The following is a 140,905-nucleotide window of genomic DNA, read 5'->3' on the forward strand; positions in this document are numbered from 1 at the left end:
TCCGACACGGATTTCCAGGTACTCATGCAGAAAAGTGCAGTGTGGCCAATTATTTTGTGTTTGTGCCTCTGAAATGCTCTGTTCAATGGACAAATGGACCAGAAAAACAAGCAAGGCATTTCCCACCTTCCTCACGCCTTGGAGTGCCCGCTCCCTCTGTGCACCGAGCCCTCCTGCAGCAGGGAGCGGAGATCCTTTGAACAGGGAGTGAAGTGTTACCCACAGCTAGAAGAAATCTTAATTGGATGTAAGAAAAGATTTGTATATTCAGTGTAAAGTAGACTAAGCCACTTAGAAAAGGATCAAACAAATCCTCTGAAGTGGGCCAGTATCATTTGATCAGCACTTGGTCTCTTCAAATTGAGAAGAGATTTTTTTTTTTCCCTTCAGTTTGAGAAGGAGATGCTCTCGTTAAACCGCAGGTTGGGAGCCTATTGTGCCCACTTACGTAAGTGGGAGAGCATTATCCCCACTGCGGGAATTACCAGCCTATCCACACAAACCAGCGACTCCGGAACACAGAGCTGAGGGATGAGGGAAAGGCTGGCTGCATCAGGCTCAGGACCTGGAGAGCGGGGCAGCGTTCCCCCCGTTTGCCACTCAGAGCAGGGAGATGCAGCAGAGCTTTCAGGACGACCCACAGGTCTGCAGCTGGCAACAGCACAGGCACTTCAGCCCTCGAAGCCCCCCGGCATGCTGCACCCCGCGCCGCAGGACCCCCCTCCCCAGCCTGGCGTGTGAAGCTGCAGCTCTTGGGCTGGGTACAAAGAGCACTGCCTGTCTGGCACCGCTGCAAGGGTGGGATGAGGTGCGTTCCAGCATCCCCAGTTCTGCCTGGCAGGAGCCATCCCTCGCCATGTGTCCCAGCACCACAGCCCCTGTGCAGAGCTGGCCCTCGCATGCCCAGGGCTTGCAAAGGCAGCAGGAGGCACACGGCGATCCCTAAAGGAGCCGGGGCTTTGTCCCAGACCGCTGCCTCCGGGCTCAGCAGCTCAGCTTTGCTTCAGCGGAGGTGGTCTCCATCGAGAAGGCTTAGTCCCTAACCGTCCTTGCTAGTTACCAGGCTCAGCAACCCTGGCAGAGCTGGCACTCATCAGCCCCGGAGCCAGAAAACCCCTGTGTGTGTTTTGCCGCTGCGAAGGCGGCTGCCCCGGCCCCTGCCATGGGGTGGGCTGCGTCTCCCGGCCCAACGGGCAGCCCAGCAGCCCCGGGAGCACGCGGCTGCCCCGGGCAGCCCGAGGCGGTGGAGCGGGGTGCTGAGCCGGTCCCTGGGCACCGGGCTGCCGCGCTGGCACCAGGAGCAGCGGCACGGGATGTGGCACAGAACCAACCCGGGGCCACCCAGCCAGGGGAATCCCACCTGCCCTTCGAGGAGAAAGGAGAGCCAACGGGTCTTCCAAGGTCGAGAATTCAGCCAAAAAGCGGCAGAAATAGTGAAATACTGGAACAGAGCTGAGGGTGTTCGAGCCTGTAGGACAGAAACTCAGCACTGCCAAAGAACAAGCCCCTGACAATCCCCTTCTTGTGTCAGTGAGGCAAACGAACTGCGCTGAGAGAGTAAGAGAAGAGAAGAAGCGCTTCTCTGCGTACGCAGAAGCAAATGCACCAACTGGCCTAGAAATCATTTCTAGCAGACACTATCTTTTCTGGACACTGCCAGTAGATACCACAGAAAGTGTCATTAAGCCCTGCTTTCCTGCCCACACGCACTCCCCCTCCACACGCACAGAAGAAGCCTTGCCTTGCCGAGCTCAGACGATTTACTTATTTTCATATCTGCTGAGTTTGCAGCCTGGCAGCTCACCAGGAGCGCCCTGATCCCTCCCAGCAGCCAGGCCCTCGCCAGCCTCAGAGGTCAGCTTTCTGGGTGGGCTGAGAGCAAGCAGGTGCTGACAGACCCCTGCCCAAGCAGAAGGCACTGCTTCAGAAGATGCAAGCATCACTGCGATCTCCTGACGTACCTTACACAGGAGCACAAGCAAGTCCTGAAAAACTGATGGGGTGGGGGAAAGGCAGCCAGAGCCAGTTTTATAGCAGGTCTCCGGGTCGGTCATTACCGAGCCAGCAGAGGTGTGGCCAGCTGGTCTGGCTCACCTGTGAGCAGCCTGGCCCTCACCCGCCTCTCCTGAGCAGCTGGGAGCTGGCAGCAGCTTGGGGTGAGGCCGGTCCTTCGGAGGACGCGCTCCCCAGCAAGCCCTTCCTCCGCAAGGCTCCAGCCCCGCTCTGCCCAGCCCGCGGCTGCACGCTGCCCCAGAGCGACGTGCCTGTGGGGCTGGGGAGCTCAGGCGTCTGCTGCGTGCTCCTGACTTTGCGAGGACATCTTTTCAGTGGTGCGGCAGTGCCTGCCGAGAGCTGCGGTGCCCACAGCACAGGGGTCCACCGGTGGGCTCTGGGCAGCGGCCGTGGGTCTGCAGAACAGCTCAGGAAGCCTCTGTGGTGCGAGCCTTTATCCGAGCCCGGGCACGGCACAAGTTGAGAGGCAGAGCCCAGCACGGGGCCACGTAAGCAGCGGTGGGAGCACGGACACGGCAGCTCCCGCTCCTCTCCCGGTCCGGCGCTGCCTGCCTCCCCTGCTCTGCCCAGCTCCCCAGCCTCCTGCAGCCTCCTGCAGCCAGCGGCACAGAGCGCCCTTGGCCTTCCAGAAGCCTCGCTGATAGACAGACGTTTCTTCGTCACGGCTTTCCACAGCACACGGCTTTGCACTGCTGTCAGGTAACGAAACGTCGGTCGCATTCACACCGGAGGCTGGCCAGTTCCTGTGGCGTGGCTTGATCTTTAAGCTGGCTTGATTTCTTAGAGACATGCGATATGCTCTGTAGTTTATTGCAGAACTGGAATTCATACTTGCATTGCAATCTATTTTTACGACTTGGAACTTTTAAAATTATTATAGTTAAATGGTACGGTCAGTATTCATATACACATATAGGTATATAATTATTTAACAGAACCAAGGTGCAAATAATTAAGAAGATAAAATAATGCAAGAGTTTTGATCTAACTGTCCCAAGCCGCCTGTTGTGGCACCGTGCCCTGTCCCCGTCCCCACAGCGGCACCTGGCAGCCGTGCAGCCGGTGACCCTCGCCATCACCGTCTGAGGAGCCGCTCGCAGGACCGGAGCAGCGGGACAGGTCCCAGGGGAGACAGAGAGTCGGAGGGGCAGAGCTGCGGGCTGCTGCCGGGGCGGGGGGGAAGCAGCCATGCTCCCACCGCCCGTGGGATGGTCACACCGACGGCCCCGGCGCTGGCACTGTGCCCGTCTCCGTGGCAAAGGCGGCTGCGTAACGGGGGAACAGGGCTCAGCAGAGGTTTTCTCCGCTGCCGGTGCAATGCTCTGTGCAAGACCCCAGTAAATTAGTGAACTACTGAGAAACGCCCCGGTGTGTGTGCCTGTGCCACACAGCTGACGTGCCGTGCCACTACGGCAACAGCTTCGTCTGGAGGCTTTTCCAAGGCAAAAGGAAAGCGCTTTTCTGTGTACACCCTGCACATGCCAGCTGCAGCTTCCGACCAACACTCTGGGGTCTCCCCTGAGGAAATGTTTACACAAAAAGCCATCCAGCTCTGGACTCCCCCCTCCAGAATGCATTCACCGAGGAGCCCAGCTGGAGCCCAGGTTCCTGCATGCAGACAAACTGAGCTCCGAGGCTGCTGCTTTATAACGGCACTGTGCTGGGCACAGGTGATTGTCTTTTCTTTTTTCTTTTTTAAACGGACAGTATGGCATGCCATCTCTTCCTCCTAATCTGAAAAACAAGGAAATGGAGCCTCTCGTTCACTTACAGGAATGTAGTCACGATTTTCCCCAACACTGCTCCGCTGTGAACCTGCCAAAGGGCCTCAGCATCGAGTCATGGTGCTGGTCTTGCCAAACGTGTGCAGACACCTCTCCAATCACTGCTGTTTACTATTCTTTCATCTGTTCTTGAGCTAACACACTTCTGAAAAGTAGCAAAGTTTCTTTTAAAATACAACTGGAAACAATTATTTTTGCTTGTCTATCCACTTCACTGTGAATGTTTCTAAGGGCCCTTTGCAGCCCCTCCAGCGCGTGCCGGATTCTCTCTGCGCAGCGGCCGGAGTCCCACAGGCACAGCAGCGATGGAAAGGCGCAGAGTGGCCGCGAGCCGCCGGCCTTTCCCCCGACGGCGCTGGGGAAGCGCGGAGCCGGGCTGGTGTGAGGTGCCACGTCACGGCTCTGCACGCGGGCAGCGGCCGTTTGCAAGAAACCAGCGCTTCGCCCAAGCTGGGATGTGGGCTTGCCTGGGTGAGTGCTCTGCTGTTTCAGTGAGCTAAGGTGGATGAAGGCACCCGAAGCTGAGGTAAACTGCTTTTCGGTTCAAAAGTGAGATCCTGCAAGGCACCAGCTGCTACTTCCAGCGGCACCAGACAAACCCCCATGCTCATGCTGAAGCACGGTCTTGGCATATCCAGAAAGCTGCATTTTCTCCTCCTTCTACTTCACCCGCTGTCCTGATCACCCCACAGTCACTCCACGCAAACAGCCCCCGGAGCGGGGCCGCGGCAGCAGGGGTTCCCGCGGGCTGAGCCACAGATCTATTAATTCTCACTTTTCCTAGGACCAGAACTCTCCCGTTTCCCAGATCCTGCCGTGTTTGACTCCCTGTGCCATCTCTCACGCTCTTGGCAGATACAAATGGCACGGATCCATGTGTCAAACAGTTTGGTGCCGTCTGATCACAGGTTTTACGTCAATGTATGTGGAAAGTTTTAAAGGATTTGCAAAACATCTGTTCTGCGGCTGTGTGTGCATCTGTTTTCCTATCAAAAAACCTTCAACAAAAACAGGGTAAAAGAAATTCTTAAAAGACGAGAGGACTTTCCTAAGCTCTTAGTCTTTACGCAAGTTAACATAAACCAGATAGTGAGAATGATTATTCATACCCTTAAAATATACTGTATTTTAAATCGTTTCTTCACTGAAATGCCAACAGGCAGAAGAAACAAAAAAGCCATTTCAAAGCAGAGCTATGCCCCCAGTAGGGAGCATGGCTGTCACACCGACCTCTGCAAATCTCAGTTTCTGTTTATGTGTTCCACGTGTGTATATAGTCACGTAAACACAATTGCTTTCACGTGTTTGCAGAATAATCCTGGTGAATGCATTGTCACCTATGAACCGGCGCTGCTGCGGGCTGAGGATAACTGCCCTTCGAAAGGCGGCCGGTGCTGCCCGCGGCCGAGCGGCGCGGCCGGGCTCTGCAGCTCCCCTGTGCCTGGTCCCTGCAGGGCTCGGTCCCTTCCTGCCACCGTCCAACCTCACCAGCTCAAAACCTCAATTAGGAAATATGGAGTTTCTTTTCTACAAAGAGAAGTTCAGAAGACAAGCCCCACTCCAGGCAGATGACATGGTAATGATAACTATTTCCTGACATTAGCAGAAACAGAGGAGGAATGTCAAGATATTAAACCCTCTGCAAGAAGAACTTCTGGCAGGTGATCGCCATTGAGCGGTCACTTTCCCTGTCAAAAAATCTCAGTCAGTTCAAATAACAGCAGAGAGTTTCCTCTGTAATGAATTCAAGGACAATTAGCTGGAATCGCCCAGTGAAACCTAAGATACCTCAGAGAAAGTGTTATGGCTTGCCATAAAAATATACACACACTTCATTCGTTATACTCAAAATCTTGTTATGGGCAAACGGGGGCGCACATCTGAGGTTCCAGGAATTTATTGCTAGTCTAATTAGCATTTTACCAGCCTAATCAAAATATGAGAAGTAGTATTATTAGTTCAGTTATGACAGCACTAACGCACTCCAAATTATCTAATCATTATTTAAAAATTCTTTAAAAATACAGCCAAAAGCCTTATGGGTAACTTCCCTGGTGCTTCTGCAAGGGGGAACGTCCCAGGGCTGGGGCTCAGCTCCCGCCGGGCCCCCGGGCTGCCGGCACCCTCCTGCGCCCGCGCTCATCCCCAGCACAGTTCCATCAATTACGGGGTCACAGATGGTTCACACCAACCAGCAGAGCTCCTTGTTGGCACTAGCGAGTAATTAACAAAAAGCAGTTAAACTACAGCCAGAAGAAGCCCAGGCCACAGGCACCCAGCCACCGGCAGCCGCTGCCCGGGGGCAGACACGCCGACAGCGTCCCACCGCACACGGAGCCAACGCGGGGCTGGGAACGCCTGGTCAGTTCGCAGCCCACAGCATCTTTTCAACAACAGCAAAATGAAAATTAATGAGATATTGGTTAGTTAACTTGGTGAGGGAAGACATCAAGGAAAGCTCAGCCATTATAAAATACTCGGGAAAGATACTGAGGAGAGACCCCCCGGGAGTCCTGCGTCCAGCTCTGGAGTCCTCAGCACAGGACAGAGCTGGAGCTGTGGGAGCGGGGCCAGAGGAGGCCCCAGCAATGACCCAAGGGCTGGAACCCCTCTGCTGGGAGGAACGGCTGGGAGAGCTGGGGCTGCTCAGCCTGGGGAGGAGAAGGCTGCAGGGAGACCTTAGAGCAGCTGCCAGGGCCTGGAGGGGCTGCGAGAGAGCTGGAGAGGGGCTGTGACAAGGGCATGGGGTGACAGGACAAGGGGGGGATGGCTTTAAACTGAAAGAGGGGAGATTTAGACTGGATATAAGGAAGAAATGCTTTACCGTGAGGATGGTGAGACACTGGCCCAGGTTGCCCACAGAGGTGGTCGATGCCCCATCCCTGGAAACATTTCAGGCCAGGTTGGATGGGGCTCTGAGCACCCTGATTCAAGTGAAGATGTCCCTGCTCACTGCAGGGGGGTTGGACTGGGTGGCCTTGAAAGGTCCCTTCCAACCCAAACTATCCTACGATTCCATGCGAAGAAGGTACCCAGCGGGGTGATGGCTGGAGGTACCAGTCAGCCCAGAGCCACGCACACCCCCTCCATCCTGGTTCTGCTGGAAGCAGCGAAGCAACCCGTGCACGGCCGTTCCTGCCACGGGACGCTGCCAAGAGCGGCCAGACCAGGGGCAGACGCTTCCACCTCCCCACCGGGTCTGCTGCTCCGAAGCAGCTCACGGCAGGTACGGGCAGCAGCTCTGGGCAGGCACAGCCGGCCGGGGGCTCTGGGCTGCAGCCCCCGCTCGCCCCTCGCCGCAGCCCTGGAAGGAACGCGGCCCCTGGCATGCACAGCAGCAGCAGCAGGGCTGGGGCAGGCGGAGGAACAAGGAGATCTCTGGCGTGGCAGCCTGACAGCATCCTGCCCTCTGGGATTTGTAATGGTGTCTAATAATTAAAACAATCAGCCAGGAGTTGCTGGATGAGTAAACAGGAGTTCAGAAAGCTTGGGCACTTAGGGCCACAATGACCTATCTTACATCTAAGCTAATTGTTGGACTAATCGAGAATTTTCTTTGATTTAGAAATCTCTCAAACACAACGTACTCGCAGTCTTGGCCCAGCTGCTGGGGCAGCAGGATCTCAAAGCACACGCTCTGCAAACCGGCTGGTGATGCCCGAAGCAAAGCCCTCAGAGCTGCCCGGAGGAACCCGCTCAGACCTCGGCTCCAGCTGCGAGCTCAGCTCTGGGCTACGCGCAAACTCAGACGGAGGGTTTAAATTCAAATTTTGTCTTTTAAGAAATTCATACTGTCTGCTACCATTGATATCAAAGCAACTGGGTGCAAATTTGATATTCAGTATGTAGTTTCTTATAGAAAATAACTCCAAAGGGCTGACTAAATTACTTTTCATTCCAGCTTGGATTCGTGCCTTTCTCAAACATCACATGGATGCGTTTGCCTGCCTCTGGTTTCTTTCACCCTTCCAAGGTCAGGAAACATTTTCAGTCCAAGTTTACTCATAAACAGCCAGGGACATGGCATTTTTAGTATTTTACAATAAAATATCTGTAATAAACAGCTTGACTATCAAAAGTTTCTGAACGGAACTACAATTAAAATGTTAAAGGAATCCATCACAACCTGTTTCCAGCCCAGAGGAACCATTGATCCTACCCCACGTGAGGCCTCGGGCCAGCCAACGACCCTGACGGCTGCCAGCCCAGCCAAGAGCAGCCGGGTGCTGCGTTCCACGCGACGCCGTGACGCGGGGATGCACCGGCTGCACGCTCTGCGCTCACCCGGCCTGGCTCCGGCAACATACGGCAACTCGCAGCACGAGATTTATTTCCTGGGCTTGAACACAACGGGAAAAAATGAGCTTGTGCAGAGTAACAGGTCAAGCAGCGCGGTGACCTTGCTTGTTCCATTCGTTAGCCGTAAGCTGGTACCTTCCCCAGAAATGATAAAGAGCAGAAACACAGAATCACAGAATGGTCGGGGTTGGAAAAGACCTCTGTGGGTCACCCAGCCCAACCCCCTGCCCAAGCAGGGTCACCCAGAGCCGGCTGCACAGCACCGCGTCCAGGTGGGGCTGGAATATCTCCAGAGAAGGAGACTCCACAGCCCCTCTCGGCAGCCTGGGCCAGGGCTCCGTCACCCTCAGAGGGAAGAAGTTCTTCCTCGGGTTCAGCTGGAACTTCCTCTGCTTCAGTTTGTGCCCGTTGCCCCTTGTCCTGTTGCTGGGCACCACTGGAAAGAGTCTGGCCCCGTCCTCCTGACCCCCACCCTGCAGATATTTGTAAGCATTTGTAAGCGAGTGGAAAGGCAGCTCGTCCCGTGACAGGCTGCGTTCGGGGGACAGGACCGCGCTGCGCACAAGTCAGGAGCGCGCGTAAGCCACTGCCTAATTCCTCGCTGAGGCTCACCTGGGTAAAGCGTTTGACGCAACCAGGCAAGCACAACCGCGCCTTCCTCCGAGCCCCAGCTGTCTGCCTCCTGCCACTCTCTGTCCCCGCAGATGTCTGCCTGCAGGTCCCCCTCCGGCCCGGTCCCACCCGGTCCAGCGCGGCAGGAGGATGCTCACCGCGGCGGGAGGATGCTCCCCGGCAGCACCGGCCCGGGGTGCGGCTGATAAACGCCCGTTCCCTGGCACTCTGGCTCCCGTGTCCGGGGTCTGCAGAGGCTGCACGCCACACTGGAGGGACAGGTGACAAATTCAATGCCCAGAGTGTTTTGTCTCTCCCATCCATCACCATTTTTGCCAAGTTCAAGTCTCCTATCACCAGAAGAAGTGCTGGGGGAACATCTCACTTCGGCTTAGTGAAGCCTCTGAAGGCAACAGCCCACACATGAAAAAGCATTTCAGTGGTGATCTATTTTCTTAACACATTTTGATGAGAAAAATGTATTTGCAATGACTTTGGTGTCAGCGACAAAAACAGTGGGAAACATAAGAGAGCTGAAGAGGTTCCAGCCAGCAAAGGGACTGGAAAAACGCAGGTTCTTTAAGAAAAAAAAGAGCTGGTTATCTCACTTTTGAAACTACTGAGACCACTGCCAGGGGAAGGCTCCAAGTACCCTTGCTAAAATACACAAACTGTTTCTCATGTAAATCTCCCTTTTTCACTGCCTCATTGATTCTGAATAGGGTATAAAGATGAATAATACTAAGATAAATTTAAAGAAGAGGAAGATATACCAAAGAGGAATACTCAAACCTTTCAGGGAGGAAAAAGAAAAAGATAAGATTAAATGAAAAAAGAGAGCTGTTAAAGACAACAATTTCCTTTTTCCACATCAAATAGTTACATTCACCATAGTGATAATCTGGAAAAGCAGAAAGAAACACCAGTTCCTCCTGCTTACTCTGTCACATCTTAAATATTTTTATTGCTTCAGACAGGGCCTTGCAGCTGGGAGAGCGGGGAAGGAGGTTTGATACCAAGAGCCGCAGCACGAACCGCAGCCCGCGTAACAGCAGCCGTTAGCAAGCAGGGACCAAGCGAGCCCCCCGTCCTTGGTGCCCGGACGGTTGGCAGGGCCGGGCAGCCCTCGCTCGGCAGCCCCGCGTGGACCCCTGCACGCTGCCTGGCACCAGCCAAAGCCCTCTCGCCCGCAGCGCCAAACGCGGGCTGCGCTCGCCGGCCGCAGCAAGCAGCTCCAGCGGCCAGGCAGCCCCTTCCTCCACCAGAGCCAGGCTGGTGCCCGGTCGGACTCGCGGTCCAGGGTTTTGTGCCCGCTCCTGCTCCTGACAGCTCTGGGTTGGAGCGGGGGTCATTCTCTTGGGGACGGGACGCAGCAGTGTCCATCTCCAGGCAGCCCTGCCCGTGACTGCCCGCCCAGCTCCAGGCACCAGACCGGGACGTCGGGCACTCAGCCGAGCATCCAGCCGGCACCGCAGACCCGTGTCCCACCAGAGGCTGGGAAGGCAAACCCCAGACGAAGCCCTCGCCCCGCGAGCAGAGGGCTGTGTTTTGCCAGCCGTGCCTGTCGGCACTCCAGGAACGCGGCAGCAACAAAACCCACGCGTTCCTCCGGCACAAAAATACCTCTGCGTGGGCTGAGCCGCGTGAATGCTCCTTCCGCGCCGGCATCCGTGCCGTCACGACAGGCAGGCAAGACGTAAAAATAGCACTCCCCACCTCCCTCTGCCTCTGCCCAGGCTGAGAGCTCGGTCTGCCAGCCGGCTACGCGTGCCGGGGGATGAGCAGAGGACCCAGCGCTGCGAGGGGGCAAACGCCGGCGCTCCTGCCCGCACCCGGCACACCGGCTGCCTGGGCGCCCGCTCCCGGCGAGGCAGGGCTGGGGCAGGCTCCCCGGGCAATCAGACTCTGCTTGACATTGGCTCCTCACCACCCAGACCACCCGTGTTTGGCCCGAAGCCTGGTATGTAACGCCATGGTAGGAAACCAGTTCATCTCCAAATTGCGCGAGGTATTGGCTTTTTTAGGGTCTATAAAGCAAAACAGAGTAGGAAGGGGGAACTGTGTTCTGAAAGGCTTCAAAACTGGCACCTCACTTCTGCTCAGGGGCTGAACCCTGAGCCTGCCCAGAACACGTCTGCGTTGCTGCACCAAGACAGAGCCAGAGGGAACAAGGAAAAGATGAAGGAAAACCCTTTACTGAAGCAAGTACACGCGACCCTCTGTGCACCTTCCGCGAGTCTCTGCTGCGCCGTCCGATTCTGCCTTGACCCATACGGTGTTTAGGACAATGCTCAGACACTTTTTTTCCTCTTTATGAGGACCTGTGTGGATACACATGGGCCGTGAGCGGGAAAAGCAGCTTGCAGGTTGGAGCTGCTGCCAGCAGAGCCGCCGGCCCAGGCACCGCGGGCGTCAGTGCCGGTCGCCGCTGGGACGGGCGGTACGAGGCTACCCCTCTGCCAGCTCCCACGCAGCCCTCAGGTGAAACCCCTTCTCCCGGGGGCTGAGGAGACGGGGCAAGCAGCCAGAGCCGCTCCTGCCACCTCCCCGGGGTCTGCTCCCGCAGCCTCCCCCCGCTGCCCACCCGGCACCGCGGCTGTCGTGGCACCTGGCACAGAGCTCGATACGGGTAACGCCGGGTGGGGAACGGCCGCGGTGACGCCCCGTGTGCTGCGCCAGCCCCGTCCCGGCAGCGAACCAGAGCCTGCCCCGGCGCTGAACTCACACCTCCCCTGCAGAGCCAGAAGCGCGGCCTTCGCTCCGCACCACGCACACGTGTGGCAGAGAGAGCATTTCATAAACCCCATCGGCCACCGCGCTACAGCACCTTCTGCCGCCGTTTTAGAGGGGCCAAGGCAGAAAGCACTCGGCAGCTGCGTGCGTTTTCGTAACGCAAACGCAGAAGCAGCGAGGCGGCACAAAGCCTGCAGCTCACCCAGCCCAAGCACGGTGCACCGAGCGTGCCGGGGCCGAGGGCAGTCCAAGGGGTCTGCCTGCCTCTGCCCCTCTCAGCAGCAGATCAGGGGTTTGATGCTGTGTGGGCAGAGGAAACGAAATCCCAGAGCCCGTGTGTTTACAGAAACCCCCCAGTCAGCTGCCGCAGCCCTGGAGGGGAGATGCCCACATCCACGCTTGCTGTGGCCGCTTCCTTCAGCTCGATCTCCGGTAGCGTGGCCAAAGAGCACGCCTTGCTGTGTGCTGAGCACGCAGGGGGATCTGCCTACGAGTCTGGCCCAATTGTTATTATTATTATTATTAATCTCTTCCTTTGCTTTCCTATTAAACCATCTTTATCTCAACCCCGAGTTTTACTTTTCCCCCGTCCCTCGGCGGGGGGACGGATGCCGAGCGGCTGCGTGGCGCTTCGCTGCTGGCTGAGGTTAAACCACGACAGCATTCCCGTGTGTTCTGAGGCATCTAGGGATGAAGCTAGCAGGTACCACCCCACAGCTGAACCACGCCAAAACCAGCGTCCCCTCGCTGCAGAGCAGCCTCCTCTCCACATGCCTCATGGTTTAGATCGTACTTTAGCGTCCACATTTCAGACCCCTGAGCAGCTGGGGCTGGATCTGCCGTTAATGCAGGAACAGCAACACAACCTCTGCCACCGACAGCAACCGGTGACAAACTGGGAGGTCCCCTCTGAGACACCGCCTGCCCCCATCTTCCTCTCTGCCCTACTCCACCCGACTTTGCCTGGGGGACAGCAGACACAGAGCTGGCGTCCATTGCCATGGCACCCCAGGCTGGCGCACGGCCCCGGCCCCAGCCCAGCACCGCTGCGCTGAGGCTCTGCATGCCCAGAGACCCACGCACGGCGTTCAACGCCAGCGAACAGGAGCAGGTTTCTCCACGCAGCCTCCCTCGACACCCTCTCAAGCGCCGTAAACCAAAGTCCCAGTTTTTATAGCAGGCGGCATGAAGCGAGGGGCTCGTGCTGTGCCTGTGCTGGGGCAGCACTGCTTCCCCCCAGACTGCTGCCTTCTTTGGCGTTTGTTAGTGGAACTCCTGTCTCCCACACCTAAAGCCCTCAGTAACGTGCTGCTCTGTGGTGCCAGTGCCACTAGACAGCAGTTTTGCCCAGTCGCTGGCATGCTGGGGAGAGGGGAAGGGGACAGCAGGCCCAGCAGGGCTGGGAACCCGGGCAGGCACACACCCCTGCGCAGAGCCGGAGCACGGCGGCCGCGCGCCCGCGTCCCTTGGGAGAAACCGGCGCATGATTAACAATGCTGCCCCTGCTTCCAGATGAGAAACACAAACAGTTCCAGCTCTTCTCTATTGCAGGGATTTTTTAAGTTCAGTTTATTGCAGCCTGTCAAAAATGTTATTTGCAATTTGTAGCCTGCTGCATCACTTTGAAGCATAACCTGCATCTTCAGGAACAAGCTAGACTAGTTATTTGTTCATTTAATGTTAGGGAGTAATAGGGACAGAAAAGATACTTGTGCACTACATTTATCTACTCTATTAGCAAAAATATACAAATACATTTCAAACCAGTTTGAAATGCAGCACTGTAACTCAGCAGTTATGGACAAAAGTTCATCCAGCACAAGTAACAGGAACTACAACAGAGCAGATGCTAAACCAGTGGTCTTCACAGCTGTGCTCTATAGCCTGAACACTCTCCAGAGGTGACTAATTGTGGTGTCAGACGTATTCAATATTCAGTGACTTCAGAAGCGTCACAGCAGGCAGCTGGCCAAGCACCGGGCTGAGGGCACCCAGGGGCTGCCACCGCACCGCGAGCGTCCTCCGGCTGCCCGCCCTCCTCCGCTTTTTGAATGTATTTTACGAGCTGCTGTGCAAGGACTGTCCGAACCCCAGGTCAGATTTTGTGACGAAAGACGCTTTCTCAGAAAGCTGAAATGATTTTTTTTTTTTCTTCAAGAATATTTTTTCATGCAACTACAAAATAGATGTTCTTCAGTGTTTGCCTTCCACCCGCCTGTTATAACCGGTTTCAACCTGACAAAAATGCTAGCCACACACGCTTGACTTTAAATTGTCCGTGGTTTCAGGGGACTGCACAAGGACCGCCGGGCTTGGCGGAAAGCAGGCTTCGCTCTGGGGGGCTGCGCAGGCTGCAGGTCGCAGCGGGGAGCACGGAGCACTGCACAGCCCCTGCCCGGGGCTGCCGAGAGGCGAGCCACGGGCTGCCCCTGGGTCTGCAGGCAGGAGCTGCCAGCATTCCGGCTACGAGAGGAGCGAGCCGACGCAGGAGCTGGCTCCTCAGCCCAGTGCCCAGTGCTGGACTTGCCGGGCTGGACCCCTCTCACACCATCCCAGCGAGCCCAGTGCCCACAGACACTCCCCCCCCGGCACTGCCACCCTGCACACCCTCCCGAATGCCAAAGCCGTAAGAGGTCACAGACAGCAGAAAAACAGCAAAGACACAGGGGAACAATCCCTCGCTCCCTCTTTCACAGCCAAGGAGACGAAAACTCAGCAGGCTGTTTGCTCGGCTGGGAAAGCACTAGGTGTCCGCTGTCCTGCGTTCCTGGAGCTGAACATCACCCAGAAACAAACGCTCAGCAGCCTGAGACCATCCCATCAAACACAGGAACCGAGCCCACCTAACCCGAGGGTAAAGCCCAGGCAGACGGAGCTGCTCTCTTGCACAGCGCAGTTTTTCTGCGAAGCACCTGAAACAGCCACTCGGCAGAGCCAGGAGCCCTGACGGAACGCTGCCATGCGTCTCCAGCTTCCCACAATCCAGCAACATCCAAAAAACTAGAAGTTTTGTGAACTTCTGTATAGAAAACCAGGGTTTTCTTTATAGAAAGCCGGGGGTCCCCTAAGCCAGGGCACAGCCCCCAGCCCCGGTGGGCCCACCAGCACCGGGAAGCAAGGGGCTGCTGGCGGGACAGCGGGACTGCCTACCCGCACCGCATGCGGTGACGGAGCCACGGAGCCGGGCTAGAGACAGCTGTGCCCACCATGCCGGGCGCAGGGTTACAGAGCAGCTGGGAAGAAGGTGTTCATGCAAACCCATCCAGGTACCAGCACTGACCTGCTTGTGCTTTCCTGCCTGCCCACGCCGCATGGCACAACCCAGAGCCCTCTCCAGCTTCTGGGCTGCTTCCCCTCCCATGGCACTGGCAGCGCTTGCACAGGGCCCTCACCACCACCCCAGAGGGAGAGGCTGCCCGGGACGTGCGTCTCTTCCTTGGTATCACTTGCCCTTGCCCCACCAAACAGAATCCCAGCATGGTCAGGGTTGGAAGGGACCTCTGTGGGTCACCCAGTCCCACCCCCTGCCCAAGCAGGGTCACCCAGAGCAGGCTGCACAGCACCACATCCAGGCGGGTCTGGAATATCTCCAGAGAAGGAGACTCCACAACCTCCCTGGGCAGCCTGGGCCAGGGCTCCGTCACCCTCAGAGGGAAGAAGTTCTTCCTCATCTTCAGCTGGAATTTCCTCTGCTTCAGTTTGTGCCCGTTGCCCCTTGTCCTGTCACTGGGCACCACTGAAAAGAGTCTGGCCCCGTCCTCCTGACACCCACCCTGCAGATATTTAGAGGCATTTCTAAGGTCCCCTCTCAGCCTTCTCTTCTCAAGGCTGAACAAGCCCAGCTCCCTCAGCCTCTCCTCATAGGAGAGATGTTCCAGTCCCCTCACCATCCTCATAGCCCTCCACTGGACTTTCTCCAGTAGCTCCTCACCTTTCTTGAACTGGGGAGCCCAGCACTGGACACAGCACTGCAGATGGGTTCTCACCAGGGCAGAGCAGAGTGACGAGAACCCCCCTCAACCTGCTGGCCGCACTCCTCCTAATGCATCCCAGACAAACTTCTCTCTCACACGTTGAGCTGCTCCTGGGAAGCCTCTGTAGGTCAGCCCCAGCACTGGTCCTGGCCCAGTTTCACAGATAAAGCAAACACAGCCTCCTCACCCCACCCCTCTTCCTGATCTCCCTCCCAGCCCCAGCTGGGACACGTTTACACCAGGCTGCTGCTCTGCAGGCTGGCAGCGGGCAGCTGGTTTGTGCTGCCCTGGCCTCTCCGGCTGCGACGGGCACGGCTCATCGCCGGCGGTGGGCTCCGTCACCCGAGGGTGAAACCTGTGGAGAAAACGCAAGAGCACTTCTGGTGTTTTGGAGATGCTTTGATGAAGACTGCTGTTGTCCTCTGTCTGAAAAAGACCCTGGCCAGGGGTCCTGTGAAGGAGGCCTGGGACGCATCAGCGCTGATCTACGGCACAGAAGGACACGCGGTCGCACCTGGAAATCACACCCGCCGTGCCTCAGCCCGCTCCGTGAGGAAGCTGTGGGTGCAGGACGGTCATGGCGGGGCGTTGCTTTTTTAAAAAAAATCTAGTCAGTAATTGGGTCTGGATACTACTTGTTACTTGTTTTAAATTACTGGACAGGTTTTATTACTTTGCAACGCTTGCAACGATGCAAATTAACTTTCTTATGTATTGTTTTTAAACTAGTTTTTCATTATGCTGTTACACCAGGTGTAGACCAGAATTCTCTGTAAGTCTCGGTGTAGTTAGGACTGTCTCTGCAGATAAAGTGACGGTAATTAACTTTTCTGTGAAGTTATTCTGAGGGAGGTCGCATAGACACATTCCACTGTACACCAAAAAAGAGAAAACATCAGTGCTACGCACGCCCGTTCCAGAAAACCGCACGGCCGCACGCCGAGCCGCTGGACTGCCCGGGGCGGTGGGAGCCGTGGCAGCAGCGGGGCGGCCGGTCCCCAGAGGCAGTGGGTCCCCTCCACGGCAGCCACTCCTGCATCCTCCCATCCCCACCAGCCCAAGCCGGCGCAGGGCAGCGCGCTGCCAGGGCCGGGCACGGGGCCCGGGTGGTGAACGCGGGACTCCGGTGAACCAAGCCGGCATTGCCAGCACCTCTGGCCAAGGCGCTGGCTCATGGAAACACGGGACCACCTGGGGGGCAGGGGGTCTCTGCCCCAGCCCCTGCTCAGCACGGGGCCAGCCCGGGCTCAGACTGGGTGGCTCAGGGCTTGACCTCGCAGGCTCTCGACAGCCTCCAAGGACAGGGATCCCACAGCTTCTCCTGCCCACTCCACTGCATGGGGGGGAGGTTGCTCCCCACGTCCAGCCCAGACCCCTCGGTCTCAGCTGGCGGGGCAGCACGGGACCACACGAGTCCTGCCCTTCCCCCGGGGAGGCTGGGCACAACGAAACCGGTTTGTCTCACTAACGATCAGCAAAGGTTCGGTCCCAGCAGTGAACAGCCCACTGCCACCGCATTTGTCCTCTGAGACAGTGACTGGAGATCGGCCCAGACACAGATTAGACTCCGTGTATTTTAAAATTCAGTAGGGTTTTAGGACTTTAAAGGTCAGACAATTTTTTAGGGATGAATACTCCTGAATAATGAAGATGAATATTAGACCACTTAGAAAAGAATGAATGTTTAAATGCTGTATAATTACTGCCATTCAGAAGCACGAGCACAGATGCAGCAGTGGGTCTTGCAACCTGAAATAATTCCAAAGGACTACATTATTTCCAACAAAACTGGAAAAAGGGGTTGCCATGTCATTAATCAGCAGCGAAACGTCTGCAGCAAGGCAGACGAGAGCAACATGTTGACGTCCTCCTCATCTCACAGATTTCTTACTGTCTTGTAGCAGGGAAGGTCTCTTTCAGGAGCCTGTCTGAGCTGTCATCCAATGGCTTGTGTCACCGCTGGACCAGGCCACCTCAGATTTCATGTAAACAAAATCACTTATGGCAGACAGCTACTGGAAAACATGTGCTAACTTAAGAGCTGTCCCACAATTCAGAGATTACAGCTTTTCCCCCCTGGCCTCAGAGCTCCCGGTGCGTCTCGGCTGGCTGGAACTGGAGCGTGCGCTCTCCACCTCCGTGTGTGCGGGACCCTCGGCAGCCCCCAGACACAGCGAGAGCCGAGAGCTCTCGCCCCGGGGCCTGAGCCCGCGGTAACGCCGGTGGAGCTGCGGCCGTGTGGTGGGACTCCTCCGAGGAAGGCACCTTCTCGGGTGCCTGCTGCGTCCTCGTGCTGTTGGAAGGCCATTGCCACTCTCCCAAAGCGTGCTGTCACAGCTGAGCAGCACGAGCCCGAGCGGGCAGCTTTCCGACCCCCTGAGCCCCCCGCGCGGTGCCCCTGCAGGGAGCGTGCCCTTCGTGGAGCTGCTGGTGTGGGCTCTCCCGGGCAGCAGCCTTCATCCCGGGTGCAGAGGCACGGCGAAGGTCCTGCCCCAGCAGGCTGGCGGGGAGCGGCGATCTCCGCGTGGTGCTGCCGGAGGCTCTGACTCAGCCCCGGGCCCGTCCGGTCGTGCTCGTGGCACGCGGGACCCGGCAGGGACGGGTGGGAGCGCGAACGCCGGCGAGGGGCTGGCGGCAGGCTGGGGGGGGGCTGCCCCGCGGGACAGCGCTCCGGCCAGCACCGCCGAGCAGCACGGGGACGCGTGGCTGGGCCTTCGGGTTCTGGACAACCAATGCTTCCTCGCCCACACCGACCTCCGGTGCCACAGCGGCACACGGGGAGGTGTCGGAACTCGAACACGCGGTGCCCGCTGCAGCTCGTCCCCAGCCGCGGCGCGGGGCACGGTGCTGCCCTCCCATCGAGGGCTCGGCAGAGCCGTGTCTGTGGGAGCACTCGATCCCCTCGTCCGGACCATTGATGAAGACATCAGACAGAACTGGCCCCATCACTGAGCCCTGGGAACACCACTCCTGACTGGCTGCCAGCTGGATTCAACTCCATTCACCAGCGCTCTTTGGTCTCGGCCATCCAGCCAGCTTTTTACCCAGCAAGGAGTACATCCATCCAAGCCACGAGCAGCCAGTTTCTCCAGGAGAATGCTGTGGGAAATGGTGTGAAAGGCTTTGCTAAAGTCCGGGTAAACAACATCCACAGCCTTTCCCTCACCCACTGAGTCACCCGGTCATAGAAGGAGATCAGGTTGGTCAAGCAGCACCTGCCTTTCACAAACCTACGCTGACATCCCTGTGTCTTCTCAGATTTATATCCAGTTCTGGCAATGTTCTTCTCATTTTTTGCCTTTGCCATAGAATCGCTGAAATACTTCTCTAAGTAGATTAAAACTGTGTTCTGACCTCTTGATTTCAATCTTAATCAGTACAGGTAAGAGAGTTACTTGTGCCTGGTAAGTCATAGCGGTGGTTTTGCTGAAACTGTTTTTGTCTGACGAGCCGCTGCCAATGAGATCAGAGCACTGGGAACCCATCAGCTAGGTTACTGGGAATCATTTCCACATCCCACGTCATTCACCACTTGGTCAAATAACATTTTCTGAATAATGAGAAACTCATGCTCATTACGAAGGTTAAGCAGCCATTTCCCCTTCTTTCCTCTTACCTCGGTCAGGTTTTGGGGACGCAGATGGTTGCTCGCTCGCCGCAGGCAGGACCAAGAGTGATGGGTGCTGACTGCAAGGGAGACGGCAGCAGACGGCTGGTATTTTGTCACAGGCCCGAAGGCAGTTCCTTGCTTCCATTTCCCAGCATACTCCGTCCATTCCTGCTGCTCCTTTGCTGACAGGTAACAGATGGACGCATTTTCACTAGCAGGGAAGGCTGGTGCTGCATGTGCTATGGAGGAGAAGCAGCTTCATTGCTACCCACCCTGTCCCCAAAACCCACTGCTGTGCGGGTCATTCTGGGACACCGGCATGGTCGCAGCTGGTATTCCTCTTGCCCTGGGTCAGTCTAATGTCCTCGCTTTCCACACCTGACTGAGCCTGGTATCCTAGGGCAGAGTCCTAAAGACTTCCTGAGACACGAATGTATAATGTAATAGATGTCGCAGAAAAAAATCTGCCCGAGGTGGTCAGGAGTCCCAGCGCAGAGTCAGCCCAAAGCCACGCCGGGTGCCGGACCCTGCCCCACGCCAGGCAGCAGCCCCGTCCCAGGCGCGGTCTGGGAGTGACGGGCACGGGGTGACGGGCAAACCCTCCCTCCGAGCCGGAACGTGGTTGCTGTGCCGCCACGCAAACTGTGCCCCGGTCTGCAACGCCCCGACCATCAGAGTGAAGAAAGAGGAGTTTGGGAAGGAACAGAAGATGGGACAGGAACAATTACAAGGGGGTGGAGGGAGGATTTCCTTACACACCATTCCCTTACGTACCATGAGTCTTCAACTCCGGCTTTTCATGGCATCATTTCATCCATACATACATCCACACATTCAAGAGCACGTTCACGCTCTTGAACCAGGGCAGGTATGACACCCTCTACAGAGCTATGCTGATGAGAAAAACACCTAAGGGTGAAAAAAGTTATCTGTGTTATGAGGCAATATCAGCAAACAAGCAATGGCATGAGCTGGCAACAAACAGAAGTGTCTGATGGACATCTTGGAAAGATCCCTCCGGAGGATTTGCAGAGAGGCTTTGACTGGGCTTGGAGCAGGGCCTGATGCATCTGTGGGCAAGATTATGCGATGCTGTCCCCTGCAACTGGAAAGGACTGCACCAAATGTCTCCAGGAGCCGTCCCCAGTCCTCCTGATTCCCACTGTTGAACTGTCCCTGTATTCGACTTCCACCCTTTTAATTTCCACTGGGCTTTCTGGATGAAGATAAAATTCTGTTCTGTCGCTGTGTCCATCTCGTGCAGCTGGAAAAGGTGTCATCGCCCTGTACAAAGCCATTGTATCCTCTGACTGCCTGCTGGCAGTAGTCTGGCAGACATCGACCCCCTCCAAGGTGTCGACAGGGTGCCGGGAGGCTGACAGGACGCCCAGCAGTTGCCTGGTGTCCTCCCGTGGCCCACAGACACCATGGACCTGGGGCCTTCCTGGGGGACCCCCGTGAGCAAGGAGCACCAGCGGCTCTGGCAGCAGTGGCTGTCCTGGGGGGTCCCTGGACCACAGGTCGCAACCTCATCTTCTCTCCTGCTGGCTTTCGCTGGTGAGTTTCCAGAGCTGATGCTGGAGAGCAGCAAGAATCAGAGCAGGGACCAGAAACCATCCCAGGCTGCCTGTGTCCCGTTCAGGCCCCGTTTCCCCAGCCCGCGAGGAGATGATCCAGCTCGCACCAGGGACGAGCCTGTCTGCAGCCCCGACCGGAGGGGCACTGGGCGGGGAGCGTGCTTGCACGTGTCCAGAGAGCGCAGTAAGCGCGGTCCTACGCCGAGCCAGGAGCAATGACTACTGACTGCACAAGGAAACCACCGCAAAGGAAATCCTCTTTCAGAACCGGCCAGTGGCCATGCTTCAGGACATCAAGTGGTGTGAAACCTCACCATGTGCCAGGACAAGTGGCAGGGTGCCACACAAGCCAGCTCACAGCAAGCCGGGCCATGCTGCAGCACCACGGTTCCCGGGGCCGGGGGATCTCAGAGGGCGAGCTGGCCCCACACAGAAGCAGGAGATGCGCAGGGACGCTGTCACGCACCGGGACGCACAGCAGCCGTACGTGGTCTGAGAGGGGCGTGGGGAGCAACCAGCGCGTGGGTCTTGTAGAACGAAACCTCCGAATCGGTACGGGCAGAGGGATATTCACCAGCGTCGCAGTGAGCAGGACTCGGCGGGTTCTTTGGCCATCTCCTTTCCACACACGTGCCAAACAAGCAGCCACCGGCACGGGAGGCGTGAACAACACGGACAGTTTTTCAGATTTCCATGAAAGCGCCTCTGGAAGTCCTGCAGCTGGGGCAGCAATCCGGGGGCTGGCTGGCAGCACACACAGCCCCTGCACGGTGCACATCCCCTGCCCAGAGGGACACATCCTGGAGGAGTCGACTCCTTGCTGTCCCAGGACATGGCCATCCTAGGGTAGATGGAGAACCTGGAAACGCAGCCTGGAAGTGCTTCTGTAGTCTCACAAAGTTGCCAGGAGATGAAAAGCAGACAAAACCCCCTCAAACCAACCAAAAAAACCAACCAACCAACCAAAAAAGACCAAGTTGTTAGCAGTCTCTACGAAATTTGGTGGTGTTTAATCCTCCGATGCATCCTCAGCACCCACGGCCAGTCCCTGGGTCCATGCCTCCTCAGGCATCAGACCTGGCTGCCTGGCTCGCAGATTTGTGACCAGCGTGGAGAGACGCAGCCCTCACTCACCGGACACAGAGACTCGTGGAGAACGGCCCTCGGGGCTGGGGTGACACTCTGCTGGGACAGCCCGAGCCCCTGCTCACGGTGGTCAGCAGACACGGTCAGACCCGGCGCCTCGCTGTTCCTGCAGAGCGGCGAGGGTAGGGCCCCGCTGGCCGGCGGCTCGGCAGCCAGGGCAGCGCGAGGGCACCCTGCAGCCCTCGCGCCGGGGACAGCAGGAACCCCAGCTCATCATCACCCAAGGTCATCGGCACCTCACGGCAGCTGAGCGGACTGAGGGCCTCGCCGCAGTCCTTCGGTTCGGGCAAGAACACGATGAGGCTTCCTGCCAGGAGCAGGGAGGAGGCGGAAAAATGCCCGCACTGATTTGGGGTTACAGTTTGGGGCCAGCATTGAATGACATTTGCATTTTGATGGAGCTGTGAGCAACCCAGTCTGGTGGAAGATGTCCCTGCTCATGGCAGGGGGGTTGGAACCAGATGACCTTTAAGGTCCCTTCCAGCCCAAACCATTCTATGATTCTATGGTTCTATGATTAGAGATGGAAAATGGGGATTCAAATCCCCACTGCAGATGTGGTCAAATCTGGTTCCCCACTCCCCAGGAACGGATCCTCTACAGCCTGCTCTAGGGTTTAATTTGTCTCTGGACAGAAATTTTTTCTTTGATTAATACTTCCCCCATTGAAAAAAAAAAAGAAAACAAAACAAGAACAAGACCATAGCAAATCTGTGCATTTCTGAAAGAGAAGGTTGAATCAGAAGATTCCCGACCAGCTCTCGCCAGTGCGTGGCAGAGGTGCAGGAGCCGAGCGCAGGTGCAGTTCTCCAACGCCGGCAGGCTGTGACATTGGGGCTTTTCTGACGGAAGATGCCCTGGAAAAGCACTAAGATGGAAGGCACCACGCCAGCATCGCCTGGGCTTCACGCAGCCCTGCAGGCTGCCGGGGGCCGAGAGCCTGAGCCCCCCAGGCTGCATCCCCACCGGCCCCTCTGGGACCACCGACCGGCCCCCAGCCCCTCAGTGCCGAGGGACACGCTCCGCACACCGCACAGGGGCTCTCCCAAAACCCAACGCACAACTTGGGCAAATTCCGCCACAGCGAAAGCTGGATTCCTGACAAACTCTGAGCTGACGGAAGGAACTCACCTTGACAATTAATTACAAGGACACAGCACGGAACCAGCAAGCGACAAGCAGCTCTGCTCTGTGCATGAGAGCTTGGAGCTGGAGCCGCTGCATGCGGGTAATAACACGGTACTAACGCTGAGAGCAGGCACGGGCTGCGCGGCGCGGGGCTGGAACCGGTCGGTCTAACAAGGCTGCAGCAGCCGCACAGCCTCTCGCGGGGTGTCGAGAGGAAGCAGCAGCCTCTCGGTCCTTCTTGGAACTCACTTCGGAGTCAGGGCTGCACCCTGCCCGGCTGCTGCAGCACCGAGAGCCCTCTGCTTGCTCCGAGCACGGTCCCCTGTCCGGCAGCCTCACCAGGGCAGTGCCCCCAGCCTGCAGCAGGAGAGGTGACCAGCTTGTGGACTCCACTTCCACTACACGTTTCACTGAAAAGAAGTTTATTTTAGGCTCATCCTCTTCCAGAACTCAAATTCCAATTACCCTACACAGTAAGGAAAGGGATGAGCAATACCTGCTGCTATTGTAATCCACACGACATCCAGGCTGTGCGCAGTGCCAGAAGGATCCCCGCGCATGCTGTGAGAGGGAGAGCGATGAGTCCAGCTCCGGGTTAAAACCCAGGGTTTTTTCCCCTTGAAGGCTCCACTTGGCATGGCATTCTTGTGCGCAGGATGAAGCATGGGCCGTTTATTCCTGGGGTCTGTGGGGCCGGACCAGCACCGAGGCTGCTGCACAGGCAGAAGCCCACCGGAGAGCGCGGGGTCCCCATCGCGGCGGGGTGAGCCACGGCTGCTGCTCTCAGCGCTGCAGCCATCAGAGAAGAAAGCGCAGGAGGAGACCCGACGGGCAACGCTCCCGGCTCAGCTCCGACCCTCCTCCGGCGGGCTGCCTCGTCCCGGGGGGTGCTGGTGTCTGCTGGCACGGCAAACGGCGGGCGAGCTGCTCAGCCAGCTGCCGGGGCTGCGGTCCATCGTCGGCACAGAGTCACAGAATCACAGAATCACAGAATGGTCGGGGCTGGCAGGGCCCTCTGTGGGTCCCCCAGCCCAACCCCCTGCCCAAGCAGGGTCACCCAGAGCAGGCTGCACAGCACCACGTCCAGGCGGGGCTGGAATATCTCCAGAGAAGGAGACTCCACAACCTCCCTGGGCAGCCTGGGCCAGTGCGGGACGCGTCCCACCCCGCCGGGAGCAGCCGGGCCGGGGCAGCCGCGTCTGGGCGTCCATCTTCCGCCCTCGCACAGCCGACGCGAAGCCAGTCCCACCAGCAATAAATATTTATCCTAGCTGTAATCTGTTCTTCAGAAGTTATATTGAAGCTGGTTGATTCACTGTGGGGTTTATAGAAGCTATAATTATATCTGTAAGCCATATGGGATTCTTAACAAAGAAGAAAAGAAAAAAAAAAACAACAAACCCCTTGGTCCTGCTAGAGAAGCAAGGCGTGACGGGGAGCCCTGCCGCCGCGCTGGGCTGGCAGCGTGGCCAAAGGGGCTGCTGCAGCCTGGGAGGGGTCCCCGGCGGTCCCCCACCCCGCGCTGGGGCTGGCACCGCACAGGAGCCCGTGGCCCGCCGGTGCTCGGGGCTCTGTTTGCAGGCACTGCCGGCACGCGGTGCTGCGGGAGCCCACGGGGCCATCACCCACCGGGTTCCAGCGGGCAGGGGCACACGGGGTGCTCCCCCCTCCGCCCAGAGCCCGTGCCCTCGCCCAGCCCCGGGCAAAGCCGGGCGGCTCTCCTGCCCCACCAGCGCCTGACTCCGCTGCCGCCCGCTCGGCAGGGACTCCGGCAGCCCTTGCCACCACCGGCCGCGGTGCTGAGCCCCATCCCGCTCAGCGCTGCCGGGACTGCACGGGGCCCTTCGGCACGGAGACGCAGCCCCGGGCGCAGACGGGCACGCCTGCCGCCGGGCAAAACCCTTCGCGTCAACCAACACGCCCACGCCGTCGTAGTAAAACATTTATTTGTTCAGGTGATACAAGCTACCGCGTTCACAGCTGGCGAACGCACCACTGGCGACATCGAACATGACTCGGGACTGCAGCTGGGGCCACCAGCCATCCCCACTTTTAGTTTTATAAAAACCTTGGACACCAGAAAAAACAGGAATTTAGACTTCATGTGGCAGATGGGCAATCTGTGATCGGGGGAAGAAAGTTTATCTGTCAGAGCCGACCTCGACGGCCGCGTGGCGCCGGCTGCAGCTTCAAGTACAGGTGCCGGTGGGGTGGGCGCGGGGCAGCGTGTCAGTCTGCGGTGAGCTGGAAGCGTATCGTTTTCTGCCGAGTGAGAACGTCGGGGGCAGCGCTTTCGGGGAGCGGAGGAGGGCGGGCGTCCTGCGGGTCGGCCCCAGCTTCTGCGCAAAGAGACAAAACAGAGGCAGTGAGGGGACGGGCAGCCGGAGCCGGGAGCTGCTCGGCGGGGCCACACCGGGCACGGCACCGCGCCGGCGCCCCGGGAGCTGCCCGCGGCACGGCAGCTGACGGGACTCGGGGACGGCAGCCGGCGTCCCCAGCCCGCAGCCCAGCCAGCCCCCACCAGCCAGCTTCGGCACCAGCCGCGAGTGCCGGCGCGGCAGCGCTGCTGCTGCGGGGAAAACCAAACCAACAGAAAACCCTCCCAAGACGGATCCAGGAAAGCTCATCGTTCCAGAATCGGAGAATTTTCCAGTTCCTAGATCTGCTTCTGCCCTCGCTGGGGCCAAGCTTTTTTCCACGGCAGGGCTTTCACCTCTGCACGGTGTCGGAGGTTTGCACAGAACGGCAGACACCAGAACGGAGCGGCGGATGGGCACGACTCCAGCGCTGGCCTGCGTGAGGTCTGCAGGCAACAGAAAAAGCCACTGCGGAGAGCCCGTGGCGACGTTCACCTGCCCTGCCCTGAGCTCCCACGTCGCTGGCATCCACCCACGGCGTTCCGGGCAGCCATTTCTCTGCAGGAGGAGCACTGCCTCGCCTGCGGTCCCACCGTGCCCGGCCTCTCTCCCTGCCACCCCGGCACGGCTCCACTTACCTTGGGGAACGCCAAGCTGCGGTCGCAGCATGCAAACGCAAACTAGACACCGTGCTCTCAATCCATCCTGGGTTTGCTGCGGGTCACCGGTCCCCGGAGCCTGCAGCCCGGCCGTGCGCGCCACGGCTCAGGTCTGGCAGGGCTCCCACAGCCCTTACCGGTTTTCCTCACTGCCCCCTCCCCACGAACGTGCCCCCTGCAGCGGGGACCGCGCGGCGTGCCCCCAGCGCGGGCGCGTGCCTCCGGAGCAGCAGCCTGGCGCTCGCACCCAGAACTGGCGGCGCGGAGGAAAACCAGGTCAGCGCCGAGCAGGGCACGCCAGCCTGGTCTCCACGGCCAGGCTTACGGCAGGAGCGCTTTCTGCAGGGCGGTGACTGAAACGACCCGAGGTGACGCAGCTTGTTCCAGCACAACAAAACCAGGAGCTCGTTCTGCTCGGTTTCACACACCGCTCCCGACGCGGGGTCTCTGCAGCCAGCCATGTGCCGCGTTGGCTTTTTCCCTTTTTCGTTTCCTTCCCTCCAAGCTAAGCTTCCTTCTTCCTACAGCAGCAGCCTTCACGCCCGGCCCTTGTGAATAAATCGATGACATCAGAAGCCCACAGTCAGCAAGACCAGCGTGGTTTCCTCTGTCGGCCCTGCCCTGCTGACGCCGGGCTGCGGCGTTTCAGCCCCAACCACTTCACCCCGCCAGCCCGCACGCTTTTGCCTCATGGAAGCTCGCTCTGCTTCGCTGCTGTGCGAGCAAGACCCCAGCCACGTTCAGATGGTGAACGCCAGTACAGGGCACGCGTGTTCTTATTTACAGAGCGGGTTTAACCTGGCATTCAGCGCCCACTGCGCGGCACCCGCCCGCAGCCCGCACAGCAGAGGCAACGCTGCTGCCCACGCGCCGAGCGTGCCCGGTGCCCACAGGGACGGCTCCGCTCCCCGGGCAGCAGCAGCAGCAGCAGCAGCAGCAGCAGTGGCAGCGGCAGCGGGTCGCACCGTGCAGCGACTCGCACCAGGAGTCGGCACGTTGCCGGCCGGCAGCCCCGGCCGGGCAGAGGTGCTGCCGCGGGTTCCCACCCAGCACAGACCCCGTCCGGCAGCACAGGCTCTGGCACCCGGTCCGGACACCCCAACACGCGGCAAGGCACGCAGAAACACATCTGCAAAGGGACAAGAGGGGATCCATGATTTCTATGAGCAGGACCCTACTGACTTTACCATGGTTTGCTTCTTTTAACCCAGAACTTTGCCCAACGCGAAGATTAGGGGAAGGGCACTGTGTGATGGCGTGGCTGTTGCTATTCACAGAATCACAGAACGGTAGGGGTTGGAAGGGACCTCTGTGGGTCACTTAGTCCAACCTGCTCTGAGAGCAACAGCACAGCCCTGCTCGCAAGCAGCACCCTGCACAGGACAGTAAACGCTCCCGAGCTGCTGCGACGCCGGCAGATGTTGCCACTCTGCGAGCGGTGTCTCCGAGACTCCGGTTCCTCTCAGTTAACAGGAGAAGAAGCGACAGTAAGCGACAGCAGCTGTGACCACCGCTTCTGCTGGCTGAATCAACTACGGGGGCAGACTGGCGTGTGCCGCCGTGCAGCGCGGCTGCCTCCCCCCTGCCCGGGATGGCTCAGCGACCGCGCTCGGTGCCCAAGGCGTTACTGGGAGACGCGGTCCCGACGCACTGACCAGCCGGGCGCTCGTGGTCCCTGGGGGCAGGAGCACCCCGGTGCTGCCGGCAGCAAGCCTCCAGCCTGCAGCAGCTCTGCAGCCGTCGGGGATGGCAGCCTGGCGGCGACACGTCGGCGGGACCCTCGGGCAGGGCGGGCAGCGCGCCCCGGCAGCACGGGGCACACGGCCATCGCCTTCCCCTTCGCTCTTCGTTATTGCTGGGCTGCCCGGGGAGGGCCGTCACACACGGGGAGCACGCTGGCAGAAATGAAGCCACATGGGCACCCAGAGCGGAGCAGCACCATGTACTCACCATAAAGAACATACCCAGAACACAAGGGAACGGCAGCACAGAAAGCAACCAGCACAACAGACTTCTCACCCAGCAAAGCCCTGCTTCTCCATCCGCAGATCGTTTGCTCCAGCCCTCTCTGACACAGCACACACGCTCTGAGAGAAGGGTTAGCACAAGGTGCAAGAGGAAGCACGTGCCAGCAATTTCAATCCAAGTAAACAAATTTCTGAAGTAGTTTCTCCTCCTCCAGCGCTTGTGAAAAAAGACACCACGTCACGGCCACGACCTCGGTCAACGTGTCTCCGAGCAGCGTCACAGGGAGCAGAGCCGCCGGCTGGGCGATGGCTCCGGGCCCTGCAGACGCCCGTCCGCAGCCACAGCGAAGCCCCCCGGCCCCTCCCACCCCACCGCAGGGAACGCTCCGCTGGGCTCCGCCGACGGCGCGGTCCCGTTCCCGGAGCACCGGGAAACACCGCGGTCCCGCACTCTGAACGCTGACCTGCCGGGGTTACTCTGGTCAGGGAGCACGGCCGCGCTTCCCGCCTCAGACTGCCGGCAACTCTGGTTTTGCAGAACAGAAAGAACAGAGAATTTCCTCCTTTCCACACCCTGACGGCACCAAGCCTGAAGGAACGGAGCCGTGCTGCTGCAGCCACGCCAGCGGACAGGCAGCCCTCAGCCCAGCCGCTCCCCAGGGACGCGGCTCTGGCCGCGGAGAGCAAGCTGCGGGGCACAAACCCTCGCCATCCGGCGCTCGCTGCTCCCTCGCTGCTAGCAGAGGACATCGAACGCAGGGACACACGGTCCTCCAAGCTGCTTATACGGATGCGCTGCGAACAGAACACTCAGCGGCAGTGTTTAGAAAATGACTCCTTTGAGTAAAAAATTAAAAGTATAAAAAGAAAACTCCCTAAATCCCCAAAAGCTATTAATATTTTAGCACTTTCACAAAACATTAGACACATTTACATCCAGTTTTAGACAACATATAAAGCATTTTCATTTGATGTTTTTAAAATGCACAACTAAAACAAATACCTCAGCAGCAAACCTTTAAAGTGCCCCGCACCCAGGCGCCAAGGGAAGGCACTGTCTGCAGAGCCCAGCCCCTCGCCTCTGCCGCGCTCCACAGCGCTCAGACACCCCACGGCCGCTGACGCTGCTCTGCTCCAACGGGCAGCTCCTGTGCGTACAGCCCCTCGAGAAGAACGTGGACTTCCAGGGAAATCAAAGGAGGGATTTTTTTAATTTTCATTTTTGAACTTTTCCAGCAGGAAGCAGGCATTCCGATTTTCAGGCTTTGTTTCCTTTTGGCTCTCCACATTTCCAAGGGAAGAAAAAGGTCTTTCTAAAACAGAAACAGCCTCCTCTTTTCATGCCCTCCACAGCACCCCCACCCAGACGCTGCGTTTCCACAACAGGCAGTAAAGCCGCCGGGAGCAACACACGAGGGCGAGAGCCGCAGGGGTCACCGGGCACACGTCAGCCCCGAGCTGCGGGGCAGAGACCCGGGGGGCTGCGGGGCGACATCCCCTGCCACGAGACATCCCCTGCCATGAGATGTCCCCTGCCATGAGACCTTCCCTGCCACAAGACATTCCCTGCCACGAGACCTTCCCCACCACAAGACATGTCCTGCCACTAGACCTTCCCTGCGACGAGATGTCCCCTGCCATGAGACGTCCCTTGCCACGGGACCTTCCCTGCCACGAGACCTTCCCTGTCATGAGATGTCCCCTGCCATGAGATGTCCCCTGCCACGAGACGTCCCCTGCCACAGGACCTTCCCTGCCACGAGACGTCCCCTGCCACGAGACGTCCCCTGCCATGAGACGTCCCCTGCCACAAGACGTCCCCTGCCGTGACTGCTCCCGGGCCAACCTGCTGCCCTGCTTAGAGCCAGGGTGTCTTCAGGCACCTGCTTGTGTTACACTGCCCTCAAGAAGGAGCACACAGGGTGTACAATTTAACTATTCTATCACTTTAACAGCCTCAAAGCCCATACCAAACCTGTTACTTGGCATCTGAGAACGCACTAACGCTGCAGAGATAAGCTATCTCTAATTGAAACATGATGACCATACGAGTTTAATTAATATTAATCGTAGACTTTTCTTCAGAACGAGCAGAGCAGCAGAAGCACGTCCGCCATCCTCACAACGTGAGGTTTTCAATTGCTGTCACCTATTGCCGTGTGTTTATGTCCTCACACAGTGGCCTGAAGTTACTCTGTCCCGCAGGCACCGCAACCAAACCGCACGCGACAGACGGGGCCATCCTCCAGCCCCTTCACTCCACGGGGACCACAGAGAGCCCAAACAAACCGCAGCGTCTACAGCAAATACGGCCCAAAGCGTCGAGAAAAGGAGGAGACCATCATCACCCCGGCCGCTCGCCACGGCGAGTCGCGGAGCCGCTGCGTGCCGCAGCGCCGGCACCAGGCACAGCCCCTGCCACGGCAGCCCCGGGCTCTCGGACGGAGCCGGGACGGGTGGCTGCTGCCACCGCCGCCGGACCCAGCGCTGCGGGACGAGGGTGCTCGGGGACCATGGGCTGGCACCTTCTCGGGGAGACGCGGCGGCAGAGCCCGGCTGCCCGACCGGCACCAGCCCCAGCGAGAGGGACCCCACGCGAGGACAGGGAGCCCTCGCCCTGGCACCCTCCTCCTCCTCCTCCTCCTCCTCCTCCTCCTCCTCCTGCCCCGCGGCAGGACCCGCCGAGCAGCGCCCACGGGCCCCGGGCACGGCTCCTGGGCGAGCAGTTACCGCGAGGCTGGCTGGTGTACGGAGTGAATATTTTATTTTACACAACATAACAACACAGCGTTGTTGTTTCTGTACAGCATCTGCCTAAAAACAAAGGCAACACCATTGTCACGGAAAAGAAATATACAGTCTGACCATTTCAGAAAATATCATTTTACTGATTGATCCAGAAGTGGTTATTTGTTAGCTTGGAGGAAATCTCATTTCCTTTATAAAAGGCTTTTTCTGTGAAAACTCTCTCTTTTGTTTTCTGCTACTGCAGAACCAGGAAGCCAGTCCTAGAGCAGGGAAGGCACTGGTGCTGTTTCATGCTTTTTTTCACCCCTTAATCTTTTTTTTCCCCTTTTTTTTTTTAATCTCTGAATGTTGCCTTCGGTTTTGATATTAAATAAAATCAAATGAAAACTAAATAAAACCCTGTGTGCACTGGGTGGCCTATACAGAACCCCGCATGAACAAGCCATTAATCAGCGAGACAACAGTGGACTTCCAAATCCAGTTCCCCGGGAGAGGGAGTTTCACACAACGTTTGGTGTTTTGTTTCTCATTCAAATAAAAATTAAAATTAAAAAAAGAAAAAAAAAGAAAAAAAAAGCAGGTCACACAGTGCTTTCCAATATCCACTCAGAACTGGAGAAAGTTGCTTTTCCACTATCCACGCCGGAGCTGTCTGACTGGACTAGCATCCCGTTCATGGACAGGCTCCGCTTGGACCGCAGTCCGCCCGCGCCGCGGGCGCTGCCGGGGCCGCGGGGCTCCATCAGCTCGCCGCCCAGGGAGAGCCTGCGCTTGGCTCGGGATGCGTCAGCCGGCAGCGTGAGGAACTTACTTGGCTTGGATTGTGCTCTTTTGTAGGCGGGGGCCCCTCTGACAGGGTCGGGGGCACGGCCAGCTAGCTGCAGGGCAGTGGAGTTGTTTCTGTTAGTGTTCTGGGACTCGATGCTGCCGACAGCTTCGCTCTGCGGCTCGCTGCTTGGCTTTGGCCCCGGCTTTCGCTTCTGCTTCTGGGAGACAGAAGCGCTGGAAGTCCAGGCGGGAGGCAAAGCGGAGGTAGTGGTGGCCGAGTCCTGGCTGGAGCCGGTCTCCGGCGACTGCGTCGCGCCGTCGCTAGCAGCCTTGCAGCACTGGACGCCCTCCTCGTGCCCGACGGCCTGCTTGGACACCGACTGCGACAGCACCCCGCTGCAGCCCTGGAGCTGAGCCCCGTTCGTCTGCGAGTACACGTTGCTGACCTTGGTGGCCTTCTGCTGCCCGTTGTTGTTACACACCTTGTAGCGGATCATGAGGATGATGATGAACACGAGCACGGACGCCACGATGATCCCACCAATGATGATGATCATGGTCCCGCCCAGGAACTGGGACTGCATGAAGTGGCAGCGCACGTAGTCCTGCTCGGTGGTGAACTGCGTGCAGCCCACCACCCGGGTGGCGGTCAGCGAGGTGATCCCGTCGTCGTAGATGGCCAGGACGCACAGGTCGTACGCCGTGCCAGCGGCCAGGTTGTTGACCAGGAAGGTTTTGCTCGTGGGAGGTATCATTCTGGGGGAGAAGGAAACCAGCGTGAACGAAGCCGGCAGACCCACAGGCACCCCCCCGCCGGGGGCCGCAGCCCCTGGCCCCGCCGAGCAGCACCAGGGCTCAGCTCCTCCGCTCCCGTCGCCGTCCCCGCAGCAGCGGCTGCCCTGCGTTTGGCCGGCCGCGGTCACCGACGGGCCCTCGGCACATCTCAGCACGGCTGAGCCTCCACGAGAGCGACCGTGTCAAAAACGTACAAGAAATTACCACGCAGATACAGTTTTGAAGGATGTGACCGTTAGAGCCGGCAGCACAGCACCTCTCCGCACTCCGCCAGCACGGACACGGCCAGGAAGCGCTACGAGGAACGCGTTCACGGACACCTTTCTCCCTGTGTTTCCATACAGCTGAGAGCGTTAGGATCCATGCAACTCCTCTGACTTTACCACCTGTCTGCCGATCAGCTTAGCTCAGAGGGTTAGAGGTCCGTCTGGATTATCTAAAAATAACGCGGTTCCAGGTAATTTCCCTATGGCGAGCAGAAGGTTGCCCGAGCCTTTCCCGTGGCCCCCAGCAGCTGCGCCGCGGGCACGGCCCCGCTCGGACGGCCCCGCTCGGACGGCCCCGCTCACACGGCCCCGCTCGGACGGCCCCGCTCACACGGCCCCGCTCACACGGCCCCGCTCGGACGGCCCCGCTCAGACGGCCCCGCTCACACGGCCCCGCTCACACGGCCCCGCTTGGACGGCCCCGCTCGGACGGCCCCGCTCACACGGCCCCGCTCGGACGGCCCCGCTCGGACGGCCCCGCTCACACGGCCCCGCTCGGACGGCCCCGCTCGGACGACCCCGCTCACACGGCCCCGCTCGGACGGCCCCGCTCGGACGGCCCCGCTCACACGGCCCCGCTCGGACGGCCCCGCTCGGACGACCCCGCTCACACGGCCCCGCTCGGACGGCCCCGCTCGGACGGCCCCGCTCACACGGCCCCGCTCGGACGGCCCCGCTCGGACGACCCCGCTCGGACGGCCCCGCTCACACGGCCCCGCTCACACGGCCCCGCTCGGACGGCCCCGCTCAGACGGCCCCGCTCACACGGCCCCGCTCGGACAGCCCCGCTCGGACGGCCCCGCTCACACGGCCCCGCTCACACGGCCCCGCTCGGACGGCCCCGCTCGGACGGCCGCGGCGGCGGAGGGGCTGCCGGGAGCCGGGGCAGGACGCCCGCGCCCAGCAGCCGCGCTGGGGCTGCCTTACCTGTAAACAAGGGAGTCATCGTAAGTACCGTTGTACTGGATTTGGAACATCCGTATCCCGGGTATATTCCTCTGAAAATTGAATTTCAGAAGAGCGGTCGAGGATGTCGCTTCCGCAACGACCACCTTCTTATCTTGGCTGACTTTTGTATCCCCGTTGCTACTGCTGGCGTTGGAGCCCGACTTGGTGGACGTGGAGATGTCCGAGGAGCCGGGGTCAGGCTCGTGGATGTGGTTCGTGCTGTTCAGCAAGTGGGGGAGCTTGATTATGTGCAGGTCCACCGTCTGCGTGGCCTCCCCGGCCGGGTTGGAAGCAATGCAGGTGAAGGAGCCCGTGTCCTTCACCGTCGTGATCAGGATGTCGAGCGTCCCGTTGTCGTACACCACGGACCTCGTTGCGTTCGAAATCAGCTTGCCCTCAGGTGAAATCCAGTGGATGGCCGGTTCGGGGTCGCCCCGGGCCTTACACCTCAGGGCGGCCCGCTGGCCCTCCAGCACTCGCAGCTCGTGGGTGTGCCGGGTGATGAGCGGAGGCTCGCACAGGAACTCCTCCTCGGGGATCGACCAGAAGTACCGGCCGGACAAGAGCGTGGGAGAAGCGCAGGTCTCCAGGTCGTCTTCCCTCGAAAGACGCCTCAGCCACAACAGCTCACAGTTGCAGTGCAAAGGGTTCCCACCAAAGCTCAACGCAAAAGTCGAGGGGCTGATAATTCCTGAGGTTGCCAGTACCTGAGCTCGCTGGAAGAGAGGATCAGGCGGTAGCTTCTGCAGTTTGTTAGATGTGACGTCCAGCCGGGTCATCTTGTGGAGGTGGGAGAAGGTCCCCTTAGGAATGTGGTCAATCATGTTGTGGTCTAGACTGAGAGTGTGCAAACTAACCATCTTCTCCACTGCATCCCAGGGGATGGTCTCCAGGTTGTTGTAAGACAAATCCAATTCCTCAAGAGCTAAAACATCATCGAAAGCTGTGGAAGAAATTAAAGTCAGCTGGTTGTTGTTAAGTATCAAGTGGTGAAGGTTGGAGAGCCCACTGAACATGTCATTGGTGATCTTAGTCAACCGGTTGCTGTTCAGATGCAAAGCCCGCAGATTGCGCAAGTCAGCAAACGCGTGAGGTGTGATAAAACTGATTGTATTCCTGGACAGGGTCAGGTCCACCAGGCTGGTCATGTTAGCAAAGTCTTTCCTTTTAATGTTTGTAACAAAGTTGTCTGCCAGCCGTAACTCCACGGTCCTCCTGTCAATGTTGGGAGGAACAAATAAGAGCCCTTTCTTGGCACAAAGGGTGGCAAGGTTCGGAGACAAAATCTGACAGACACAGCGCTTGGGGCAGATCTGAGCTCTCACCGCTATGCCGATGAACAGCAGAAACAAAAGCAGTTTTTCCATTGTAGATCAGGTTCCAGAGCCTGTAAGGGAGAGCAAATGTCGGTTAGTCTCTGCAAGGCAGGCAAAGGACACAGCGAAACAGCAGAGACAAAGACATCGGTGGCTAAATCGCGGAACTGGGGTTCACGTAATGGTTTTTCATCCTCATCTTGTTACCTGATGGCTTTATCACTCTCCATAGCCTGGCTTAAGAGCTCCTACACTGCCTTCCAGAAGAACACTGGAGAGATGTGTGTGTTTGCACACACGCATACACACACGCAGCCACCCAGACGCTCATACACGAGTGACAGCGCAGTCGGGAGCAGCTGGTGGCACCGCCGACGGCATCACCGGTGCCTGCGGGCCCGTCCTGTGGAGCTCATCCCCGCCGCAGCGCAGCTCCACGCCAGGCACGCAGCTTTCCAGCAGATGCTCCTGACCGCACGGTCCGGAGTGGCTCTGCCATAATGCCGTTTATGCGTGGGAAATGAGGGACGCTTCACGTGTGCTTTACTCGCTAAGCAAAAACTCTCGGCGGCCTCTAAATCACGGCAATTCAACGGGTTTACAGCCGTCTCCACCGAACATTTAAGCTCTTAATGCTATTTTCAGAACAAACTCGGAAGGAGCTAATTTTATGCCATTCAAAACCCAGAAATGCAAATAAAACAAACCAAGAAAATCCCCCACAACAACAGGGATCTAAATAAAAATGGAACGTGGGCTAATTTTAGATCCTCGCTGCTTTCCCGGCTGCCGCAACCAGCAGCGCAGCGCTCTCCTCCCAGAGAGCCTGACAGTTCGATTGGCCTTGTCCCTCGCGCTGCCAGACCCCGGGCCCGCGCGGGTCCGGACGCCACGTGGATAACAGCAGTGCCCGCAGCGGCTGAACGGAACCGTCCACCAGCGCTAGGCCGAAGGCGGGCGGCGGCAGGGGGACGCTCCCGGCGGAGCCCAGCCCTGCCCAGCAGCACCAACGCGTCGGAGAGGGACCCGTGCAGCCGCAAGCAACGGCCCTCAGCGGGACTCCGCGTCGGAAGCGAAGCACCCGGCTCCCTTCGGGCCTGACGGCAGCTCACGCGTACGGGTTGCCACGCTCAGATGCACCACCACCACCCCAGAAACGCACTAATGAAGCTCGTCTAAAGGAGAGCTTCGCAGCTGGCTGAAAGCAGGAGTCTTGGATTGTCACGGATAATTAAAGACATTTAACGTCAGAACAATAATTACTGCTCCTATTACAGAATCACAGAATAGTAGGGGTTGGAAGGGACCTCTGTGGGTCACCCAGTCCAACCCTCCTGCCGAAGCAGGGTCACCCAGAGCAGGCAGCACAGGATCTTGTCCAGGCGGGGCTGGAATATCTCCAGAGAAGGAGACTCCACAGCCTCCCTGGGCAGCCTGGGCCAGGGCTCCGTCACCCTCAGAGGGAGGAAGTTCTTCCTCGGGTTCAGCTGGAGCTTCCTCTGCTCCAGTTTGTGCCCGTTGCCCCTTGTCCTGTCGCTGGGCACCACTGGAAAGAGTCTGGCCCCATCCTCCTGACACCCACCCTGCAGATATTTAGAGGCATTTCGAAGGTCCCCTCGCAGCCTTCTCTTCTTCAGGCTGAACAAGCCCAGCTCCCTCAGCCTCTCCTCGTAGGGGAGATGCTCCAGTCCCCTCCTCATCCTCGCAGCCCTCCGCTGGACTCTCTCCAGTAGCTCCTCCATGGGGCCTCACTAGGGCAGAGTAGAGGGGAAGGAGAACCTCCCTCAACCCGCTGCCCACACTCCTCCTAACGCATCCCAAACAGCTCCTTACCCACCCTTATCAGGTCATTGCAAAGTGTCACAGAAGTTCTCACAGAAGCGTGAGCAAAGCCTAGAACACGCTGTGCGCGTGCACAAACGCTCGCAAGTGCTCTGACACCCAAGCGCCCCGCAGAGACGCGCCGACACCTGCAGCGGCGTAACGGCACGGGAAACCTCAGCCGACAGCAACAGCAAACCCGCAGCCGCACCTCGGGGACGGGCCGGAGCCCCGACCTGCGTGTCCCCGCCGTGGGGACGGGGATGGGGATGGGGACAGCCCGCCTGCCCCAGGCTGGCCCTCGTCCCCCGCCCCGGGGCAGCAGGGACGCCTCACGCGTCGCGGAGGGAAGGCAGAGCGGTCCCCACCGGTGTGCTCGGCGCGCTCCGCTGCCTCGTGGCTACGGCCCGCAGCGGAGATGTGCCGGAAGACAGCAGGAGCCGCAGGATCTGGTGGCTTAGCAGAACGGCAGCCACAAGAAGACCTGTCTTCTGCAAGTCAGCCCGGCCACGCGTCCTCTCCTTCCCCAGCACGCCTCATCCCGCACGCAGGTAACTCACAGTGACAGCAGCACCGGCACAGCTTACGGCTCGGTGCAGAAAACGCCTTTTCATCTAAGGAAAGCAATATCTGATTCTCATTACTTCCTTCAAAAATAAAAAAGAAGAAACAGAAAGCACATTATCACCACAAAACAGAGACATGCTGTTTGCCTGGGAAGCTGTGCATTGCTTTCATGTACTACTCGGTGCCTTGCAGAGAGACGGGGACAGCCAAGCTCCTCACGTGACATCTGTGACTCCCATACCGCGTGTTTTTAACCGCAGCAGAGCCAGCTGCTCTCCGAGGGCGGCCGTCCCCGGCGCTCCCCTCGGCACGGGCACACCGGGCTGCTCAGGATGGCCCGAGGAGCCAGGCCCGGACCGGGAAGCTGCGCAGGGCATTGCGGCAAGGTGTGGTGGCGGTGGCACGGCCGGGGTGACGCCGCACCCGGGGGCTCTGCCGCACCACGGCCCCCGGCGGGGCGAGCAGCAGCGCCCGGGCACGCAGCCGCCGCGGGCTGGGCAAACAAACGACCACCCCTCGGTTCCAGCAGCAAATTGAGGTCATGTAAGGAGGTAATGAAACTGAAATTTCTGCCCAGGACTGATCCAAGGCACACGGGAATGAAATCTCAGGCACTCCTGGCCGAGATTGCTTTTTCCACCCGGTGCGTGCCACGGCGATTTTTTCCCAGCCCCTCTACTTTGGGAGCAGAAGGTTTCCCAGCGCTTAGCACAGGACCTGCCGATGTGCCCAGGGCTACCCAGGGCCATCTGCACTCTGTGAATCATGGAACACACGGAAGCAGCGGGATCCAGGAGACGGTAATTAATTATCAAACGATTTCCACTGCACCCGATTCTGTTCCGACGATCGGTGCTGCAGAGCCAGGCAGCGGGGTAAGGCAGCGCGGCACACGGGCAGCTCCTCAGAGCCAGCTGCCAGCACCGTGCCTGGCCCAGACCTCACCTGTCATCACTAAGGTCACGACAGGAGCTATCGACTGCCTTTCCCACCCCCTCAGGCCCCAACGGAAGTTGTGATTTTCAAGGTCTTTACAAATGCAATTTCGTGGTGGGGGAAAAAAAAAAGCCTAGGAGCTGTTGATCTTCTCCTGCTGGGGATGAAGGACGGGGAACAGCCGGCACCAGCCACCACGGGCATCCCGCAGCCAGGCTGAGGCGGGCGCACGTAACTGAAGACGCTGTGCTGTACGGCACGCGAGCTGCCAAAACCACTTCAGCAGAGAACAAGGAGCTTCAGTTTCACAAAGGTCAGCGGTCTGTAAACACGCCTGAGCGGTCTGCTGAATGGGAAACAACGCACCTGAGAAAACAAACACTCGGATCACACAGCCTCGCCGAGAGCCTTCCCCGGCGGCTCTGCTGGCCACCAGTCACTCCATCGGCCAGGACACGGGCCAGGACACGGGCCAGGTCCACCAGCCAAGTCCACGGGCCAGGACATGGGCCAGGACACGGGCCAGGTCCGCAGGCCAGGTCCACGGGCCAGGTCCACCAGCCAAGTCCACGGGCCAGGACATGGGCTAGGACCACGGTCTCACCCTGGCAGCGTGCACAACGTGCTCCACCAGCCACGAAGCTCTCTCATGCCAGCAAGGAGCAACACCTCCCGACACGGGCAGCAAGGAGTCCCCAGCTGCAAGGCAGCTCCTGCTGCCACCCAACCCGCCTGCTTGCTTTGCGAGGAGGACCTGCTGGTGTGGTTCTTTGGGGCTTGCAATGCCTGCTGTAGGACCGAACAGGCTAGTCGCCACGGGGAGGCACGCTGCGGAGGAAATACCGCAGCCCAGTCTTCCTGAAAGGGCTTCAAACAGCGCAACAAATGCAGCCGCACCACCGTACCCTTGGGGAAGTTCAAAAGCTGCAGGACATCACACTGTGCTTGCTCCAGGGCCTCCTCCGGCGCGCCCGCCGCTGCTGCCGCGGTCAGGTGTGCTCCAGAGGTGACGTCCCCTGTCAGCAACGCGGCGCAGCCCAGCGCTGGAGGCAGGCTGGCTAACGAGCTGTCTCGCGTAGCTGCTCTCATTTTCCTCCAGCCTGAAGCCGCAAACGATACGCACGCAAAGCAATGCATTCTGGGAGGCAATTTTTCTCCCCGTAATGAGGTCTAAACTGGCAAGATTAAAGTGAACAATAACAATTATTTTAATTAAAGAGATTTGAAGAGAAAGGAGAGCCAGTATCGGTAAGCCCTAGACTGCGCCACACGGCCGGCTGACGTCTGCGAGCAAAGCTTCTGCCGTTCCCACAGCCGACAGCAGGCCACGGTGCGAGAACCAAGGGTGAGGTGGTCCCTGCCACGGAGCTCGCGGGGGTCTGCGCCCTTCCCCGGCGCGGGCAGGTGGGCGACAGCGGCCAGGGGACACCCGGCAGCAGGGCCCGGCAGCGGCACCCGGCAGCAGCTCTTCTTCCCGGGGCTCTTCGCGAGGAGGTGGCCGAGCCCTGTGTCCTCCTGCCCCAGCACCTCCCAGCGAGGCCGTGAGCACCCACCGCCGCGCGGACCGGGCAGCCGGGGGTCCGGCACGCCGGGAGCAGCGCTGGCAGCCGGCGCCCAGCTCGGGTGCCCCAGCTCAGCCACCCGGGCCTCCAGCCCGGGACTACGTCATCCAAACGGCTGCGACAAGGGAACAGCCGTCACTGTACAGCAGGGCAAAACGCCCACCCGGTCAGCACATTAACTTCTTAATCGCTTTCTTAATCAATTAACCATTTACCAAATCGGCACAGCTAAATTTCTGAGGAAGAGTGCAAATATTAACCTGCTAGAAAATATACCGACTGCTGCCTAACAGCAGCGGCAGTACGTGCTGGCACGCCTGCTTCCCCGGGCCCTGCGTGGCGCGGCCCCGCAGAACGCGACCTGCGGTCACCGTGGTGGGGCACGGCCAGCCCACCGCCGCCAGCGCTTGCCAGAAGAGCCTCGCTGGTGTCCCCCTCGCCCGAGCGCTGCTCTCCGGCCACGCTCCAGGCACCTCCTGGGACCTGAGCCCCGCATGCCAGGACCGCAGCAGCCGAGAGCTCCCGCACCGGCCCCGGGTCCAAGCCCACGGCCCCGGGGCGGCACCGCCTGCAGCCAGCCCTGGGGCGGGAGCCAGCGCTCCCCGTGTCCCCCTGCCCGGGGCTCCCTCCGTGGCGGCCCCCCCGGACAGCAGGGTCTGCGCGAGGGAGCGCTGGGCACGACCACAGCACCAAATCACGGCATCACCCAGGGCACGGAGCACAGAGAGCAGCGCGAAGCTCCCACACGCAGCGTACACGGCAACGAACCCACGCACACCAGCCATCTCCAGGTGATTCACGCTTCGGTTCTCAAACGCAGCGCTTCTCCTCTGTGTCCTCACGCGCACAGCAAGGCTGTCCCCGAGGGAAGGAGTCACTACGCGAACCCTCGGGGAGTCCTTCGCTCCAGCGTGTACCAGTGTGCCCCAGGCGCTCTGTCAGCAAACCCCGCACCCCAGAACGCCTGCCTGCGCCTGCTCACCGACCGTGCTGGCTCCAGGCGATGGACACCGCCTGGCACAGCACGGGGACACCGAGGCGGCTTGTCCAGCACCGGGGGGACCACGAGCAGAGCACGCTGTAACCCAGGAGAACAGTGTTCCCGGGGAAGGGCCAGCGCTGGAAGGCAAGCGACACACAGCGAACAGGGAAAGGCAAGCAAACGGGGCGAGGAGCTCGGGGAGGGATGCGAGCGCCTTCAGCCAGGAGCCAGCTCACACTCCTGGGCATGACGGCCGCGTCCCCCAGGCCAGGGGACCCAGCTACGACCGGCGACAACCTCAGCCCCAGCGGCTGCAGATCCCACCGCTCATGTGGGACCGATGGCAGCACCAACAGGCGCCCGTGCGACTGTCACACCGCCAGACTGTTCCGCCGACAGAGCCCAGCCCCGGCACAGCCCCGGCACAGCCCCGGCGCGGCCGACCAGTGGCCCCACACCGAGCACGGCAGCCCCCCGACACCCGTCTGCAGCGAGGGAGGCCCCACTCCGGGAGGCACCCGGATTTTCCCCGCTGCGCTGTGACGGGCGACGGCGCAGCAGGCTGTGAGCCAGCCTCTCGCGACACCCCGAGAGCCGGGGTGTCCCATGCCCAGCGCCGGGGCCTGGCGTGTGGCACCATACACAGAATCACACCCACAGAATGGTCGGGGTTGGGAGGGACCTCCACACTTCGTTTCTGACGTCTCCATCACACGTAGCTCAGATTCCAACCACACGTGCAACAAAACTGTCACAGGGAGCTGCTCGGCTGTTTCAGGTGTTTCCCTGTACAAACACGCACAGAACCACAGCGGCTCACCCGTCCCCACCGCCCGCGTCTCCCGAAGCATCTTCTCGTGGCTCCCAGCAGCCAGCAGCGCTGCCCCGGCTCCGGCGGCCGGTGGGGCTCCGACCCTGCAGCGAGGGCTGCGCGGTCTCTGCTGCGGGGCCACCGAGGGGAGCGACCCCTGCGCGGCCGACACGGGGGGACGCGCTGCCCGCACCGGCTGTGAAGCTCCTCGCCCACCCGGACGAACACCCGGCGCCGGGGCAGCGCGGGGGCTTGCTGAGGTAGCGGACAGGCTGTGACCTGGGCGGTATGAACAGCACCGTTAATCTGACGGACGCCCCAGCTGCCTGCCCTGCAGCCAGCCGCGCGGCGACGGGCCGCCACGTGCCGTGTGGCAGCAGTTCGGCTTTCCATTCCCCACGTTCGTCTGTCGTGAGAGCAACTCCATTGCCTTCAGTTGTTCGTGATCTTCAGCATCATTTGCGAGTTGTTACTTGCACTTCTTTTGTCTGCTGATTTTATTACGGCCCATAAGATTGGACTATTTTGATATTTCATTTCAAAATCTCATCAGTGTGTCACAGACCGACGACGCATCAAGGGCACCAACCCCGCCGCAAACCGCTGCTGCCCCGGGGCGGGTGCCATGCCCCCCACCCACCGCGCCTGCACCCCACGTCCGTCCACCGCCGCCCGGCGCGGGCAGCCCTGCAGAGCCGGGGGGAGGTCAGCGGGCGCCTGCTTCGGCTTTAGTCCCGGACGCCAGCTCCTGACCCCGGCCTCGGCGCGGCGGGGCACAGCCACGCACCAAGGGCCGGGGAGGGACAGGGACACGGCTGGCTGGCACATGGAGTCCAACCGCCGCAAAGTCACCTGGCGAGCACCGGCACCGCAAACAGGGAATCACAGGATCCCAGCATGGTCGGGGTTGGCAGGGCCCTCTGTGGGTCACCCAGCCCAACCCCCTGTCGAAGCAGGGTCACCCAGAGCAGGGGGCACAGCACCGCATCCAGGCGGGGCTGGAATATCTCCAGAGAAGGAGACTCCACAGCCTCCCTGGGCAGCCTGGGCCAGGGCTCCGTCACCCTCAGAGGGAAGAAGTTCTTCCTCGGGTTCAGCTGGAGCTTCCTCTGCTCCAGTTTGTGCCCGTTGCCCCTTGTCCTGTCGCTGGGCACCACTGGACAGAGCCTGGCCCCGTCCTCCTGACACCCACCCTGCAGATATTTATAAGCATTTATAAGGTCCCCTCTCAGCCTTCTCTTCCGCAGGCTGAACAAGCCCAGCTCCCTCAGCCTCTCCTCGTAGGAGGGATGTTCCAGGAAGATGGGATCTGTACACAAAATCTGACCTCTGGGACATCCCACCCTGCGCCTTGCTGCCGGGAGCGGCCGATCGGGACCCGGAGGCAGCCGGGAGCACGGGCGGCCCTGCAGGCACCTGCCCCTCGCAGCGACAGACCCAGACCTCCTGACTTCCCCCCGCGTGCCCAGCTGTGTGCGACGCGATTGCCTCCACCTGCCACTACCGATGTTAAAATTACTCATTCCTTCTCAATTCCCACCCCCCGTGTGGCCACTGGTCCCCACGGACCTTCGCACGCTTTGCACCACAGCCCTGCAGCCCGGCTGGCAGACCTCCCTGCGTCACCGCAGCTCTCCAGCTCGGTCGGGAAGCGATGGGAAACGATGGAAGGGAACTGCGTCACGCCAAGGCAGACCCCTCGGCAGATGCGAACCGCCGAGGCCGGCAGGACCTCCGGAGACCACCTCGTCCCCCCCGCCGCTGCTCGGGGCCCGCGTCCCTCGGACACGGGCACCTCCCAGGCTGAGAGCGAGCGCCCGGCGGCCGCACTGCCAGTTCACACGGGGTGCAGCATCCCCGGGCACTCACTTCTTCCTCTAAAGCTCCATTTCTGGATTTGTGCCGTTTCTCACCTGTCTTCTACAAAACAAAATGCTTCAGGTCTCTCCCTGGTGGAGTACAGCTTATAAACATGCCCGTAAAGCTGAGAAATTGAGGAGAAAAATAGGGTAATTATCCCTTCTTTACTTTTAAAGCACTTTATTTTAGAATTGTTTCATACTGTTTGGAGCAGACAACACTCCAAAATGCCAAGTCCTCAAAAAGGTGAAACCACCACTGGGTGCCTTGCACCGGTGCGGACGGAGCACGGCGTTTCCAGCAGGAGCCATGGAACACGGACACCTTCCAGGCACTCAGTGCCTCCACTTCTGCTGACACAGCTCTTTGTGCTCGCCTGGGCCACGTGCCACACCGGTGGCACACGCCCTGGTGACACCGGTCTATGCCCTGGTGACACCCCTGTCCACTCTGGTGACACCGGGACGAGCGCGGCTATGCCGCGGGGACGCAGGGCTTTCCAGGAGTTTGGTTTGTTCTCCCTTCTCATCCTGCTCCCCGCTGCTCCCCCCGACTGTCTCTCCCACACAGCGCGGCAGGGCTGTCACGGCGAGCCCCCCGCGCCGGGCTTCCCACACGCTTCCCACACGCTTCCTCCATGCTTCCCGCACGCTTCCCACACACTTCCCGCACGCTTCCCGCACGCTTCCCCCACGCTTCCCGCACGCTTCCCCCACGCTTCCCACACACTTCCTGCACGCTTCCCACACACTTCCCACACACTTCCCACACTCTTCCCCCACGCTTCCCGCACGCTTCCCACACACTTCCCGCACGCTTCCCACACACTTCCCGCACGCTTCCCGCACGCTTCCCACACGCTTCCCGCACGCTTCCCACACTCTTCCCCACTTCCCGCACGCTTCCCCCATGCTTCCCACACTCTTCCCGCACACTTCCCGCACGCTTCCCACACGCTTCCCACACGCTTCCTGCATGCTTCCCGCACGCTTCCCGCACACTTCCTGCACACTTCCCACACGCTTCCCACATGCTTCCCCCACGCTTCCGACACACTTCCCACACACTTCCCACACTCTTCCCCCACGCTTCCCACACGCTTCCTGCACGCTTCCCACACGCTTCCCGCACGCTTCCCACACGCTTCCCGCACGCTTCCCGCACGCCTGGCCCCGAGCCCCCGGCCACGCACGAGAGCTGCGCACAACGCTGCTCAGCTGCCGCCACTGCCGGCTAACAGGAACGCATGGGACGAGCGGTGAACTGAACGCTGAGCAGGTCCTTGAGGACGGAGAGCTGGGACACGGGGGCTGCGGCGCAGGCGGCTCGCTCGGTGTCCGCGTGCCAGCCGAGGAGCCGAGTGACCCCGGGGACGACGCAACGCGGCAGCGCGGGAACACGACCGCAGCTCTGCCAGTTATTAAGAGCTGTGCTGTGAGAAAAACGAGCCGGGCCGTCCCCCGGGCACGCGGGGCTGGCGGCCACGTCCCACCGGCGGCACCGGGATCCTCGAACCAGCACAAACCAGGGTGGTTTAAACAGGGGGATAAGAATCCACACTGAGAAGGGTGAGGGACGCTCGGCGCTTGCCGGCGGGCGGTGGGAGCCCCAGAGCGGGTGGTGGGACGGGGCTCTCCCCCCACACAAGCCCCCCAGCACCAGCAGCACCGAGTTTGCCGCCCGGCCCTGTTTTTTCCAGGGCTGACCATGGATCCGCGCTACCGAAGCAGCCCGAGCTGGGAAGGCGCCTGGCCACACACGCCTCGGCTGCGGCGGCACCGCTCCTCCGAGCGCTCAGCTCCGGTTTTAGGTATTTAACCCGTAGAGGAAATCACCTCCCGGCTTCATTTCTGCTTGTGAACAGTGGGGCAGCTATTCACACTCCCTTCTTCTCCAGCGCAAACCCCAGCGAGCTCTGTTTGTCTCTGTTTACTCTGGGCTCAGGCAGGCACAGCTGAGAGCCCGCTTTTGGCTTTTTCCGTTTTATTCCCTCCTTGACCTTGCACTACAAGGTCTCAGCACACATCCTCTCGGTCCAGCAACAGCCTTTCCTCTCCGTGAAACACCAGCTGCCCAAGGCAGCTCTGAACCCGTGTACACCAGTACTCACCAGCAAGCAGCGGACTCACCACCCGGATCATCCATCCCCCCACACAGGGTTTTCCTTTCGCGCCTGCTGAAAGCAGGGAGCAGGGACGGCACGGGCGCAGCCAGGGCTGCGGGCTCGCTGTCCCGGCTGCAGGGCTCTGCCAAGGCAGCCCGGCTCAGGCAGGCAGGCGGGGTGCCCGCCTTCCCAGCCCCCCCATGATAATACAATACAACAATAAAACCATGCGTTTTGTTGAACCGCGCTGACGGGCAGCACGGCCACCGGTGCGACCACCCGCTGCCTCCCTCGGCCGGCTCTCGGAGCTCGCAGCCCCGCAGTGCAGACCAGACGGGACCCGGGGCTGGGTGGGAAGCCCGGCTGCACCCCCTGCCCGCACCCCAGCACCCCCCACCCCTCACACCCCCCTGCAGCCAGACAGCAGCCCCCCAGGGCAGGGCCCCGCAGCGGGGGCATCACAGAAACCAGCTCGAGTACGCCCGCAAACGGGGGTCTCGACGGCAGGAACCCCAGGCCCCGGCGTCTGCCAGCGGCCGCGGCGCTGCTGGCGTCGGGCAGAGCGTCTGCGGAGCAGCACGCAGCCATCCCCAAGGCTGCCTGTCACACCGGCACTGATTGCACAGCTCAGGGACGCGAGGAAGCCTAAGTGAACAAAGTGAATAATTGTTGAAACAAAACAGCTTTTAACCTATCAAAACATTTGTACCGAGTCGGAATATTGTGGCATTTTCAGAAGGAAGTGTTTCCGCAACACCAAAACACAACGCGAGCGCGGCGGGGTTTGCTTTGACAGCTCTCCGTCACGGAGCCCGCCGAGCCGCGCGTGCCCCGCCAGCGGGGGTCCAGGCTGCCCACCCCCCGCAGAGCCCACCCCGTGCCCCCGGCCAGAGGGGCCAGGGACAGCGCGGTGTGGGGCCGGGGGGGCCAGGCACTGACCCGGCACGGCTGCCCTGGGTCCCGTTCTCGGGCAGCGCACCCGAACCGAGACCCGGCCGGTGCCAGTGGCTCTCGCCATCGCGCCGCTCAGCTGGGGCCATTCCCAACTACGCCCTGCGCCAAACCGAACCGAGCGCAGGAACTGCCCCGCCGTCCCCGGAGCCCCGCCAGCCCGGCGTGCCCCGTGCCACGCGCGCGCCCCGGCGCGCTGGTGGACGCAGCCCCAGGCTCGGGTCCACCTTCCTGCCCCACCGCTGCTCCCCAGCCGAAGCCCAGTCCCGGCGGGGGTCTGACTGGGAGGCGAGCGAGGCGGGGAACCGCAGACGGCACACGGGCACACGCGGGGTCTGAACATTCACCGCGCAGGGAGGCAGGGCAGCGATTTCTATCCAGGCTCCCACACGGACCTCTGGCAGCAAAAGGGAGCATGAAAACCACGCATCCCAAACCAGGGCCACCAGAACGCCCTCCCTCCCCTCCACACGGGACGAGCAGCAGGCTCAGCACGGGTACCGGCTGCAGAGGTCACTCCATCCGTGACGTGATCCTGACCGCAGGCTGGCACCGCTACGCGGCGGAGCCCGGAACGCAGCGTGCCACAGCCTGGCGCCCGTCCCCGCGAGCAGGTCCAGGGCCAGACGGTGGGCGCGGAAGGGCCGGGACGACGGCTCCCGGAGGCTCCAGCAGCGGGGTCCGCGAAGGGAGCGGGCCCAGCGCAGAACGCCCGGGCGCAGCCACCCCCCGGTGCCCCTCACGCCCAGCCCAGCTGCCCCAGCACCCCGACACCGCCGCTCAGACAAACCCCGGGCAGGAGGGAGAGCGGGCGCTCGCCGAAGGTGCTGCGGCCGGCTCTGCTTCCCCGACCCAGCGCTCCGGGTCGGGGATCCTCTCCCGAAAACAGCAACGCAAACGCCCCACCAAGCTTCAGATCCACTGCTGGGTCCCTGGTTCCCTCCTGGAAACTGCACAAAAACCACAGGGGATGGAGAAGCTTTACCCTACTCTGGGCGGTGACACCGCAGGGCTTTCGGGGCACAGAGAGCTCCGACTTCTCCACAGCCAAAGACCTCCACATGCCAAGGCCCAGGGGCACACAGGGACCCCCTGACTTTTAACCAGGGCATGGACAGGAGCCGCTCCGGCTGCGCCAGTGCATGGATAAACCACACTGCAAGGCTCCCAGCCTGCCTTCCCAGTACAGCCCCACACGGACTCTGCGTCACAGAATCACAGAATAGTAGGGGTTGGAAGGGACCTCTGTGGGTCATCCAGCCCAACCCCCTGCCCAAGCAGGGTCACCCAGAGCAGGCTGCACAGGAACTTGTCCAGGCGGGGCTGGAATATCTCCAGAGAAGGAGACTCCACAACCTCCCTGGGCAGCCTGGGCCAGGGCTCCGTCACCCTCAGAGGGAAGAAGTTCTTCCTCATGTTCAGACGGAACTTCCTGTGCCTCAGTTTGTGCCCATTGCCCCTTGTCCTGTCGCTGGGCACCACTGGAAAGAGCTTGGCCCCATCCTCCTGACACCCACCCTGCAGATATTTGTAGGCATTTATAAGGTCCCCTCGCAGCCTTCTCCTCTTCAGGCTGAACAAGCCCAGCTCCCTCAGCCTCTCCTCGCAGGAGAGATGCTCCAGTCCCCTCACCATCCTCGTAGCCCTCCGCTGGACTCTCTCCAGTAGCTCTTCATCTTTCTTGAACTGGGGAGCCCAGAACTGGACACAGTACTCCAGATGAGGCCTCACCAGGGCAGTGTAGAGGGGAAGGAGAACCTCCCTCGTCCTGCTGGCCACACTCTTCTTGATGCACCCCAGGATCCCATTGGCCTTCTTGGCAGCCAGGGCACACTGCTGGCTCATGGTTAACCTGTCGTCCACCAGGACACCCAGGTCCCTCTCCGCAGAGCTGCTCTCCAGTAGGTCCACCCCAAGCCTGTACTGGTGCATGAGGTTGTTCCTCCCCAGGTGCAGGACCCTGCACTTGCCCTTGTTGAACCTCATCAGGTTCCTCTCTACCCAGCTCTCCAGCCTGTCCCTCCCTCAGATTCAGGGACTGCTCTATAATAAAAAGGTTGTGTTCTCAAACATGCCTGCGTGCTCCTCAGTACCAGCGCAGCACTCCATCGCGTAGCAGCTCTGCTCCAGCGCAGCCCCCAGCATCCCCTGACAGCTCTGCAAGGGAGCCCGGTTACTGCGGGCGAGGGGAAGACGCCCGAGGAGCTCTTCCCAACAGTTCATCGCCTCCATCGGAACCCACCCGCGCACCTGAAGCCGGCACCCGCGGGTCCTGGCTGCTCCTCGGCTCCCCGGGAGCGGAGCAGAACGCTGCCGTGCTGCGGCGAGGCGCGAGCAGGGCACGCATGGCAGGAGAGGCGCCCAGTCACCCCAGTAACGGCGAGAAACGGGGCCCCGGACAGAGCGGGGGGGCACAGCCTGCCTGGCAGCGCCTGCCACGCGCCCTCCGCGTGCGGTCGGAGGAGCAGGGCTAGGAGCTACGTGAGATTCCGAAACCATGCAGGCTCGGGTGGCTGACGGAGCAGCACCCGGCCGCGGTCGAGCCGAAACTCTGCGGAGCAGCACGGGGAGCCCCACGGCAGGGCAGGCTGTAAACCCCTGCTTTGCTGCGCACTCAGATACACACGGACCAATCTGGAGAAGGTCAAGGCAGGGGTGTATCCCGCGGCCACCTTCGGTTAATCACCACGCTGACAGTCACCCCCCTGGGAGGAGACGCTGTCTGCAGGTGTCAGACCGCCCGGGTGCAGAGAGCGGGACCAAGACTGGGACAGGCATGAACAGGTTTTTGTCCAAGCCACCAGTCGACGGCTTTGGTGTCGCTTCCCCTTCGCGACTGGGCTGTATCCAAGACCCCCTGTGTTTCTGGGAGGTGGGCTGGCTGCTGTTCAGTGCCCAGCGCCCTGTTCTGCAGGCTGGCAATGAAACCAGTATCTCGACCCAGATGCTGGCTGGCACCCTGCGCACCGGGTGAAGCACCCTGACCTAGGGACAACGCTTCCAGCCCCTGAAATTGCCCACTCCTGACCGCCATCGTACGTCAGTACAGAGCGCCCAGCGTCAGCGACTTCTGACCCACCGCTGTGATGAAATTGTAATAAAATTCTTCCTAAGGTTTCCCTCACCAGTCCCCGTGTTGTTTATCGTGCCGCCGCGCTCCCCGCCGGGCTCAAGGGGCCGGGCGCGCGGGGGACCCCGGTGCGGGGCTCCGTGGCCACCAAGCACAGCGGCAGCCCGAGCGGGAGGACTCCGCGCTGCCGAAGAGCACCGGCCAGGAGGGCCATCACCCACACCACCCATCACAGCAGAACTGGGGGGGGCTAACGAGAAGTGGATTTCCAAGTCCAGTTTGTAGGTTTTATCAAGCCCTGTAAAAATAACTCACTCCTTCCACTGTGCCACTTCTGCAGTCTAGAAAATCAAATGAAAAGTAAACTAACAATGATTTACTCCAGATGGACATTTATTATCCGAGTAATAGTATCTTGCAATCGTTGCAGGATTAATTGAGGCCAATTCTTTTCTTAGTCACAGTTCTCCTACATAAACATATAGTAAATTAAACGATCTAAAACCAGACGGGCGTTTATTAGGGTTGCCTCTACACCCGCCTCGAACATCACTTGTGGATGTGAGTCATAAAACATACGCTGGATTCTAAGTTCTACAGTTTGATTTGACGTCAGCTAATACCGGGTACAAACCATAGAACTCCCTGGTGAAAGAATACCTATTTAGTGTCTAGGTCTGGCCTGTTAACTGGTAAATCAAAACAGAGGTGGCCAAATTAGCTTCTGAAATGACCTAAGATGTGCCACGTCTACAGCAGCCCCGACACTTCAAAGACAAAACCCGGGGATCTCAAGCAGATCAACCATTTTCATCACAGTAACGAACGATGTGCTCCGGCAGAACACACGTAATAAAAGAAGGACAACAAGAGCTGGAATGGAAATTTGTTTTGCAGAAGCCAAGAATAGTAAATGATTTATATGCACTTATTTTAATTTATTTTCAGGCTGAGTGCAATTTATCTAAAGTCATCAAAAATTAATAGGCCATACAGAAAGGAGTTTTAATAAATTCAAACTTGGGGGCATACAGCAAGTACGTCTCTTCTCAATTGCTATTAGCACTTAACTATCTAATTAATCCACCGCGTTATCTCGCCTGGAAGTCCCAGCACTCCGTCCCGGGCAGGGGGCTGGCGGCGGGGGGCCGGGCATGGCTCCCGGCACAGCTCGGAGTGCGGGGAGGTCTCAGGGCTGGGGTGGGGGTCCCGGCGGGGCTGGCTCTGAGCAGGCAGCCCCCGGCGCGGCCCCCACCTCCGTCGCTCCCCGCTGCCCCAGGCACGGCCAGCGCCAGCGCGGTCAGAGCCGCCGCGGGGTGCGCGTCGGTGACAGTGCCCGGCAGCTCCTCTGGTCCCTGTTTGGATCCAAAGGAAATCAATGCGCGTGCTGGAGGGAGTATTTTCCTGTACCGACCAAGGATGACTGTTTCAGTGAAATACTGGGACCTATATTTTTTTTAAACTTCAGATACATCTGTCAAGGTTGGGCAACTTCACCTAAAAGAAACTATCAATGTGCCATAAGGGAGAAACTATTTTTGCAGTCTTCCCTTTGGCTCAAAATCTGCTGCTGGGATTTTTTCAGGAGGCAGTGCTTCGCACGCTTGAAAAAACTGACGGCGCTAAAATACATATTTATGGTTTCCTGGTATAGGGAAAAACAACAGAAGAAATTAATGATAAGCTGCACAAAATGTTAGCAGAGCTCTGGGAACAGGACAGGCAGCAAACTGGGGATCAGCGGCAGAGCCAGGGGAAGACAGAAACGAAAGGGTTCCTCGGGCAGAGGGACTGAACCCCAGCCACTGCCCAGTGCTATCTGCCACGAGCGGGCCAGGCGGGCGCAGGGGTGCTCGGGCAAAGGGGTGCTCGGGGAAAGGGGTGCTTGGGGAAAGGGGTGCTCAGCCGCCGGGGTGCTCAGCCACAGGGATGTTTGGCCACAGGGATGCTCGGCCACAGGGGTGCTTGGCCATGGGGGTGCTCAGCCACAGGGATGCCCGGCCGCAGGGGTGCTCAGCCGCAGGGGTGCTCAGTCACAGGGATGCTCAGCCACAGGGGTGCTCAGCCACAGGGGTGCTCAGTCGCAGGGGTGCTCAGCCATGGGGATGCTCAGCCGCAGGGGTGCTCGGTCACAGGGGTGCTCGGTCACAGGGGTGCTCAGCCGCAGGGGTGCTCGGCCGCAGGGGTGCTCAGTCACTGGGGTGCTCAGTCACAGGGGTGCTCAGCCACAGGGGTGCTCAGTCACAGGGGTGCTCAGTCACAGGGGTGCTCGGCCGCAGGGGTGCTCGGCCGCAGGGGTGCTCAGTCACTGGGGTGCTCAGTCACAGGGGTGCTCAGTCACAGGGGTGCTCAGCCACAGGGGTGCTCGGTCACAGGGGTGCTCGGCCGCAGGGGTGCTCAGTCACAGGGGTGCTCAGTCACTGGGGTGCTCGGTCACAGGGGTGCTCAGCCGCAGGGGTGCTCAGTCACAGGGGTGCTCAGTCACTGGGGTGCTCGGCAGCAGGGGTGCTCAGTCACAGGGGTGCTCAGTCACTGGGGTGCTCAGTCACAGGGGTGCTCAGCCGCAGGGGTGCTCAGTCACAGGTGTGCTCAGCCACAGGGGTGCTCAGTCACTGGGGTGCTCGGTCACAGGGGTGCTCAGCCATGGGGATGCTCAGCCCCAGGGATGCTCAGTCACAGGGGTGCTCAGCCGCAGGGGTGCTCAGTCACAGGGGTGCTCAGCCTCAGGGGTGCTCGGTCACAGGGGTGCTCAGCCATGGGGATGCTCAGCCCCAGGGATGCTCAGTCACAGGGGTGCTCAGCCCCAGGGATGCTCAGTCACAGGGGTGCTCAGCCTCAGGGGTGCTCAGTCACAGGGGTGCTCGGTCACAGGGGTGCTCAGTCACAGGGGTGCTCGGCCGCAGGGGTGCTCAGTCACAGGGGTGCTCAGTCACAGGGGTGCTCGGCCGCAGGGGTGCTCAGTCACAGGGGTGCTCAGTCACAGGGGTGCTCAGCCATGGGGATGCTCGGTCACAGGGGTGCTCAGTCACAGGGGTGCTCGGTCACAGGGGTGCTCAGCCGCAGGGGTGCTCGGTCACAGGGGTGCTCAGTCACAGGGATGCTCAGTCACAGGGGTGCTCGGCCGCAGGGGTGCTCAGTCACAGGGGTGCTCAGCCACAGGGGTGCTCAGTCACAGGGGTGCTCAGCCATGGGGATGCTCGGTCACAGGGGTGCTCAGTCACAGGGGTGCTCGGTCACAGGGGTGCTCAGCCGCAGGGGTGCTCAGTCACAGGGGTGCTCAGTCACTGGGGTGCTCAGTCACAGGGGTGCTCGGCAGCAGGGGTGCTCAGTCACAGGGGTGCTCAGCCACAGGGGTGCTCAGTCACAGGGGTGCTCAGTCACAGGGGTGCTCAGCCGCAGGGGTGCTCAGTCACAGGGGTGCTCAGTCACTGGGGTGCTCGGTCACAGGGGTGCTCGGCAGCAGGGGTGCTCAGTCACAGGGGTGCTCAGTCACTGGGGTGCTCAGCCACAGGGGTGCTCAGTCACAGGGGTGCTCAGCCACAGGGGTGCTCAGTCACAGGGGTGCTCAGTCACAGGGGTGCTCAGCCGCAGGGGTGCTCAGTCACAGGGGTGCTCAGTCACTGGGGTGCTCGGTCACAGGGGTGCTCGGCAGCAGGGGTGCTCAGTCACAGGGGTGCTCAGCCGCAGGGGTGCTCAGTCACAGGTGTGCTCAGCCACAGGGGTGCTCAGTCACAGGGGTGCTCGGTCACAGGGGTGCTCAGCCATGGGGATGCTCAGCCACAGGAGTGCTCAGTCACAGGGGTGCTCAGCCGCAGGGGTGCTCAGTCACAGGGGTGCTCAGCCCCAGGGATGCTCAGCCCCAGGGATGCTCAGTCACAGGGGTGCTCAGCCGCAGGGGTGCTCAGTCACAGGGGTGCTCAGCCTCAGGGGTGCTCGGTCACAGGGGTGCTCAGCCATGGGGATGCTCAGCCCCAGGGATGCTCAGTCACAGGGGTGCTCAGCCCCAGGGATGCTCAGTCACAGGGGTGCTCAGCCTCAGGGGTGCTCAGTCACAGGGGTGCTCGGTCACAGGGGTGCTCGGTCGCAGGGGTGCTCAGTCACAGGGGTGCTCGGCCGCAGGGGTGCTCAGTCACAGGGGTGCTCAGTCACAGGGGTGCTCGGCCGCAGGGGTGCTCAGTCACAGGGGTGCTCAGTCACAGGGGTGCTCGGCCGCAGGGGTGCTCAGTCACAGGGGTGCTCAGTCACAGGGGTGCTCGGCCGCAGGGGTGCTCAGTCACAGGGGTGCTCAGTCACAGGGGTGCTCGGCCGCAGGGGTGCTCAGTCACAGGGGTGCTCAGTCACAGGGGTGCTCAGCCATGGGGATGCTCAGTCACAGGGGTGCTCGGCCGCAGGGGTGCTCGGTCACAGGGGTGCTCAGTCACAGGGATGCTCAGTCACAGGGGTGCTCGGCCGCAGGGGTGCTCAGTCACAGGGGTGCTCAGCCACAGGGGTGCTCAGTCACTGGGGTGCTCAGTCACAGGGGTGCTCAGTCACAGGGGTGCTCAGTCACTGGGGTGCTCAGTCACAGGGGTGCTCAGCCGCAGGGGTGCTCAGTCACAGGGGTGCTCAGTCACTGGGGTGCTCGGTCACAGGGGTGCTCGGCAGCAGGGGTGCTCAGTCACAGGGGTGCTCAGTCACTGGGGTGCTCAGTCACAGGGGTGCTCAGCCGCAGGGGTGCTCAGTCACAGGGGTGCTCAGCCCCAGGGATGCTCAGTCACAGGGGTGCTCGGTCACAGGGGTGCTCAGCCTCAGGGGTGCTCAGCCTCAGGGGTGCTCAGTCACAGGGGTGCTCAGTCACAGGGGTGCTCAGCCGCAGGGATGCTCAGTCACAGGGGTGCTCAGCCTCAGGGGTGCTCAGCCTCAGGGGTGCTCGGCCGCAGGGGTGCTCGGTCACAGGGGTGCTCGGTCACAGGGGTGCTCGGCCGCAGGGGTGCTCAGTCACAGGGGTGCTCAGTCACAGGGGTGCTCGGTCACAGGGGTGCTCGGCCGCAGGGGTGCTCAGTCACAGGGGTGCTCAGTCACAGGGGTGCTCAGTCACTGGGGTGCTCGGTCACAGGGGTGCTCGGCCGCAGGGGTGCTCGGCCGGGCCTGGCAGGCGGACTGGGCACGGCAGCGCACACCAGCTCTGGCTGCGCTGACTGGCGACCGCTGTCAGCGGCCCCGTCCCGGCAGCAGCGGCGAGCCGCTCCCTTGGGTGACGCAGCAGAAGCCACCGCTCCTCCGCCGGACTCAGAAATCAGGGAGCTGAGCCTCCAGAGAGCGAGCAGCCAGCCGGCAGAGGACACGGCGGACGGTGACAGCGCAGCACGCCATGAAGCCCAGCACGCCATGAAGCCCGTCTCCGTGGTGCTGTCAGTGCACACCGGGCCCTCCCCAGCTGCCGCGCACGGCTCAGAGGCAACCGAGTAACAACGGCAAAGGCGCAGAAACCCCGTACGCTCTGGAGACGCCGTGAGGTCCCCGGGTACAGGCAAACGTAAGCAAAGCTGCGTTCGGCAGGATGGAGACAGCAGAACCTGCAGCAGCCTCCACGGAAGGTCCGTGAGCAGAGATGAGGACACGGTAGCAGCACCGCAGAGGCCTCGGCTGTACGGACACGGAGGGGCAGGGACTCGCTGTTCGCCAGATCAGTACCTGTGATGGCACCGTCACACGGTCACGTCCATCGGACGTCTGTTGGCACCTACCCCGCTCGGGACACCCCAAGTTCGGTGTGGCCGCGGTCTGCGGGGCTGTAACAGGACCAGCGTTCCAGGATTACGGACTCGGCATCGTCACACGGCCTCCATCGTGACCAGTTACCCAACTGCCCACCAGTCTGACGGGAAAGTCTCCCCGCAGCTGCAGCAGCGAGGAGCTTGCTGTGGAGGTTCCCCGGCCTGGGGCCGCTCCCCCCGCCACCGACGCGCAGCGGGGCTCCGGGGGGTCCCTGCCGCTGGGTGGGATTCTGTGGAAGTGGCAGCTGGAAGCCATCCCTCCCACGTTCGCCAGGACACAGCGAAACCGAACTGTAGCTAACGACGACACGAAGACACAGCGCGAGACGCGTGCTGCTCAGAGCCTCTGCGCCCAGACAGCACGGCTCGGGGCACTGCGGGTGGCACAGCGGCCACCACCACCCCCGCGAAGCAGAACCACAGAATCAGAACCACTACGCTCGGAAAAGACAGAATCACAGAATCACAGAACAGTAGGGGTTGGAAGGGACCTCTGTGGGTCACCCAGCCCAGCCCCCTGCCCAAGCAGGGTCACCTACAGCAGGCTGCACAACACCGCGTCCAGGCGGGGCTGGAATATCTCCAGAGAAGGAGACTCCACAACCTCCCTGGGCAGCCTGTTCCAGGGCTCCGTCACCCTCAGAGGGAAGAAGTTCTTCCTCATGTTCAGCTGGAGCTTCCTGTGCCTCAGTTTGTGCCCATTGCCCCTTGTCCTGTCACTGGGCACCACTGAAAAGAGCTTGGCCCCATCCTCCTGACACCCACCCTGCAGATATTTGTAAGCATTTATAAGACCTCTAAGATCACCGAGTCCAACCGCCAACCCAGCACCACCACGCCTGCTAAACCACGTCCCGAAGTGCCACATCTACCCGTTTTTGAGCCCCTCCAGGGATGGGGACTCCACCACCTCCCTGGGCAGCCTGGTCCAGTGCCTGGCCACTCTCTCAGTGAAGCAGCTTTTCCTAATGTCCAATCCAAACCTCCCCAAACACGGACTGCTGAGAGACAGGCTTTGGGAAGAGACGGGAGAGGGGACAACCAAACTCCCATGTCTGCTGTGGGAAGGGGAGCCATGAGAGCACAGCTCAGGGATGACCCCAGAGCAGCCAGGAGCTGGGGCTGACAGCGGGAGAGCCCGAGCCCGGCTTTCCAGGAGCAGCAGGGCAGGAGCTCCCAGTGCCCGGCACCGCGGGAGGAGCCGAGCTGGGGCCGCGAGCGCAGGCGAGCGGAGGGGAGCCCGCCAGCGGGAGGCTGCCGGGGAGGGCAGGGGGAGCCGGCCCGCGCGGGGCTGACAGCACAACTCCCCCCGGACCCAATCATGTTTAATTTTTCTATCACTTTTCATTAGCCTTTTCCCATTTCTCTGGTTCGTCCACAGTGTTCCAGGATTTCTCAAAAATAAACCATTACTGTCTCAGGGAGCTCCTTGGCCAATTATTTTAATACCCCTGGGTACCAGTTATCCAGTTCTGCCACTTTTAAAATGCCTTACTTAAACTGTCACTTTTTAACCTTTTTCTTAGTTCGTGTAGAAGTAGAAAATATCTCACCGCCTCGGTGAGTTTGCATTTCTCTGCTTCTTTGCAAATGGCAAACAGAAATAATCACCAAAAACTTCCTTCTCTTCTGCATCACCCTTTTTCACACGGAATTTCTCTCCTTCCTAGCATTAGGTCCAGACCCACGACAGCCTTCTGCTTGCTTCAGAAACGTAATTCTCCTTCTGCACCCGGCACCTGGCCCAAGGATATTTCACGTTTCAATTAGAAAACCTCCACTGACCTCAGAAGGCAGAGGGACAGGCACAGGAACAGGCCCTCCGCCTGCAGAAGCGTCCCTGGGGAGCAGGGCCCGGAGCCAGCACCGCGGCGTGGCAGGACTGCGGCCGCCGGCGGGCTGGGGAGCACGGCCGCTCTGCGGCCCCTCGCCGCGGGACGGCCTCAGCACCTCGGGGGACGGGGCAGCGCGGTCCCGACAGCACCCGGCTGCTCCATCACCCCAACAGCACCCGGCTGCTCCATCACCCGACAGCACCCAGCTCCTCCATCACCCCGACAGCACCCGGCTCCTCCATCACCTCGACAGCACCCGGCTCCTCCATCACCCGACAGCACCCGGCTCCTCCATCACCCCGACAGCACCCGGCTCCTCCATCATCCAACAGCACCCGGCTGCTCCATCACCCCGAGAGCACCGGGCTGCTCCATCACCCCGACAGCACCCGGCTCCTCCATCACCTCGACAGCACCCGGCTCCTCCATCACCCCGACAGCACCCGGCTGCTCCATCACCCGACAGCACCCGGCTCCTCCATCACCCCGACAGCACCCGGCTCCTCCATCACCCCGAGAGCACCCAGCTCCTCCATCGCCCCGACAGCACCCGGCTGCTCCATCACCCGACAGCACCCGGCTGCTCCATCACCCCAACAGCACCCAGCTCCTCCATCACCTCGACAGCACCCGGCTGCTCCATCACCCCGACAGCACCCGGCTCCTCCATCACCTCGACAGCACCCGGCTCCTCCATCGCCCCGACAGCACCCGGCTGCTCCATCACCCAACAGCACCCAGCTCCTCCATCACCCCGACAGCACCCGGCTCCTCCATCGCCCGACAGCACCCGGCTGCTCCATCACCCGACAGCACCCGGCTCCTCCATCACCCAACAGCACCCGGCTGCTCCATCACCCCGACAGCACCCGGCTCCTCCATCACCTGACAGCACCCGGCTCCTCCATCACCCGACAGCACCCGGCTCCTCCATCACCCCGACAGCACCCAGCTCCTCCATCACCCCGACAGCACCCAGCTCCTCCATCGCCCCGACAGCACCCGGCTCCTCCATCGCCCGACAGCACCCGGCTCCTCCATCACCCAACAGCACCCGGCTCCTCCATCACCCCGACAGCACCCGGCTCCTCCATCACCCAACAGCACCCGGCTCCTCCATCGCCCCGACAGCACCCGGCTCCTCCATCGCCCGACAGCACCCGGCTCCTCCATCACCCGACAGCACCCAGCTCCTCCATCACCCCGACAGCACCCAGCTCCTCCATCACCCAACAGCACCCGGCTCCTCCATCACCCGACAGCACCCAGCTCCTCCATCGCCCCGACAGCACCCAGCTCCTCCATCACCCTGACAGCACCCGGCTCCTCCATCACCCGACAGCACCCGGCTCCTCCATCACCCAACAGCACCCAGCTCCTCCATCACCCAACAGCACCCAGCTCCTCCATCACCCGACAGCACCCGGCTCCTCCATCACCCCGACAGCACCCGGCTCCTCCATCACCCGACAGCACCCGGCTCCTCCATCACCCCGACAGCACCCAGCTCCTCCATCACCCGACAGCACCCGGCTCCTCCATCACCCCGACAGCACCCGGCTCCTCCATCACCCGACAGCACCCGGCTCCTCCATCACCCCGACAGCACCCAGCTCCTCCATCACCCGACAGCACCCGGCTCCTCCATCATCCGACAGCACCTGGCTGCTCCATCACCCAACAGCACCCGGCTCCTCCATCGCCCGACAGCACCCGGCTGCTCCATCGCCCAACAGCACCCAGCTCCTCCATCACCCGACAGTACCCGGCTCCTCCATCGCCCGACAGCACTCGGCTCCTCCATCGCCCGACAGCACCCGGCTCCTCCATCACCCGACAGCACCCGGCTCCTCCATCACCCAACAGCACCCAGCTCCTCCATCACCCGACAGCACCCGGCTGCTCCATCACCCGACAGCACCCGGCTCCTCCATCACCCGACAGCACCCAGCTCCTCCATCACCCGACAGCACCCGGCTCCTCCATCACCCCGACAGCACCCGGCTCCTCCATCACCCCGACAGCACCCAGCTCCTCCATCACCCGACAGCACCCGGCTCCTCCATCACCCCGACAGCACCCGGCTCCTCCATCACCCAACAGCACCCGGCTCCTCCATCGCCCCGACAGCACCCGGCTGCTCCATCACCTGACAGCACCCGGCTCCTCCATCACCCGACAGCACCCGGCTCCTCCATCATCCGACAGCACCCGGCTGCTCCATCACCCAACAGCACCCGGCTCCTCCATCGCCCGACAGCACTCGGCTCCTCCATCGCCCGACAGCACCCGGCTCCTCCATCACCCGACAGCACCCGGCTCCTCCATCACCCGACAGCACCCGGCTCCTCCATCATCCGACAGCACCCGGCTCCTCCATCACCCCGACAGCACCCGGCTCCCAGGCAGCTGCTCTGGGCCTAAGTGGTCACCTAAGCAAGTGGACCGTTACTTCATGTGCTCATCGGCCATCTCTCCATCCTCTGCTGCTTCACATTAGTAACCGCGGTGTCTGGGCTGCTCGGGGCAGTGCGTCGGGAGCGTGTGCGGGGCAGCGGGCACGGGGCAGCGGGCACGGAGCTTGGCTGATCCGCGAAGCCCACGGCCCAGCGCGAGGCCACTCCGGTACCATCCCGCAGCTCGGGTGCACGGACGCGGGCGCACCGACCAACGGCTGCGCTGCCCCGGGGGGAAGCTGCACGGTGATCATTGGTACGACCTCACCTCATCTCTGAGTTAGTTTGGAACAGTTTCTGAATCTCATAATCACAGATCGTTGTAATTAACTGCAGAAGGGTGACAGAACAGTGCTGTCTTTTTGTCTTTGTCCAGAAGACAGATCAAATCCCTCGCAGGGCGGAGAAAGGGAACACACGCAAACAAAGCAGGCTTCCCTTCAGCTGGACAAGATCAAAAATACTTTACACAGATTTTTGGAAAAAGAACAAGAAATCCTTAGTCGCTTTCAAAACTTCCAGCCCAGAGGAACTGTTCCGAACGGTCTTCTCCCTCCCTTTCTACATCTCAGTGTACAAAGCAGATACCATCAGCGCGAGACCCAGTCCGTTTGCAGGTTTTACAGCTCTCTCTTCTGTGCCAGATAAATTAATGGGTCTCCTGGTCCTAATGTTCTTAACTCAGCAATGTGTCTGAGCGCTTCAGATAAGGGACGCACTTAAGGCTTTGGCAAAGAAGTTTAGATTTTAATTACTGCTTCAAAAATTGATCACCCATGCTGCTGCTGCAAGATTTCTGTTGGGCTCGCGGAAGGCACGCTGACAGACGGACACCTCCGCTCCCCCCCAGGTCCACGCTGACAGACGGACACCTCCGCTCCCCCCCACGTCCATGCTGACAGACGGACACCTCCGCTCCCCCCCACGTCCACGCTGACAGACGGACACCTCCGCTCCCCCCCAGGTCCACGCTGACAGACGGACACCTCCGCTCCCCCCTACATCCACGCTGACAGACGGACACCTCCGCTCCCCCCCACGTCCACGCTGACAGACGGACACCTCCGCTCCCCCCCAGGTCCATCCCCCCGAGCCCAGCCCTGGCCGCAGGCAGCAGCAGCACCATTCCCACACCGCGACTCCGGGGCCGCCAGCTGTGGGCCAGCTGTGCAGGCGCCGGCGCGGCGCTGCCGAGGACCACGCCAGGCTCTCGCCGCTGCGCCGCGCACGCCGCAGCCCTGCCGTGGGCTTCTCCGCCATCACCGCGTTCGGTAGCGACGTGGGGAAGACCGAGATCTTGGGAGATCCTGACGACATCTCCCACATCCTCCCTCCCAGACCCGCTGCTCGGGGGCCCGGGCTCAGTCAGCGGCCAGGCCAGGGATTCTCGTCTGGACTTGGGGCGTGTTTTAAACTTGTTTATCTTCCACTGAATACATTCAGCTATAATTCTCTCTTATCTTAATTAATATCAGGAAAATTATGCGGTTCCCTTCTCACAAAAGCAGAAAGAGCAGCATTATGCAGGAAAACGCCTGTAGAAACAAGAAACCTCCACTTCTACCTCAGGTAAATTAGCATGACTTTACTGGAGCTAATTGAGTTATCTCTGATTGCGCACAGCAACCCAAGCAGGTTCCTCGCTCTCCCTTTACAAACGCCCTGCGTCCCCCGGCTCCTGGGCGCCCAGGCGCAGGAACGCGCTGCTCTGCGCTGCGCTCTGTGCCACGTCCCAGCCCCCGACCCCGGCAGGGCTGCCAGGAAGGGGTCTGCCCACAGGGGGCAAGGAGAGGATGCACAAGAGAGCCCCCCCTCCCAGTCCATCACCCCAGCCCCCCTCCCAGCCCATCGCCCCAGCCCCCCTCCCCAGCCCCCCTCCCAGCCCATCACCCCAGCCCATCACCCCAGCCCCCTGCCCCAGCCCATCACCCCAGCCCCCCCAGCCCCCCTCCCCAGCCCATCATCCCAGCCCATCACCCCAGCCCCCCTCCCCAGCCCCCCCCAGCCCATCGCCCCAGCCCCCCTCCCCAGCCCCCCTCCCCAGTCCATCACCCCAGCCCCCCCTCCCAGCCCATCACCCCAGCCCCCCCCCCAGCCCCCCCTCCCAGCCCATCACACCAGCCCCCCCCCCAGCCCCCCCTCCCAGCCCACCACCCCAGCCCCCTGCCCCAGCCCAAGCAGGCTGGACGCAGCCCCGGGTGCCGCGGCCGCAGGGAGCAGCACCCGGCCACGACTCCCACGTCCTCCGGGTCTCCCACACCTCGCTCCCGCTGCTCAGAGGCCCCTCGGATTTAGGTGGGGACGTGAGAACGGGAGAGACGAACCCAGACGGGGCTGCTCGTGCCTGTGCGACGCCCGCAGCACCCTGCCCATCAGCTGCCCAGCCGCTGCGGAGGGACGGCAGCGGGGGGAGACCCCTGCCCGGCGGGACCCCGGGACGGGCACGAGCCTTTCTCACCCTTCGCTGTCGCAGGGCATGGCGAGGGGCGAGGGGACAGCCCGTGCTGGAGGACTGGGCAGGTTGTTCACAGTCCTTCACCTGTCCAGGTGCCGAGGGAAAGCAAGGCATCGACAGCGAAGCGGGGAATGGCGCGCCCCACCTGCAGACCAGCACAGCCGGGGATTTTGCTGGGAGCTTTCCGGCTCTTGCTTCCCTCTGAAGGGAACAAGCATCCATGTTTTTTCTTCAGGCTGATGGCCGGGGAGCCGGAACACCCCGGGCTGCCAGCAGGCCGGTACCCCCGGCAGTCCCCCCAGGGCAGCGGCAGCAGGGGAGCAGCGCAGGGCTCCCCAGCGTCCCCAGCCCGCGGCCAGGGCCCCGCTTCGCACGCTGGGCTCGGGGCGTCTGGCACAGCGCCCCGCGCCCCGGGATCCCGCAAAGCCTGGGGCAGCTCAGTCCGAAACCCGTCCTAAATGCAAGAAAAAGGCATCAAACTTGGAACACCTTGAGCGGAGCATTTTGTATCCAAAAAAATAGCATCTTCTAGCAGAAAAGTTTAATCAGAAAACTTCCGAGGTAATTCCTGACACAGAGGGTGCCCGTCAGCTGCAACGGCAGGGAACACCCAGAGGCTCCAGCCCAGCTAAAACGGGGATCCTGCGCCCCCCAGAACCGGGACGGCAGGGCAGGTCCTGGGGCAGTGGGTCCCAGGATGGTGGGTCCCAGGGCAATGGATCCCACAGCTGTGGGTCCCACGGTGGTGGGTCCCAGAGCAGTGGGTCCCAGGGTGGTGGGTCCCAGGGCGATGGATCCCACAGCTGTGGGTCCTGGGGCGGTGGGTCCCGGGGCAGTGGATCCCAGGGTGGTGGGTCCCAGGGTGGTGGGTCCCACGGCTGTGGGTCCTGGGGCGGTGGGTCCCAGGGCAGTGGGTCCCAGGGCGGTGGGTCCCAGGGCGGTGGGTCCCACAGCTGTGGGTCCTGGGGTGGCGGGTCTCCTCCGCCGCAGGGACACCAGCCTCTGCCTTTGGAAGCCGTGCTGCCAATGCAGCGCTGTCCACGGCTACCGTAAGTGTACCACCACCGCTCCCAACTTTACAATTTCGGTTGTTGATTGCTGTTTTTTCTTTAGGTTTCATTGTACTAAAGAAAGCAACAGAAAAGCAAAAGCAACTCAGCCTTCCTGTTGCACTGAAGGCTCTGAGATATGCAAATATTTTTTCATGTGCTTGATTTCTGCTGCAAAGAACTGATGCTAATTAAATTTCTTCCAGTAAGAAAGCCTTGTACTGAAAATAAAATTTTATTTTAAGGAATCCAAAACTTTTTTTTTTAATTTTCAGCTTTGATATCAAAGTTCTCCCTTTTTTCTCTCTTCTGGTTTCTGCTCATTTAATTTCATAAGCGAAACTGGGGTGGGGGAGATGGAGAAAAACAAAGTCCTTTGTTTTTTCGGCACAGGGACAGATAAGAGCAGAGCAACGCTGTGGGCTGCCCTTCCAGCGCTCACAGGACGGACACTCATTTTCAAGCTGGTTTGCTGCTCAGCAGCTCCAGTACCCCTGACGTGGGGGGCACGGTAACGTCGCATCTCTCCCAGGGGCAGGACCTGTCAGCCTGCTGAGATGCATGCGTTCTGTCCATTGCACTCACGCGTTATGGTCAGGATTGCACATCTTACCCATCAAAGAGACGTCTTTGTGGTAATAATGGTGCTACACTTGTTCGACAGGTACTCGCCAGGTGATCACAGAATCACAGAATCACAGAATCACAGAATAGCAGGGGTTGGAAGGGACCTCTGTGGGTCATCTAGTCCAATCCTCCTGCCGAAGCAGGGTCACCTACAGCAGGCTGCACATGACCTTGTCCAGGCGGGTCTTGAATATCTCCAGAGAAGGAGACTCCACAGCCTCCCTGGGCAGCCTGGGCCAGTGCTCCGTCACCCTCAGAGGGAAGAAGTTCTTCCTCATGTTCAGACGGAACTTCCTGTGCCTCAGTTTGTGCCCATTGCCCCTTGTCCTGTCACTGGGCACCACTGAAAAGAGCTTGGCCCCATCCTCCTGACACCCACCCTGCAGATATTTGTAGGCATTTATAAGGTCCCCTCGCAGCCTTCTCTTCTTCAGGCTCAACAAGCCCAGTTCCCTCAACCTCTCCTTGTAGGGGAGATGCTCCAGTCCCCTCATCATCCTCGTAGCCCTCCGCTGGACTCTCTCCAGTAGCTCTTCATCTTTCTTGAACTGGGGAGACCAGAACTGGACACAGTACTCCAGATGAGGCCTCACCAGGGCAGTGTAGAGGGGAAGGAGAACCTCCCTCGTCCTGCTGGCCACACTCTTCTTGATGCACCCCAGGATTCCATTGGCTTTCTTGGCAGCCAGGGCACACTGCTGGCTCATGGTTAACTTGTCGTCCACCAGGACACCCAGGTCCCTCTCCGCAGAGCTGCTCTCCAGGTGATGCCGGAGGGGAGGGAGGTGAGCTCCTTCCCTGGCTGCCATGAGCCTCGTCAGCCCTGGCTGCCACAGAACGCCTCGCAAGGCACCGGACTGCTCCGAGCTCAGTCCCGATGAAACGCCCCTCTTCTGCCACCTCCACCTGCCCGGCCGCAAGCCCTGCAGAGCAGCACCGGCGTGCGCAGCACAGGGTGAGCCAGCGCCCACCCGCTCCTCCCGGCACGGAGGGGGCGAACGCAGACCCCAAACCACCGGCACAGCCCTGCCGAAGCTCCCAGTGCCCAGCCTGACATCCCACCCCGGGGGGGTCTGTCTGCCTGCGGGGCTGCTGCGTCCCTCCCAGGCTGCTGCTCGCCGCGCTGCCGCCCTCTCCATCGCACCCAGTGTGCAGGAACGGCCCCCACGCAGCTTCCTCTCCACGGACAGAGCGGGTGGGCTCCCTCCCGCCCCTGCCCTCACCTTGCCCGCTGGTGTGGGGGTGAGCATGGAGACCACACGCCAAAACCAGCCTGGGTGCGGGGCACTGAGCCCCGGCTGGGGGGGGGACCCGGGGTGGGGAGGGGAGGGAACCCCGGAGTGGAGAGGGAACCCGGGGTGGAGAGGCTGAGCCCGGGGTGGGGAGGGAACCCGGGGGTGCCGAGGGAACCCCGGGGTGGAGAGGCTGAGCCCAGGGTGGGGAGGGAACCCCGGAGTGGAGAGGGAACCCGGGGTGGAGAGGCTGAGCCCAGGGTGGGGAGGGAACCCGGGGGTGCCAAGGGAACCTCGGGGTGGAGAGGCTGAGCCCGGGGTGGGCGCCCACCCGGGAAGCTGCCCCAGCACCCATGCGAGGGCAGAGCCACGCCGGCCACGCGCCAGAGCACGTGTGCCCCGGGCAGCGCAGAGGAGCCGGAGAAGGCACCCCTGCTACAGGTGACTCCACCAGAGAACAGCTCCCGCCGTGTCCCCTCCGCTCCCGCACAGACACCCGCTGCAAACGGACGGGGCAGGGGCCCAGGGAAGCTCCCTGGCATGCCAGCTCCGACGACAACACGCTGAAGAGAAGGCTCCCGGAGAAGAGAAGGCTGAGAAGGGACTTTCTAAATGCCCATAAATATCTGCAGGGTGGGGGTCAGGAAGACGGGGCCAGACTCTTTCCAGTGGTGCCCAGCGACAGGACAAGGGGCAACGGGCACAAACTGAAGCAGAGGAAGCTCCAGCTGAACCCGAGGAAGAACTTCTTCCGTCTGAGGGTGACGGAGCCCTGGCCCAGGCTGCCCAGGGAGGCTGTGGAGTCTCCTTCTCTGGAGATATTCCAGCCCCGCCTGGATGCGGTGCTGTGCAGCCTGCTCTGGGTGACCCTGCTTGGGTGACACTGCTGCCGAGGCTGCCTCCAACCTTCACATCCTCAGGAGAGATGCCCTTAAGGCATAAAATCGCTCTCTTCGAGCTGAAGGAGAGGCAGGGAGGGAACGCCCACGGTGCTCTGCTCGGCGCAGAGCCACCCTGGTGACCCCACCTTCGCCCCAGTGCCCCGCAGAAGCGGGCACGTCTGGGCTGCCTGCACGCCTGGGCTGGCCACACACCTGGGCTGGCCGCACACCTGGGCTGGCCGCACACCTGGGCTGGCCACACACCTGGGCTGGCCGCACACCTGGGCTGCCTGCACACCTGGGCTGGCCGCACACCTGGGCTGCCCGCACGCCCTGGGTGCCCGCACCCGGCGCCCGACGGGGAACAGGCCGCAGCGGATGGGAGCCGGCACCCAGCGGCACCAGCGCGGTCGATCCGCCAGACGCCGGCGTTCGGCGATGGCGCGGGGGAAGGGGTTTCTCGGCCAGCAGCGCAGCGGGGCCGCAGCACCAGGCAGCGCACACCAGGGAAAGGCACCGCGCGAGGCTGCACTCGGCTGCGCTCATTCTGACCAGGGGCATGCGCTACTTTGCTGTTTGCAATCAGTTAAACTCTCATTTACATATGCACGCAGAAAAACAAACAAACAAGTCCCCAAAGCACTGAGCAGCAGCTCCTAGCGATGCCCAAGTCCCCAAAGCACTGAGCAGCAGCTCCTAGCGATGCCTCCCTTTCTCACACTCTCTCGATGAGATCTGACTGTCCGTACCGCATCTTCTGCTGCAAAGAGCTGTCCGTGTGTGCAGTTCCCCCCGACACACTGACGCTCAGCACAGGCACCCACCACGGCACAGCTGGAAATACGTTGGAGAAGACTTCTCACACGGCAAAGCGATTCCGTTTTGAAGCCCGGTGCCCCTCAGTAACCGCGTCTGACGGAACAGCAGAGCATCCCGCACGGACGCCGTCAGCTCCGTCCTCCGTGACGACACGCGGGAATGTGTTGAAAGAATGCGGGAAAGGGGCTGTGCGTGGGACACAGCATCGCCAGCTCGGCAGAGGTGATGAGACACCGCGGCCGGACCAACAGGAGGTTTCCCGCAGAAGGAGGCACCCCGCCACCCGGACAGGGACACGGGAGCACATCACGGTGACCGGCACCGCCACGCACCGCGGCACTCCCACCGCACCCCTCCTCCTCCTCCCCACAGCATCGGCCTCGCCAAGCTCCGAAGGGTGCCCAGCAACGCTGCGCACGAGGAGGGCCACGAGCGCCCCGTCCTCCCCTCTCACCCCAGGAGCCCGCACCATCCACCAGCACGAGTTCAGGCTGCGCTTGAGACCTGTGGACCGGCCCTGCCACGGCTGTGGGAGCACTGGGATCCTCTCCGCTCACAGCCTGGCTGACCCCACCAGCCCACCGGGTCCACAGTCAACCCCCAGGACTGCCGGGAAGGAAGAGCTTGTGGGAGCCACCCTCCATGGCCACGAGGAGCCCTCAGGGCAACCCTGGAAGTCCCACCAGCGTGGCTCCCGCGCAGAAGCTGCCATGCCAGCTGGGATCCTGCTCACCCCCTGGGATCTCGCTCAGGGATCCTGCCCACCCTATGGGATCCTGCTCTAGGATCCCACTCACCCTCTGGGATCCCGTTCTGGGATCCTGCTCATCCCCTGGGATCCTGCTCCAGAATCCCACCCACCCCCTGGGATCCTGCTCCAGGATCCCGCTCACCCTCTGGGGTCCAGCTCACCCTCTGCTCACCCAAAGCCTCAGCCGTGCCAGCCCTGTGGGAGGGGATTGCTGGGCGCTGCCGGCCAAACCCCGAGCGTGCAGCCATGCTCCCCTGCCGCAGTGGACACGGGGCTGCTGTCCGGGTGCCTGGTGGCTCTGCCCTGCCCCAGGAATTGGCCCCAGTTTGGGGACCCCGAGGGTGATGGGTGCAGCATGGGAGGACAGACGCTCCCCGGCAGCCCCCGGGCAGGGGAGCTTGCTGGTGGCAGGCAGGGAGCCAGAGCCAGGGTCAGATCACCAACCCAACACGTGTGGCCACACAGAAGCCCCCCAGCCCCAAAGGCTGGGCTCAGTGTGGTGGGCGCGGGGAGCAAGGGGCTGGGGCACTCTCCTGGCTTCAGCTGGGACAGAGTGAATTTTCCTCCCAGCAGCTGCTGTGGTTTGGATACAGTACCAGAATGTTGACAATACTGATGGCTTCAGTTGCTCCTAAGCAATCCAGGACCGTTTCCAGTCCCCCACGTTCAGCTGAGGAGCAGGGGTGCAGGGGCTGGGAGGGAGCGCGGCCAGGCAGGCAGCCCGAGCTGGCCATGGAAATGTTTCACGCCATGGGCAGCATGCTCAGTTGGTGGAGGAGGGCTGGCTGTGGGGCAGGAATTCTCTCTATTTCCTGGGATTTTGAACTTTTCCATGAGTTTGGTCTTTTTCTGTCAGTTTGGCGAGTTCTGTGAAATTCATGAGTTTGGTGAAATCCGTGAGCTCCAGGAAACCCGGGGGTTCCACGATCGCTGCTCGGGGACTGGCTACGCAGTCGGTCATTGGGTGGCGAGACAAATTGTACTGCGTGCCTCGATTTGCATATTCCTTATTATTTTCCATTATTATTAATGATAATAATTATTGTTATTATTTCCTGTGCTGTCCTATTAAACGGTCTTCATCTCAGCCCACGAGAGCTCTCTGCCCGCTCTCCTCCCCGTCCCGGCGCGGCCGGGGAGTGAGCGAGCGGCTGCGTGGTCCCGGTTGCCGGCTGCCGGTGAAGCCCCGACAGGCACGGGCACCGAGCACGCCCGGCCGGCCGCGCACCAGGAGCTGCCGCGACCGGCACCGCTGGGGCCGCGGCTCTGACCGCCCAGGGATGAGGCTGATGACTGAAGGGTGGAAACATCAACTGCAAATCCAGTCGGGGACGCAGGCAGGCTGCCGCTTCCGTTCCTGCCCTCACCCGCCGGGGAACTGGCTTCCCCCCTTGTCCTTTTCCCCGTCGTTAACCGGTAGCAGGTATCCTCCCCCCGCCAGCCCCTCCAGCTGCAGAATCACAGAATCACAGAATAGTAGGGGTTGGAAGGGACCTCTGTGGGTCATCTAGTCCAACCCAACTCCTTCAACACCGACTCCTTCATGCACTGAGGTCCCGGCTGCGCGAGCGCTGGCTGGTAACTGGGAGCACTGGGGAGACTGCCATTCCCGGATGCCCAGAGGTGCTGCATTTGCAATTAATTTCGTGATGAAACAGCATTCACGCGTCAGCACGAGCTGCCATTTAGCAGCACTTAGACACCGTCCTACTGCAACAGGGCTGTACCGTAGCAGTGCACAAACTTCTCTGCGGGAACGAACGCCATGCCAAAGCTGCAGCCTCAACCACTGCACACGTCAGAGGAGCAGCAGGGCACAGGTAAACAGCAAATGAGACACTGCATCGCGCAAGGATGGGAAGAGGAAAAAGCTCCCGGGGAGCGGATCAGTGCCACACACGGAGAGACACCACGCATCACCGGAGACTGCGGGGCTGTGACCACCACGGAGATCCCAAGCTTTCACTTCTGCCCTCCAAGGAAACGGGCCGAAATCTTGTAATTCCGCAAAGGATTTGAAGAAGCTGCTTGAGCTTCACGGACGGAAGCAGCACCAGGGAGGTTTAAAAGATGACAAATACCATAGCAAAGGGCGTCAGTCCCAGGCAGCCAGGCTGCGGGTGGGCACCGGCCGGCTGGGCACTGGGCAGACGTGGGGCTGGGGGAGCGAGGAGAGCCATGCCTGCTGTTCCCTGAACCCCCACCTCCCCAGTGACCCCACCTCCCCAGTGAACCCCCACCTCCCCAGTGAACCCCCACCTCCCCAGGGAGCCGCCATCCAGGTCCCTCGCCTCTGCCAACACCAAAGTTGGGAAACCTGACTTTAACCCCGTGTCTTTGAAGCCCGGTTGCCATGGTTGCCACAGAACAGCCTCGCAGCAACCGGGAAATCAGCACTTATTTCCCCCTGCACCCAGAAAAGTACACGCTTTTCTGCTGCGATGGCCTTTTCCATAAGGAGAGTCAGGATCTAACATCTCACAAACTGTCGGGGTGGAAATAAAGGCTTTATTCCCCCAGGACGGCAGGAATCTGTCTGCTGAGGGCTTGGGCTTTCCCAGGCCCAGCGGTGGGCGAGGGCAGGGCGAGGGCAGGGTGAGGGCAGGGTGAGGGCAGCGGTGGGCGAGGGCAGGGCGAGGGCAGCGGTGGGCGAGGGCAGCGATGGGTGAGGGCATCAGTGGGCGAGGGCAGGGCGAGGGCAGCGGTGGGCGAGGGCAGGGTGAGGGCAGGGCGAGGGCAGGGCGAGGGCAGGGTGAGGGCAGCGGTGGGCGAGGGTAGCGGTGGGCGAGGGCAGGGCGAGGGCAGCGGTGGGCGAGGGCAGCGATGGGTGAGGGCATCAGTGGGCGAGGGCAGGGTGAGGGCAGCGGTGGGCGAGGGCAGGGTGAGGGCAGGGTGAGGGCAGGGCGAGGGCAGCGATGGGTGAGGGCAGCGGTGGGCGAGGGCAGGGCGAGGGCAGAGGTGGGCAAGGGCAGCGATGGGTGAGGGCAGCGGTGGGCGAGGGCAGGGCGAGGGCAGCGGTGGGCGAGGGCAGGGCGAGGGCAGCGGTGGGCGAGGGCAGCGATGGGTGAGGGCAGCGGTGGGCGAGGGCAGGGCGAGGGCAGCGATGGGTGAGGGCAGCTCCCCCTCCGCAGCGCCCGCAGCCGCTCCCCTGCGCTCTCCTCCCCGCCCGCACCCCGGGGCCGCCCTCCCGCCCTGCTCTGCCCCTCTCTTTTCTGGCAGGGGAACGCCTCGCTGCGGGGCCTGGTTTCTCTCGCCCTCCGCGTCCCGCTTGCGGCGCAGGCAGCTGCAGACGGCCGGCCTTTGGAGCTTTCCTTCTGGCGAGCAGGAACCGGCAGACAAACTCCCTGCAAGGGGCAACCGGGAAAGTAATCAGAGCAACTCATCCCAGGGTCTGCAAGCCCGGCCTCGGTCCTCAGAGATGATTCCCTTCTGCTGTCAGGTGCCCACGCTGCTCCAGCGCTGCCCGGCTGCACTGCGCCTTGCACACCCGTGTAGACCCCCTCTCTCGCGCTGTGTTTGCATTCGCCGCGTGCGGGGCTGGCATCGCCTGGTCTGTGCTGCAAACCAGCGTAATTCTGTCACAGGACTGCACGGAACACCAGAGCACGCTTCTGACCAGTCTTCATTACTTCAGGCAGCAGAACCTACTGCTCTTTCTGGAAAGTTCTGGCAGTCTGGAAGCCACTTTTGCACCCACCCAGTACCAGCTATGAGCTGGAGATGGGCTGGCCAAGTTCCATAGCACACCTCAAGCACGGGAGCAAATCGTCTCTCACTGAAATTTAAACTTTACACAGAATGGTGGGGGTTGGCAGGGCCCTCTGTGGGCCCCCCAGCCCAGCCCTCTGCCCAAGCAGGGTCACCCAGAGCAGGCTGCACAGCACCACGTCCAGGTGGGTCTGGAATATCTCCAGAGAAGGAGACTCCACAGCCTCCCTGGGCAGCCTGGGCCAGGGCTCCATCACCCTCAGAGGGAAGAAGTTCTTCCTCGGGCTGGCTGCAGCCCAGGGGTTACTTCAGCCTTTCACGCTCAAACTTTCATCTCCAGATCCACTGAATTAGCCATATTCTACTCTTGAGTTACTCCTGTACAGCCCTACTGCTGTAATGGAGTTTTTCCACCTCTCCTTCTCCACCCCTCCTCGCTGGCAGAGGCGTGCCCAGCCTGCGCGTTGCCCCGATGCCATGGCACCACCGGTCACAAACGCACTCCTCGGGGCTCCCCTTGCAGAGCGGGGCCGTGGGGCGGCTGCGCAGAAGCCCCGCCGTCCTGTGCCCTCCCCGGCACCCACGCAGCCCAGCACCGACGGCCTTCCCCGCGCGCAGGGCTCTCGGCACTGAGGACCCCACCAAAGGGGACCTCATTCTGGCCACCGCTCACGTCTCCCCCGCACCACGGCACGCCAGCCGCGGTCCCCAAGCCCACGCCACGGTGCCATGGCAGCCGGAACGCGGCGCAGCCCTGGCGGCAGCGCTGAGCCGGGGACAGGCAGGGCCGCGGGGTCACTCCCCGTCACCAGGCAGGGGCCATGGTGGGCACGCGCCATGCCCTCGGACAGGCCACGCTTTGGGCACCACTTGGCGAAACGGCGCTTTCTCAGCCATGCTGAACATCAAACACCCGGCCCAGCTTGAACCGCTTCATAAAGGAACACGGCAGTAAAAGGCTTTAACAAAACCTCCCGGTTTAACTCGCGCTCGGCAGGAACCCGGGGCAGCGGCTCCAGCGAAGCTGTGCAGATGCAGGGGGTGGACATGCGTCAGGTCCCGCTCCGCCCTGCCACCCAACGCACCCACGCCCCGCGCCCGGAGGAGCCCCGTCCGCAGCTCCGCAGCCAGCGACGGCACCGCGGCCACGGCCGCCGGGCAGGACCCGGGTTTCGCCTCCCCAGCGGGCAGCACCAGAGGCTGCAGCACCTTGACGCGACGGGGTCAGACGTGGTCACGGTGGGTGCCACCGCTGCCTCTGCGCCTGGCAGAGCCGGCATCTGGCAGAGCCCCCCCTCCTTTGGCTTCCCCCCGGCGCTGCCAGCGGCGTGCGGGGCAGGGAGAGCTACGGGAGGGACGGCTGCTCCCCCCAGCTACCGCCGTTCTGGTCTGGAGGGCAGGCACGGGCGAGCCGCCGCGCTGGAAAGCAGAGCTCAAGGCTCTGACCTGGCTGGCATCCACATCTTGACATCAGCAGGTCAGCCTGTCGCTAATTGAATTATACCTGCATTACTTAATAAACAAAGAATACTCTCCACATTATAACGCTGTAATCCTTTAATTGGTTTATGAGCGCAGCGTCCCACGGGGAGTGTCACAAATCCATCAGGATGCCCTGAGCACAGCGTTTCTGAGCTGGAGAGATAAGGAGTGTCACACGCCGGCACTGGGCTCTGGGCTGAGCCGGCAAGGGAGCCGAGCCAGCCCCGCGCTCCGCACCGCGCTGCCCGGCACCGGCACCGGCACCGGCACCGCTCCGCGGAGCCGCCGACGCCGGCAGCGGCAGGCGCGTCAGACCGCGTCCCCAGCGGCGGGGCCCTGCCCGGAGGCACGCTCCATGGCTCCATGGCTCCATGGCTCCATGGCTGCCTGCCCACCCGGGTGCCGGGCTGCCCCACCGCCGCGGTGCGCACTGCGGGGCGGCTCACCGGGCCCTGTCGGCTCGCAGTCCATCAGACCCCACCAACGCCAGCCCGGCCTCACGCCCCAAACACACACGGTGGGGACATCGGGGCTTCATCACCCATCGTTCACCCCAGAAATCATCTTCTGCTGCACCACACGACCCGCTAACGCAGACGCAAGCCAAGACTGCGTCCATGAAACTCGGCATGCTTGGAAAGGGCAGCGGAGCCTTGCAAGAGGGAGACCACAGAATCACAGAATCCCAGCATGGCAGGGGTTGGCAGGGACCTCTGTGGGTCATCTAGTCCAACCCTCCTGCCGAAGCAGGGTCACCTACAGCAGGCTGCACAGGACCTTGTCCAGGCGGGTCTTGAATATCTCCAGAGAAGGAGACTCCACAGCCTCCCTGGGCAGCCTGTTCCAGTGCTCCGTCACCCTCAGAGTGAAGAAGTTCTTCCTCATGTTCAGACAGAACTTCCTGTGCCTCAGTTTGTGCCCATTGCCCCTTGTCCTGTCGCTGGGCACCACTGGAAAGAGTCTGGCCCCATCCTCCTGACACCCACCCTGCAGATATTTGTAAGCATTTATTAGGTCCCCTCTCAGCCTTCTCTTCTCCAGGCTGAACAAGCCCAGCTCCCTCAGCCTCTCCTCGTAGGAGAGATGCTCCAGTCCCCTCATCATCCTCGTAGCCACGCTCAGCAGAACTCGAATATCCTGCTCCACGATGCCCTGTGCACGCAAACGTCAGCTCAGGATCAAGCCTCTAGTGTAAAAAACCCCCTTTCGCACCTTAACACCCAGGATTATTCGCACAGTTTGCACTGCTGGCCAAACGGGGGGTTGGGGTGGCCACAGGGCACGGGGCTGCAGCTGGAACCCCAAGCTCCCGTGCCACAGCTGCCCGCCCCGCTGCGCTGCCCTGCGCCGTGCCATGCTGCATGGGGAGCTGCGCTGCCCTGCGCCGTGCCCTGCTGCACGGGGCTCTGTGCTGCCCTGCGCCGTGCTGCCCTGTGCCATGTCCTGCTGCACGGGGCTCTGTGCTGCCCTGTGCCATGCTGCCCTGTGCCATGTCCTGCTGAACGGGGGTCCGTGCTGCCCTGCGCCGTGCCCTGCTGCACGGGGTGCCATGCTGCCCTGTGCCATGTCCTGCTGCACGGGGGTCCGTGCTGCCCTGTGCCATGCTGCCCTGTGCCATGTCCTGCTGCACGGGGGTCCGTGCTGCCCCGCCGTGCTGCCCAGGGTTCCGTCCCCTCGCGGGAGGACATGTGTGCTGCTCCACAGGGATGTTCGGTTTGGATTTTCCATGTCCAGCATTACAGGAGAAACACACCGCGCCCTCGGAGGGTGAGTGATTCTTTTGATTTGTGTGGTAATTGTGATGCTGTTGCCCTACACTCTCCTCTTTTATCCTTCACCTCTCTTCACATCCTCAGTATAAATCCAGGCAGCGTTACTAGCCATCAGGGAACCATTCCAGCACCCAATTTCACGTACAGCCCGAATTTCTCCTGGCGATGAGCAAGTAAGTCCAGCCTCTCCATGACATTCTGAGTCTCACATCCTGCTGGCCACAATTTTGCTCCTCGTGATCATTATTTATTTATTCTTAATATTTTAACTTCCCAGATGCAATTTAAATACAGTCACAGAGTCTGTACATAGGCTTGTTTAATGCTTCTTAGGAGAAATTAAGCTTATTCAGTTCAGCTCTTTGCACCCTTCAGCGGAACGGCAGCAGACAATGCCAGCCCGCGCGCGAGCAGCAAGGGGCTGCGATGCTCAAACAGCTACTGCGGATCACGTGGCTGAGCAGCGCCAGCAATCAAAGGGCATTTACCTAAGCACTTTATCTTTTACTCATTTTTACACACTGCACAATGCTACGCTAGTAAAGCTCATTTAAAAACTACTTTCCTAATTTGTTCCCTTAGAAATTAATACAGTCTTCATCTGGAGCTAGCAGGCAGCTGCAGCTATCCATCCCAGCCTACCGTGTCTTTTTGCACGCTATTTATCAGGTTTTCCTTCTACAAACAGGGAAAGACACGGGAAGTACTTCAGCCCCCAGAAGGTGTTTGTTTGCAGAATGCTGCCTAAACAAAACAAGCCAGAGCGTCTGACCCCGGGCAGTAATGGGCAGCAGCGAATACGGCAGCCAGGTGAGCAACCTCCCATTTCAGCCACCGCAGCCGAACGTCTGTAGGGCACCTGCTGAACGCGAGAGGCCAGCAGCCCTGCTGCCATCGCTCTGCACCACTCTCTTGCAGCCAGCCATGCCGTGCTCCCATCGCTCCCTCACACCCAGCCATGCTCCCCTCACACCCAGCCATGCTCCCATTGCTCCCTCACACCCAGCCATGCTCCCCTCACACCCAGCCATGCTCCCATTGCTCCCTCGCACCCAGCTGTGCTCCCCTCACACCCAGCCATGCTCCCATTGCTCCCTCACACCCAGCCGTGCTCCCCTCGCTCCCTCACACCCAGCCATGCTCCCCTCACACCCAGCCATGCTCCCATTGCTCCCTCGCACCCAGCTGTGCTCCCCTCGCTCCCTCACACCCAGCTGTGCTCCCCTCGCTCCCTCACACCCAGCCGTGCTCCCATTGCTCCCTCACACCCAGCCGTGCTCCCATCGCTCCCTCGCACCCAGCCGTGCTCCCCTCACACCCAGCCGTGCTCCCCTCACACCCAGCCATGCTCCCCTCACACCCAGCCATGCTCCCATTGCTCCCTCACACCCAGCCATGCTCCCCTCGCTCCCTCACACCCAGCCGTGCTCCCATTGCTCCCTCGCACCCAGCCATGCTCCCCTCGCTCCCTCACACCCAGCCATGCTCCCCTCGCTCCCTCCAGGAGCGCACCATCGTGACCCCCCAATGCTGCTGGGCACTGCCGTGACCCCCCAAGGCTCGACGCTCATGGCCAGCCCTCGCTGAAGACCACCGTGTGTCACCCAAAAAGCCAGAAACCTCCCCCTCAGCCAGCACCCTCTGCAGAGACGTATCTCACTGCAAACCTCCCACCCCACACCAAGAACTGCCAGGCACTGTGACTTTTTACGGCTCTCTATTAAAATTTTAAAAGCCGGTGTTTCACAGCATGCACTGCTCCTCTAGGATTTCCAGGCGCTTCTCCACACCGAGGGCTTCCCGAGAACGCCCGGTGCCACCGCCCGCTCGCCCCGGGCAGCACCACGGCGCAGCAGGGACACGGCCACGCGGGCAGCGCGTGCCCCGCGCCCCTGGCGCTGCCCCGCGACAGACGTCGCGCGCGACCCCCACGCCTGCAGCGACACGGGTGCCGGCACCGCGAGCCCCAGCGGCGCCGGGGCGCGTGGACAGCCCCGCGGACTGCAGGGCATTGCTGACGCACGGAGTCGGCCGACAGAAGGACGTTAAGTGCCAGTCTGGAGGAAGGACCACACTGGCCACGCACCGGGCCCCCACCAGGGACGCAGCGAGACCAGCAGCCACGCGCGGCTCCGGCACCAGCGCAGCTCTGCAGTGGCTCCAGCGGAAGCGCTCGGCTCTAATGGCGCTGGAGGTACAGGAGTTACACCCTGGGGTGCTGAAGTTTTCTGAAGAAACTATTACAGAAACCAAATGACTGCTTTTCACCACCAGGATAAGACAAAGGCATTGCTCTGCAATTCGTAATCGCAGGAAGAGTTGTGAGGGCATGGCTGGGCTGCACGGCCACTCACACCGAGTCGCTCTCGGCGGGGGCACAGAATGCACCCGTCCCCACACACACAGCGACGCACGTGCTTCTGTGTGCCAAACCACGAGCCGAAATACCTTCTCTCTGTCTGGAACACGAGCAGACCTCCTCACAGAACCACAGAATCACAGAATAGTAGGGGTTGGCAGGGCCCTCTGTGGGTCACCCAGCCCAACCCCCTGCCCAAGCAGGGTCACCCAGAGCAGGCTGCACAGCACCGCAGCCAGGGGGGTCTTGAATATCTCCAGAGAAGGAGACTCCACAGCCTCCCTGGGCAGCCTGGGCCAGGGCTCCGTCACCCTCAGAGGGAAGAAGTTCTTCCTCATCTTCAGACGGAACTTCCTGTGCCTCAGTTTGTGCCCATTGCCCCTTGTCCTGTCGCTGGGCACCACTGGAAAGAGCTTGGCCCCATCCTCCTGACACTGACCCTGCAGATATTTACAAGCATTTATAAGGTCCCCTCGCAGCCTTCTCTTCTTCAGGCTGAACAAGCCCAGTTCCCTCAACCTCTCCTCGTAGGGGAGATGTTCCAGTCCCCTCATCATCCTCATAGTCCTCCGCTGGACTCTCTCCAGTAGCTCTTCATCTTTCTTGAACTGGGGAGCCCAGAACTGGACACAGTACTCTAGATGAGGCCTCACTAGGGCAATGTAGAGGGGAAGGAGAACCTCCCTTGTCCTGCTGGCCACACTCTTCTTGATGCAACCCAGGATCCCATTGGCTTTCTTGGCAGCCAGGGCACACTGCTGGCTCATGGTTAACCTAATCCTCGTCTCGGACAACCAAGGAGATGCCGTAGGGCACTGACCACGTCCCACGGGTATCTCCAACACGCACCAGACCCCAGCGGGAGGGCTCCTCGCTGCTTGCTGGCACGGGGATGCAGAGCGGGGGGCGTGTGGAGGGCATCTGCAGTGCCCAGCTGCAGCGAGAGCGGGGCTCCCTGCAAGGGAAAGGGAGTACTGGAGAGGGGACGGTGCCCTCAAAACTGGTCGCTAAGGCCAAGCCTTGCCACACGCTTGGGGACAACGACATGCCTGTCTGGAGCGGCCCGATCCATCCCCGCCAAGGCCAGGGCACCAAGTGACGAGCAGCACAGGCGCAGTCCCTGCGCGGGCGCTCTGCTTGCAGGCGCTGGGCAGAGCCCCCGCAGCACCACGTCACCCCGGGTGCCGTCCCCCGCGGGTACACCCACGGCCCCGGTCCCCAGCACAGCGCACCACAGCTCCTCCCTGCCTGCCACCTGGATCCACCCGCAGCGCGTCCCCAGCCCGTCACAGCCCGTGCCGGAGGAGCCCTGCGCAGCGCCTGCCAGGACACGCTGCCGCTGGGCATCGGCCAACGCCACCGGAGCTCGAACCGGGGCTCGCGCTGTTCTCATCTCGCTTCCCTGCGCCGTAGCGGTGGAAGATGCTCCGCTCTCTGTGTCAGCTTGCACAGGTTCGGAGGAGCGTCCCGGGCCCCGCCGACCCCCAGCCAGGTGCCAGCGGGCTGCAGCCCCCGCCCCACGGCCGAGGCCCGGCTGGCAGGAGGACCGCGGCGCTGCCCACCGCGCTGGTCCCGACCCACGAGAGCGGCCTCGCCGCAGCCAGGCTCCGGCGGAGATGGGATGCAGCGCTGACGCGTCAGGAGGAGCCCCGAGCACAGCAGGTCTGCCCACAGCACAGCAAAAACAGCTCCGAACGGCGCGGCAGAGCTGAATCACGGTCCCGATTTGAAGGCTCTCTTGTGAAACACCATGTACCCAGCAGAACCACTGAGTCACAGCTGACAAGGCGACAAAACCCGCTCGCCTTACTCAGACCTGCTCCCACGGAGCCGAATCGGGGGGTCTTTACATCAAGTATTTTAAAAGCGCGTTGGTGAAAACAAAAACAAGGCAGCTACCAGGGCACTGGCAGTGCTGGCGACCGTACGTGCCTGTCTTTGCTGGGGCAGAGACTCCACGTAACGGTTAAACTCTTAACTCTGGCTAAAACCCAGAGAAGTTTAGCCCACACCTCACCCACGTGCAGCAGAACATCTCTGCACTACTTCTCAGCGCTGCCAAAGAAATCCCATCCCAAATCCTGGGACCAGCAGCACTGTCACCAGGGTACTGCAAACACATCTGGGGGCTCCCGCTCAGCGCGACTCCTTCTGCCGCGCGGTTCCTTCCCTGTGGGCGTCCTGCTCGCACGGCTGCTGTCCGGCACCCGCGGTCAGCCCCTCTGCAACGCGAGGCACACGGCCTCAGCTCCCTGCCGCCGGCTCCTGTGCCCAGCTCGGGCCTCCTGCTTCTCCGTCCCCCTGGCCAAGCACAGAGACCAGGGAGTACAAAGGGTTAGAAATAAATAGTCAGAGAATGACCGAGATCTGGCAACACAACAATGCCGAGGCGATGAAAACTAGTTTTATCTGTCTCCAGTCCAAAAGAAGTCCAAGGCGATCTTGACAGAGAAGCCTGAACAAAAACTTTAAGGGGAAAAAAAAGATATTCCACAGTAAAGTAAAGCTAGCTCATCGTGTTTTCAAGGAAATGTTTTGCTAAGAGACAGCTCCTGGTGAGAAACTTCATCTAGACGAGCAACCTCCAAAGCAAGGCACCGGGCAGGGGTTCTGCAGCTTCCGACACGCGGAGTCACTGCTGGCCACACGCGACGCCATTAGAGAGGCATTCACCAAGGCTCCCATTAGGCCTGGATGAGCCATCTGACAAATCACCTTCTGCATTATTCAGCCTGCTCGGGGCAAATATTATTTGTAGAGCTATTTATTCCATGGGCACACGAGAGCTGCCGCCCGGCTCGGGGCGCAGGGGCCAGCGGCCGGCCAGGCCGGGGCCACAGGGGCAGGGAGCCCTCTGCCACCTCAGACCCCGCACGCCCGTCTGCACAGCGGGACAGCCGGGCAGCTGCAGCGGGCAGCGGGGCCCGGACCCCCGAGCGACGGCCGGAGCCCCCCGGGTGCACAGCCCCTGTCCTGGGGCTGGCCGGGGCACGCAGCCACCCGGCTCGAGGGGCTGCGGGCCAGCACCCCCCGGGAGCCCGGCCTTCACCTCCTCCTTGCCCCATCCCCTCCCCATGAGCACCAACCCCGCTCCCTCCCTCTGTAGCCTCTCTTCGTTCTCCAAGAGCCGCCAGTGAGAGCTGCCACAGAAAACAAAATGACTGCCATGACTGCTTCACGCTGGGCTGCGAGCCACCCAGCCGGCCATTCCTCCCATCGCCACCACCCAACGAGCGATCCCACTCGCTCTCTGGGGGTACATCAGAGGTCTCCACCCAGTCAGCCATTCCTCCCATCACCACCACCCAACGAGCGATCCCAGTCACTGTCTGGGGGTACATCAGAGGTCTCCACCCAGCCGGCCATTCCTCCCATCACCACCACCCAACGAGCGATCCCGCTTGCTGTCTGGGGGTACATCAGAGGTCTCCATCGCTGCTCAGGAGGGACCACAAGCCCTTCACTGGCTCCAGAGCAACGCACACACAGACACAGACGCGCTCCCCGGCAGCAGGGACGTGTGGGAATGCTTACGGCAGCCTGGAACCGGGGTGCTGTCCTTCACCCCTGCGTCTGCAATGCCATTTCCAGAGCACGACCTGACAGCCATCACCTTCCCTCTGCAGCTGGGCACGCAGCGGGACGCGGCTCGGCCCAGCTCCCCCCAGCGCCGAGGGGTGCCCGGACCGGCCGTGCCAGCGCGAGGGCTGCGGCACGCGGCAGGCTGCCCGGCACCGCCGGCTCGGGCTCCAGCCGCCGCGGGTGCCGCTCACCGAGACCCACGGCTCTGTGGGAGCCGATCGCTGGCCCAGTGCGTGAGGGAGAACCCCGCTCCCCTCCCTGCGAACACCTCCCTGACCCCGTCGCAGGGTGGGCCCCACCTCAGAGCTCCCGCGGGACGGTGCTGCCACCGGCGCCCGGACCCGCCACGTCCCCGAGCCAACGAGAAGTTACTGCTTCTCCCAGACTTTGTTTCCAAAACGATGTCTCAAGCTCGGGGGTACCATAAGGTGTATCTGACTAATTAGAGCCAAATGTTTCTACTTCGTTGCAAAGTACATAGTTATTTGATACATATTTCTAGAAAGAATGGTTCACTCCTAAGCATGAAAACCTTGCACTGGTTTGGATTCGGCTTTCCAGACTTGAGCGTGTCTCCAGCACTGCCTCTGTTTAACCACCCTTCTTTCCACTACCCATCCACATGGACAAGAGGCTTTTATTTCCAAGGCATTTTAGGTAACTACCTCCAGCATGGTTTTTATTTAAAATACACACGTGCACACACGCACCCCTCTCTCCGCACAAAACTCATTAAACAGTGTCAGTAAGCACATTTTAATAGCACGATATTGAAAAGTAATTTTACTACTAGCTAGAAAAGTCTGAAGACTGCAGAGGATATATTTAGATGCGTATAAATAGACAACACTCAGTGATGTCTGGTCAAAGCAGTACAAATCTTCCCTAATGCATGGAATATGCCTGGCCCAAAACGCCTCAATAGCACTTAGAGAAGCCTCTTCGATCTGGCTCCCGTTCTGCAGGCCCGCTAATAGCAAAGCTATTAGAATGATTTTCTGGACCGGCTGCTTGCTCAGAGAATATTCAAAAGATTGCTCTGTAAAACCGAACCCGTTACCACCTCTGAAAGCACAGGCAGTATTGATCCGCGATGGAAAGCCATTAGCTCCGCAGCCTCCGACACACACCCGTGCCCGCCGGAGGACCGGCCCCCCGGGCACCTCGGGGTGCTCCGTCTCCCCACGGCGCTCGCAGCCCGCAGGCACCCGTGCGTGCCAAGCCCCTCGCTCCGGCAGACCCGCCTCGGCATCTCCGCGGCTCGGGGGGAGAAGCCACCCACAGCGACGACAGCCCAGAAGATCTGGTGCCTCCTCACCATGCTGCTCCGCCACGTGTCTTCCCGGGTTCCCCCGGCTTCTCCCACACACCCAGCCAGCCCCGACCCTGCTTCCCCGGTCTTACAACCGCAGCCTGTCACCGTTCACACCTATGGTGCCAAACGGGAGCCTCTCCAGACAGCAAGGGTTGTACCAGAAATGCAGACGAAGCCCCGAGGAAGCCATCCCGAGCCCCGCTACACCGCGGAGCCCAGCCCCGCTCCTGGTCACGAACCAGGCGGGAGCGCTCAGCCCGCCAGCTCCCGCTGGCACCGCGCAGTCGGAGCTGCTCCTGCAGCCGCCTGTGCTGCGGTAAACAGGGGAACAGTTCTGCTTGGAACTCGTACCAGGCACCTGGAACACCCAGGGTCTACTTCCACCGGCTGCTCCGCCACGATAAAACCAGCAATCGCTCTTTCTGAAAGCAGAAAGGCAAGCTGACGCGCCAGCAGCAGCCTCTTAGCGAGGCTTGTGACTCGAGGCCTAACTGGCAAGCTCTGGTATGCATTTTGATACAGTCTTACGCATTTAAATACATTTATTATGCATTTAAACAAATGCATAATCCCTTGAGTACCGTATATACTTAGCACCGTAGATGGGGAAGGTGTTTGGGTGCTGAGATCACTCGGGCACCGGTTTGGCTCCCTGCGCAGAATGGAACCCGACTCCGGGTCAGCGGCAGAACCGCCGGGCCCTGCTCGGGAGCCCACCGGCACGCCTGCCGCTGCCAGGACAGACCACGCGGCACCGCGGAGCCCGCCGGCTGGCACCACGGCGGAGCCCGCCGGCAGCCCACAGCGCTGGGGATGCCCCTGAGCTACTGGGGAGCCCAGGCGGAGTCCCGAGGCAGCACCAGGCCCACACGGCCCCGAGCACCCAGGTCCAGGGCAGCCCAGCGTGCGGGACGCAGCCCCACCACACCGCGGCAAACCGGTCCCAGCACGCATGGTCATTTTGGGCATCTCCGCACCGTGTTCCTGGACACACGCGTGGCCAGGATCGGCGCTGCCAGAGCCGGCCAGGGCCCCTCCGCGGACAGGCAGCCACCCGCAGACACACAGCGGTGACCAAAACGTCGCTGAAGGTGCCGGCTGGATCCATCTCGTCTCACGGGTCTGGGGTCTGGCCGCGCGGACTCGGACAGGCCCACCCGAGGGTGCTCAGAAGGAACGAGCGGACACCACGCTGCTTTGAGAACATGCGAAACGCGAGCATGGGTGGGAAAGCTCAGTGCCACGAGAGCAGGACGACCGAGCTGCGGGGACTCCTGGCCTGCCCAGCTCCGTGCCAGGCAGCTGGAGGCTGCACAGGGCTGGGCGCAGCTGGGGGCACCGAGCTCGCGTGCGTACCCCCGCGGAGACCCGCGCATCCCTCTGCTCCAGCCGGCGCGGCGAGCAGCAGTCCCTGCCCCGGAGACGCGGGCGGGAGCAGACGAAGGCGCGGCGGGGGAAACGCTGCTGCCCAGGGCGGCCGGTGGAGCTGAGCGAGGGCAGCGCTGGCGCAGGGCTGGCGGCAGACCCCGGCGGGCTGCGGACCCCGAGCCCCCGCCCGCCTGGCCGGCCGCAGCACTGCCAGGGGCTCCCCTAAGCGCTCCCACCGCAGCCGTGCCCGGCCCCCCGGGCGCAGGCGGACCCCGGCCCGGCCTGGGCACGCTCCCCCCCCGCGGCCTCTCCCCGCCGCCGGCGGCTCCCGGAGCGGGACGTGTGCGTGCTCCCGACGCCAACATGGCTGCGAGGGCTCCGCCGGCTGCTCGGCACCGCGCTGCCATCTCCCCAGCAGGAACCTTCCGGCAGGAGGGAAGGGTTCCTCCTGCCCTACATTCGCTCCCCGCGGAGGAGCCGCGCTCACCGCGCCGCGGACGGAAGGTGGGGGGGGGGGGGCAGGGCCAGGCGGCGGCCCCGGCACGGCCCGGGCAGAGCCGTGCGCCCGGCCCCGCGCTGCCGGACGGGGCGGCCGGCGGGAGGCGGGGGGCCGCGGGCCGCCCTTGCCCCCCGGGGCAGCTCCGCGCCGCCCGGCCGGAGGAGCCGGCCCGGCCCCCGGCAGCCCCCGGGCTGGCTCCGCGCAGGGGCGGAGGCTGCGCCCGCCGAGGCCCGGCCCGGCGGTGCCGGCGCTCCCCGGGCGGCGGCAGCAGCGCGCCCGGGCGCGGCGGGGGCGGCGGCTCGGGCCCTGCAGCACCCCCGCCGAGGCGGCCGCCGGCGCCGTCCCGCGGGCAGCGGCGGCAGCGCGGCCCGGCCCGGCCCCGCCGTGCGCGGGGCACCCTCCCTCCGCGCAGCCCCGCGCCGCGCCCGCCGCACCCCCCCGAGAGGGGCGTCCCGCCGCCGCCCCCCGCCCCAGCCCCGTCCCGCCGCGCCGCCGGACCGGGACCCCCCCCCCCGCGACACCCCCCCCCCCCCGGCTGCCCCTCTCCCCATCCCCCGCGAGGAAGCACCGCGGGCCGCAGTGCGGGGGGAGCCGGCGCGGCCGCGCTCCGCGCTTACCTGGCGCCTCCCGGGGAAGGACGGCGTCCGGAGCGCTTCCCCTGCGAGCGCGGCCGGGCTCCTCGGGCGGGCTGCGGGGTCTGGCGGCGGCAGGCTGGCCGCCTCTCCGCCCTGTGCCGGCCGGCGCTCAGCAGCCGCATCCTAGAGCGGCGCGGCGGCCCGGGGCCGGGGCGGGCAGGGCGGCCGGCGCGGACGGCCCCATGCGGCGCGGCGGCGCGGCTCCGGCGGGCGGCGGGCAGCGCTCACGCACGGAGGCGCGGGCGGCGGGCGGGAGGCGGGGGGACGGCGCGGGGCACGCAGCGGCGCAGCCCGCCGAGCCCGCTGGCATCGCCCCGCCGCGGGCGGCCCCGCTCCGCGCCCGCCGGCCGCTGACCTTGCCGTGTGCCTGCGCCAGGTTAATCCTCGCCGAGCGCTCCGCGGCGGGGTCCTGCGCGCCGGGGCGCTGCCGCGGGACCGACGGGCGGGCGGGGACGGGGCGAGCGGTCAGCCCCGCCGCCGGGCCGGCGCCTCCCGGGGCTGGGGGGGGTCGGGGAGGGGGGGGGGGGGGTGCAGCTACAGCGGAGCGGCCGCGCAGCGCGCAGGGGGGGCTGGCGGCAGCGCCATGCGGCTCCGCGCCGGGCGCGCTCAGGCGGAGCAGCCGCGGCGGCGGGCGGTGCGGCGGGGCAGGGCGGGGTGCGGGGCTGCCGCGGCCATCCTCCGCGCCGCCGGCTGCCGCCCGGCCCCGGCCCCGGCCCCGGGCAGCCGCGCCGCTCGCTGCAGCATGGAGGCAGCCGCCGCCTCCCCCGCGCCGCGCCGCGCCGGGGCGGGCCGCAGGAGCCGGGCGCTTCCCCGCCCCGCCGCACGCACGGCCGAGCCGCAGCCGCCCCCCGCCGCGCCGGGCACCGCCACCGCCACCGGCACCGGCACCGGGACGGGCGCGCCGGGCTGCGGCGGCGGGGACGGAGCGCGGCCCTGGCCCTGGGGGGGTTGACCTGGTCACCGTTACCGCGGGGCGCCGGGAGCGGGCACGGCGCGGTAAGAGGCGGCGGAGGAGGCTGGGCTGGGGGCTGCGGGGGGACTGGGATGCGGCGCACCCCCGGAGGCAGGCACCCTGCCCGCACCCCGCCCGCCGGACCCGGCCTCGCAGCGCCTGGCCGGAGGACGCGGGCCCCAGCACCCGGCTGGTCGGAGGGGACGATCCCGGCGGGAGAAGGAAAGGCTGGGCTGCCTGCGGGGCGGTCAGCCTGGGAGCTGTTAGGGATTTAGGGATCGCTGTCTCCGGGGATCCCTTAACGGGGAGGAGAGCGCGTCTCGGGCTACAAAACACACCTCGCTCCAACGCTCATTTGTGAGAAAATGCCAGCGACGTCGCACGGCGGCGAGAGGAGCGCAGCCTTGGAGCCTGGAAGAGGAGCTGGTGAGCCTGGTCCCTGCCAGGGACCCCGCGCCCTGCACCCACCGGGCCGTGGGCCCCGTCGCCTCGGACGCCGGCTGCGGGGTCGGCCTGCTCCCCGGGGCTGCCCGGCTCGGCGCGGCTTCCCCAGCCCGGGCGCCAGGACGCTGTCTGCGGCCAGACCCGCACATGGGGTGCGGGGCACAGATCGGGGTGCGGGGGACATGTGGGGTGCGGGGGACAGCTCGTCGACGGCTCTGTGCGCAGAGGCGACGGAAGCAGCGCTGCTGGGACACGCTGGCGCTTTGCTGGGAGCGCGTCCCAGAAGAGGGGAGCCGCGGCGGCAGTCCTCACACCGCTCTGCTCACGCTGTGCCAAAGACGTTTGTGCCCGGGGACGCGATGTCTGGCGTCGGTGCCGGTGAGGAAGGAGAACGGCGCAGCGCTCCCCGGCTACGATCTGTCCTTACGACCCGGGGAAATTGCTCTCCTTGGAAACTCGGCAGTGGGAAGGGAGTTTGGGTTCGAGGTCTCCACAGCAGCGTGTGACCCTCGTCTCGGGAGGAACGCCTGTCCCGGAGCAGCAGCCGTGCTCTGCCCTTCCCGCACCCTCTGCCGCTGCCCAGGGCCTGGCAGCCGGGCCGGCTCTCGGGCGCTGGTGCCGATCTCCACATCCCAGCTGCTGTTCCACGGAGCTGGTGTGAGCTGTGACAGGGGCAGAGAGGCTGAAGTGCTGGCGGGAGGGAATGACTCTACGTCTTCTACTCCCTTGAGGGAAAGCTCGTGTCAGTAAGCTGGTTTTGCTAGGGCTGGCTCTGCGGTGACTCCTTAGCACGCCGTCCGAGCACGGGTGTCCTCTGGAGCTGGAGACAGGCTTGTGCCCGGCCCCGATCCAGCTTGCACAGCGTGCTCTCCTCTGGAGAGGGCGGAGAGACAAGAAGATGCTCCGTGGTGAGACGCCTGTTGCTTTGGCCGATGTCTACCAGAACAGACAGTCTTCTCGGGCTCCGTGTGGAAGCGTTGCGGCTCTGCCGGTTCCGTGGTGCCCAGGCAGGGTAGCTGGCGTGCGGTGGCACCAGCCGGGTGGCTGGCAGCGGGAAGGCGAGCGAGTGGCCGGGTATGGCTTTCCTGGTGAAAGGGAAGTGAGAAGCCCAGCGGGAGCTCGGTGGAAGCTTGCGCTCAGAGCCTGGCGTGCTCTGGAGGGTCCGTTGGTTTGCTGCCGTCCCACACAAACACCATGAGGACTGGTTCAGGACCGCTCTGAACTGGTACCGTTCCAGCACAGTCCAGAAACTCCGCATCCTCGCAGGCAGCTACAGTAACGTCCTGCGCGCTGGCCTCAGCGGCCGGAGCAAGGGCTGCCGCGGCTGCTTTGCCAGCCTGAAACCCGCGCTGGACGTGGGATTGAGATGGCACCGCTGCCTCGTACCCAGCGGAAGAACTGCTGCTCCCTGGAGCGCCCGGGCGTGTGCGGAGCTGTGGATGTGCTGGGGAGGGTCTGCTGGCGGGGTGAGACGGACAGCCGGTCTGTCAGGTCGCTGCCTGTGCCCACGGTGCCGGCTCTGTCTCCGGCACTCACAGCATGGCTTCCAGCCCCGTCCCGCTGCCTTGGCCTTGCCGTCCGGCTGCCTCGTGGGTGCTGTCCCACAGCCGCAGCAGGGTGGGTGCTGGGCTCTTCCTTGGAAAGCGGGGCAGCCCCGAAGGTGTCGGGATGCTCTTGGCTGTGCTCTGCTTGCAGAAAGCAAGCCACTCCAGCTGCGGGACATCACCTGTGTCCCTTCCTGGGAGCACAGCCTCTGTGACAAGCGTGGTGACTTGCCTTCTGCTTCGCGGCTCAGTGCGTGGTGCTGCTGGGCGTAACTGGGCACTTGCCCACCAAAAAGTGTAGCTCCGTGGCTGGTTGGAGTAAAACCCCAGCGGCCTTCAAACAGGAGCGGTCACAGCGCCTTGAACCCATGTCTGAGCGAAGCAGGGAATCCTGGGCCCGGACCGGAGTGACCGTGTGTGACTGTTGTGCTGTTGCAGATTTTGCCCTGAAACCGTTCCTGCCCTGGTTTGCCCCTCTGCTGTGGTCTCTCCCTGGGGTGCTCCTGGCCACCCGGGGTTGAGCTGCGGGGTGCCTGTGCCTCACGCTTCCTCCGATGCCCGCGGTGGGCTCTTCTGGGAAGGACCATGGTGGCCCAGGAATCGCAGAATCCCAGAATCCCAGCATGGCAGGGGTTGGAAGGGACCTCTGTGGGTCCCCCAGCCCAACCCCCTGCCCAAGCAGGGTCACCCAGAGCAGGCTGCACAGCACCGCGTCCAGGTGGGGTCTGAATATCTCCAGAGAAGGAGCAGGTCCGTGTCTGGGGGAGCCAGCACGTGCCCAGCAGCGTACCCCGGGTGCCCAGCAGCGTACCCCGGGTGCCCGGCAGCGTACCCCAGGTGCCTGGCAGCGTACCCTGGGTGCCTGGCAGTGTACCCCAGGTGCCCAGCAGCGTACCCCGGGTGCCCAGCAGCGTACCCCAGGTGCCCGGCAGCGTACCCCGGGTGCCTGGCAGTGTACCCCCATAGCAGGTATGGCCTGCATGGCCCCCACAGGGCTGGGGTGCTCGGTATTGCTCGGCTGGGCTCCCGCGCAGCCCTGGGGAGCCCACACTCCCACCAGGGCTCAGCCACCATGTACCCCCCCCATAACCCTTCCCCATAAGCGCTTCCTGGGGGTTTTGTCTTACTCTAGCCTCCAGGCTTTAATGGCTTTTTCCTGGTAGAGCCAGTAACTCCTAAAATCTTTCCACCCTCGTAGGTATGCTCTTAAAAAGATTTCGTCATTTCTTTTTCTGGCTGGAATAAGGAGAGCTTCTTGAGGAAAGTGCTTTGTACACGTAATGCACAGAGCTGCTTTCATGCGCTCTTTCCAGCCCTTAGTCACCTCACACAGGCCTGGGCACAGTGCCACCTCGCTGCGGCGGGCTGGTGGTGGGGTGCTGTGCCCAGCGAGCTGGCCCCCCACCCCTGCCAAGCCCACGCCTGTGCCCTCCGCAGCGGTCGGGGGGGGCTGTTTGTCCCTCGTCACTTCAGACCCCCTGCCCGGCCCCGTCCCATAAACCAGAGCCGTCCCTCGAGCGGGGCTGGAGCAGGCGGCATCCTCCGGCGTCGCTGCCAAGCCGCTGGGCAAGCGAAACGGGACCCTGTCCTTGGGGCGAGGAAGGAGGGAGCCCTCTCTTCTGCGGTGGCGGGGGCTGTGCGGGGGTCTCGGGGAGCGGCTGTCCGGGCGTACACCACCGCGCCGAGCACAGCGGCCGTTCCTGGGGCGCGCGCGGCGGTGGGGCAGCGGGCGGGGGGCTGCGAGTGCTGGGGTGCGAGACGGGCTGCTGTGCCTCGGCAACGAGAGTGGGGAGACCGCGGCGTTCGCTCGTCCTGACGAGAGACCCCGAGCCCTGGCCGCTGAAGTGCGGAGTGCGGCGGCGTGGAGCGGGTGCCCCTCGCCCGGAGCACCGGGGCCGCGGGGAACGCTGCGGGCGCGGGCGCGGCTGAGCAGCGGTGCAGCGGGCTGTGTTATCCTGGCACTCCTCTCCCGGGGAGTTTGTAGCATTTTAAGTTCTTTCGTCTGTAAGATGGGGGAGCTGTTGCATTGTACAAAAAATGGCAGAGACGGCTCCTGCCGGCCCCAGGCTCCGGGGCCGTGGGCACCCCGTTACCGCCCGCGGGCCAGCGGGCTTTGGAGGGCCCCTTCCTCACCGGTGCTCCTGGTTTGTTGCAGGTGAGCGGGCGTCGCGTTGCTATCCCGGAGCGCTGGCGCGTGGCGAGGCCCCAGCAGTCTGGGTGGCTGCTGTCACAGAATCACAGAATCACAGAATAGTAGGGGTTGGCAGGGACCTCTGTGGGTCACCCAGCCCAACCCCCTGCCCAAGCAGGGTCACCCAGAGCAGGGGGCACAGCACCGTGGCCAGGCGGGGCTGGAATATCTCCAGAGAAGGAGACTCCACAGCCTCCCTGGGCAGCCTGGGCCAGGGCTCTGGCACCCTCAGAGGGAAGAAGTTCTTCCTCATGTTCAGACGGAACATGTCGGGTGCCTCCCGGAGCCCCTCTGCCCGTCCCTGCAGCTGGCGCGGCCGGCGAGCGGCCCCGGGGACCCGAGACCCCCGCGGGGAGCGGGCGCGGGCGCTGCCTCTGCGCGCGGGCTCAGCCCTTGAAACCAAACCGAGTAAAGCGGTACCTGATAGCTGGAGTGCATCCTTCTTTAGATAGTTTAATCTCCTAAACCAGTCCAACTCAGATTTAAATTCATGATTACAGTAATTGCACTGTCTGCTCGCTTGATCTTTTCACAGATTTGCCTTTTTGAGGAATCAAATACAGCACTGCTACACTTTGGGTTTTTTTGATATCTCCTGCATGGTTATATGAAGATTCCCACCAGTTGGTACCCAGCTTTCAAAAACGTGTTCCGTACGTTTCGGTACTGTTCAATCACTAGGTGTACGCTGGAGGACTCACAAATCCATGCTGAATGTCCTGTGGGGAACCAGCACGTGCAACAGTTCTGCACGGCATGAGCACGTTTTTGTTGGGGAAAACCTTGCGGCACGACTGAGCAGTTTGCCGTGCCCCCCGAGAGCCTTTCGCCCTCGGCCCCAGACCCCTGAGCCCGGGCACGGGGCAGCGGGCGGCCGGAGCCCGCGCCGGCGCTGCGGGAGCTGCACCCGCAGGCCGTGGCTCTGCTCCCCGCGGCTGGGACCGCGGCACGGCTGTTCCACGCGCGGTGGGGGAAGTGCGGCGGATGGAGACCCTGCGCGTGAACGGGGAAGGAAGAGATTTACCGCAGGCTGTAAATCAGTAATTGGGAATAAGCCCAGTCAAAACTTGAAAATTTTGGGACTAACCTCAAAGCACCTGACCTCAGAGCTGCGGCAGAGGTTGAATGAGAAGGGGGGAGCTCCCGACACCACGGGCACCCCCATTTTGCCAGCTGTAACCAGACATACGGGCACTTGTGGTTTTGAGGGGACAGACCGTGCCTGCAGTGCACGATCCCTTCACGTGTTGTGGCAGGGATTTTTACTGTCCCGTCTCGGCTCCGCGCGGGAGGCAGGAGCGGCGGCAGAGCAGTGGCCCCAGGAAAGGACTCAGCGCTGCGGCGCAGTGCTGGTGTCTGATGAGCTGGTTTGGGGGGAAAAAGCTCTAAGTTTCTCCTCAGAGGGGGATTAACCCCCTGGGTCCAGGGGGCCGAGTGAGGCCGTCCGATCAGTGCGCGGCGCCCGCCGGGCCCCTCTCGGAGTCGGACCTCACCCCGCTGTCTGCTGGCGGCAGGGTCACCTCGCCTGGCCAAGGGAGCCTGGGGCCAAGGCGGGCGCTGACGGGTGGGGGGGATGGCGGGGATGGCGGGGAGCGGCTGCACGGCACTCGAGACGCCCGGGAGCCGAGCTGGCGACGCTTCGAGCCCGCGTGCCCTCGGCCGAGCGGGCCCCTGCTGCGGTGAAGCAGACGGAGGTGTCGGGGCCGCGCGGACGGGACGCCTTCGCCCGCCGATAGCCCAGGCGCCTTGTCCTGCCCCGCCAGCGCCCGGCGACCCCCTCGCCTGCTCAACGGACCAAGCAGCTGAGCTGAGGGTGCACTCCACTGCCTGTCCCCTCCTCCCTGCTTCTGGTAGGGTCTGGGCACGCCGCTGACGTGTTGGTAACGCGCTCCCTGAACGCTTCCACTCTCTTCGTGTTGGGGTTCTGGTCTTTTGAAATTCTTATTCACTTTTGTTTCTTATGCAATTTATTCCTCCTTTGCCGAGATGACTTCTCAGTAGAAAACAGCAAAATCAACACCACCAGGCTGCTCGAATTCCCTTAGCGTGCTTGCTGCTCTGTGAGAGCCGTGCGGAGAGCTCGTTTCCGTAATAGACTGAAAAACTGTTTGCTCTTCTACCAGTTGCTGATTGAAGTGTTTTCCCTAAGCCAAATCTTGGATGGGAAAGAGTATCCAAGTTGCACGGCCTTCCCTCTTCTGCATGTCCCCTCTCCTGTCCAATGTCCAAGCAGCAAGCTGAGGACTCGTGTTCAACTGGCTGGGACGGGAGAACGAGGAACTACCGGAGACCTCGTTTTTGCACACAAGAAAACAAGAAAAAAAACTTCTTTCGCTTACAGTCTTTACAGTCTTTAATTTACAGTCTTTACAGTCACAGTTTAAAGCCCACAGAAGCTCACCGCTGCCATAACCACACTGAAGTGAAAAAGCTATAGCAAACATTGTCACTGCAAAATTTTGCTCCTGAATGCGGGCGAGCTCCCACTTTGTCTGATGCTTTGCTCCCCAGACAAGGAATGCAATATTCCGTTGGGACAGGTCTAGAAAGCAGATTTGGTGATTATTGGTGGTAAGCATCCCAGACAAGCAGAACTGGAAAAATAATAAGGTAACTAATATTTTTGGGAAGTTGCTAATTGGAAAAAAAATACAGAGACACACAGGCGAAAGAAGCCTAGTAATAACTCTTCAAAAGAGAGCGAGCTGGAGCCTGGCATGGATCCCCACAGCTTCTGAGCTTGTTCAATTAAAATCAACGCTGAATGGGTTTTCTTTCACTTCCATTACTCGAGCTGCATTCTTCAAAGGGATAGCAAATGAGTGATATGCATATGAAAGAACCATGGAGTATGAAATTACAAAATGATACAGGGTTTGGATATTTGCACTTTGAGATATTAAATCTTCTGAAGGAAAATATTTGAGCAAATTCTGAATAAAGAACCCTACAGAGGAGGAAGGAAGAGCTGCAAGATAAATCTAATAAGGAAGAGACTAGGCAATTTCCTAGCGCTACTGCATTGCTCGCGCTAACCGTGACACGGTGTTTCCAGCCGAGGATTCGCTCATGGGTCTGGCCAGGGCAGCCAGCGCCTTGTGACGGCCTTTCGGACCCGTCTCTCTGCGTGGCTGCCGCGGGGCAGTCTCTGGGCAGCAGCAGTGTCCTCCCCGTGCGGCTTCTCCCACCGCCGCTGCGGTGCCACCGCGGCAGGGGACTGCGCAGCCGGCCCTTGGGGCTCCGAGACGTGGCGGGGGGACGGCAGGGTCCCAGGCGCTGCGTGCGGGGTCGTCCCCCTGCCCTGCCACCCCCTTCCCTGCTCGCTGCTTGCGGGCGTCAGAGCACGGCTCCACCGGGCATCACGCACTGTGCCGCTCCTGCCCACGGTGCCGAGGGGCCGCGCACGGCCAGGGCACACACTGCTCGCCATGGGTCTCCCACCACCCAAGTCGTGAGGTTTCGTGACTTGTCACCTGTAACTCTGAACTCGTGCAACTGTGGGCAAAATAGTTCCCTGAGTGAGGGTGAGAGGGCTCGTCCCTGCTCCTCCGTGACGGTGCGGGGCTGCTCTGCGTCACACCGGGGAGCGGGGAGCCCCAGCAGTCCGGCTGCTGCTGGGTCCGTTTCAAAAGCTTTTTGGGTAAGCTGCTGGTTTGTGCCTTCCGGCTCGCAGGCTTGATCTCCACCGTTTCCAGCAGTGAGCAGGTTCTGAGGACACTGTCCGCACTCAATATGCAAGGACGCTGGTGGCAGGGGCCAGCCAGCTGCAGGTGGCGGTGGCTGCGTCTTGGCCCTTGAGCTCCTCTGGGCACCCATCCTGCCTACCTGGTGCTCAGCATTAACCCCACGGCACTGCTCCCAGCTCACATCAGGCCTTGTCTGGCAGGAGCTGTGTCAGCCAAAATCTGAGCAGCGGTGGTGTGAACAGTCCCAAGGTGCCTGGTATTCCCGTCGTTTCTTCTTTTGAGGGGGCACCAGGGGACGGCTAGGGCTACCCACTGTGTAGCTGTGCCCCTTCTCAGTCTCAGTCTGCCAGCCTGCTTGAGTTTTAATATTACGTACAGATTGAAAAGCTTTAAAAGTCACCTGGTTGGCACCATATCATCTCATATTTTCAGGAATATGCTGCATGGAAAACACTTGGGCAGTTGCCTTAGAAAGCTCCTAGCCCTGACGGTCTCTCTAATCACACTTCCATGCTGTGTTTAAAAATCTCAGAATGCCGTGACTCGACGGTAATTAGTGATAATTGTTTCACACACAGGCACTGTGTTTGACTAATAATTCCCTTTGCAATAGTCAGGGAGATCAGGGATGCCTGGGTCAAGAACCGTCGCTGCTAATTACCCTTTTACTCCTCGGGCTGCTAACGCAAGGTTCTCGGCAGCCTCTGCTGGCGTTCAGCTCTCGAGGAGCGGGGGCTCGGCGCTGGGGGTCCCGAGCCCTGCAGCGCTGTGCTCAGCAGCACCGGGCTGTGCAGAACGGGCTCAAGTGCTGCATCCCAGGTCCCCTTCGAAGGTGGCAAGCACGGATTGTTATTTCGTAAGGGAAAGATGCGTATAAACTCCAGCCTGACCTGCGCCGAGCGCCGGCCAAGAGCCACACGCTCGTGGGTTTTGCTGCTGTTTGAAGTTCTGGAGACAAACCCAGGCTGGGTTAAAGAAAAAAACACCTTCAGCAGACAAAACTCACATGGCCCCTTGTGTCCATTGTTGCAATGACTTACTATCCTTCTTGTTAAAAATGTGCATCTCACTTCCACTTTCAAGTTTCCTACTGTAGTTCCAGACATAGCTTTTTTTTTTCCTTTTTTTAATGTCTAGCCCCCAAAAAGGAATGGTTCTCAGGCACTGGGTGACATTTGCTAGCGTGCTGTGAATGGCCATGGGACAACAATGTTATGGGTTTGTGTGGCAAGGTTTTGGTAGTGGGGGGGCTATAGGGGTGGCTGCTGTGAGAAGCTGCCAGAAGCTTCCCCCATGTCTGATAGAGCCAGTGCCAGCCGGCTCTGAGACGGACCCGCCGCTGGCCAAGGGCAAGCCCGTCAGCGACGGTGGTAGGGCCTCTGGGACAACAGAGTTAGGAAGGGGAAGAAAAAAACCTGTGGTGAAAAGGCAGTGAGGAGAGAGGAGTGAGACGATGTGAGAGAAACAACTCTGCAGACCCCAAGGTCAGTGAAGAAGGAGGGGGAGGAGGTGCTCGAGATGCCGGAGCAGGGAGTCTTTCCTCGCAGCCCGTGATGAAGACCATGGTGAGGCAGGCTGTCCCCTGCAGCCCATGGAGGGCCATGGTGGAGCAGATCTCCACCTGCAGCCCGTGGAAGGGACCCCACGCAGGAGCAGGGGGATGCCTGAAGGAGGCTGTGACCCCGTGGGGAGCCCTGTGCTGGAGCAGGCTCCTGCCAGGACCTGCGGACCCGTGGAGAGAGGAGCCCACGCCAGAGCAGGTTTGCTGGCAGGGCTGGTGACCCCGTGGGGACCCACACTGGAGCAGCCTGTTCCTGAGGGACTGCACCCCGTGGGAAGGACCCACGCTGGGGCAGTTCGTGGAGAGCTGCAGCCCATGGGAAGGACTCGCGTTGGAGAAGTTTGTGGAGAACTGTCTCCTGTGAGAGGGACCTCACGCTGGAGCAGGGGCAGATTGTGAGGAATCTTCCCCCTGAGGGACAAGAAGTGGCAGAGCCAACGTGTGATGAACTGACCGTAACCCCCATTCCCGTCCCCCTGCACCCCTCGGCGGGAGGAGGGGGGGGAGGTAGAGGAATGGGAGTGAAGCTGAGCCCGGGGAGCAGGGGCGGGTGGGGGGAAGGTGTTTCAAGATCTGGTTTGATTTCTGACTACCCTACTCTGACTGGATTGGTGATGAATTAAACTCCCTTTTCTCCCCAGGTTCAGTCTGTTTTGCCCGTGACGGTGACTGGGGAGTGATCTCGCCCTGTCCTTGTCTCCACCCTCGAGCCTTCCATCGTATTTCCTCTCCCCTGTCCAGCTGAGGAGGGGGAGTGATGGAGCAGTTTTGGTGGGCACCTGGCATGTACCCAGGCCAAACCTAAACATTTTTTTAGTGAGCCAGGCAGGAGACTTGAAGAATTAGAGATAAGGGTAGTAATGGAGAGGCAACGGGCAAAACATGTGCTGAACAGTGTGAAGAGCGCGGAATAATTGTGGAGAATTATTCGTTGTTGTTGTAATTGTGGTGAAGGGACAAGGGGTGGATTTTGTGTAAATTGTCCCCTTCTGTTTGATGTTGTGATGATGTTATTTTGATTTTGGTGCAGGGAATTCTTTTTTGTTAATGTGTCTGACGTTTGTGAAGATTGTGTGATGAATGTGGATTTTGATGATAATTCTTAAATATGTGATTCACAGAGGCGAGGGGTGGAAATAATATTACAGTCAGAATCACCCACACTAGTGGAGGATGGACTTTGGTGAAACCTAGCAGAGCGCAGCGGTGATGGAACTGGACCTGGCTTCAACTGCTGGCACCCAGCAACTCCATCACGATCGACATCTGCAGCCCACAGACCGTGGGCACGGGCCACACGGGATGCACCCGCGCGGGCTCCTCACCTCGACCCGCCAGCCTTCCTCGTGTTCCCACTCCCCGTCCAGCTGAGGAGGGCAGTGACCGGGCGGCTTTGGTGGGCACCTGGCACGTATCCAGGCCTGACCGAAACAAACAGGCAGGGGTCCGCAGCCTGTAAGGGCTGCGCTGCCGTCTCCAGCAAAGCCCTCTCTTCCCACCCGCGAGCCGTCCCGCCCTGCGAGGTCACATCCCACGTCTGCCGGCTCTGGGAACGCTCGCGAGGGGAGCGGGAGAGCGAAGGCGTTGCTGGTACCGACCCGGAGGCTGGAGAAAACGTGGCTGCAGAAGAGGGGCTGATCGGCTACGAAGGCTGAGAGACTCTGCAGGTGAGAGGAAATCGGTCACCGGGTGGTCCTCCCCTTGTGCCCGGACTGCCCTGGGGATTCCCTTGGTGCTGCAGCCCTCTGCAGCGGGACCCCTCTCTGGGGCACGTGGGCCCCTCTGAAAGGCGCAGAGGGGTCACCCCAGCCCTGCCGAGGGGTGACAGGGGGTTGGGCACTCGGCCTCTGGGAGAGGCTGCTTGGGAACCGCTGCCCCGGCGCGGGGAAGCCAGGGCTTCCCAGGCTTTGCCTCGCTGCCTCCCCAGCCAGCCTGGACCACGGACCCTGCCCTGGCTGCTGCCCAGGGGGGTCGGGGGCTCCCGGGCACCCCCTCAGCCATGAGCCAGGCACCCCCCGCACCCCCTGTACCAGCACGCAGCCAGCTCTGCTCTCTGGAAGGAGGGGGGTGAATATCAAACAGTTAATCCGATGCACCGACTTCTAAAAACAGCCCGCCATGGCTGTGAGTTTCCAGGCGCGGAAGGCAGGACTGCAGAGAGCAGTGCCCCTGGGCAGTCGGGGAGCGATGTGAATGCGCAACCTGAATGTGCATTCCGTGTGTATGGGAACACGAAATTATACAGAAATGGGAATTGTATCTCCAGGAAACGTCCTTTACGCGGCAACGCCCAAGCGCTTCGGGTGGCTGTGTGGAACAGCAGCTGCCCCTGCACACCGAGCAAGAGGCAGCTCTGGAAGCGCTGCCCTCTGTGTTACAGATAAAACCCTTCGGAAACGCCTTTCCCGCTGCCCTGCCACCGCAGAGCGTCCCCAGCTCAGCCTCCCCAGCTCAGCCTCCCCAGCTCAGCCTCCCCAGCTCAGCCTCCCCGCTCACAGAGGTGTGAGTTCCGCAGGGCCAGTGCCAGACATCTTAATGAAAAGCGCCGTCCCTCCAGCCTGCTCGCAGCGGTTCTCCCGATGAGCCCGCGCAGGGGCTGGCACTCGGTGCTGACCTGGAAATCCGCTTACCCGATTTCTGGGCAGGGGGGAGCTCGGGGCTGCTGGCGGCCGCGGCGCGAGCGCTCAGCCCACGGATCTCTGCCCGGCCGGCCGCGCGCAGCCCCGGTGCGTCGGCCGCCGAGGCTGGCAGCCCGTGGGCGCTTGCCCGCGTCCCAGCCCGCTGGCGGGCACATCCCCGGGGGCACTCGGGGGGCTCCTGCTTTGAGGACACACACCCTGGGATTTCCCCTAGATTCCTCTTCTAAATTCTACGGTTCTATGATTCCATGATTCTCTGAAACGAAGCCCCGAAGGAGCTCGCAGTGCTCGGTTTCCAGGTGCCGCAGCGAGCTGGCACGGGAGCGTCTGAGGCCGGCTCTCGTGTTCCCGTGGCAGCACTGTTCCATACACCTCTGGTGCTCACCCGCTCGACCACGCCGCGGGGAGATCTGCAGGTGCTTTCTCCATGTCGGGGTTTCAGGTTCCTGCTGGCGCTGCCGTGGGGTGCGGAGGTGCCACCGAGAGCCCACGTCCCCACGGGCCGGAGCCGGAGCCGGGCGGGCACAGCAGAGAGGCGAGAGCCGCCGAGCTCGGCTCCCGGTCCGTCAGACAGCGCTGGCAGCGAGCAGAAAGCACCAAGACCGGGAGCTGTGATTGCATCAAGGGTCTCGTCTGCTGGTGCTGTTATTGCTAGCGGAAACAGAGACCGTTTTTCTGTGCTGTGCCCTTTGTCTCTGTTGGGAGCTGCTCCTGCCGCGTCCTCTCCAGGTGCTGCTCACGTGCTTCGGTTCCACGAGACAGCTTCTCTCACGGGCCGAGCGTGGTGGCCCCGCAGACCCCCGAGGAGCTCCCCCCTAGCCCTTCCCCACGCCGCCAACCCTCCAGCGCAGCCGGTTCCTCGCCTGCCCGGCGGTTATCCCAGGTGTCTCCATCCTGACAGCTTTAGACCAAGGTTTTCCCTCCCGCAGCCCCTAATCGTTAGGGCCGTGTGGTAGGAGGTCCGTGACAATCCTGCCTGAGAGCCGGCCGCTAAGAAAGCGTCACTGGCTGGGGAGCTCTGCTGCCGTTGGCCTCTCTGACACCCAGCTTGTCTGAATCCCAAATTACCCACATCCACTCATCTTTAGCTGCTGTTTCTTCTCAACTTCTCCTGCAGCTTCGCACGCTGCTGAGGACTAACCTAAAAGATTCGCATTTTCCTGTCTCATTTCAGCCTCCCCTTTCTTAAAATACAGGAGCAAGGACAGCTTTTTTCCCCACCCGATGACACCATTCCCACTGTGACAGTCATTAAGGTCCTCACTCCTGGTCTGCCACAGCAGTACCCTGGGATGAGGACCTGGTTTCCATGCATAGGAAACATGGTGGTCTGAGCTGCTGCTCACCCGTTTCCATGGCCTCTGTCTCCACAAACTTGTTTCCTTTCCCCATCACCTGTCTGCGTTGGTGTTCACCCCACGGCCTTACCAAACCATCACCATACAGTGAAGGAGCCACTCGGTCTGTGTGCCTCGCCCAGATTTCCTTCAGCCTCCTCCGCAGCCGCAGCCCGGAGCAGCCGCCTGCCTCTCCTCTGTGCTGCCGGTCGACCTTTGGCGTGCTGTTCTACGTGCTTTGCAAAGACCTCTTTTCACTTTTCTTCTGGAAATCTTTGCTTTCTCCAGGATTTTCACTGTCTCCAAGATGCAGTTCCCTTTGGTGGATGATCTTTTTTTCCCCCCACTCTTTGCAAGTTTTCTCACTCCTTCTGTTCTCTTTAAAACTGTTCATCCATTTGGGGCAACTTGACTCTAATTCTCCCTTTTGTGGAGGAACCTAAATAAAGCAGTGCACAGACAGATTTCAGAAAGGCAATTTTTGATATTCAAGTGGGATTTTCATCTTTATTTATTCCAGTGGAAAGCTTTCATATACAATAAATAGGTACTATTGTCTCCATTTAGCTTTCTCTCTCATCACTCCCCTCTCCAATTTCAAGCTACATAGCAGGAGGAGCTGCTGCCAGAAAAGCTTTTTACCTTCTGGAAGACAACAGATACTCATGGATCAGATGTTCCCAATCAGCAGAACCAAAAATCTGCTCCATGTATGACCACCAAAATCTCTTCATTTCTGAGACAAGCTTGTTGAACCGCTGGCGTGGTCCAGGACAGGATTGTGTTGCTGGTCACATCTGAGAGACCTGCATTTCACGGAGAGCTCCAGCTCTGAAACAACAGCAATGAATTAATTTTCTTTCTCAAAAAAACAGAAAAAAGAAAAAAAGAAATAATCTTTTGCCTTGCTTTGACTGGAAAAGCATTTCTAGAGATTTTATTAACTGTATCTGATTTTAGATTTGTTTTTTAAAGCAAATTTATCATGGCAATTCAGTAAACCTAAGTACATTTCCTGTAGAAAGCCAGAAGAGAGTTATGTCAATCCTGTTTTTATCTCCAAACTTGAGAAACGCCAAAAAGAGATCACACATGAAATACCAAGTCTCATTGCTGCAGTATTTCCATATTTAACATAGGTTTAATGAAAAATGTGTAAAACTACCCTGCTGGCCCAACACGGCTCTGCTGCTTCCTGCATGGCGTCGAGCAGGCATCTCTGGAGACCGTATGCTCACGGCCAGGCAGCGACAGCTCCCAGCGCAGACCCCAGCCCAGACCCCCGCCCTCGGCACCCCCCGGGCCACTGCTGCCGACCCCCACCAGCACAGATGGAGGGGCCAGAGGGACCCGGCACGCGTGGCAGGGCCCCGGGGCAGCAGGGACCTGGGACATCCCTGGGTCAGCTGGGGTCAGCTGTCCTGGCCGTGCCCCCTCCCAGCTCCTTGTGCCCCCCCAGCCCGCTCGCTGACGGGGCCGGGTGACGCTGTGCGGGCACTGCTCAGCAGAGAGTGAAACACCCCTGTGTTATCAGTGCTGTTCTCAGCACAGATCCCAAACACAGCACCATGCAAGCTACTGGGAAGAAAATCAACTCTGTCCCAGCCCAAACCAGCGCAATGGCTAATTCACATACAGCTACTCCAGAATCTTCAACACTGCTTCTAGGTGATTAGTAAAATACATAGGCTATTCTTGGATCAATTTTGAAGTTAAACTCCCACTGAGGCCAGAAAATGGTACCAAGAAGTGCCTCCTGGCATCTCCTTCAGCCCTTTGCTACAGAAGAAATAGAGTGCACCCAGAAGCGGAAGGAAGCAGGCTGAGGAAGAGATGGGTGAGCAAGATTTCCCCTTTCAGTGGCAACTGGCTGGTGGGTCCGCTCAGCCTTGGCTTGTCACTTCATCTGCAAACACGCTGTGGGGATGCTGGGCCACTCGCTTTACCAGTCCTGGATTTATTTCAAGCCTGCTTTCTGTCAAAAGCAAGTAATTAGATGCATTCTTTAAAATGTTTAAGTGTTTGTCTAGTAAGCAATTACCAAATTCTATGTTAGAATTCTACAATTAGCAGTTCTACATTGTTACTAATGAATTTAAGACTTGTGTAACAACTCTCCAGGGCTTCCACTCCTCCTGGAAGGATCACATTTGCATGATAAAAATGAGTATACAGACTGGCCAGCCGGTTGCTGACTTTGTCTAGGCCTGGAAAGGGCTGGCATTTCAACGGGAAGGCCAGACTCCATGGCCAGCATCTTTGTGTCAGCCGGGAAGCAGCGGCTCAGAGCTGTGACTGTGGTGTGGAGACCGGCAGAGCGGTGTGCTGAGGTGGCAGAGCTCCCAGCGATACCCAGCAAGGCAGGGGAAGCCCTCACGCCAGGGGAGGGACCCCTCTTTGGGAAGACTCATGGCAAACAAACAATATTTGTGGGCTTCTCCCTTCCTCCCTTCCAGCTAGCCCCAGCTGAAAAGGGTGCTCGGCTGCCCACACCCCGCTAGCCCCCCGTTCCCGACCGAGCCCACGGCCTGGCAGCGCCTGCCCCGCTGCGGGGCTGCCTGGGGCACGCAGGGGCTGAGGACACCCTCAGTCCTCTTCTGGGGTTCTCCAGGCAAAGCCTGCAAAATCTTCAAGGTTGGAAACATGTCTGGAAGAATCCTGTGGAAGGAAATAAGGCAGCATTGCTGAAGCAAACGGTACTCAACACCGTTACAGCCTGGCCTTATATTTTTCTTAAGCAACAGCTTGGAACAACTAGATTTCCTGTTAGCGCCGCAGAGTAGAGTTTGTGGGCGTTTTGTGGTTTGTTTAAATGACCTGCCAGCATGGTTACAGTTCTTTGATGGTGAGAAGGTTGAAGAAAACTTAAATTAAGGGTTTTTTCCCATTCCCCTTTCCCAAAACCCAGTACTGGCAAACAAAAGAAATCCAGCCATGAAGTTGTATTTCTGCTCTCTTCTCTCCTTTTGCTCTCTCCCTTCGCTGTATCACACACTAGATGTTAATTTCTTCCTGAAAAGAATGCTTGTTGCCACTGCTCAGTATGAAGTTTGGGAACACAGGAGACATCATTCAATTCATTAGCACCAAAATGCGGGTAGCGAAAGGATTGGACTCACCAGCTGGATGACCCGTGAGCTGCAAAAGCAAAGCGAACTGTTGTTGTTTATTTATGCGTTCCAAGCAGCCTGCCAGGAGCAGGAGAGGACGGCTGCCGCGGTGACTGCGTGTGCAGCCCCGCAGCTCGGCTCTGCCGCCGCCAGTCACCGGCCAGGAGCTGTGCAACGAGCGTGCCAGGGCTCAGGAGATCTGCGCTGAGCTCAGGAGATGTGTGCTGAGCTCAGGAGCCATGTGCTGAGCGTGCCAGGGCTCAGGAGATCTGCGCTGAGCTCAGGAGCTGTGTGCTGAGCGTGCCAGGGCTCAGGAGATCTGCGCTGAGCTCAGGAGATGTGCACTGAGCTCAGGAGCCATGTGCTGAGCGTGCCAGGGCTCAGGAGCTGTGTGCTGAGCGTGCCAGGGCTCAGGAGATCTGCGCTGAGCGTGCCAGGGCTCAGGAGATGTGCACTGAGCTCAGGAGCCATGTGCTGAGCGTGCCAGGGCTCAGGAGCTGTGTGCTGAGCACCGGGGCAGAAATGCAGAAAATGGAAGAGCGATGGCGCTCCGGGAGGCACCAGTAACATCGCTGAGGTTAACGAGAGAGCACGGGCCGTGGTTCCTACCCAGAGCCAGGGCCGAGGTCCCATGGGAAGTAAATGGTGATGGTGACCCAGCACCCCGGGGAGTTTATTCGGGTGTGTGAGCGTGGCAGGACCAGCTTGCAAAAGCTCTGACCAGGGCATCAGGTTTGATGAAAACTACTTTGGGGTGGGGGGAAACCTTCTTGTGAAAAGTGGGGGGAGTGGGTCCTCAATGACTTGCCACTTCTACTGAAAGCTCAAATCTTCAGCTTTTTTTTTCATTTCATTTTCATTTTCATTTTCATTTTCATTTTCATTTTCATTTTCATTTTCATTTTCCAGTTGCTCCCTTCCCTTTTCCAGTAGAGAAAGCTGGAAATGAAGTGTAGGGAAGGGAGACCTGAAACTGCAGGTGGAAAAGGCTTGGAACTGAAAACAGTTTCTGGAAAAGAGAAAAATCTTCTCAAATGGTTGATTCTCATTTAATCAAAAGTGCAGAAAAAAATATTGACGTATGTATTTACATTTTATTTGTCTGTTTGTTTTGCAGAATTATGTATTTATCTTGCAGAAAAATATGGTGTATTTCTGAGCAGCCATGGTGGCTTATGAGCTGCGTTCAAGGCAAACACAAGACAAATGAGGTGCCTCCAGACAGCTGAATACCAGCCAAGCAGGGTTCACTGCCAGTGGTCCAGTGATAAATAATCACCACTATTCAGTATAGGCTGAATAAATGCATAGAAATCAGGAAAAATAAATAAATCATGAAGGGGCACCTGAACAGGCAAAACCACACAACATTTGGGCTCAGAAACTGGACTGTGAGCCTTAGAAAAACGCGGAGGAGAAGTCTGCAGCAAGCAGTAGTTTCTCTGGTGTCTGTAATGCATCAGATCCCGTCTGATGCATCGCATGATACAAGGGGTGCTTTGTATTCCAGTAATTATGTCAGCAACTGGCAGCTTAATGTAACAAGTGCACCATGACAGATGCTGGCTTCCGAGGGCGAGGCTGCGTGTGCGTCACCTCCTGCAGCACCTGGCGCCGGGCCGTCCCCGGCAGGACGACCTGCGGTCCTGCACGGGCGGGAAAACCCTGGTGTCACTGGTGCTGCTGAGGTCACTGCGCCCGGTCACTCGCTGGTGCTGCTGAGGTCATGGTGCCAGGTCACTCACTGGTGCCACAGAGGTCACTGCGCCCGGTCACTCGCTGGTGCTGCCGAGGTCACTGCGCCCGGTCACTCACTGGTGCTGCCGAGGTCACTGCGCCCGGTCACTCACTGGTGCTGCCGAGGTCACTGCGCCCGGTCACTCACTGGTGCTGCAGAGGTCACTGCGCCCGGTCACTCACTGGTGCTGCAGAGGTCACTGCGCCCGGTCACTCACTGGTGCCGCAGAGGTCACTGCGCCCGGTCACTCCTGGTGCTGCTGAGGTCACTGCACCTGGTCACTCGCTGGTGCTGCTGAGGTCACGGCGCCCGGTCACTCACTGGAGCCACAGAGGTCACTGCGGCCGGTCACTCACTGGTGCTGCCGAGGTCACTGCGGTCGGTCACTCACTGGTGCCGCTGAGGTCACGGTCCCAGTCACTCACAGCGTTCCCTGAACTTCATTCCTCTCCATGCACTCCTGCAGAGCCACGGCAGCCCTGCCCATGCCCTGGGAGGAGGGCTGCCTGTGCCGGGCTGGGGAGATGTGCCACGGGGCATGCCATGGGGATGTGCCACGGGATGAGCCATGGGGATGTGCCACAGGGCGTGCCACAGGGATGAGCCATGGGGATGAGCCATGGGATGAGCCATGCGGATGTACTACGGGATGAGCGACGGGGATGTGCCATACGGATGCGCCATGGCGATGTGCCATGGGATGAGCGACGGGGATGCACCACGGGATGGGCCATGTGGATGTGCCACGGGATGAGCCATGGGGATGCACCACGGGATGAGCCATGAGGATGTGCCGCAGACACTGCTCCCGCTGCTGCCCGCGGCCGGCTTTCTCTCGCTGTGACGCCTCGGGGCCCCGACGGTGCGAAGGCCGGCAGGCGCCCGCCCGGCCAGCCCTGCGGTCACTCCCCAGCCGCCCGCAGCCCTCAGCAGGTTCAAGCTGCTGCCTGCAGGTTTCTCCCTCCTGGCTGCGGGAGAGCTGCTCTGCGGGTCAGGAGCGGGGATGGGAGCCGATGTGCTGGAGCACCAGCCTGCAGCTCCCCGCAGGTCTCCAGGCACGGCTGCACCCAGCGCTCCCCATCCCCGCGACCCCCGGAGCGAGGGCAGAGCCTTCTCCGGGGAGGTGGCTGGAGGGCAGCTCCGCCGTGAGGGGCTCGGCACGGCGCCGGTAGCTGCGAGACCCGCGCGTGGTCCCTCCATGGCGGTTCTGCAGAGCCACTGGGCAATACAGAAAATGATGTTCATATTCAGCTTATCCTGTGTTAGAGCGAAACAAAACATTCCTTCAGCAAATGCTGAGAAAACCCCTGAAACATTTTATATTTGTGGCATCTCAACTTTTTATCCTTGCTTGCAATTAAAAACAGCTTGAAGTGTATAGCCAGCTTAACATGTGCAAGGCTTACACGTGTTACCAACAGCTCAGCGCAGCACCAGAGGTAAAACAGGCTTCTTCCTGAATGCAAGGAAGGGAACATGAATATTTCTGTCTTTTAGGGGATTTTTTGTCAAATTAACATTTCCATAAGCAGCTTCATGAGACTATTTTTAAAACCGTTGATTGGGATTCCAGACCTGCCATGTTTTTCCTCAGAGGACAGAAATGACGTTGCTTGGCACGTGGTACAGCAGTACGGCTGCTGCAGCCACGGTGCTCTGAGGATGTAAGCAAGGGAGATTTATAGCCGAGACAGGATTTTTTGTTTTACCACCTGATATAGCTAGAAGAAAACAGGCAGTATTTCCAAAACAAAGCTCTTCAGATCTGAATTTCACCTATCATATCAGTGGTTCTATTAAATATATATTTCTCTGTACAGATTTTATCTTACGTGTTTAGGTAATATTTAGATTGTCAGGGCTATACGTTTATTATTTCTGCAACATGGAAATATAATCACATTTTCCACTGTAAGAGTCACAGCAGAAGAGATAAATAGCTGCAGTCCGTATAGCCACTTAGCCATCTTGAGCTGAGTCAGAAAGCAATGCACTTCCAAATTCCAGATCCTAGAAATCTGTGCAAATCGGTGTACTATATCACGAAAAGAACTAAAGCCTAATGCTGGGAATAACAGAACACAGGTCTGGAAAACACACGCTGACTTTGCAGATAAACTCCTAAAGCCAGGAAATCTGGCAGTCTGCTTTATAAATGCAGAAAATGCGCCAAAATTCATGCAAAATGTGGAGAACGCGGGAATGAGGAAGACCTAAAAGCAAAGATGACAGACGTGCACGCTGGCTGACAGCACTTAACTGGAAAAAAAGATTAGAGTAAAGCAATCCCAGAATATTCTCCCAGTTTCCAGCGATTTGTGGCTCAAATGGCTTTGCTTTTTTAAAAAAATCCAGGATTGTTTTTCCTGTTATAAGTTTACTCAATCATTTTTGGGCTCAAATGAACCTCTGGCGTCGACAATAGCAATGCCTGGTTCTGGAGCTCCTGCGAGACGCAGGCCGGGCTCCCCAAAGGACGTCTCGCCCTAAACCTGCGGCAGCGGCAGGCAGCTCGGCACCCCGGGTCTCACGGCCCGCAGCCTGAGAGTAATTAACTGGGTAAGAGTTAGCAAACGGAGAACAGCCAGTACCTTCCATACAGATCGGTCACAGGTAACTTGGAAAACACAGGAAAGAGTGGGGACACAGTCTATGGATTATTCAAACCTATTCAGAACGACTTCCATTCCTACTGGATTTCATTCATCACTTTATTCCTTAGTTAGTTTTCTCAGATCTTTCTTCAGGCCTTGGTAGTCAGCTTCAGATTTGAACAACCAGGCAATAAATGACTGGATGAAGTTCGATACTGCTGGACGGCGAGGCAGAGGGGTGGAAGGAACTGTTCGCAGTTCGTAACGAGGAACTACCTAGTTCTTCTTAGGAAGAAAGGAGAACGCAGTCACTGGGAACACCTGGGATCAGCTGAGCTCGTGGGGACAGCAAGGGGCAAAGAGGACCCTAAGCGTCTGCCTGCGGTAGGACGGAGCAGAACCAGACCGCTCTCTGAGTAAGCCGTGGTGGGCTTCGTGCGGCGATGGTCCCCCCTCGCAGAGATGACGTCTGGCAGTGAGGGGCTGTGCGGGGCAGGACACCAGAAGTGGCCACAGCTTCCACGTAAGGTGCAGCCGTCCATACGTCCACCGAAACTCGGCAGCGTGAGCAAGAGCCGTCTGCTGAGAGCCTCTGGCATTTGTAAAGCCTGTTGATTAGCTTCACCTCAATCACATAGTTACGGAGATATAACCTCCTGACTGAATTTCTTTGCTTGCAGGAGGAATCTGTACAATTATTTAAGCTGGAGTTAACGGCTCTATCTTAAACATACATTTTTTAAAGTGATAAACTCAATTTACTACAGCTTGCCGTCAGCAGGGGACTCCATGGTCTCCTGAGCGAACGGAAAATTGAGGAGGTAAAAATAAGGGCAGGATTTGCTGTTACAAAATTAGGTGAGAAGTTTACAGTGATTTTTGGAAAAGCCTGATATTTTGTAAAATACTTGAGATTCTCATAGTTGAGCTGACAAAGCTGTTCCAGGTAACCTGTAAGGGCAAGGCCGTGATTTACTGCTAGCTCTATGTTTTCAGCAAAGCTCAGAGACACCCTGTATTTGCCCGGTAGCTCAAGTTTTCAGCAGCAGTTTTATCATCTCAGTGAAACATCAGAGGTGTCAGGAGGGACATTTTATATGTTATAGGGTTTGCAGTTCTCCACATCAATGTTACACATGTGGAATTATTTAAAAATGATGAGGCGAGATTATTATAGAGATTCATTAAACTAGATCTGCTGGAAAATAATGAGAAGGGCAATTTTTTCCTCCTTTTCCAAGCCAACATGAACTGCTAGTTTGAAATCCTGAACTTCTACCAGATAATTTTCTTTACGTTTCCCCTCATTCATTCAAAATTTATCCTAATTCTTCAATAAATAAAAAAAAACCTGTGAGCATGTTGGCTTGCTCCATTGTTCAGGGGATTTGGGGCGTTCTCCTCCCGTGGGAACACCAGGCAGCTTTGTGCCGCGCATGGAGCGCGTGGCCCAGTGAGCTGTACGCGCCGTTTAGGCTGTCCCTTGCCGGTGAGGGTCTGCTGGTGGTGCAGGGGCTGGAGACGGCACCTACAGGCCTGCCCTCCTCGCCTCCCTCCTGGAAAAGGTCTCCCGTTGGTCACGGTGATGGATGCTTTGGTTGACTTCTCGTATTTCTTCATGTTTTAAGTTCTTTGGCAGAACTCTGCCAAGCCCGAGGAGTGAATGTTCGCCCATTCCTGAGCATTGCAGAGCCGTAGGACCCCTGGGCGCTGCTGTTCCCATTGGTGCCCAACATGGATGCCCTCCTGCCCCCAGCAAAGCTTTTTGGACTGGTTCAGGGCTGAGGATGTTTCTTGGAAACCGCTCCTCTAAAACCCTGAAAATCATGAGACCTGTGCAATGGTTTCCCTCGACAGATGCTCCCAGAGAAGCTGCAGGTCCTGAAGCGGAATGAGGACGCCTGGCCAGGTGCTCTCCTTCGAAGCTCGGTGCCAGCAGTCCACAGGGAATCGGTCAGTCGTGTGTGGGTGCTGGATGTTGACCAGGTCCCTGAGCCAGCCCCCTCCCTGGCCCCGTGACGCCCCGAGCAGAGGGACCAGAGCCGCTGGGGCAGTGCCCCCCAGAGCACCTCTGCGGAGCCGGCCCAGAGGGCTTGGGCCAGGCGCCCTTCTGCCTCCCGCTTCGGGCAGGGCGGGTGAACGAGAGTGACAGGGATCCCCTGCCTCCCGTCAGGCCTGCTGCTTCTGCTGCATTATTTATGACTTGTCAGAAATCATAACAACTGCAGGCTTGTTCGGTGGGTGGTGTGTCATCAGTAATGCACATTTACTGTTTCCTCAGCGCTGCCATCTTGCTTCACTGGAAAGAGCAATTTGTTGATTGCATTTAGAATGGAAAGACCGCTAAGCAGGGGCACATTTAAGCCTTTTTGCTCAAGCACTTCCCCTTGTTATTGCATGTCAGTAGCCCACAGTCTCCTAAAGCCCACTGAGATACCACCAGCCCTGGGCTGGGGCATCCGAAGGGACAGTGAGGGGATGGGATGTCTGAGGGCTTTGCCCTGTAGACGTGCCCGAGATGCCCCGATGGCAGCGCGTCTTCGCCCCGGCGCTGATGGCGTTTTCCGGAGCCGGCCGCGCACCACGCAGCCCCTGAGCCCGCAGCGCAGGAGGCGAGGGACCCAAACTCCGGCCACCTCGCAGCCCAGCAGCTCTTCAGCACCGGCCCCCGTGCCAGGTGTGGAATCCCCCAGTCTCAGCTCTGCTCCCTGGCACTCACCACAAGAAAGAAATAAAGTGGCAGTGCTCTCTGTGGGTCGCAGACGGGAATGTGAGCTCCCTTCCTGCACAGAGACGGCTGACGGATGCTGACTGCACACGTGGAAGAGGTGTCCCCACGGCCGTTTGCTCCGCACTGATTTGGAGCGCAGGTTTAAGTCCACGAAAAGCCAACGTACCTTCAGTGGGGGAGAGCAAGCAGCGGCAGGAGCTGGGCCTGAGTGGTTCCGGGCACTCGCTGCCGACCGGAGCTGCTCGGGCCCCGTCCTCCCGCCCGGGCGGTGCAGAGACGCGCGTTGCCGTCACCCTGCTGCTGCTCTCCAAACGCCTGCCATGATGTTCACTCCAGGATCTGCAAAGCCCCGTTAAAGTTGCGTTGTAGAGCTGGCCAGAGGACATCCTCACGAGGCACCACCAGCTCTGTCGGAGGGGACGGAGCTGAGCAGGGCTGAGCCGGGCAGCGTGGGCAGAGGGCGGGTCGGGGGAGCCAGCAAAGACCACGGCTTGAAGCAGCCTCCCAGGAGCAGCACAGGCCAGGGCTCTGCCTGCTGCAGCAGCTCCGAGGCGTTCCCAGTCACAAGCCCGTCCGTCTGCTGGTAATTCAGTGCAACACCGGATTTTCACGTGAATATTGGATTAGACTGAATTCTGTCCATCTTGTGGCTCCGCTTAAAGGCATCGCAGCTCTGCGCAGAACTGAGACCTCCAGTCTGAAAACACTCCCCTAGAGGCAGCTCATTTGAGAATAGGTGGAAATGGGGAATTTAGCAACCCCTTCTCCCATCTGAAAAGCATAACTTTTAGTTTTTACAGAAAGTTTTAATGGAAATTACTTTTATAGGTTTTTCTTCTATGAGAAATTTTCATGGGAGAAAGCACAATTTCTGACTAGCTCTAGCTGCTAATCTGTTGTGCAGGGGCTGTACAGCTCAGAGCTCGCCAGGCTGGGCCTGACCGCACGCGTGTTTCTCTCCCGTGGATTCCTCGGCCGGTGCGCTGCGGGAGGGTCCGGCGGTGGCCGAGCTGCCCTGTGTGCTGCGGGAGGGTCCGGCGGTGGCCGAGCTGCCCTGTGCGCTGCGGGAGGGTCTGGGGGTGGCCGAGCTGCCCTGTGCGCTGCGGGAGGGTCCGGCGGTGGCCGAGCTGCCCTGTGCGCTGCGGGAGGGTCCGGCGGTGGCCGAGCTGCCCTGTGCGCTGCGGGAGGGTCCGGCGGTGGCCGAGCTGCCCTGTGCGCTGCGGGAGGGTCCTCCCGGGTGCTGGGTCACCGGGCAGCCTTGCCCGGACAGACACCCAGCACCGGCTGTGCCGGGACCTCGCCATGCACAGCAGCACCGAGCTCCTTTCTAACCCGGAGCTCTCGCCCAGAGCACCCGCAGCGGTGAGCTCTGCTGTGTGATAGCTTCCTTTTATTTATTGCTATACTCAGTTATTATCTCCAACTTCTGACTGACATGATCGCGCTCAAACTCTCATGTTGTGAAACAAAGAAACCAGAACTAGCCGTCTTCTCTCTCAGCAGTTTACGTATTCGTGTTGCACACGCTCCTATTGCTGTAATTATCACCCTACATCATACACATCCATGTAGTCTTATCTTTTCCTGGAATGCAGTTGTGCAGGGATCTTTAAAGAGGGAATAAGAAAGGCATCAGACTGGTTCTCTTGATTTGATACCTGGAGATGTGAAAGGGGCACCGGGCACGGTTTCTCCCCCTCGCCGGGCAGAGGCAGGCTGGCAGTTGCCACGATGCTGCCCATCGCTGCCACTTCGCCTGGTCCCTGACGATTTCTGCGCAGCCCCCCTAGGCCCCAGCTCGCTGGAAGAGCTCGGCACCCCCTGCTCGTCCCAGCACAGCCTTCCTCTGCCGCCGACCCCTCGCAGAGCTGCCAGCGCGGGCACCAGGCTGGGGCCGGGAGTCCCGCACCCTGCTCCTGCCCCGCGCCCTGCACCCGCGGTGCCCGGTCCTCGGGGGAGCGGCTGCCTGCAGCCAACGGGGTGCGCATCGCCCCGGCAGAGGAACATTTAACTGCTTCACGGGAAGTTACACCTGCTGTTGTGGCTACTTTTTTATCTTTTTTGTCTCCCACAGCTTTCTCGCTGTGCTGCTGCCAGCACCAGACCCTGGCTGGGAGCTCAGCCTTTGGCCCCGCAGCCACCTTCTGACCGTGGGACGTGACAGCCACGGACGCTGCCTGGTGGCCCCCCAGCCCACGTCTCCCACCGTGCCCCAGTGAGTCTTTTAGGCATCTTTCAGGTCCCCAGCCCTCCAGCTTTGTGTCGCTTCCCTGGAGGGATTGTGATGGCTGAAGCACCCCTTTCAGTATTTTTCCATTTCAGATATTTCATAAAGATGGCCGGAGACTTTTGTAACAAAGAAAGGAAAGAAAAGGAAACGTAGCTTAGAGATGGAAACAGGAACATGTCAATAGAGAGGGCTTGTGATTTAACAAGAAGAGAGAGAAATTAAATTAAAATTGAGACTATATGAGTAAAGTCTCAGGCCAGGAATGAGTTCTTTTGCAACCAAATTCAGTTTTTCTGACAAAGAGAGGCAAAGTCAGATGTATTTTATTTGTGCAGCATCACTAATACTCACACGTTACAAAAACCTAAACCGAAGCAAATCTCCTAACAGTGGAGGAGGCTTCCCCGTAACACAAAAAAGGGGTCATCGGGCCCCTGCACCCTGCGCTGTGGCTGGTCCCTCCGCGGGCGAAGGAGCCGCGATGGAGACTGCGTTGTCGTGTCGGTACCTCAGGGGTTATTCGCTTGTCTGAAGTCACAAGGTCACCTACACAGAGCACGGCTTTCATCAACACCGTTCGTTATGCAAATTCATTATTTGCAGCCGCCGTCAGGCTGAGGCGGATGCAGAGAACAGAGCGATAGGAGCTGTGCTTTTTTCAGATGAGGAGAAAATATTGGGCAGAAGCTGAACGAGGGCTTGGCCGAGCGAGGGAAAGGCAGTTTGGGGAGCGGGAACACAGAACCTTCTCGGGGAGGCAGCGGCGAGAGCCTTGGCAGGAGCCAAAGCTGGAGGGGGGCGGCGGGGGAGCGGGGGCATGGCAGGGCAGGGCAGGGGTGCCCACTGCCCGCTGCAGCCGTGCTGCCCCTGGGTCCCGCAGAGACCCCTCCCCGGGGGGCCGAGCGACCCCCGGTCTGCCGGGCTGGGCTGCTGCTGGCGCCGGGGAGGGTGGGGGTCCCCAACGCCCGCCTGGAGCAGCAGATGGAGATGGGAACTCCTCGGCCAGGCCCTGTGCTGGGGGGTTCCTCCCCGCAAGAGGGGAGCGAGGAAGAGGAGCAGGACCCCGCGGGGCAGGGGCTGGCTTGGAGCCCCTCCTGTGTCACCTCAGCAGGGGAGCTAAGCGCTGCCCTTCGGGGGGACTGTGAGACCACCGAGACACACACACCCCCCCAGGCCCAACGGCTCATTTTCGAGAACTGCTGGGGAGCTTGAGAGGGTGTGAAAGCAGAGGGAGCCGGCCCCGTGCTGTGTGCACCCACCACCGGAGGACCCCGACTGCCAGAGGACCCCGACCGCCAGCTCAGGGACCACCACTGGGTCCGAGGGTGGTGATAGCAAAGAATCATGGAATCACAGAATGGGTTGGGTTGGAAGGGACCTTTCAAGGCCATCCAGTCCAACCCCCCTGCAGTGAGCAGGGACATCTTCAACTAGACCAGGGTGCTCAGAGCCCCCTCCAACCTGGCCTGGAATGTTTCCAGGGATGGGGCATCTCCCACCTCTCTGGGCAACCTGGGCCAGGGTTTCAGCATCCTCATGGTAATAGATTTCTTCCTTATATCCAGTCTAAGTCTACTCTCCCTTAGTTTAAAGCCATTACTCCTTGTCCTGTCACAACAAGCCCTGCTGAAAATATTTTCCCCATCTTTCCTACAGGACCTTCCAGGCACTGGCAGCTGCTCTAAGGTCTGCCCGGAACCGTCTCTTCCCCAGGCTGAGCAGCCCCAGCTCTCCCAGCCTTTCCTCACAGGAGAGGTGCTCCAGCATACCTCTGCTATTATTTCTCCTCTTATCTCTCCTTTCATTTTCCTCTCTATCTCTGACTTGCTGGCCACATACGGGTAGCATTGGTGTAAGTTTGTTAACCTGCTGTGTTCTGTGGCTTTGTGAAATCCGACGTTGTGTTGTTGAAACCCTTGCCAAGCCAATATCCCTTTCCAACCCCACCACGCTAAAAGGAATGTTATAAAGTTGCAAAGTTATCGTCTTTTGTGATTCCACTGCCTTCCAAGCAAAGCTTTGTTTTCAGTCAAGCCTCTTGGTCATCGATATGACCCTCAGTACCGCACAGAGAACTGAAGAGCTCACCTTCCCCCTCTCCCACCGAGCAGGACTGGAGAGCTGGGCACTGCCCGGAGCGGCCGTCCCTCTCGCAGTGTCCCCAAGGCAGACGTGGCATCTGTACCTTGCTGCGGGGTGGCAGGGGCGTCTGCCAGACCTTCCTGCGCTCCTCTGGAGATGCACATTTCAGCACCCACATCTCTGGGGAAGAAATGTATAAACCATTAAATTAATTTAATTTGAGAAAGCCTGTAGCTTCATGGTCTAGAAACTTAATTGTGGTTTCCACTCCTTAAAGCAAATGTTTACTGTTCTGGCTGTGCTTCTGGTTTGTTTTTTGGCTTCTTACCCGCCTTCTGTGGGCGAACCAGAGTAAAACTTGTTAATTCACTCAGCACAACAGCATCAGCTAGGGTCTTGCAAACAGGCTGGAAAACACGCCTACTGTTTTTCTGTTGGCTGTGGTTATCATGAGACACAGCTGTGGGTCCCAGCCCCAGGGCAGCCCCAGGGAAGCCTTCATGTGACAGTGATTCACGCTCAGTCAGGACCCTGCATAGACAAGGGCTGGGGTCGTTTGTGCCAGCAGTGGGTAGTGCAGGCTTGCACGACTTTTAACACATCACACCATTTCAATGGCTGCTTGTCCTGTTAGCTCTTTGATGGGCCATGGAAATGAAATTACTGATTTCTTGGTCTGTCACTGGTGTAAGAGCCAACGTTTCAGCTGACCAAGGACTGAATGAAGACAGAACCATTACGCAACACGATGCTTTAGGACCCAGGTTCTTGTCTCTGCCACCCTTCCTGAGACAGAGGCCAACCCGCAAGCTCACAGCCCTGCTGTTGCCTCCTCCCTTCAGATGCTGGGTGTCCTGCAAACCTTGTCACAGCTGCTGGCAGGCATATTTTGTGTGGCACAGGCTATTTGCCTGATTCTGGGCCCAAGACACAGGCAATCAGCTGCCGACCCTGCTGGGCTGGGCTCAGTCAGTACATCACAGAATCACAGAATCCCAGCATGGCAGGGGCTGGCAGGGACCTCTGTGGGTCACCCAGCCCAACCCCCTGCCGAAGCAGGGTCACCCAGAGCAGGCTGCACAGCACCACGGCCAGGCAGGGCTGGAATATCTCCAGAGAAGGAGACTCCACAGCCTCCCTGGGCAGCCTGGGCCAGGGCTCCGTCACCCTCAGAGGGAAGAAGTTCTTCCTTTGGGCAGCGTACGAAATCCGTATCAGCAAGGTGCACTGCCTGCCAGTGCCGCTGTGGGAATGCTGCCGGGCAGAGCCAGTCTCCCTGCACCAGCACAGCGAGCGAGTGAAGTTACTGTTCATCAACCAGGGTGAAGAGGATCGAATTATTGATAATCGCTTGTTACTAAATGCATAATTGACTCCAGAATATTTTTGTCTTGCTGGGTGCTAATGGAATGACTAGAAGCAATCGCTTTACCTGTGCTGGCAGTGCCCACATGGTAACTCACTACAGGACACTGCAGACTTTTAATCTCCAAGCTAAAATAAAAAACTCCTGTTTAGATAAATGTCAGTGTTGTTTTTGAAAACTTAGCAAATGAAGAAAAAAAAATCTCTTCCCCAGAAAATCCTCAGCACCCATTACAGAACCAGTTTGCATCTTATTTCCTTTCAGTCTTCCCATGTGCCTTGGAAGTCTTGGTGTCAACATGCACAGCGCTAGTGTAGGCTCAAAATCTTATTGTAATTGCTTCTTTAGGACTCACTGGAGAAAAATACAAGTTTCCTGTATGTATGTGCTAGCGTGTGTGTGCACTCAGCCGAAGGGCTTTGTCATGTTCCACCTGTTGACAAGTTTCCTCTTAACCCACAAAGCCGAGCAGGCTCCCACGAGGGAGCTCCTCGGGCAGAGGTGTTCCGTAACCGCCTTTGGAGAGGTGCCTTCGCTCCCAGCTGAACAAACCAGCCCTTAGCTGAACAAGCCAGCCCTCAGCCCCTGCCCATTTCGGTAGAGCCGCTCTATCAGCGGGCTGGGGGCAGGCGAACCCCTGGCCTGGAGACCCCAGGGATGGGGGCCAAGACGGGGCGGGGGGCCAAGATGGGGCAGGGGTCCAGGATGGGGCTGGGGGCCAGGATGGGACTGGGGCCGGGCTGCCGGGCTGCAGGCGCAGCTTGCCCTCAGCCTGTGCCAGCACCGAGAGGCCTCAGCAGTGCCCTCGACAAGAACGGCTTTCCAGTGTAACTCGTGACTCAGGCAGCCCACTGAGAAGTGATGCGGCTTGTCGCAGGCCGTGAGTCTCAGTTCTAGCATAGGAGGAATGGATAATTTCCAGGAAGCTGTGAGTCTCACAGGGAGGACAGAAGAAATTTAGCCATGCTTTTGTTTAAAAAAAAATGTGCTCTTCTGCTAAAAACAACAGTACAGACACCAGGAGGCAGCGATCCCAGAGGCGCTCGTCTGACCTTGGGACACAAGGATGGCCAGCCAGCCCGCAGAGCCCTCTGTAACGAATGGATACAAAAGTCGAGAGGGTATTTGCAAAGTCACAGATAACCTTTCTGGAGGATAAATGAGAGCCTCAGGTTTGTGACATCCAGGGGAGCCACCACTCCAGCGTTTCGCAGGCCACCACAGTGGCTGGCGTGAGGCTCTGGCGTGGTCCCTGGAGATGAAGCCATCTCCTGCCCAGCTGGAGATCGCAGCGCTGCAGGAGGGACCTCCTCGGTAACGCACACAGTGCGTGCAGCACCCCTCCAGTGCAGAAACACCAGCCTGGGCTTTCTCTCATCCATGTGCTAGAAAAGGTTCTAACCGGTCTTAGTGGATTCATCGCAGAAGCTGGAGCAGGTATCAGTCACCTTGGTTGTGTGACCCAAAGTTAGTCTCCAGCGCTTTCAGAACTCATGCCTTGTTGCCATTCCAGTTAATTCTGCTTTAGCTTCCAGTAAGGCTATTCTTTTGTTTTTTCAACAAGATTTAAAAGTTTCTTAGTACTAGAAAATACCTCCCTGGAATCATGTACTTAAGTCAGCATTTTGTTGCATTTCAGGCAGGATAAGCAGGTGGAGCTCTTTAATTCTTGCCAGCTAAGGATTTTTTTTCTCACCTCTCAGATTGTTTTGGTGACTCATTTGGAACATTTTTCTTTAAAACACAGATGGCAGAACTCTGTGTGGTAGTCCAATATCAGTCTTACAGGAGTCAAAATGCTTCCTGCTTCTTCCCACCACTCCCCTGGCATGCCGGAGGCCCACGGCCACAGCACCGTGCCAGCACCTGCTGCCCACCAACAGCCATCCCTGCTCCCCACCAACAGCCATTCCAGCTCCACACCAACAGCCATCCCTGCTCCACAATAACAGCCATCCCTGCTCCCCACCAACAGCCATCCCTGCTCCACACCACGGCCATCCCTGCTCCACACCAACAGCCATCCCTGCTCCACACCAACAGCCATCCCTGCTCCCCACCAACAGCCATCCCTGCTCCACACCAACAGCCATCCCTGCTCCACACCAAGAGCCATCCCTACTCCACACCACAGCCACCCCAGCTCCCCACCACGGCCGTCCCAGCTCCCCGCCACAGCCATCCCTGCTCCCTGTTGTGGCTACCCCAGCTGCCCACTGACAGCCACCCCTGCTCCCCTCTGCAGCCACCCCCGCTCCCTGCCAGCCCAGCACCAGCACGCCTGTGCCGGCAGCGGTGCTCCCCAGTATCAGTGATGCTCTGCGCCGTTGGGGCAGAGCTGGCTGCTGGACGGGGGCTGCTGGGGGCTGTGCCCAGCCCATCCCAGGGGTCCGCAGCCCCACACCCCGCGGCTCAGGGCTGTGAGGCCGTCCTGGACTGCTCCACTTCTGGGAAATCACTTGAAGAGAGAGCAACTACCCGTAAATCTTATGAACAGCTGAAGCTGTGCTGTGCGATGGCCTTAAAGCCTCTGTGGCTTGAAAGGACCGTCGCTGGGGTTTAGCGTTACAGGGCAGTCTGCTTTCCACCTTCACTCAGTTTTCACCTGTAATTATAACTTCTGTCTTGACAGATAAATCACTCTTTAACACTGCAGCAGGAAACATCTCCTGTCCATTTTGGTGTATTGTAAGTGCAGGGAAGTTGTGTGATTTAAAAAATGCAATTTTGTCTATGAGCTTTAAAACTATAGTGGCACCGTTGGGTTTTATTTAGCAGCACTGCAGTCAGAACAGAATGGAGGTGGGAGTTCTCCTTCATCAGTATGCACGCAGACTACCTCCCTTTTAACCCTGCTCAATTTTATTTTAGGGATCCAAAAATACCAAATCAAAAATGCAACTGCATACAATGGTGATCTGAAAACAGGAGCGGGGTTGTTCTTTGTGCAGTTACTGGCAGTATTTCTCAGTGACTGGTGACAAAACCTGGCAGGGCTGGACCAAGAGGAACACCTCGAAACATTCCTTGCAGGTGTAGGAGGTGGCAGCACGTGAACTCTTACATCCTCCTCCTAACTTTGAAATTGTCTGGGAAGGTTTGGGTTTAATGAAGCTGTTGGAAGTCACACCACAGTCATGGAATTTTGCTTTTGCCTTTTTCCTTGTGTTACTGACCTGGCCCAAGCAAGCCCTACAAGAGGGATCATGAATTGACAGCACCCGCACGGTGCCCAGAGATGCTGCACAGCTCTCCTTTCCCCCGGGACTGCTGGAAAGCACAGCTCCAGAGACTCACCCAGTGCACGGCTTCTGTGCTGACACAGGGTGCTGCCGATCAACAGAGCCTAATTAACAGCAGGCTCTGGTAATTACACGTCTAAAGTAACACGCAGGATTGTTGCCTGAGTGTGTGTAGTGTTCAGCACTTTTCAGTGAGAGATGTGGCTGATGCGGGGCACACGTGGTTTCGCATTTTCACTTCAAGCAATGCAGTAGTGGCCTTCAGCAAAACTGCTTTAGACATGTGGTGTAAAAGATCTCCAGGGAGCATCAATATTGCAGTCCAGCGTATCACCCTTAGCCTGCATCATAAACCTGGTTCTAACAAAGCAGATCTCTCACCGAGCGCCGGTTCCAGCCTAGCATCACGTGCAATACCAGGTCAGAGCCTACTCAAAAGCCACGAGCACTGGCCCTGGGCTTTACCCCCTGCCACAGGTCTGGCCTCGCGTGCCTGCTGCGTTGCCAGGGGTGGTACCAACGTCGGCAGGGGCAACATTTTTGGCACGGAATCACCTTTGCTGTTTGGCAGACAGTACGAGGGTGTGAAATGACTTCTGACGCGGAAAATGTACCTGCTCATGGTACAAACCTGTCTAACAGCCACCTGCGTAGGGCACAGTTCGTCGTCCTTGGAGGTCTGTGTGTAAAACCCTGCTCTAATGAAACAGTAAAAGAACAGGGTATGCTGTCTGCAAAAATTTCTAAAGATAGTTCAGTAGTAATGCTGCTGCTTTCTGCAGACTTCAAAAATAGAAAAAGGACTTTTCAAATCTATAATTCACTAATACAATCAAACACAACGATGAGCAAAATTATTCACACTGACTTGATTAGTAGAAAGAGTATGCTAATGAGATATCCTACAGCATCTTTCTCTGTGTTTGAATATGACACTGTAGCTCTCTGTACACGTCTGTGCGTAGACTCATCAGTCACTGGAAAATAAACCCCTCCTTCCTATTCTCCCCAGATTTGCTGGTTTCTGGAAGATGGGGGTATTTTTGGGTCGCTCCTCTCCAGGGCCGTGGCTGGTCTGCGCCCACGGCTGCTGCTGCCGTGTCCCGGCAGCACAGGCTGCCCTCCCCGCTGCAGGGGCTCCGTCTCCTCCCCGGGCTCCCCAGGTCCCCGTCCTGGCTCAGGGGACCAGGACGAGGTGGTGGACCAGGACACCAAAGCCACCGCCGCGTTGTTGCAGCGTGGCTGTGAGTGGGGTGAGCTGCCCTGAGCCTTCTCAGCAAGGAAAGTTTCCCTCCCAGACCGACGGGCAGGAGAAAGCCTGGGTCTGTGCTCAGGGGACCGGGGCACCGATGGCAGGGTGACCCCAGGCTGGGCAGGCAGGCGCAGCTCCGGGCCCTGCGTGGCTCAGCTCCAGGCCCTGTCATGGCTCAGCTCCGGGCCCTGTCATGGCTCAGCTCTGGGCCCTGCATGGCTCAGCTCTGGGCCCTGCGTGGCTCAGCTCTGGGCCCTGTCATGGCTCGGCTCTGGGCCCTGTCATGGCTCAGCTCCGGGCCCTGCATGGCTCGGCTCTGGGCCCTGTCATGGCTCAGCTCCGGGCCCTGCATGGCTCAGCTCTGGGCACCGCGTGGCTCGGCTCTGGGCCCTGCATGGCTCAGCTCCGGGCCCTGTCATGGCTCAGCTCCAGGCCCTGTCATGGCTCAGCTCTGGGCCCTGTCATGGCTCAGCTCTGGGCCCTGTCATGGCTCAGTTCTGGGCCCTGTCATGGCTCAGCTCTGGGCCCTGCGTGGCTCAGCTCCGGGCCCTGCGTGGCTCAGCTCTGGGCCCTGCGTGGCTCAGCTCCGGGCCCTGTCATGGCTCAGCTCTGGGCACCGCGTGGCTCAGCTCTGGGCCCTGTCATGGCTCAGCTCCGGGCCCTGTCATGGCTCGGCTCTGGGCCCTGTCATGGCTCAGCTCTGGGCCCTGTCATGGCTCAGCTCCAGGCCCTGTCATGGCTCAGCTCTGGGCCCTGTCATGGCTCAGCTCTGGGCCCTGCATGGCTCAGCTCTGGGCCCTGTCATGGCTCAGCTCTGGGCCCTGCATGGCTCAGCTCTGGGCCCTGCGTGGCTCAGCTCTGGGCCCTGTCATGGCTCAGCTCCAGGCCCTGTCATGGCTCAGCTCTGGGCCCTGTCATGGCTCAGCTCTGGGCCCTGCATGGCTCAGCTCTGGGCCCTGCGTGGCTCAGCTCTGGGCCCTGTCATGGCTTGGCAGATCTCCTCCACCCGTGCCTCCGGGTGGGCATTGCCTGAGCTCCCTGCACGCTGCGGGGTGCCTGCGGTGCTGGGGTGGGCTGAAGGCTGCAGGCCCATGGCGTCGGGGCCCGGACGTGCCCCAGGCAGAAGCGATGCCCTGTGACAACCGCGGTCTGAGTCCCCCCAGCAGCTCCGCCTCAGCACCACTGAAACTGAAAGCCTGCTAAGCCTTTGTCATTGGTTTAATCTGCTTTATTTCACTCGGTCTAGTAGACAGAAGGAATCGGACCTGCAGTCCAGCTTGCTTAGAAAGCACTCGTGATCCCCACGCACGGAGACATACGTGGTGCTGGTTTCCACAAGCCAGCAGCCAGTGTTCTGAGCTGAGCCCCTTCATTTTAGCTCCAGGTGGTCCCAACTCCATGTTAGAGAGACCTCAGTAACGGTGACAAGAAGGGAGACCGGGAAGTCCAAACGCATCGCTGGGCACTGACCCGCAGCTGCAGTGACCGTCAGCGGATGGTTATTTCGTGGCATTCCCTTGCTCTCAGGAGATTTCTTGCTCGTGGTTTTCCATACAGCAGGTGTTCTCCACGCCTCTCCTATACGATTAACTCTGAAAATCCTGAGTTCACATTTCTGCAACTCACTTTGAAGCTACAGATATGTATTTCAGTCCAAAGATGTATCTCCGCTGGCAGTTTCCGACCTGCCCACAGTAGTGCTTGTGCTGGCAGCCCACCCTCTTGGCTCCCTCCTCCTCCCTTTTTCTTAGAAACTGGCATGGACGCCAAATGTCCTTGGACCAGTGTGTGTGCCCATAGGGCCTCCTTAAAAGCAGGCTCATTTGTTAAGGATTTGTGGATAACAACATCATTTTAAAATTATTTTGTATATAGCATAATATCTAATGATGGCATATATACAAGTGTAATTGGTAAAATAACAATGCCACGTTCAGGCCCTCATGTTAGTTGACCTCATAAGCTGCCAAGTCCCCAGATTTTTAAAGGATTTTCAGTGCCTGGAGGTGCAAATAATTGTTGAAATGAAATTTCAAGTCACCACTAAATAACAAGCGAAACACAGTCCTTGCAGCACAAATCCCGCAAAGGACTCGGGCTCCATCCGGGTGCGGTGGAAACGCTGCTATTCGTGCTGTTATCTGTACCACACGGCACGCATACGCCTACAGACAGATGTTACCGCAACAGCAGCACGAGCCGGGAACAAATGAAGGGCCAACGCCAGCCATGTGTTCAGCCCAGATTTATCTCCTCAAGCTTCTCTACAAAATGCCTCAAGGATTAAAAACCCATCATCAAGGAGATCAGACAACCCTTTGCAGTCTGCATTGTAAATCGCAGTGATCAAAATGACTAATTAAAAGAGAAATCTGTTACAGTGTCACTCTTCTCACTGCTTTGTCAGCTTGTCCGTTTGGATTTGCAGAAGGAGGCACACAGCTGCCTTCTGAGTCAGTTGCCTGAACGTGAAATAACCCAGACGGCCAGGTTTGAAACATTCCTCTTTTCCTCAAGTTCTACTTGTCCAGAAGTATGTTATAAGACAGTCTTATCTTCTAATAGATACAATTAATAGCAACTATCATGTTTTGATACTTTGATTTTGCTCAGATTGACTATTGGCCCCTTAGAGCTGTAGTTGCCAGTGCACGTGCAGCGCTGTGTGGGCATTCTGTATGCACCAAGGAGAATTTGGGGATGCAGAAGTCAAGGAAGGAGAGCACTTTTATTTTTTATGCATTTCTAAATTAATATTGGTTACAATAGTGGATCTGTCACTCTCCCTTTTAAAAACTAGAATAAAACAAGCTATTGCAGAGGGAAAAATTATGAGAGGGAACAGCACTGTCTCGCTGAGGAGAGACTTCAGTTTTCTCCAGTACTTAATATTTTATACACTAACTGGAGCGACACATCATGAGGGATTGGGCCTTTGCAGGAGGCTAATCTTGGTGAGCCAAAAGTCAGTTGTTTGGTGTGGTATTTGACAGAAGTTACCTTGCTAAAACAAAAATGAGGCCATTCTTCCACTCTTGCGTCCCTACCACACAGACACCTCTGAAATGGGCAGAGCTGTCCCTTGCCAGCACCAGTGGGAGACTGATTTGCAATCTATAATTAACACAAGGCAGCAGTTTCGGTTGCTCAGGATTCCTGCAGCCTCTGCCTTGGAAGTCCTGTCCCTGGCAGCTCCGTTCCCAGGGGTTTGCTCTGAGCTTCTCACCGGAGCTCCAGCCAGGAGAAATGCCTGTCCTCTGCTCCTGCAGCGCCGGGCACGGGTGCCAGCGCTGCTCAGCTCACTCCGAAACCTGTCCCTAAATGACCAGTTCCGAGACGTGCTTGGGAGCGAGTCCTGGCGACCGTGACCCGCGGGCTCCACGGCCGGGTGGGCGCTGCCCTCGAGCCCCCCGCAGAACAAACGGGGTCCCCTGCACGTGGTAGATCCCCCGAGAGCAAGCAGAGCTGGTGCTGGCGGCCCTGAGAGCAGCTACCCTTCCAGCCAGCCGTGCTCTCTTCTCCAGTGCTTCGCAGACATCGCCGGGGAGATCCGTGTGCCCGAGCCGCGTGCGGACGCGTGAGCAGCCGCAGGGCTCCGTGCCCTGCGGAGGTGCGAGCCGGGAGGCGGTGGAGAGCGAGTGGGGGAAGGAGCAGAGACGCCTGCTATGAAGAGGTGGGTAGGCAGTCTAGCTCAGCACAGTCTGGAGAGAAAAGCATTTTCTGCCTCCCAAACACGGCACGAACACTTCTGAAGAGTTCCCTGTGGCTTTAGTGCTGTGTTATTCAGGGTGACAATAAGACAAAAATAACAGCATGCACTGTATAATTTGCAGACAGCCTGACCCAGGACGTGCCTCACTGCTGGCAGGTTCAGAGATGTGCAACCCAGTTATTCCTCAGGGTTTTTTTCTTTTTTTCCCTCACCCCAGTTTCCCTGTCACAGGTGACGAGGTCTGCTCCACTGCAGCACACACTTGCCTGCATTAATTGTGCAGCATGTTAATAGGCATCTGCTTCGCTATCAGCTCCCCATCCCTGGTGCCGTTTCTCCCCCAGATGCTGGGGACATCAGAGCAATTAAGAGATGGCACCTTAATTTCTATGTCAGGATCTCAGTTTGTTCTTTTCTAGAAACAAGGGGAAATGTATATTCTTATGGGGACGTATTTTGCTCTTTTGTACGCAGATACCGATAGGAAGGACCGTACGGGGCAGGGAAATGCTCTGCGTTACTGATGATGCAAGGGAGGGTGTGACCGAACGAGCTGCTCCCTGGAAGGGGGATGGAGGAGCGCGGGGTGTCGGGTCCTCCCTGCAGCACCAGTGGGCACTGGGTGGGAGAGAAGCCCCCAGTGCCTCCCCCAGCCCTGGCCCTTACCTGTGTCCCAGTGCCTGCCCCAGCCCTTACCCGCGTCCCAGTGCCTCCACCTGCCCTGGCCCTTACCTGTGTCCCTACCGTGACCCCGGTGCCCACCCCGGCCCCTACCCACGCCGCCCAACAGCACCCACTCCGCGACCATGCCCGTCTCCCCGTAGGAGCTGCCCCGCTCGCCCAGCTCCCCTCGCTGGTGCCTTCTCCCACTCTCCCTCTACCACCGCTCGTGCTCCGAGTGAAGGCTCTTCAGAAATGCTAGCACTGTAAAGACGGTGGGACTACGCTCTGGGGGGGTGTTAGCCAGGTGGAGACACAGCAAGTGCAAATTGTAACCTGAAATCTGAATCTTCTTCCAAAAGCGGTAGTAGCAGCACGAGTGAAAATGGCATTTCTGGCCCCAGTGTGCAATATTTAAAACGGGCAGTTGTAACAGCATCCACCAGCTCCATGTCTAGATGCTGTGATAGTGGGGGTGTGTGTCCCCCCCGGCCCCGATCTCCCGGCTTAGCGTTTACGGTTGTGCTAATGCCTCTTCTGCAAAGTCCCTGTTTTACCTCATCCACTCATGAGTCATGAGCAATTACTAGGAGTCAACAATCGCACTGTTACTTCAGATTGTTGAGCAATTATAACACTACAGCATAATTGTTTCTCTTGCTCCTTTTTAGTTTTTGGCAACTGACAGCAGCAATACCGTGTGCTGGCACATCACACCTCTGCTCCGCCGTGTCTGCCTGTACGTATACGCGCACGCAGCAGCACTGGGCACCACCAAAAGTCAGAGGTGACGGAACGAGAGGGGGTGCCAGGAGATCAGCAGGGGATTTTGAACTAAGACTGTGCAGGCTACAATAGCAAAGAGAGCAGGTTTAAAAGCAAGAAAGTATTTTGATGATGTACTATCGCCAGGAAGAGTGGAAAACCTCCCACAAAGCACCTGGAGGTGGCCCAGCCTTGAGTGGCACCGTGCCCTGAAGGAGGTAGGGACCATTTCACAAATTCTGCTCAGGATGAAAAAGGAGAAAAAATCAGTATCCTTAAGTAGGCTGTGAACCAATAATCTACCAGATGGACAGCACATCTAGGCAGTAATCTACCAGCTGGGCAGCTTTGATTTAACAGTATGTTAAAATCTGAGAAACATTTAAAATGTAAGCAGTTAAAAAAATTGTTCTTGAGCTCGTCAAAGGAAAGGAAAGGCAGGTTAAGGTTTGTGAAGATGGTGCCTCAAAATTGAGTGGAAATACATTAACTCACCTCTAGGACAAACACATTCACGCATTTCAAATTGCCTCATACAAACCAATGTAGGTTGTACAAATGGGACATCAAGGATCTCTGAAGTGGTGGGAGAGGGCAGCAACACTGCTGAAGCAGTGATGCATTAATCTACCAGCATCAGTGCATGCCCTCACTGAGAGGTGGTCACAGAAAAGGCAAATTTGGTACTCAGATATATTGGGCCGTATTAGAATAGCAGAATAGGAGAAGAGGAGAGGAAGAGGAGAGGAGAGGAGAGGAGAGGAGAGGAGAGGAGAGGAGAGGAGAGGAGAGGAGAGGAGAGGAGAGGAGAGGAGAGGAGAGGAGAGGAGAGGAGAGGAGAGGAGAGGAGAGGAGAGGAGAGGAGAGGAAGAGGCGAGGCAAGAAGAGAAGAGAAGAGAAGAGAAGAGAAGAGAAGAGAAGAGAAGAGAAGAGAAGAGAAGAGAAAGAGAAGAAGAGAAGAGAAGAGAAGAGAGAGAAGAGAAGAGAAGAGAAGAGAAGAGAAGAGAAGAGAAGAGAAGAGAAGAGAGAGAAGAGAGAAGAGAAGAGAGAGAAGAGAGAAGAGAAGAGAAGAGAGAGAAGAGAAGAGAAGAGAAGAGAAGAGAAGAGAAGAGAAGAGAAGAGAAGAGGAAGAGAAAGAGAAGAGAAGAGAGAAGAGAAGAGAAGAGAAGAGAAGAGAAAGAGAAGAGAAGAGAAGAGAAGAGAAGAGAAGAGAAGAGAAGAGAAGAGAAGAGAAGAGAAGAGAAGAGAAGAGAAGAGAAGAGAAGAGAAGAGAAGAGAAGAGAAGAGAAGAGAAGAGAAGAGAAGAGAAGAGAGAATTATTTGTGAAAGGGGTTTTGGACCTGAAAATACTCTGGTATTTCAGGCAAATAAGTCTCATCATTATCTGACTCATTGTTAATGCAGAAAATTAGAATAGAATAGAATAGAATAGAATAGAATAGAATAGAATAGAATAGAATAGAATAGAATAGAATAGAATGTTTGTGTTATGTTACACATGGTTACATTGTGCCTGGAGTTCCACCTGACAAGCCGTGACCAGGCACGGGGTGCACCCAGCAGAGCAGCTCTCCGCAGCGCGGGCCCCGGGCCCATCCCGGAGACAGGGCCAGGGACGGGCACACCCACAGCACCGCTGAGCTGAGACGTCCCCTGCACCCTCGGCAGGAGACAAGGGAGGGGGGTCCCAGGGGAGGCTGATCCCAGCTTCTGGGGCCTGTGAGCACCCCCAGGACCCTGACAGAAGCAGATGTACACGGCTCATATGCTCTCCTTTACACATCTATGGTTGGCCAGTTTGGGCCAGATGGGCTTTCACTCTGATGCAGTACTGTTGTTCTCAGGCTCCTCTGTTATATTATGTTTTTCCAAGGGAAATGGCTTAGGTATTTCTAAAAATGAGCACAAGAAAAAAAAAATCCAGGGGGAAATGAACAGGTATTGCTCACTTCGAAAAGATTTGTAACCACTTGGTTCAGGAGCATTTCATGCTTCAGATCAAGGGCTTGCTCTTTGAGCCTCCCTAGTGTCAGAGGTGTGCGGCTTTGCCATCCTGTGGAAACCTGGCTAAACTGGATGAACACAGAACACTTTCAAAAACTGCACTTCACACATTGTTTTTGCAAATTTGCTCCATTGATCAAACTGTCTCAAGATGATCTACACCTGTCTACCCCATCAGAAGTTATGTTCCTCCTTCCCACCACGTGACAGAGCTGGTGCCTAGGCTGGGACGTGATTACCCATGAAATCCCTTCTCCTGGTGCAGGGCTGGGAAGAAGTGTCATCAAGATTTCCTCAAGCATGTACTGTTAGGCAAAGCAGGAGGTAGGAAGAAGGACAGGACAGGACAGGACAGGACAGGATAGGATAGGATAGGATAGGATAGGATAGGATAGGATAGGATAGGATAGGATAGGATAGGATAGGATAGGTTCAGCTGGAAGGGACCTACAACAATCATCTAGTCCCACTGCTTGACCACTTTGGGGGTGACCAAAAGTTAAAGCATATTATTAAGGGCATTGTCCAAATGCCTCTTCAACACTGACATTGCCATTTGAAATTGAGAGGTTTTAAAACTGTTGTGGGTCTTACCAGGAAAGCTTTGGTCAGGTGAGCTCAGCTGGAAGCAGTTCTGGGGGAGAGGCTGTGATGACCACAGGAACTCGGTACCTGTTTTGCAAGAGGAGGTCAGAAGAACTTGATTTTTTCTAACCAGGTAAAATGAGGGCAATAAGGAGACGTGGCTGCTGTATGTCGACACAGCAGGAGGACTAGAGAGTATGAGTAGTAACAGTTCATGATAGCTGTAATATAAGCACAAGAAAAATGGGTCTCAGCTGCTGAGGAAACCCCTCCAGGGCCAGTCACCCTGCACACTGGTCCCCAGGGTTCTTGGCCTGTTGAAACCTTTTCAAACCTTGTTGAAACTTCTCTGCCTGGCACAGTTGTGATAACAACATGCAAATGTACAAATATGTTACCTTGAGGAAGCGTGCAGACACTTACTTGATGAGCATGGAGGCAGGCTTATCAGCAAAAACAGGTCAAAACCAAAAAAAAAAGAGCTATCCAATGGAGGAGAAAGAGGGGAAACAGAGGCAAAAAAAAAGGGGCCATCTTCTGTTTCTGCCTTTGGGCTTCTGTGAACTGGCAGGCTTTCCCTGGGGCCCCTGCCCTGCTGCAGGACAGCACCCTGGAGCAAAGTGCCCACCTCCACCTGCATCTGCCAGCAGCAGTGAGGAGGGAAGACCCACGGCCGTGGCGGGCAGAGCCTGCCGGGACCTCTCCAGGGCGAGGGATCAGGTCACAGCCCAGCTATCTACGGAAAAGTTAGCATTAAAAAATAATCAACATTCACTGACAGACTGAGTAGGCGCAAAGCTTGCATAAGCAGTAAGATGAAAAGCAGCAGGAAAAAGTAAATGAATAGAAACCCCACGGGCAGCAGAGTTGATTCTACGACCAAGCACAAGGTAAGAACAGATTGACAGTTCTCTAATTATTAGCAAAAAGAGAGAGCAGCCTTGTGGTAAGGAGCTTTCCTGAAATCTCTTCCAAATGAAAAAGCTAGATATTGGAGAATGGTGGAGAGGACTGATGATAATGAACGTGTTATGCAAAAAAAAAATAACATTAAAAAAAATGAGTCTCATCTACAGTCAAAGAACTGCGGGAAGATGTTACAAACAGTTCAGAAGACTTCCATTGTGTGAATTTGATCAAAAGATAGACTGATTTAGTGGAAAACACTACTGTTCTCCTTTACGGTGCTTTGTCAGGTGCTTCACCAGCCCTGGCCGCAGACCAGATCGCCGTCCCGTCACGCCGGGGAGGCTGCGCGGTCAGTGGCACTGCTGCGGAGCCGACTACCAGCAGCAGATGCGTTCGCCGCGTTACGAGCACGAGCACAGTCGCCAGGCCGGTTGCTGCAAGGCAGGAGTGGAGCTGGACAGCAATTCTCAGGAGGCATTTTTCTGGCTTATTCAGTTGCAGAAAAACTCATGTATGACTTTGTGGGCAAACACCAGACTATCTGAAAAATCTGATTTCCTGGTGTAAATGAAGATCGATGTCATAGAACCATAGAACGCTTTGGGTTGGAAGGGACCTTTAGAGGCCATCCAGCCCAACCACCTGCAGTAAGCAGGGACATCTTCACCCGGATCAGGGTGCTCAGAGCCCCGTCCAACCTGGCCTGGAATGTTTCCAGGGATGGGGCATTGATCACCGCTCGGGGCAACCCGTTCCAGTGTTTCACCACCCTCAGTGTAAAAAATTTATTCTTTATATCCAGTCTAAATCTACCGCCCCTTATTTAAAACTATGTTTATATATATAGTGTTTGTGCTTAGGATATAATTTTAATTAAATATACTATTTTAAACTAAAAATATATGTTTCTTTATACATTTGAACATAAGTGCCTTTGTAGCTCATTTTCTGGATTTATGATAAATGAAGCCATGACCTATATTGCAAATGAAAATCTTCAGCAGAAATTTTTTGTTCAAATGGATTCTAAACAACCTATAGGGAAATAAAAGTGGGGATTTGGGTTGGGTTTGGGGTGTTTTTTTCATGTTAGAAGACCCTGGATGACGCTCCTGTGGTTTGCAGTGGTGCCATTCAAACCTCACCCACGTGGAACCCATCTGAAAGCCGCCAGGCAGTAGACACGTGCTGATGAAGGCCGGGCGACGCGGTGTGCCGACGGAGCTGGGCGGGAGGCAGGACGCTCCGCTGAGCCTGGACGGGCGGGCAGCGTCCCGCACCGCGGCCAAGCAGGGCGGGAGCCGTGCTGGTGCCGGACGGAGCAGGCGGCCGCCGCCATCGCTGCCCATGCAGGGGCAGCCGCCTCGCCGGGGTGCTCCCAGGGAGAGGCACCGCGCCCCGACGGCTTCTCCTGCCCGGGGGTCTGCGGTGCTCCCCTCGGGCAGCTCCGGCCAGCAGCCAGCACGGGAGCTGCACACAAATGCACACACACAAATATGCACACACGCAGGCACACACGTGCGCTCGCACACGCGTGCACAGAGAGGCAGCTGGAGCCGGACAGGCACCCCGAGTGTCCCCCCACAGCCCGTCTGCGGGTGACCCCCAGCTGTGGCCGTCTCCTGCTCGAGGGTTTGTGTACCTGGCTGTGGTTTATTCCTTCTTTTGCCTCCTCTGTTTTAGCCGGGTGATGTCAACCCAGTGTCCTCACAAACCAGATGTCCCTTGCTCAGGTATCTACAGACCCCTACAGCCCACGCAGCCTTGTGAGGAGCTTCCAGCCCCCAGCCCCAGCCCCCAGGACTGGCAGCCCCGGCAGCTCCAGCAGCCCCAGCCGCCCTGCCGAGGGGCAGCTCCCGTGGCCAGAAGGGTCTGGGACCCGCCTCACCAGGAGCCCCTCTGCACGGGAGCAGGGGAACAAGGATGATGAGGGGACTGGAACATCTCCCCTACGAGGAGAGGCTGAGGGAGCTGGGCTTGTTCAGCCTGAAGAAGAGAAGGCTGCGAGGGGACCTAATAAATGCTTATAAATATCTGCAGGGTGGGTGTCAGGAGGATGGGGCCAAGCTCTTTTCAGTGGTGCCCAGCGACAGGACAAGGGGCAACGGGCACAAACTGAGGCACAGGAAGTTCCGTCTGAACGTGAGGAAGAACTTCTTCCCTCTGAGGGTGACGGAGCCCTGGAACAGGCTGCCCAGGGAGGCTGTGGAGTCTCCTTCTCTGGAGATATTCCAGCCCCGCCTGGACAAGATCCTGTGCAGCCTGCTGTAGGTGACCCTGCTTCAGCAGGAGGGTTGGACTGGGTGACCCACAGAGGTCCCTTCCAACCCCTACTATTCTGTGATTCTGTGATTCTGTGATTCTGTGATTCTGTGATTCTATGACCAAAACAGCAACTTTTGTTCATTTTTCAGGAGAAACCTGCCCGTGTGTGTGCGGCGTGGGAGCGCAGCTCCGGAGCCGGGAGCGAGCCCTTCGGCGGAGCGCCCTGGGCCGTGCCCCCACAGCCAGCGCGCCGCAGCCCTGGCGTCTGCCGGGCGAGCAGCTCCCACGCTTCGCCCTGCTCCTGGCACAGCCGCGTCCCCACGCCTGTCACAGATGTCTCGTCCCCGGGTGGGACGGCTTTGTTTGCCCACCGCTGGACCGCAGTTTGAGCCCAGGCTGAACACGAGCGAGCGGCTACCACGTCAGCAGCGAGTTCCCAGACTCCACCGGGTTTTGGGTGATTTTTTTCCTTTTCAGCAGCATTCATCCATGTCTGCCCAAAGTCTTGATATCAATTGCATATCAGAGGCATCGTTTTTCCTCTCTGTCAGTGGGGGTTTCAGCTGGAAATGTAGGTCAGGACTGGTCCTTTTCATCCCATTGTCTGTCCTATCTTTCGGTCTCCACAGAACCTAGTATTTCTCCGGACTTTTTTGAAATGTTCTGTTTGCGCCTCGTTGTTCCTCAGCCTGGCTGCGCTCTCCTGGCATTGTGGCTTCACTCTGTTGTCTGTCTGATGTTAGAGACAGCGCACTGGACAATGTTTTATACATGATTCAGAATTTCCTTAAGCCTTTAAGCCTTTAGCTTAGATATCCTTCTGGATTTGTCAGACAGATACTTCCATTACACAACTCAAATGTTCAGTAATAATAGTCTGGATCTTTCAAATATCAAAACTTACTCCCACTGGAAATCAATCATCAGACAGACAAGAGACAAGGAGGGTGGTTGAGAATTGCCTGCCAACTTTCTTCCACTATAAAAGCCCATGAAAGCAGGCAAAATATAAATGACTTGTCAAAGACAGCTTAAAGAGAGAAACTAAGAATATAATTATGGCCACACAGAAAAAAAGTGTTTGCACAGACTTGTTGCAGTAAGGGCACATGTAGAGAAAGGTGTGTCAGAAGTGCAGGCGTGTGTCCAGAGCCAGAAGGCTGTGAGTCACACGCTCTGACCAGCTCTTCCAGGAGGCCACCGTGAGCGCAGATTACGGGGTGACACACTTGGCAGCGCTGTGCTGAGGGCATTGTGGGCTTCAGGCTGGAGAGCAGATCTGCTTGCCTGACCCCAGCCTCGCTGGCCGTACGCCAAAGGTCTGGAGACCCTGCCCTGCAAGGAGACACCGAAGGAGTCGGGTGTCTGCTCCCGGGAGAGAAGGCTCAGGGGGGACCTCATCACAGCCTTCCAGTACTTCAAGGGTGCTCCGAAGAGGACGGAGGCTCTCTCTTGACAAGGAGCCCCATGGAGAAGGCAAGGGGCAATGGGTACAAGTTGCACTGGGAGAGGTTTTGCCTCCACAGAAGTAAGCAGCTTTCTGCAGTGTGTATCCACCATGGCAGTACCACAGCGTTGCAGAGGCTGGAGTTTGGCTCCATTCGCTGCTACGAGCCCTTCAGGGCACAACAGTAGCAGCAGTTCTGCAGCTCTGATGGAAGCTGTCCCTACGCCTGCGCAGCCCTGCCCTGCCTGTGCCCCTCGCGTGTGCTGGCAGAGCCGCACTCGGACGATGAGCAGGCACTCGTCCTGGCTTCTGCGCCTCGAGGTGTTGGAGGGGTGGAGGCCGTGAGAGCTGGCGCGGACCCATGGGGCCGTAGCTGACCAGAGCAGGAGCCCCCTGCCCTGCTCACGGCCGTCTCTCCCCGAGCTCTTGTGATCCCCTCCCTCACCCCATCACCTCGTCCAACGTTAGGAAAAATGTCTTTACTGAAAGAGTGGTCAGACATTGGACCAGGCTGCCCAGGGCAGTGGTGGAGTCCCCATCCCTGGAGGGGTTCAAAAACTGTGTAGATGTGGCACTTCGGGATATGGTTTAGTAGGCGTGGTGGTGTTGGGTTGACGGTTGGACCTGATGAGCTTAGAGGTCTTTTCCAACCTATGATTCTATGATTCTATGGTTTTCTGTGCTCCACAGTATTTTTCTCTGCCGAGAGTCAAAGCTCTGCTTTGCTCCTTCTCTATCCTGATATCCTGTCCACCGCACCAATGTTCAGTGTGTGTCTGTCATTAAACCTCTTTTTATTTATGCATGAGTATTTGAAACCTTGCATTATTAATATTTTAATTAACCTTTTCACAAATTGTTTTTTTTTAATTCCTGCTTTCATGTCCCTATCTTGAGCCATCTTTATAAGGTGTTTAGCTACCTACTCTCTCCTGTCACTTGTATGAAGTCCTGAACGCTGCAGCATGTGCAGAGATCATCTTCAGAACAAGTTGCTGCTGAAAACCATGGAGTTCACTCTTCATAAAAACACTTTTTGTGATTTCTGCCATCGCTAAGTTCTCTGTTGGAAAGGTTAACGCATTTTGTTCTGTGTTGCTGCAGCTTCTCCTACGTCTTCTGATAGGCTCCTCTCACATGAAGAACCTGGATCGCTTCCTCTGGTTCATAACTGGCAACACTGGGAAATAACCCCATGCTTTCCCTTGGGAAAGACTGACTGGGCGCTAGTGAATGCCCATGACTGTGGTGGGCTGAATTATTTAGTGTTTTGTTTATTGTTTCTGCCACAATTGTAGAAATGAGCTAATTAATCTACTGTGAAGCTGTATGTCTCTTTCCAGTGGTAACTTGTGGAAGATAAGGCTGAAGGACTTTGTCAGTACAGACAGACTTGCAAAACACAGAAAAAAAAAAGCAATGCCATGAGAAAGATGCAAAGGAGCTTCAGGTATGTGTCCCTCTCCCTGAGCTGGAGCAGCTGTGCAGTACTCCCACTGTCATCACCATCAGCATGAAACCTCTGACTTCATGCTTGAAAAGCCACCTAATTACTGAGTCTCCAGGCTCTAGCCGTTGTAGCTATAGCCTCCAGTTAGCACTTGTGGGTCATCTCTGCTAATGCTCCAAAAGGGTCCAGGCACAGCTGCCCACTGGTGACAACATCCGTGACCCATCCTAGAGTGCAGACAGGCACTGTGGCTGCCAAGAGCCGCTGAACACCAGCGATCTGGGATCTCTTTCTAACCAGCGTGTGTCCGTCACTGCTCTGTTTGTGCCAGCTGTGGAGCAATGGCTCGTGTGTCCCTAGGAGCACTACCACCTTCACAGCGGTGGGGCTTGGCGTCAGGTGGGAACAAGGCACCTCCCGCAGCTGGTGCAGGTGAAAGTCATCAATACTGGTGAGAGGGAAAGGTATAAACACCTGTTTCAGGGGCAGCCCAACTTCTCTGCTCATTGGCCTCACGAAGTTGTTCCTGTGCAGCCCAGGGGAAGTCCGTCAAGCAGTCGCTAGCACCGGTGTGCTCAGCAGCTCGGTGGCTCGGTAGAGCGCTGAGCCCTCACTGGCAGCCCATACCTGCAAAGGTAAGGAGACAAGCCCACCTGCTCTTCCTCCTTCTCAGATCTCTTCCACAGATATTTCTTTGTGGGCTGGAGTGCAACTGGCAGGAATTGGGCTTATCTTTTTGTTATGTACTAAAATCTTGTCTATTTGAGACCACAAAACTCAGTCATGTTTGGAATGATCTGAGAAAATTAACAGAAAAGAAAGCAAGTGCAGATGGGGAGAGCTTCATTCCTTGCTCCACTCCTCTCCAGCTGCGATTGCTTGGGTGGTATGAAGTCCTCAGATAGTGACCAACAGACACGGGCCCATGGTTTCTTTCTTTAAAAACCAGGAGTCCAACAAATTCATTTCGATTTTTTGCTCCAGAAGCTCATTGCTGCCTGGAAGGGAATGAGAATGTTTCGTGCAGCTGACAGGGACCCCCACCGCATACCCAGCACAAGGCTTCTCCATCAGGTGGGATAACTCCAGACACTCTCTGCTCTCCCATTTTGTCTGCTGTGAAGGACCTGCCCTGAACTGTGCACGGCTCTTCTTTACTTCAAACACTGTAAAGACTGTAGAAAGCATCAAACAAATATTAGATGGCTATGACCTGTACTAAAATTATTTTCTTGTGCACAAACTGTTTTGTTGCTAAGTTACAATGGTATACTTGCTCCTGGACCCGTAGCCTAAGTCAGAAGACTGCTGCTTAATTGGGGGAAAATAACAGGACAGGAATTAAATAATTGGGATGAGGAAGGTATTGCATTAACTGATCACGTATGCCAAGTAATTCAGCTTCAAAATTTGTCATTGTCAGTTTTCTAACATAAATTTAGAAAGAATGGTGCTTCATTAAATCTGTAAGGCTCTTCCAGAGTAAGCAGTGATTGACCGCTCACAATAAGTTAATTAAAACTATTGCACACTAGAAAGAACTAATGTTGGTGGAGATTAATTGATTTCCTGTTACTATGTACTTGGGACCGAATGATGTACTAGAGACACCTTTTCTACAGCCACTTCATCTAAGTCAAGTGCAACCTTTAGTGTGCAATTAATTTCACTTCTTCATTAGTAACTACTATTGGAGCAAAGTTAAATACCATAACTGTCCAAGGCATAGTTACAGTTTTAACTCAGTTTACCATGCTGTCTCCAGGTAATAGCTTATTTTATACCAAGCTATACACTTCAAAAAAAAAAAAAAAAAATAGTGGTAAATCCTGATTATTTCTTCACATTTCTCTGTCCCTTCATCTTTGCCAATTATGTTTAATAATCATAGAATCATAGATTGGAAAAAGACCTCTAAGCTTATCAAGTCCAACCATCCACCCAACACCACCATGCCTGCTAAACCATGTCCTGAAGTGCCACATCCGCACATTTTTTTAAACACCTCTAGGGATGCGGTCTCCACCACCTCCCTGGACAGTCTGTTCCAGTGCCTGACCACTCTTTCTGTGAAGAAATTTTTCCCAACATCCAATCTAAACCTCCCCTGATGCAACTTGAGGCCATTTCCTCTCATCCTATCACTGTTACCTAGGGGAAGAGGTGAGCCCCTGCCTCACTACACCCTCCTGTCAGGGAGCTGTAGAGAGCGAGAAGGTCTCCCCTCAGCCTCCTCTTCTCCAGACTGAACAGCCCCAGCTCCCCCAGTCACTCCTTGTAAGACGTGTTCTCCAGACCCCTCCCCAGCCTCGCTGCCCTTCTCTGGACCTGCTCCAGCCCCTCAATGTCCTTCTTGTAGTGAGGGGCCCAACACTGAACCCAGCACTCGAAGTGTGACCTCACCAGTGCCGAGTACAGGGGCACGATCCCCTCCCTGCTCCTGGTGGCCACACCATTCCCAATCCAAGCCAGAATGCCGTTGGCCACCTGGGCACACTGCTCACTGGTTAATGTCACTGTCTGAGCACTGCTTCTTACTGCCTGCATCTCCTGGTTGATTCCTGAGCTCAGGAGATGGGGAAGGATGGAGTGCTATTATGGACGTCTTTCCCTGTGCAGATGGGAGTAGAAGTGCCCAGGAAACTCCTTTCCTCCTCTCTTGCCTTTAAACCAGCTTGGCAAATATGGAGTGGTTCAACCAACTGATGCAAAAGAGGTTTTAGTCATTAGACCTAGGAACATCTCTGATAAATACCATTGACCCTGCCTGAGTCTTCGTTCCCTTCCTTTCTGTCAGGAGGACTTACCCAGCGACGTAGGGCCAGCTCCCCGCTACACCTGGCTCTCGCCCTGCAGTGACAGCACTGAGCAGTGTCTGAGATCTGCACTGCTAATGGATCAGTCATGTTTCTTACCCTCAAACTGAGCTGCAAAATACATGACCTTGATGGTGCATGAACACCAGATAGTCTCTGTCCCATGCAGAGAACTCCCCTGCTCTGTCTCCACAAAATCCTGTAACTCAGCAGTGGGTGCAAAGATTTATTCAGCAACACCCAGTGAAAAAAAATGTGGTTTTGCTTTTTAAAAAAACAATTTCTAGACCTCCTGGCAATATCTGGTCTAATTTTTTAATGAAATAATTCATTAATTACTGAAATACAAGTTCAGGTGCAGTGAAACTGCATGTAAATTCAGATGAAATATAGCAGAGTTTGCTTCTAAAAACAGGGAAAAAGATGACATATTGCCTTAGGGAGTTCTAACATGTGGCACGGGCTTAGCACTGACCCGCTGCTGAGGAGACGGCTCCAGCACCGTCCCAGCGTGATGTGCACGTTTATCTCCTTTCACTCTGCGAGCAGCCGTGCTGGCCGGTGGGACCCGACAGAGCCGTGCTCAGCGGTCTGTGAGCCACGCTGGGGCTCGGGCCGGGGCTCCCCGAAGGGTCCGTGCCGCCAGGACGGGCGCCTGCACCCCTCGGTCTCCTCTCTGCACAGCATCACAGAACCACAGAATAGTAGGGGTTGGAAGGGACCTCTGTGGGTCATCTAGTCCAATCCTCCTGCTGAAGCAGGGTCACCTACAGCAGGCTGCACAGGACCTTGTCCAGGTGGGGCTGGAATATCTCCAGAGAAGGAGACTCCACAGCCTCCCTGGGCAGCCTGTTCCAGGGCTCCGTCACCCTCAGAGGGAAGAAGTTCTTCCTCGGGTTCAGACAGAACTTCCTGTGCCTCAGTTTGTGCCCATTGCCCCTTGTCCTGTCACTGGGCACCACTGAAAAGAGCTTGGCCCCACCCTCCTGACACCCACCCTGCAGATATTTGTAAGCATATATTAGATCTCCTCTCACCCTTCTCTTCTCCAGGCTGAACAAGCCCAGTTCCCTCAGCCTCTCCTCGTAGGGGAGATGTTCCAGTCCCCTCATCATCCTCGTAGCCCTCCGCTGGACTCTCTCCAGTAGCTCTTCATCTTTCTTGAACTGGGGAGCCCAGAACTGGACACAGTACTCCAGATGAGGCCTCACCAGGGCAGTGTAGAGGGGAAGGAGAACCTCCCTCGTCCTGCTGGCCACACTCTTCTTGATGCACCCCAGGATTCCATTGGCTTTCTTGGCAGCCAGGGCACACTGCTGGCTCATGGTTAACCTGTTGTCCACCAGGACACCCAGGTCCCTCTCCGCAGAGCTGCACTCCAGCAGGTCCGTCCCAAGCCTGTACTGGTGCCTGGGGTTGTTCCTCCCCAGGTGCAGGACCCTGCACTTGCCTTTGTTGAACCTCATGAGGTTCCTCTCTGCCCAGCTTTCCAGCCTATCCAGGTCTCGCTGAATGGCAGCACAGCCTTCTGGTGTGTGGCCCTCTCCCCGCTTCCGCAGCCGGGACCGTGCTGCTCTTCGCCCGCGCTGCGGGTTTGGGCAGTGAAGCCTCCCAGCGCTCTGTGAGCTGGCTGCTGCCCAGGTCAGAGCTCCCAGGAGTCGGGAGAGGCGACGGCGTAGCCTGCTCCAGACCGCTCCTGCCTTCAGCAGAAGCTCGGCCGCGTCGGGGCCGCGTGTGACACCTGCAGTGCCTCCCACGCTCTTCGCAGCTGGACCCCAAACATGCTGCTCACCGTCCCCATCACTTGGTCCGCTTCAGTCTGTGTCCACTTTCTGTGCCTGCGCTTCGCATTCTTGGTCTGACTTCCCGCTGGAAGATGCTCCTGGGGCTGTTCTGCTCACGTCACGGGGAGAGCAGAGCGAAGTCAGTTGCTCTGGGCTCAGCTGAGAGCCTGAGCAGCCCAAATCCCGGGTCCCAGGCAGCCGAGTGCTCTCTGGGAGAGGGCTCAGGCAGGGCAGCCTGATGTGGGCTTGAGCATCTGTTTCATGGGACTCTGCGCCAGCGTCCTTTCCCCTCCGATTCCTCACCCCAAGAATTTTGCGCTGCCCTGTTGGAATAAATTTGTCATTTTCTAAGTCATTAGGGACCATTCAGTCTCTGGCGCTGTTTTCAGCTCTGGATTCAATCATTTGAATGGGGAAAATTCTGGTAAAGCCCCAAGTAAATTGTCCCTTGTGAAGTTTCCTGTAAGCTCCGATATCTAAAGGCCAATTTGGAGAGAAGACAGGACTGTTTGTATCGCTCCGAAAAACTCTAATTTTGTTTTGGTTTTTAGTGTGCAGAATTGTAAATATTATAATTGTATTAAATTCCTCCTTTAATGAACAAACAGCTGTGTAATTACAGCAGTGTGTTCACACCTCCGTAATGGTTATTTAACATTTTAATTATAGACTGTTGCCAAGTGTTGGACTCTTCCACAGGAGTGCAGTCCTGGGTGCCAAACCGTTTGTAAGCCCTTAATCTGGAAATCCATTTTTGCTCTGATTTACCTAGAACATTGCGACAGCTTGGGAGTGTGTCCAAAGCTGTGACACGTCCTTCTGTCCTTTGATTACCTTGTCTGTACGTCCCGAAGAACAGTCCTCCACAAAGCCCAGCAATCTCTGCAGGTCCGAAAGGCAACAGCCAGCCTTTGAGGTCCCCGAAGGAGGTCTCGGGTTGCAAGCTGCCTGCTCTGCCTTGGTGAGTCACGTTCTTGGGTTTTATTGCCACGGAACGTGACAGACCCAAGGCATTAAGCCCACCAGTACTTGGATCTGGTATGAGATGGTCTGTGTGATCTTTCGTGAACAAGGGGTATGTGTTTGACTCGCCCAGCCGCACCAGCATCTCCCCAGGGGTTGGACTCGAGCCTTGTTCTGGAGGCTGGTGGGATGGAGATCAACAGAGCAATTCTCTGAGCTCTCCTGGGGCTTTATTCTCGCACTTTAAAACACATCATCCCCAAGTCAGCTTCCCTGGTTCTCAACAAGTAGCAGAGTAGATGAGTTCTGTCTCTTGCTTTGCTCCCACTGCCTCTCCAAGACGAGCACAGAAATTCTTCCCCGTGAGGGTGGTGAGGCCCTGTCCCAGGCTGCCCAGAGAAGCTGTGGCTGCCCCCTCCCCAGCAGGGTTCAAGGCCAGGTTGGATGGAGCTCTGAGCAACCTGGGCTGATGGAAGGGGTCTCTGCCCACGGCAGGGGGTTGGAAAGAGATGAGCTTTAAAATCCCTTCCACCCCGAACCATCCTGTGATTCTATGAATGCTTAAATAGTCAAATGATGGGAGGGCCCTGCTAATTCTTTTTCTTCTTCTAAAGCAGAATTATTGTTCTCTGGCTCAGGAAACTAACACACGAGCCTGGGTTTTCCCTGGTAACTGCTGGCTTCATCAGGCTTGTTTTAGAATAACACATGTCCAACTGAAATCAGAAACATACGCATCAGCAATGTCCAAACAGTGAATAATAGGTGTAAATTAGTTTTTAAATATAAGTAACAAAACCTAATCTGTTCATTTGGTTTTTAGTTTAGTGGCCAGTACAAGGGAAGGTGGCTGGCAGCTGAGTGAGCTCAGGTTCAGCTGAGAGTGGTTTACCAGGGATTTTACCAGGAGGATCTTGGGGTGCGTGGGTGATGCCAGTTACCACCAAACGCACTTAGGTCCTGCTCCGTGCAGGAGCGGGAGCTGCAGGAGACTGAAGCCTGTGTGTAAGCCGGGGGAGACCTCGGGCAGGTGGAAGCAGCCCGTCGCAGCAGCCAACGGCAGGACGAAGGTTGCCGTTGGTAGCTGGAGCTAGACAGGCGCAGACATCCGTACAGAGCACCGGGACCGGGTGAGGTGACAGCCAGACCCAAATACCTGGTGCCATAACCAGTGCTGAGAGTGATTATCACTAGTTAACCAGTACACTGGAGGGATGGGGTGTGAATGGCAGTGTTCCTACACACTCTTGGGCTGACTACCCGAAACACGGGGGTGTTTGTGAGAGGACTCATCTTCATGTTCTTGTTTTTGGGAATCGGACTGACTGGCAATAGGTGGCTGCGAAGTCCACGAGTGTTTGGTAGCTATCTCGTATGAAATGGATGAAAGGCAGTCTGCATAGCACGTTAAATAAGTTTCCGGATGAAAGCAGGATGAATTATGGCTGGAAAGGCAAATGTAATCAGGGATGGGAGTATTTTTCGAAGGAGGGGATTGAAGCATGTTATTTTAATTCAAAAAACAGACAAGTGTGAGGAGCAAGAAGGGATGGCAGAGGAGCAGCAAAAGCAGAGCGGAGGATCAGTGGGGTTATCTGCAGGTGTGATGGGGCGAGGGGAGGAGGAGAGAGGATGAGAAATGTCTCCATCTGTGTCGCCGGGGGAAAGGCCCCCTCCATCTTCACAGCCCTTTCCCAGGGCAGGGGAAGCGCGGGGCCCAGCGAGGGGCTGCGGCTGGTGAGGATGGGTGCCAAGCTGTGGCTGGCAGGGATGAGGGGCTGGAGCGTGCGGCGGGGGAGCGCAGCTTGGCTGGGGGGCTGCGGGCAGCATGGGGCATCCCCCCCGGGGATCAAGGGGGGAGATGGAGGCTCGGAGCCGGTGGGCAGCTGCCCTGCACCGGGGTGGCTTTGTGCACGTCAGCGTGGTGGGATGCAGCTCCCCGTGCCGAGGACAGCTTGCACAGAGGCAGCGGGGTGGCTTGCCAAGGGCACGTGTCCCTTCTCAAGAGAGAAGTGGCGTGGATTTTCTGTGTTGCTCTCAGTGCAAGACATAAGGCAGCTTGCCAAGGGGAGTAACTTTTCTTGGACAGAGGTTGCCACCAACTAGAGCGCACTCAGTTCTGTGCGTGGACGTTTCGCTCCCTCAAACGTGTCAGCAGGTGATCAGGAAAGAGAAGCTGAGCTCAGCCTCCCAGAGCCTGAAGCTCCCTGGGGCATCACCTCACTGTGTTGGGAGGATCATCTCACCGGTCTCGCTGTTCTTCCATTGTCCTCACTTCGTTTTCTGGTCACTAATAAGGAAATACTATTTTGAAAGAAATATTTAACCTTATATAACAATTCACTCAAATCTCCTGGCCAAAGTTGAGCATGCTGGCTTCTTGCAGACAGAAAGCAAAGCCATTTCAGACCCAAACTGGGAGATCCCTGCCCACACTTCAGATGTTCCCAAGAGCTGTGCTGGGGAGCAGAGACCCACCGAGCCCTCCGAGCCCGTGGAGACCCCCAGCTCCGGGCGGTGTGGCTGCCCTGCCCCGGGCCAGCGCTTGCTGTCCCTTCCAGCCGCCGGCTCTGCCGCCCTTCGCTCCCCTTCCCAGCGCGCTCCTGGGAGAGCTGCTGCAATCTCAGCCACGTCTTACCAGGCGCCCACTTAATTTCCCATTAGAACTCTCTGGCTTGACTTAATTGCAAGTTTGGGGTCAAATGTTATTTAAGGCTGGCTTTAAAACTGCATTCGTTGTTTTCTTGTGAATAACCTGTCATCTTTCACACACTTCTATTACTTCTTGCAAAAGAGATGTATTGATCCCTTATACTGTGCTGCTGAAAGCTGCCTTTTCTCAGGGCAATCCCTGCCATCCCCCCTCAGTGGCGTGTGATTAACACGTGCATTCTGTTCACT

At 58.9% G+C, this 140,905-nt stretch overlaps 1 protein-coding gene across 2 annotated transcripts; it reads right to left on the reverse strand.

The window, feature by feature from the left end:
* Window positions 1–24,805: 24,805 nt before the first annotated feature.
* On the reverse strand, window positions 24,806–84,071 carry LRFN5 (leucine rich repeat and fibronectin type III domain containing 5). 2 transcript variants are annotated; one of them, XM_075427326.1, is made up of 4 exons: window positions 83,928–84,071; window positions 33,364–34,771; window positions 31,419–32,131; window positions 24,806–25,215 (listed from the first exon to the last, which is right to left on the reverse strand). In XM_075427326.1, the coding sequence occupies exons 2-4, from the start codon at window positions 34,749–34,751 to the stop codon at window positions 25,106–25,108; spliced, it is 2,211 nt and encodes a 736-aa protein (XP_075283441.1). In that variant the 5' UTR covers window positions 34,752–34,771; window positions 83,928–84,071; the 3' UTR covers window positions 24,806–25,105. The 2 variants fall into 2 exon arrangements, with proteins under 2 accessions (XP_075283441.1, XP_075283440.1); XM_075427325.1 differs by lacking the exon at window positions 24,806–25,215 and having other exon boundaries at window positions 30,613–32,131.
* Window positions 84,072–140,905: the final 56,834 nt, after the last annotated feature.

The sequence above is a fragment of the Opisthocomus hoazin genome, chromosome 7 (genome assembly GCF_030867145.1).
Source record: "Opisthocomus hoazin isolate bOpiHoa1 chromosome 7, bOpiHoa1.hap1, whole genome shotgun sequence".
Lineage (NCBI taxonomy): Eukaryota > Metazoa > Chordata > Aves > Opisthocomiformes > Opisthocomidae > Opisthocomus > Opisthocomus hoazin.

What these genes read in the sequence shown, in the direction of transcription:
- LRFN5 (XM_075427325.1), bottom strand. Translation starts at nt 34,751, where the DNA reads ATGGAAAAACTGCTTTTGTTTCTGCTGTTCATCGGCATAGCGGTGAGA. An exon ending in GATGACTCCCTTGTTTACAG is followed by an intron (nt 32,132 to 33,363) that starts GTAAGGCAGCCC and finishes CTTCTCCCCCAG; the next exon opens with AATGATACCTCCCACGAGCA.